At 40.8% G+C, this 144179-nt stretch overlaps 1 protein-coding gene, 2 long non-coding RNA genes, 2 other non-coding genes and 5 pseudogenes across 5 annotated transcripts; 4 read left to right on the top strand and 6 right to left on the bottom strand.

Annotated features, from left to right (window-relative positions):
- The window catches only part of LOC120612162 (E3 ISG15--protein ligase HERC5-like), an 18534-nt pseudogene extending 6680 nt beyond the window's left edge, over positions 1–11854 (top strand).
- A 23755-nt stretch (positions 11855–35609) lies between these two features.
- Positions 35610–38259, bottom strand: LOC120612161 (26S proteasome regulatory subunit 4-like; annotated as a pseudogene).
- Positions 38260–39878: 1619 nt separating this feature from the next.
- Positions 39879–43397, bottom strand: LOC120612142 (uncharacterized). Its single transcript, XR_005655365.1, has 2 exons — positions 43220–43397; positions 39879–42155 (listed from the first exon to the last, which is right to left on the bottom strand). It is a non-coding gene; the product is annotated as an uncharacterized LOC120612142 (long non-coding RNA).
- On the top strand, positions 43355–53640 carry LOC120612140 (uncharacterized). The gene is made up of 2 exons (XR_005655364.1): positions 43355–44395; positions 53137–53640. It is a non-coding gene; the product is annotated as an uncharacterized LOC120612140 (long non-coding RNA).
- Positions 53641–61011: 7371 nt separating this feature from the next.
- Positions 61012–88104, top strand: RPN1 (ribophorin I). The gene is made up of 10 exons (XM_039874612.1): positions 61012–61340; positions 64193–64257; positions 68005–68311; positions 73374–73583; positions 74394–74586; positions 78263–78362; positions 79615–79753; positions 79988–80107; positions 86072–86317; positions 87498–88104. The coding sequence occupies exons 1-10, from the start codon at positions 61080–61082 to the stop codon at positions 87678–87680; spliced, it is 1824 nt and encodes a 607-aa protein (XP_039730546.1). The 5' UTR covers positions 61012–61079; the 3' UTR covers positions 87681–88104.
- LOC120612172 (small nucleolar RNA SNORA76) lies at positions 69395–69527 on the top strand. The gene has a single exon (XR_005655369.1). It is a non-coding gene; the product is annotated as a small nucleolar RNA SNORA76 (small nucleolar RNA).
- LOC120612171 (uncharacterized) lies at positions 70404–70522 on the bottom strand (annotated as a pseudogene).
- Positions 88105–111287: 23183 nt separating the features above from the next.
- On the bottom strand, positions 111288–111405 carry LOC120612170 (uncharacterized; annotated as a pseudogene).
- Positions 111406–121357: 9952 nt separating this feature from the next.
- On the bottom strand, positions 121358–121479 carry LOC120612175 (uncharacterized; annotated as a pseudogene).
- A 16695-nt stretch (positions 121480–138174) lies between these two features.
- Positions 138175–138293, bottom strand: LOC120612174 (5S ribosomal RNA). Its single transcript, XR_005655371.1, has one exon. It is a non-coding gene; the product is annotated as a 5S ribosomal RNA (ribosomal RNA).
- Positions 138294–144179: the final 5886 nt, after the last annotated feature.

Below are 144179 nucleotides of genomic sequence, written 5' to 3'. Positions count from 1 at the left end.
GTCTTTTGTGCTTCCATACAAATCTGATGATTTTTTGTCCCATTTCTTTAAAAAATGCCGATGGGATGTTAATGGGGATTGCATTAAATCTGTATAATGCTTTAGGTAATAGGGTCACTTTAACTATGTTGATTCTTCCAATCCAAGAACACGGAATATCTTTCTATTTCTTTGTATCTTCTTCGATTTCTTTTAATAAGGTCTTGTAGTGTTCATGATATAGGTTCCTCACATGTTTCGTTAGATTTTTTTCCTAGGTATTTTGTTGTTGTTTGTTGTTGCAATTGCAAAAGGAATTATTTTTTCCACTTCTTTTTCTGACACTTCATTATTAGAGTATAAGAATGCTATGGGATTTTGAACGTTGATTTTTGTATCGAGGCTTTACTGTATTTGCTTATTGTTTCTAGTAGTGTTCTTGTGGAGTCTTTAGGGTTTTCTGTGTAGAGAATCATGTCATCCACAGATAGTGATAGTTTGACTTCTTTGTTTCCTATTTGGATGCCTTTTATATCTTTCTCTTGCCTGATTGCACTCGCTAGGACCTCCAATGTTATATTGAATAACAGTGGCGATAGTGGACAGCCTTGCCTTGTTCCTGATCTTAGAGGGAAGATGTTAGTTTTGCACTGTTAAGTATAATGTTGGCTGAGGGTTTGTCATATATGGCCTTTGTCGTGTTAAGGTACTTTACGTCTATACCGATTTTGTGAAGTGTTTCGATCATCAATGGATGCTGTATCTTGTCAAAGGCTTTTTCCGCATCTATTGATATGATCGTATGATTCTTATTTTTTAACTTGTTTATGTGATGTATCACATTAATCGATTTGCGTATGTCGAACCATCCTGTGCCCCTGGGATGAAGCCCACTTGATCGTGGTGTACATGGTGTATAATCTTTTTAATATGTTGCCGTATTCGGTTTGCGAGTACCTTATTTAGGATTTTTGCATCTGTGTTCATGAGAGATATTGGCCTGTGGTTTTCTTTTTCTGTGTTATCTTTACCAGGTTTTGGTATCAGGATAATATTGGCCTCATAAAATGAGTTGGGAAGTACTGCTTCCTCTTCTATTTTTTGTAAGAGTTTGAGGAGAATAGGTGTTAAATCTTCTTTGAATGTTTGGTAGAATTCACAGGTGAAGCCATCTGGTCCTGGACTTTTACTTTTTGTAGGTTTTTGATGATTGTTTCGATTTCCGTACTGCTGATCGGTCTATTTAATTTAGATTTTCTAGTTCTTCTTGATTCGGTCTAGGAAGATTGTATTTTTCTAAGTACTGGTCCATTTCTTCTAGGTTATTAAATTTGGTGTTATATACTTTTTCATGGTATTCTTGTGTGGTCCTTTGTATTTCCGAGGTGTCTGTCGTAATTTCCCCTCTTTCATCCCTGATTTTGTTTATTTGTGTCCTTTCTCTTTTTTCCTTAGTGAGTCTAGCCAGGGATTTGTCAATTTTACTAACCTTCTCAAAGAACCAGTCTTTGTTGCATTTATTTTTTCTATCTTGTTTTGTTTTGTTTTGTTTTCGATTTCATTTATTTCTGTTCTAATTTTGACTATTGATTTCCTTCTGTTGACTTTAGGCTTCATTTGTTCTTCCTTTTATAGCTGTTTAAGTTGAAGCGTTAGGTTGTTTATTTGGGCTCGTTCTTGTTTTTGCAGGTAGGCCCGTAATGATATGAACTTGTTCTTATGACTGCTTTTGCCGTGTCCCAAAAGTTTTGATATGTTGTACTATCATTATCATTCGTTTCTGTGTATCTCTTTGATCTCTCTTTTTATTTCTTCTCTGACCCAGTTATTCTTCAGTAGCATGTCGTTTAATCTCCACATATTTGTGTTTCTTCCTGATTTTTTTTTTTTTTTTTTTTGCTGTTGATCTCTACTTTCAGAGCATTATGATCAGAGAATATGGTTGGTATGATTTCAACCCTGTTATATTTGTTGAGGCTATCTCTGTGTCCCAGTATGTGGTCGATTCTTGAGAATGTTCCATGTGCACTAGAGAAGAATGTATAAGCAGCTGTTTTGGGATGGAAGGCTCTGTGAATGTCAGTTATGTCTAGTTGTTCTAATGCGTCATTTAAGGATGTTATTTCCTTATTGATTTTTTTGTTTGGGTGATCTGCCCATATCCGATAGTGGGGTATTTAGGTCCCCTACAACGTATTTTGGTCCGCTTCTCCCTTTAGTTTTGTTAGTAATTGCTTTATATATTTTTGGGCTCCCTGATTGGGAGCATAGATATTAATAAGTGTTATGACTTCTTGGTGCATGATTCCCTTTATCATTATGAAGCGTCCCTCAGTATCATTCTTTACCTTTTTTATTTGAAGTCTATTTCGTCTGATATTAATACTACTACTCCCACTTTTTCTCCTTATGCCATTTGCTTGAAATATCATTTTCCACCTTTTCTCTTTGAGTCTCTGGAACTCAGATGTGTCTTCTGGAACTCAGATGTGTCTTCTGGAGGCAGTGTATGGTTGGGTTTTGTTTTTTGATTCATTCTGCAACTCTGTGCCTTTTTATTGGTAAGTTCGGTGCATTTACATTTAGGGTGATTTTTGAAATATGAGATCTTCTTATAGCCATTTTATCTTTTGCTTTCTGGTAGCTCGGTGTTTCCATTGCTTCCTTCTCCTTGTGTTTCTGTTTTCTTTATTTTAGTTGGCTTTTGTGGGGTTTCCCTCTGGTCCTTGTTTAATGTTGTATACTCTGGTTCTGAATCTTTGGTGTGCAGTTACCATTATGAATATTAAAAGGATATATATATCTATATATCTATATATTTAGTTGTATATAGTTATATAGCCATCCATTTTCTTCTGCGCGTGGCTTATCTCCATTCTCCTTTGTGAATTTGGATCTTTGAATCCTCCTCTTTCAGTCATTGTTGTCTTAATTTATCCCTATGCATGCTGAACGTTCATTATTATCTTGCTATAGCAAATCTCTTCTTACTGTTTAAGCTTATAATGTCCTGTTCTTAGTAAGGGTTGCACTCCTCTGCTTTTATTTGCCTAATAGTCACTTTACTCCTAATTATGTAATTTTTTTTTCTGTTATTTTGTTTTAGGTGAGCTGAACCCTTTCAGTATTTGCAGGGTTTGTAGTGGAGATTTCCCGCAATTTTTGTATGTCTGGAAAGGTCTTTATTTCTCCTGGCTTCCCTGAGAATTCTATTTTTGTTGTTGATTTTTGATAATTTTCATACAGTGTGTTTTGTAGAACTCCTTTTTTGGTTGAGATAATTGGGTGTTTTGTTAACTTCTTGAATTCCAAGTTCCAGCTCATTCTTTAGATTTGGGAAATTCTCATCAACTTTTTGTCTGAAAATGCTTTCTTGTCCCTGTTCCTTTTCCTCGCCTTCAATAATGCCCATTATTCTTATGTTTCCTCTTCTGATTGTATCAGCTAGTTCTTGAATTTCTCTGTCATTATTTTTCATTCTTCGGTTTCTCTCTTCTTCCTTCTGATTTATTTCTAGATTTCTGTCTTCGATATCAGTGATCCTTTCCTCCATTTGGTTGACTCTATTTTCCAATCTTGTCATTTCATTTTTCAACTCTTGCAGTGTGTTCTTCATCTCCCGAAGCTCTATTTAGTTCTTTTTGAGGGTTTCAACCTCCTTGCTCTGTTCATCTAGGTGTTTTTTCAATTCCTGATTGTTGATATGACTCTTTTCAGAATTCACTGAGTTTTCTTCAGTAGTACCATCCTGAATTCTCTGTCATTTAAATCGCATATTTTTATGTCTTTAAGCTTATTTTCTGGAGATTTTTCTCTTTCTTTCTGAGATGCCTTGTCACCTTGGTTGTTCAATGGGTGTTTAATGGACTATTTCTTTACTTGGGCATTAATGGAAATGTATTCTGCTTTTTCTTTTTTTCCAGAAAGACGATTTATTATATAAAGGTCTCTCTTTAGCCTGTTGCAAAGTAGGTGGTTTTCTTTTGGTTTCCAGTAGTTGGTGTCAAGCCTCTTGGATCCCTACTTTATATAAAGCCTTAAAAACGTCTTTTTATTTTCTAATAGATAATTAATCATGCTCGCTACCCTCAGTTTCAGTCCCCGTCAGTGTTAGCAACAGTTTCAGTAGTATTTGCTCAGATTCTCCTGGGGCTCCATGGTGTTCAGTCTTGGAGGGTATGAGGGGAGGGGCCATCTGGGTTGGGGGTTGGGAGCTGTGGCTCAGCCTTGGTTTTGCAACCGTGGCTGACAAAAGTCAACTGCTGTTTTTCTGCCGTTTTCCTTCTCTGCCTTTTGCCCTGATGACTAGGCCCTGCTGCCGGCAGGCTGCAGGGAGCTCACAGCTTTCCCAGGCAGGGCTGTTCAGGGAACTCGCCACTCTTTCTCTCATTCCCTTCCTCCTACAGGTAGCTTAGATGACTGTGAGAGGCAGCTCCTTTATTTTTCCCAGTCCACCGCCCTACACCTGGGGTTCTGACCTGTGGTAGCTCCCATGCGCAGATCCCATGCTCAGTCGTGCTAGTGTGCCATCTGGGTGTTTCTTCGTTGAGTTTTAGATGTTCAGCTTATTGTTGTTCCAAGGGGAGAGATCTGGGGATGTTTCTCACCCTGCCATCTTTCCAAAGATCCTTCCGTAGAGAATTTTTAGAAGATTTGAGTCAAACCGATGACATACGCCATGTTGGGGAGCAAGATCTCAAATGCTCTGGAAAATAACAGCTTTGCAGCTTTTTTTATGAATTCAAAATTGAGGGGACATAAGGAATAGTGGAGAAAACAAGGCAGGAATTGGATTGCAGGATATTTAATAAGATTATGTGCTCTCTTGAGAGTTAATACCTCCTTTGAGGAGTATTACTTCTGGCATTTCAAAGGTTTGTTAACCTAGATTCACTAAAAAAATGGACAGAGCTGGCTTAAAATCTTTCTCTGAAGAAGTTATAGACTATGGACATGACTACCCACCATGACCTGCCCAGTCAGGAATTTATGATCAGATCACCTTGTGTCATTACTTTCCATAAAATCCCTTTTTTGTCCACACTATGATTTTGTGATCAAAGAAAGGCTTTTTATTCTACAGGACTGGGCCAAAACTAGGACTTAAATTCTTAATCATATATTACTCGTTATTCTCACCTCACGACCCCACTTGCCTGATCACTGAGTCAGCCAGCCATTGAAAGGCTAGTTGCCCCTCCAATCAGAAAACAAATGATGTAAGTTTACGGTCTTATTTCCCCTAACAAACCATCTCTTTTATCAACAGCTCTTTGCAACTTTGCATTTATGAAACCTGCCTTATTCCCTCCATTTGGGAACATATTCTCAGTTAATATAAAGGACTACGTTTCCTAGTTTGAAAAATCAATATCTAAATAAACTGTCCCTAAATTTCTTTTTAAAAAGATACCTGTGCATTTTTTTTGACAAGAGCACTTAGGAGAGTGAGTCACACTACCCTATCTGAACACATTAAGATCAACTTAGAACTTCAACAATATGCTCTTCTTAGTCTTTTCCTAGCTTAGTTCATGCATACTTCATTCCTTCAGTTGCTCAGTCCAAAAACTTAGTAATCATTCTTGACTACTGTTGAATAGTGACCCCCACCCCCAAAAGATATGTCCACATTCTGGAACCTGATGTAACCTGATTTGGAAAAAGAGTATTTGCAGATGCAATTATGGATATCAAGAAGAGATCATCCTAGATTATCCAGGTGGGCCCTAAACCAATTACAAATGTTCTTAAAAGAGACATACAGAGTACAAACACAAATAAGTCCATGTGAAGATGGAGTCAGAGATTTTATTAAGTAGCCGCAAGCCAAAGAATGAAAGAGGCTGAAAGAGGCAATAAAAAAGAGAGGGTGGCACTTTGATTTTAGACTCTTATATTTGAGATGTATTTGAAAGAATATATTTCTGTTGTTTTAAGCCACAAAGCTTGTGATGATTTGTTTCAGCAGTCCCAGGAAACTAATCGAATTCCACTATCTCTTATATCCCTCCTCCATAGCCTTCAAAAGACATCCAGAATGTGACTTCTTTCTATCTGCCACTACTTGGTTTAAACTTTCATCATTTCTCACCTGGATTATTGCAACAACAACCTTGGTTTCCTGCTCCCACCTCATCTCCTACCAAGTCTCAATACACCAGCCAGAGTAATTTTATAAAAATGTCGAACCATATCATTCTCCTACTCAAACTCTTTCCATAGGTCACAGTAAAAACTAAAGGCTTTATAAGCAAAAAGTCCTACCCCATCTGACCCCCAAATACCTCTCTGACCTCATCTCCTAATGTCCCGTCTGACCAGTCTGTTCAAACTATATTAATTTAAGAAAAGAGAACGCACACATCTAACTCAAGCCTTTGCAGTTGTATTTCTATCTGGAAAGCTCTTCCATCAGTTATCTTTATGGCCACTCTCTTTCCTCAGGTCTTGACTTAAATGACATCTTCTCAGAATGGCCTTCCCTATTTAAAACTGAAGTTCCCCTTTCTACAAAACACCCACTAGCTATCTCCCTTCCTGCTTTTTTTGTTTCTTTATATTGCTTGTTTGCTTATTCTCCATCTCTCCCACAAAATGGCAGTTCCATAAGAGTGGGGATTTTTTTCTTTTTCATTCATTGCTCTATCCTTGATTCCTAGAAAAGTGCTGGGACACAGTAAGTGCTCAATGAGTACCATTTACAGAGTATTCAGGGGAACGGAAATTGGAAATGATAATTCCTCCTCATTCTGCAGCCATTCAATGTGCTAGGTTTGAAGATAATGTAGCAACTAGAGAACACAAGAGAAGGCAGAGCACAAAAACAAAAAGAGAGAGAGGAAATAAAACCGTGCAAACCCTCAATCTTCTAAGAAGCCAGCTGAGAAGGTTTAGATGCAAATGTAGGCCACTTCTTATGAAATAAAAAAGGGACTCAGAAGAATCCCAGGAGCCAAGAGGTGGAGTCAACAGCTGCAGAGAATCTTTCCCAAGAACCAGGACTGAACCCTAATCAGTGAACTAGCAACATGTGCCTAACTGGATTTCAGAATTGTTATGACCTAATAGTAGCTTTGTCACTCCTATTTTTCCCCCTTTTGAACAGAAGTGTCTACTCTGGTTATGTTTGTCAACTTTGTTTATTGGGTCTGTGGAGAGCAGATAACATATCTGTAGTTCATAGGTCTTCAGATCAAGAGAAACAGTAATCAAGAAGTCATTCTTGAAGAATTGTAGCTGGGGAGCCTCATCTGCACCTGGACTTGATTTACATGACAAGATCTATTATGAACCAATGATGTACTGGGATGCAACTTTTGGGGTTCTTGGGAGGAGGTGAGTATATTTTGCTCATGAGAGAAATATAAATAATTTGTGTCCAGAAAGTAGACTATGGTAAATTAAAGTAAATTCTTTGCTCCTCCTTTGAAATGTGGAATCTACTTCCCTTCCTTTTGAATTTGGGTTGGCCATACTGACTTGTTTGACCAATAGAATGTAGCAGAAGTGATAACCTGTAATTGCCACTGCTAGATCATAAGAAGCCTTACAGCTTTTGCCCAGAACTCTTGAAATGTTCATACAGAAGCCCCTCTTCAGAAACTAGCCTCCATGCTGTGAGTCCAAACCATGTATAAGTATTCTTATCAACCCCAGCTGAACACTGAGTAAGCAGCCAGCATCAATTGCTAGCCATGTATCTGAGCTATTAGGGATGTCCAGACATGTTAAACTTCAAATAACTGCAGATCTAACTAAAAGCTGACTGCAATTATACCGGCGGCCCCAAGTGAGAATTAACCCTTGAGCCCAGCCAAACTACAGAATCAAGAGACGCTAATAAATTTTGTCTTAAGCCACTACGTTTTGGGCTGCTTTGTTACACAGCAATAGATAACCAGAATAGGGCCTATACAAAATCAGGAGGAAGGGAACAGTTACATAAAAGACCTTTAGTAGAACAGGTTTGGTGGGTGGGGTGGGGATAGATCTCACAGAGTTATTAAAGGGATGACACAATCACAGCTGTTCTAAGAGTCCTCTAGTAACTTGGTGTCCTGCTGGAGGTGAGAGGGAAGGAAGCCTAAGCTTGGGTTGTATGTGAGGCTAGGTGTGGAGGGAATGGCAGGGATTGTGACTTATTGATCCATGCATACAACTCACTTAAGAAAGCTTGTTACATCAATGGGACATGGACAAGACCTGGTGCTATTAGGATAGGCTTGAAAGGTCAGAGGAAGAGAGAGAGCCTAGAAGGAAGTGTAGGTTGAAGGTGGTTAGGAGTGAGGAGTTCAGTTCTGGAGAAGCTGACTCAGAGGATCTCCATGGGACATCCAAGTGAAGAGGTGGAGGAGGCAGTGAGGGATATTGGGCTGAGGGAGAGATGAAGTATTCAGGCATCTGGATCCCTCAGAGTAGCCTGAGTAGCAAATTTGAGAGTAGCAATGGGTATGGATGTGAATAAGATAACCAATGAGAAAAGTGTAGAAGTGCTGCATTTTTTCAATACACTATCTACTGAGAATAAATGTGCTAGGCATTGCTAGGGACTGAGGATATAAGAAAAACAAGGCCTTTGGTATTAAGGTCTTTACTACTTTTAGTGGTAAATAACACATCACACACACACACACACACACACACACGAAAGTTTAACTCAAGTTTCCATCAAAGTGGAACTGGTTAGATAAAGTATGGAACATCAAGTCAATGGAATAATATGCATCTATAATAAAAAAAATGAGAGAGGTCCTGGCTGCCCACCATCTGTCCTGTTGAAGAGCCTGGGAGCATGCAACTCTGACTCTTCCTCAGCTTCACAGGTCTCCACAGCCCACTGCCCCAGAGAACTGAAGTGACGTACCAGATGTGCTGCACGCATGAGTGCCTCACAGTGCTGAAGCACTGCATGGTCATTGTGGAGATGTACCGGCTGCTGGCAGAGAGCGATGACCCCAGGAAGCCAAAGTACATTAAATTAGGGGGAAAAATATGAAGATACATTCCATGGACCAAAGAGCAGAGAACATATTGATTCTATCCTCAGATGGGAAACCATTTGAGTACAACTATAGAATAGAACATGAAAGGTTTCATTGAATTTTACAAGAAAAAAGGTAATTCAGATCATATGTGGAGATTATCATTCTCTTGCATTCTCAAAAGGTGGTGAGCCTTTTGCATGGAGAAAGAACTTACACAGCCGGCTCGGAGTTGGAAAAATATTTGCCTCAATCCTGACACCACAGGACTACTGAGAGCACCTCTCAGTAGTCCGCTTGGCTCACATATCTGCAAGGAAAAGCCCACAGCATGGCTTTATCCATATTTGAAAACATTTACTCATGGGGAAGAAATAATTTGGGACAACTAGGCCTGGATCACACTGACAATAAAGGTTTTCCTTCCCTTATTGAAGCAGTGTACAAACAGAAAGTTGAATTTCTTGCTTGTGGTGGCCCTTACACTGCCCTGCTCACAGACAATGGGCTGGTGTTTACTTTTAATGCTGGAAAATAAGGGCAGCTTGGTCACAATTCAACACAGAATGAGTTAAGCACCTGTTTGGTGACAGAGCTCATTGGGAATAGAGTGACCCAGATAGCATGTGGAAGGAGGCACACACTTATCTATGTTTCTGATTTGGGGAGGGTCTTTTCTTCTGGTTCTGGAAAAGAAGGACAACTGGGAAACACATAATCAGCTGATACCACTTCCCATGAAATTGCCATCAAGTGAAGAACTGAAATTTGAAAGCTCTACCTCAGAAAAAAAAAGGAGTTAATAATGATTGTTGGAGAGAATAAAAACATTTTGCTCTGAATGGAAAAAGAGAATCCCTATGTTATTCTGAGGAAAATTCCTACACTGAATGAAGGGACTGTAAAGAGGTGGATTGTTGATGTGGGGAGTGCTAGGCAGTGGCAACATACAAAAAGGGAAATCAGAGAGATATTTTCATCTCCTGCTTGTCTGACTGGAAGTTTTGTAAGAGAAAGAATAGCTACAGAAACGATGTCTATTCATTTGGATTTAAATAAAGCAAGAAACACCTTTAAGAAGTTAGCCTGAAAGGACTAGATTACTAACACGATAACCACATGTCTCAGGGATAGTCTGCTCAAAAATCTTTCACTTCATTCTCCACATCTAGAAGCTTTAGAAGTTTTCTTTCTTCATCCAGAATGTCCCATGATACTTGATTTTAATAACTGGGAGAGCCTGGTGGTCTGTTTACAGAGGCTGTTTGTAAAATGATAAATCTTCAAGGGTTTTGGAGGAATATTGGGCATCTCTGCAAGAATCTGCTTTCGCCAAATGCCTAGACATTTAAAAGAGCCATCACTGCTCAACTGCATTATTGTACTGAAAGTGCTGAGAATAACTGTCACATTAAAGCTCTCCTAGAAATACTGAAAAAGCTGCACAGAGTAAATCAGACTAACAGTCAACTGCCTGAAAATATTTCCAAAGTAAATGAACTAACTCACTGGTTTGCTTTTTATGGAGCCTCATATAGAAGGTCCTCTTGGAAAATGAACTCAGACACTTCAGTAGACATCTAGTGTCCTGTCATGTTCATTTTCCGTTTACCTTTAATAGTCTGTCAAAAATTAAACTATTATATGCATACTCACTTTCAAAAGTACAGGAGAAAAATTTAGAACTTATATGTAGTAGCCAGAATTGTGGAACATGGAAGGTCCAGTTTAGCTTTGATGCCTACCTTTAACAGTCAGAAGGAATCACTTGACTGAGAATGCTTTGAGTCAGGTAAATCAATTTGAGAATGAAGATCTAAGGAAGGAGCTCTTTCATTTAGTGGAGAAATTAGACATGACTTTGGAGGAGTCAAGGCAGAGTTTTTCCATTGTCTGTTTAAAAAGATGACCAGGCCAGAATATGGGATGTGTATGGATCCTGAAGAGGCTTCCAACATGTGATGTCCTAAATTTGAGAAGAGATATTTCTTTGGGGTTCTATGTGGATTTTCCCTGTTCAGTTGCAATGTTGCCAACATCCTTTTCCCAATGGCTCTGTTTAAGAAACTTTCGGACCAAACACTATCATTGGAAGACTTGAAAAAGCTCACTCCTGTTTTGGGAAAGAGTTTGCAAACACTTCTAGATGATGAAAGTGATGATTTTAGAGAAGTATTTTATATCGATTTTAATATGTATTGGGACAAAAATGATGTAAACTTAATTTCTAATAGAAGTTGCATAATTGTTGACCAGACTAACAAGACAGATTGTTTCTAAATATGACAGTTAATTACATCTTGAACATCTCTCTAAAGGCAGCTTATGAAGACTTACAAAGAGGATTTTACCAGCAGGTTATTGAATTTTTCCATCTTGAAGACCTAAAGGATGTGATTACTAGAAATATAGATTATGACTGGGAAACATTTGAAAAGAATGCTCATTACAGACAAGGATATGACAATTTCCACCACAGTGATGTTTTGGAAAGCTTTACACAAACTGACTTTGGTGGAAAAGAAGAAATTCCTTGCATTTTTTATAGGAACTGACAGAATTCAAGTTAAAGTTTCAGAGAACATGAAAATAACATTTTGCTATGAATTTTTTTTTTTACAGTAGAAAAGTTTTATTAGAAGGGAAAGTACACTTCCAGACGTGGAAGCAGCCCTGAGCAAGGGAAGCATAGCTCAAAAGGCCTCTCTGAAATTTTAAATGAAAAAGATCCCATAAGAGCACAGACATGTTTTTGTGTTCTCTACCTCCCTAAATATTCTACAATGAAAAGAATGGAAGAAGTACTTCAAGTAACCATCAACAATAATAGAGGATTTAGCTGGCCCTACCTCACACTTTTTACCCCTTTTTGGAAATATTTTCAAAAATAAAATTAACTCGAATATTTATTAACATAAAAAATGAGAGAATTCTCCATATATTGATATGGAATATCTCCAAGAGATATTAAGTGATAAAGCAAAATACATAAAAGTATATACCATATGTTCCTTCCTTTGAAAAACAGAGTGAAGGTAGACTAAGAATATACATCAGCAAATCAGAAAGTAGAGAAATGGGCAGAACCAGATCATATGGGGTCTCATAGGCCATGGTAAGGCCTTTAAAATATATACCACATGCGATAAGAAGCCCCAGAATGTTTTAAGCAGAGAGACAATGCGTACATATCTGTGTATGAGATGTGTTTCCCTTCACAGGCCACTTGCATTGCAGCACTTTTCTTGGCCACCAGCCTCTCTTCTTCTGTTCCCATGGTGAACTCCAAAGCCTTGGTAGGCCCTTGCCACAGCCCCTTGACACTGCTTGCTTGATGTCTGTTTATTCATCTACTCCTTATCTAGACTGGGAGGCTCCTCGAGAACCAGCACCTGCTCTGATCTGCCTCGAAGTCCTCAGCACCCCATTGGGCATTGACAAACCTCAACAAATGACTGAACAATTCAAAGCAGAGGAAATGTTGAATTATTCTGGCACAGCTTTGCATGATTTATAAAGTTCTATGGGGTTTGTTATTTAAACATGGCCAATTTTTCTCAAGGGTTCCTTCCTTGATAGTTTTTATTAATTCAGGAATCACCGGCTGGCTGTCCCTCAATATCAGCTCTCGCCTTCCTTTCTTGGGACTTCCCCTGACCCCCAACACCCAACCTGAGCCCCTCTGCCTTTGAGCATCTCACTTGAGCTTTCTGGGTCTCAATTTCCTCTGAGTTATTGAAAGAATCAGATGCGAAAATGATTTGAGAAGTGCTCCATCACATGTAGGAGTTTGACTGAAGTTAACGACAATTGCTGGGAAAGATAAATCTCAGGCAGTGGCTTTAGGCACTTTTCTGCTGGATATGGTAAAGGAAACAAAGTTTCATTCGTTCGTTCATTCATTCATTCATTCATTCAAAAGTAATCAGTCCTCAGCTTCCAGTACAACCCTAGAAACACAAAGATGAACAGGCCACAATCCCTATGCTCCAGGAGGTCCCAGTTGTGTGTATGTGCATGTGGCTGCGGGAGAACCACCACCAACAAAAAAAACACACATCACTCTAGGTCCTCTTCCTCTTCCCACAACTCTAACCATGGCTGCTTTTCAGAGCCTTCCTGCACACAAGGCTGCGATATAGACCTCTGCTCACACTGACCTTTTCAGGAATGAGCACTTGACCAGCTCTAGGGAAATCAGGGCCAATAACTCTTAAGTCTAGGATTTAGGGATGGAAGGAGATAGATCTGTTGGGAGAAAGAAGAATTTTTCTTTATGGAGAAAGAATGAGACATGTCTAGAATTGCTGAAGGACTTCTTGTCACCTCAAGGGCAGAAAGTGAAGCTAAAGTCAAAACAGGAAAACAATGATAGTGAGAAACATGTCTTAGTGATAAAATTTGGGACACTTGGAGCCAGCGGTGCTTGAACTCCCCTGCTCCTCCCTCCTCCATTCCCCCCACACCATCTCCACCCTGTCCTCCAGACTTCACCACTTGCTTAATGAAAAGTCGCTGCCACACCCAGGGGCTGGTCTCAGCGGGAGCTGCAGTAGCTTCACGGCCCAAGTCCTAGCTGACTGGATTCACAGAGGCTTTGGCTCCTCTATTGACTGCCCAGAAGAGTCAGGGAATACAACCCAGAAATATGGGAAGTATGGTGGGTAAACTCTGGCCAATGGGACTCAGGATTTGAGGAGAAGCTAAGAGATAAAGTCTCTGCTTTTACCTTTCCCCAGTGGAGATAACTCATGGGACTAAAGTCAAAATTAGCAAGTAAAAATACTCATACTAAAACATTATTTGTGGTCATCTGGAATTAAAATTGAACTAGGCTTCCTGTGTTCATCTGGCAGCCCTGTGTGAGACCCAACAACCAGCTGTTTTCTGAGACTCCGTCCAGGGTGATAACACACTACCTTGTATTTGTTTACCCTTCTCTCCTCTGTCCTTTCCTTACTTCTCTTTTTCCTTTCCCCTTTCTGCCCTGGTATTGAACTCCACAATAAAGTGGCAGCACAATAAGCCTGAGCTCAAGCTCTGTTTTCTAGGGAGCTAAGCTAAGACAAGACAGTTCAAGTTAGAGTCCTGATGAAAACTCAGCCTCAGTTTCCTTTTCTGGGGAATGAGGATGACAATTCTCACCTCACTGACAGCCTAGGGTGGATGCAGAGTTCAAATGACCTTATGAAGGTCAAGGTAGTAGCACCACAGCCAATAAGTCACTGTAATCACCCCAGAAGACAGGAGGTTGAGTCTCAGGGCACCCTTACCACATTGAGTTAGTAGGGCTGGGACATAGGGCTTCCATCGCCACAGCAGCTATGGATTCTTTCCATATTCTCTCACATGGCGATGTCTCCCCTGGCTCCACTTCATCAGACCACTGCACCTGACTGTTTCAGACCTTGCATTTCAGATTAACAAGCACCATGGGGACCAGAGAGCCCTGCTTCCATCCAGTCATTCTTTTTATGGTGTGGACTGAAGCCCTCCTCTGATTCCATCCTGACAATGCTATGTGGGGTGGGGTGGCGGGGTTCTTGCCTACTAAGCAATACATGCCCCTTCCTGTGTACACCTCTGATCCCCTTTATCTAGAATGGCCCTACCATGGCTCTCAAGGCCCTAGATCATCTAGCCTGCCTTCATGGATCTTACATTCTAGTGGCAGACACAGAAAGTAAACTTTGTAAATGAGGGAAAAAATATAGTATTTTAGAAGGTGATAAGTCTGATGGAGAAAAACTAAGCAGAGAATTGGGGTGGGTGATGATCCTGCCCCCACCTAGTCTCACTCTCTCTCCTGATCAATCCATTCCTGCCACACTGGTCTTCTTCCTGTTCTCAAATACATCAAATTTATTCCTGCCACTGCTTTTCTAGTTCCTTTCTCTCAGACATTCTCCCTCCCCCTGCCCCCATTCCAAAGATCTTTACATGGCTGGATCCTTCTTATCATTTGTGTCTTAAATGACACTACAGGGAGGCCCTCCTAGATCACCATTCTTTATCCTATAACCTTGTTACATTATAAAATTTTCTCCATATCGCCTCTCTCAGAAATGATCCTCTATAAATAGTCATTTACTTGTTCATTATTTCTCCCCCTAGAATTTCAGCTTCATGAGAGCAGGGACATTGTCTATCTGTTTTGCTGCTGTAATTCTAATGCCTGGAACAGTGCCTGAGACATAACAGGTACTCAGTGAATATGTCTTGAATGACTGATAAATTCATTGCTCTCCTGTCCCTCCTACTCCTACTCCTTTCCTTTCACATAAAGAACTCCCAATTCTCCTCTAAGACCAGTCTAGCAAGAATATATGAGTAAACACACCATTACAATATTGTATCAGGCAAGGAAACACTAGCTGCTATAACAAATAGGCCTCCAAATGAACCAGATCTCAAGCAAAATAGAAGCAGGTAGTTTTCCTCCATACATTGACTTGGAGTACCAGACTCTTTCCATCTTGTGGCAGCACCATTCCCAAGTGTCTTGTCATTGTCTAAATACAGTTGGTGGCAGAGGAAGAACTTTGTGGAGATGGCACAACCACTTCTCAAATGCCTTGGTGTGGAAGAGACACGTATCACTCCTGCTCATGTTACTTTGTCAAGAGCTAGTCATATTGCATACCTAGATGCAAGAGGAGGTAGAAAGTAGGGACCGAGTTAGGCAGCTGCCTTCCTGCAACGGCTTTATGCTATAGAACAGAAAGAATAAACTTTAGCAAGAAGCGTTCAACCTTCAGCCTGATAAAGGTTAAAGGAAGCAAAGGAGGCTAGGATGGCTGAGGAGAGGCACCTAATGTAGCCAGGGAGATAAGACTAGTCAAGGAGGACTTTCCAGAGGAAGCAATGCTGAGGTGACTCATGAAGAATAAGAATCACTGGGCAAAGGAAGAGGAAGGTTACTGTCAGCAGAGGGACAACTATGTGCAAAGGTTTGGAGAAAAGAGAGAGCATGTCATAACTCATTACAGAAGTTGCTTACAGTTCAGTCTTCCCAGAGAACAGTTAGAGGAAAGGAAGCAAGAGCAGTAAGAAACCCCAAGCAGAAAGACCAGGTCATGATAAGTCATGAATGCCTTAGATCCAGATGTTGACAGAGCCTTTTCCTGTTTTTATGATATTGACAATAGAGATCAAAATTGAAGACAAAGAGCATAGAGGACCTCACATTTAAGGATGATTAAGACATCTGCTAAGATTGAGGCAATAACTGTACAAAGAAGTGGCAGGACTGGCTCTACCACAATCACTCAACCTCTCCTCCCTACTCCTAAATGAGCACAAGTGTGGGAAGAGGTAAAAGAGAGAATCCACATGGTCATAGGTCCTCTAGGGAGTATTGGGTTTTTTCCCCTCCTACACTATCACCAAGGAGAGGGGGTCCAGTTTTATGAAACTAACTCTTAAAGCTTGGGCAGCGGGGTTACACGCAAGACTGATGAACATCTCATTTCCCAGTGGAACCTCTGATTAGGCAGCAGATATATTGATCCTGCTCTCTGCCTCCCTGGACAGGAAAAGGAGAGGGACATAGGATAAGAGGAGGCTATAGGGAAGCTGCCTGCAAACCTGCTCAGGTAAGTCTAACGTTCAAGAGTTTCCCAGGGTCAAGGTGTTGGTTCAGAAGGGCATCAGGCTTGAGCCACTATATTAGTTATCTATTGCTGCAAAACAAAACACCCCAAAACTTAGTGCCATAAATCAACAGTTATTTATTATATCATGATTCCTGTGGGCCAGGAGTTCAGACAGAGCGCTACATGCATGACTTATCTCTACTCTATGATGTTTGAAAGACTCAAAGGCTGGGAGCTGGAATCACCTGAAGGCTTGATTGGGGCTTGAGAATCTGCTTCCAAGGAGGCTCATTCACATGGCTGGCACACTGATACTGACAAATTAGTTTCTCTCCATAGGGCTGTTTGAGTGTCCTCTTGACATAGTGGCTGACATTCCCCTAAGAAAACAATCCAAAGGACCAAGGTAGAAGCTGGAATGTCTCATATGGCCAAGTCTCAAAAGTCATCCATCATCACCTCTACAGAATTCTACTAGTCATACAAGTCAGCTTTGATTGGGTGTGAGAGGAGACTACATAAGGATATGAATACCAGGAGGTAAGGATCACTGGGGCTACTGTGGAGGCTGAAGACCACATCCTTCTTGTTGCCTCCTCATCTAGGAGGGCTGATTGGGGAAGGTGGAAGACCTTGAGAAAATTAGAGGTATATCCTTAGCAGGAGCTGAAGGGGAAGAAAGAGTTCAAGCCTGAGTCAGATCTCCCTTATTATGGTTCTGAGATATGGGAAGGCCCCATGGGGTTCTGTAGATAACTCACATGTGCTCTGTATGGAAATAAAGGTCCCACAGAGAATGTCAGTGATCAGTGAGTATAGGCCAAGAAGCAGCCATGACCTTGTATGATCTATTAAAAAGATCATCTTTTCCCTAATGCTCTCCGGTGTGACCTTTGTCATAAATCATGACTACATTTATGGTTCTATTTCCAGACTCTGTCCTGCTCCACTGATCTGTTTGCCTATCTTTATGCCAAAACTATGCTATATTAATTATTATGGTTATATAATAGGTCTTGATACCTGGTCATGTAAGTCCTCTTCTTCCTCTCCTGGATTGCCTTAGCTTTTGTTGGCCCTTTGCATTTCCATATAAATTTTAGAATCAACTTGTCCATTTCCACCAAAAAATTTTGCTAAAATATTTACTTGAATTGCATTACATTTATACATGCTTTTGGGGAGAATTTTGTCAAGTCGTACACTTACGATGTGAATACTTTTCTCTATGTGTGTTACATTTAAAAAATATTTGACATTAAGTAATCTGCTACTCAGAGCATATTTTATATTTCTATTACAAGACATTGAGATTCTTTAACTAATTGACAATAAATTTTCATGCAATTTTAATATTTATTTTCCTGGGGGTCTGTGTTTCTTCAGATTCCATTGTTTGCAAACTACCTTCATTATTTTTGACATAGTCTAATCCATCAATATTACTATTTATAGAAAGGGGGTTTGTTTTAAAACTTATTTTTTAAAAAAACTTTGTATCAATATTTAAAGGGGTAATGATTCTCTCTGGACTATAGAAGATAACTATCAAAACAAGTGTAACGAAAATAAGTATTATTGAATTATAACTAAATATTGTGTGCCAAAGGCTTTGAGAACGAAGCCTGCTCTTTCTCTGTTCAAAAGGCAAATGCCAAAGAAAAGTAGAAGATACACTATTATTATATTTAGAATTTCTCCTTGAGATAATTGGAAAGATTGGAAAATGAGGAAGGAATAATTTTGTTACTTTTTTAGGAGGGTGGGAGCTAATTGTAGATTCACATGTAGTTTAATTAATAGTACAGAGAGATTGAGCCTAAACTTTCCTCAATTTCCCCCAGTGGTGACATTTTGCAAAGCTATAGTGTGAAGATATTGACATTGATCTTAGAGTTCTTTAGTTTCACTTTCACTCATTTGTGTGTATGTATGTGTGTGTACTAAGTTCTATACAATTAGATCCCCTGTGTAGATTTCTGTATTTACCACCACAGAATCTGTGTGCTTTTTAGTGGTAAGTCTTGCTCCAGTTTGTCCTCATTCAGGAATCTGGGCTGATGGAGCCAGCCTCCATCAACTGGCATATCATGTGTTACTGTGTCAAGGGGGTGTGAGTATAGAAACTCATACTCTGGGTCTTAAAGGATTTCACCCAGATATGAAACATGTTGCCTCCATTCGTGTTTCTTTAGACAAAACCTCTTGTATGTTCATACCTAACTTCAATGAGGCACGATCTTACTATGACCCTGAAAGGAGGATAATTTGAGTATTAATAAATAATATTGAATATTCAAATATTATTCAAATATTGACTACTATCAAACCAGTTATACATTTCTCTCCCATTGTGTGCATTGGTGAACACCCTAAAAGGCCATATCCTTAATCCATTTTGTGGGGGAATAAAGCAAATAGAACACAGTTTTTGTAAAGCTTTCAAAATAACCTAATATAAATAATGCCAGCACTGTGAGAGAGTAGCCCAATTTTCCTTCTCAGTGTTCTCTGTGGGCCAGTTGTTTTGGTCATCTCTCTCTACCTTTTCATTAAACCAACCACCTGGATCTACCCGTCTGGCCTCCTAATCCTCTCCTATGTTCATCCTTCCTTCCACTCCAAACTCCGATCTCTGCATCCCATACAGGACCACCACTACATCATCTTCCTAGGGCCTGGCCTTGACTCTGCCTTGCTTCAATATCTGCCAGAGTGATCATTCTTTATTTTCAATATTGTAGCCAAGTGGAATTTAATAAACATCATAACAACGAATTTGATATTCAAAAGAGAGACTCCAGAGAATTAACTGTTTTGAGTTTTCCATTCTAAGACTTTTCCAAATGCAGACGGAATTTTTATGCAATAATAACAGAATATGTACAATTTTTATATTACTTATTTTACCTAATTTTATATAAAATGCATTTATTAAGTTACCAAATAGTTCTTAAGCTTTCTAGAAGTGGCTATCACTTTCATTTTCTCCCCTAATTATGTAAAGAATATATGTTCATTATAGAACATTCTAGAAAAATCAGAAATCTGTGAATAGAAAAATAAAGCACAATCACACCACCTAATTCAACCAGTAATATATGTGGTATAATCATTTGTTTTTTATCTATGTTTGATATAACATACTCTATTAATTATCTTTAGAAAATATAAAAATTACCTCAAAACTTAGCAGTTAAAAACAAGAAGCATTTATTAACTCACAGTTTCTGTGGGTCACAAACCCAGGAGTAACTTAGCTGGGTGTATGTGGCTGGCTCAAATTTTCTCAAAAGGCTTGTAGTCAAGGTGTTGGCTGAAGCTATAGTCATTCCAGGACTTGACTGAGGAAGGACCCATGTTGAAGCTCACTCTTGTGGCTGTTGGCAGTCAGTCCTTGGGCTGCATTAGCTGGCGTCTGGCAACATAAGTTCCTCACCATATGGGATCTCTATAGACTTGTTCATGATATGGCAAGCCAGCTTCCCTAGAGTAAGAAATGCAAGCAAGAAGAAGAGAGATGGAGAGTCTCCAGTATGGAAATCACAAATTTTTAATAACTTAATATCAAAAGTGACATCTCCCCATTTATGCAGTATTGTTTGTTACAAATGAGCCACTAAATCTGACCCACACCAAAGGGGAAGACAGGGTGTGAATGACAGAAGGTGAGAATCATTGGAGTCATTTTAGAGGCTGCCTACCCACCACTTACACAAAACATTACCGTGTAATCTACTTGTTATTTTATTTATTTGAGCTATAATTCATACACTATAAAATTTACCATTCACCAGTTTTAAAATGTATAGTTCAATTGCTTGTAGTATATTCACGAGGTTGTGGAAAAACCATCGCTTACTCTAGAACATTTCATCATCCCATGAAGAAACTCTGTGCCCATTAGCAGTTATTCTCCATTCCCTACTTCCCCAGCCTCTAGCAACCATTGATCTACTATCTGTCTCTATGGATTTGCCTATTCTGGATATTGCATATAAATGTATTATTTAGATATTACATATATGTATACATATGAATTGCATACATTATGTAGCTTTTTGTTTCTGGCTTCTCAGCAATGATGTTTTCATGTTGTAGCATGTATCAGTATGCATTCTTTTTTATGGCAAAAAACATTCTATTATATGGATATACCACATTTTGTTGATCCATTTATCAGTTGATGGACATTTGGACTTTTTTCGTTTTTGGCTATTATGAATCATGCTGCTATCAACATTCCTGTACATGTTGTTTGTGAACATGTTTTCAATTATCTTGGGTATACATCTAGCTGGTTATACTGTAACTCAATACTTTTTGAGGAACTGTCAAACTATTTTCCAAAGCTGCTGAATCACTTTATATTCCATCAGCAATAGAGTTCCTATTTCTTTATAACCTGGCCAACATTTCTTATTGTCTTTTCTTTTTTGTTTGTTTACTGTAATCATCCAAGGGAGTGTGAAGTGGTTTCACATTGTGGTTTTGATTTGCATTTCTTAATAACTAATAAAGTTCAGTATCTTTTCATGTGCTTATTAGCCTTTTCTATATCTTCTTTGGAGAAATGTCTATTCAAATCCTTTGTCTATTTTTAAATTGGGTTGTCTTTTTATTATTGAGTTGTGTTTATACATCCTGGGTAATTGATCTTTAGCAGATATATGATTTGTAAATATTTTCTTCCATTCTATGGATCATCATTTCACTTTCTTGACAGTGTTCTTTGACAGAGTTTAAAATTTTTCATTTAAACAAATTAAAGTCCAATTTACTTTTTCCTTGCCAACACTTGTTTGTTGATTTATTGGATGACACCCATTCTAGCATGTGTGAGTTAATATCTCGCAGTGGTTTTAATTTTCATTTCTGTGATTAATGACACTGAGCTTTTCATATATCTATCGGCCATCTGTGAGTCCTCTTTGGAAAAATGTCCATTTAGATCTGCCAATCTTTTAATTGGATTTTTTTGGTCTTATGTTAAATGAGTTCTTTATAAATTTTAGATGTTAACCCCTTATCGTACGTTTAATTGGCAAATATCTTCTCCCAATTGGTAGGTTGTCCTTTTGTTTTGTTGATGGTTTCCTTTGCTGTGCAAAAACGTTTTAGTTCGATGGAGTCCCATTTGTCTATTTTTTCTTTTGTTTTCCTTACTCAAGGAGACATATCCAAAAAAATATTCCTAAGAGCAATGTCAGAGAGTTTGCTGCCTATGTTTTCCTCTAGGTGTTTTAGGGTTTTAGGTCTAAATGGATTAAGTTTTTAATCCATTTTTAGTTTATTCATGTTTATAGTATAAAATGGTCCAGTTTCTTTCTTTCTTTCTTTCTTTTTTTTGCATGTATCTGTCCAGTTTTCCCAACACCATTTATTGATTAGACTATCTTTACCCTGTTGTATATTCTTGCCCCCTTTGTCATAGATTAAATGACCATTTAGGCAAGGATTTATTTCTGGGCTTTCTATTCTGTTCCATTGATCTAGGTGTCTGTTTTTATGCCAGTACCATGTTGTTTTGATTACTATAATTGTAGTATACCTGAATATCAGGTAGAGTGATACCTCCAACTTTCTTGTTCTTTCTCAAGACTGCCATAGCAATTCAGGGTCTTTTGTGGTTCTGCATAAATTTTAGGATTATTTGTTCTAGTTCTGTGAAAAATGTCATTGGTATTTTGATAGGGATGCATTGAATCTATAGATTGATTTGGGTAGCATGGACATTTTAACAATGTTAATTTTTCCTATCTATGAGTACAGTACATGCTTATATTTATTTGTATCTTACTGAACTTCTTTCTTAAATGACTTATAATTTTCCAACTACAGGTCTTTTACCTCCTTGATTAAATTTATTCCTAAATATTTTTATTTTATTTTTAATGCAATTGTAAATGGGACTGTTTTCTTAACTTCTTTTTCTGAAAGTTGGTTACTGGTGTATAAAAATGTGATCAATTCTGAATATTAATTTTATATCCTGTTACTTTACTGAATTAATTTATCAGTTCTAGTAGTCTCTTGGTGGAATCTTTACAGTTCTCTCCATATATAGTATCACATAATCTGCAAATAATGACAGTTTTACTTCTTTTTCAATTTGGATGCCTTTTATTTCTTTTTTGATTTCTTGTTTGATTGTTGTGGCTAAGATTTCTAATATTATGTTGAATAAAAGTGGCAAAGGTGGACATCCTTGTCTTTTTCCTGATCTTAAGGAAAACTCCTTTAGCTTTTCCTTATTGAGTATGATGTTAGCTGTGGATTTGTCTTATATGGTTTTATTATGTTGAGGTATGTCCCTCTATTTTCACTTTGCTCAGAGTTTTTATCATAAATGGTTGCTGGGTTTTGTCAAATGCTTTTTCTACATCTTTTGATATGATCATATGATTTTTACTCTTCATTTTGTTTATGTGGTATATCATGTTGATTTACAGATATCGAACTAAACTTACATCCCAGGAATAAATTCTACTTGATTATGGTGTATGATATTTTTAATATACTGTTGAATTTGGTTTGCTAATATTTTATTGAGGATTTTTGCATCTATGTTCATCAGGGATATTGGCTTATAATTTTCTTTTTTTAAATAGTGTCTTTGTCAAGTTTTGGAATTAGGAGAATGCTAGCTTCTTAAAGTGAGCTTGAGAGTGTTCCCTCCTCTTGAATTTTTTTTGAAATAATTTGAGAAAGATAGGTGTTAATTCTTTAAACGTTTGGTAAGATTCGCCTGTGAAGCCATCTGGTCCAGGACTTTTGTTTGTTGAGAGTTTTTTGATTACTGACTCGATTTGTTATTTGTGATTGTTCAGTTGAGATTTTCTGTTTCTTCTTGACTTAGTTTTGGCAGATTGTATGTTTCTAAGAATTCATCTATTTTTTCCAGGTTGTTCAATTTCTTGGAATGTAACCGTAGTGTTTTCTTATAATCCTTTGTATTTGTGGTGTTAGTTTTCATTTCTCTTTCATTTCCGCTTTTATTAATTTGGGTTCTCTCACTTTTTTTCTTGATGAATCTGATTAAAGGTTTATGAATTTTGGTTATCTTTTCAAAGAACCAGCTCTTGGTTTCATTTTCTTTTGTGTCTTTATTTATTATTTTTACTCTATTTCATTTATTTCTGTTCCAATCTACATTATATTCTTCCTTTGACTCTCTTCGGGCTTTTTCTTTTGTTCTTTATCTAGTTCCTTTAGGTGTAAGGTTAGATTATTTATTTGAAAATTTTCTTGTTTCTTGAGGTAGGCCTGAATTCCTACCAATTTCCCTCTTAGAACTGCTTTTGCTGTGTCCCATAGATTTGGGTCATTGTGTTTTCATTTTCATTTGTCTCAAGGTATATTTTGATTTCTTTCTTATGTTGTTAATCCATTCATTGTCTAGTAGCATGTTATTGAGCCTCCATGTTATTTTTCTGTTTTCTTCTTGTAATTGATTTCTAGTTTCATACCACTGTGGTCCAAGGATATGTGAGGTATGATTTCAATCTTCTCAAATTTACTGAGACTTGTTTTGTGGCCTAATATGTAATCTGTCCTGGGAAACGTTCCATGGGCACTTAAAAAGAATATATATTCTGATGCTTTCAGGTGAAATGCTCTAAAAATAATGACAATCAAATCCATCTGGTCTAATATGTCATCTGATGCCACTACTTGCTTGTTGATATTCTGTCTGAATAATCTATCCATTGATGTCAGTGTGGTGTTAAGGTCCCCTACAATTACTGTATTACTATCAATCTCTCCCTTTATGTCCATCAATATTCACTTTATATATTTAGGTGTTCTTATGCTTTGTGCATAAATGTTTACAAGGGTTATATCCTCTTGTTGGGTTGATCACTTTATCATTATGTAGTGTCTTGTCTCTTGTTATAGCTTTTGTTTTAAAGTCTATTTTGTCAGATATAAGTATTGCTACTCCAGCTCTTTTTTCATTTCCTTTGTCTTAAAATACCTATTCCCATTCTTTTTCTTTGTCTCTGTGTCTTTCGATCTGAAATGGGTCTCTTGTAGACAGCATATGTATGGGTCTTGTTTCCTTATCCACTCAACCACCCAATGTATTTTGATTGGAGCATTTAATCCATTTACATTTAAAGTGATTGATAAGTATGTTTTGTTATTTGTATTTATTTTCTCCTCCTCCTCTTCCTCCTACTCCTCCTCTAAATAACCCCTTCCTCCTCCTCCTTCTACTCCTCTAAGTTTCCTCTCCCTTCCCACTCTCCTTTCTTCTTAAAGAAATCCCTTTAACATTTCTTGTAATACTGCTATGGTGGTGATAAATTCCTTTAGTTTTTTTTTTTTTTTTTTTGGTCTGGGAAGCTCTTTATCTGTCCTTTGATTCTAAATGATAGCCTTGCTAGGTAGAGTAACCTTGGTTGTAGGTCTTTGCTTTTCATCACTTTAAATATTTCATGTTTATCCCTTCTGGTCTGCAAAGTTTCTGTTGAGAAATCAGCTGACAGTGTTACGGGAGCTCCCTTGTAGGTACCTAACTGCTTTTTCTTGCTGCTTTTGAGATTCTCTCTTTGTCTTTAGCCTTTGGCATTTCAATTATGATGTGTCTTTGTGTGGGCTTCTTTGGGTTCCTATTCCTTGGGACTCTTTTTTTATTTAGTTTTAAGTATACAGTACATTGGTTAGACATCTACATAGTTAATAAAATGATCACCTCAATTGCATCCACCCTCCCCTGATCCTCCACGTAGTCAACGTATTAATGCTAACTGCATTCCCTATGCTGTGCTCCCCATCCCTATGACCACCCATTAGCTACTAATTTGTACTTCTTTAGCCCTTCACCCCATTCTCCCAGGTCCCCAAACTCCCTTCCCCTCTGTCCAACACCAAATTGTCCAATATATTTGTGAGTCTGTTTTTGATTAGTTTGTTCATTTTATTCCTTAGATTCCGCATATAAGTGAAATCATATAGTGTTTACCTTTCTCTGTCTGACTTAAATACCTTCTAGGTTCTTCAAAGCAATATCTTTTTTCATCCCCTTCCTTTTCATATGTAGAGGTCTTTTTTTCTCATTCTTTCAGCTACTCTCTCTTTTGGTTGGAGCACTTAATTCTTTTCCATTTAAGGTACTTATTGATAGGAATGTAGTTGTTATCATTCCTTATTCCTGTTTTTGATACATATTTTTTCTTCTTAAAGAATTCCTCCAACATTTCCTGTAATTCTGGCTTGGTACTGATAAATTCCTTTAGTTTGTTTTTGTCTGGGAAGCTCTTTATCTGTCCTTCCACTCTAAATGATAGCTTTGCTGGATAAATTATTCTTGGTTGTAGCTCCTGAGTCTTCATCCTGTCGAATATTTTTTGCCAAGCCCTTCTGTCCTGCATAGTTTCTTTTGAGAAATCAGCTGCCAGTCGTATGGGTGTTCCCTTATGTGTAATTCTTTGTTTTTCTCTTGCTGCTTTTAATATTCTTTCTTTGTATTTAACCTTTGGCATTTTAATTATGATGTGTCTTGGTGTGGGCCTCCTTGGATCCCTGATTTTTGGAATTCTCTGAGCTTCCTGGGGTTTTCTGTCCATTTCCTTCACCAGGTTAGGGACATTTTCCATCATTATTTCTTCAAATGGCTGTTCAACATCTTGATTTTCTTCAGTTACGCCGAAGAGATGAATATTGGGAGCCTTCATAGTATCCCATATCCTCCCTAAATTATTTTTATAGTCTCGGCACCTTTTTTCTTGCCATTCTGATTGAGAGTCCTTGGCTTTCCTGTCCTCTATTTTTTTTTTCTGTCCTCTAGATAGGGCACTTGATCCTCTTCTTTATTCACTTTGTTTATTCCATTTAACATACTTCTCATCTCAGATAATGTATCCTTCATTTCAGACTGGTCCCCTTTTATACTTTCCATTTCCATTGTTACGGTTTTTTTTTTTTATCTTTGTTGAAGTTCTCACTGAATTTATCTACACTTTCCAAAAGTTCATTGAGCATCTTTATAACCAGTGTTTTGAACTCTGCATCTGTTAGATTACTTGACTCCATTATATCTGGATCTCTGTTCTCTTCTCTCATGGTTTCTACTTCTTTGTCTTCCCATATTGGCTGTCTTTCCATGTCTGTTTCTATGTACTAAGCAAAGCTCCTAAGTCTCCTGGTCTTATTAGTGTGGATTTGTGAAGTAGGCGTCCAGTGGCACAGTCCTGAGAAGGGTTCGGCTGCAGGCCAAATTTAGCCCAAGCCTCTACCCCTCCGGGGCCACTTGTTAAGATTTAGCAAGCAATCCACAGATGCTGTGCTTATGGTTACCTCCAAAGGCCACACCTGAAACCAAGGTTAGCTGCCTCCTCCAATGTGAGTCTCGGCAAGGAGCACCTGACTTGCTGGGGATGTGGCTTGCGTGAGGCCATGAGTTTGGGGAGGCGGGGTTTCAAGGAATCCTCTGGGCAGAACGACCTCTGTTATCCAGTTTGTTGAGGTCACGGTTATGGCAGTGCTGTGTCCTTGCACTGGTAGGGGGAGGGCTCAACAGGGAACAATGGATACCAGTGGCACTTCTGTACGGAGAGAGTCTTGCCTCGGCCCTCACTTCGACAATATCTCCCTGTAAGTCCCTGGTACCCCCTGCGCACAGCCGAATCAGCACTGGTGAGCAGAGAGAGCAGGTCTGTCACCGTGAAAATCTGCTCACGGATGCGGCCCCTTTAAAAGGCATTTTCTGCTGCCGCTGCTGCAGCCTCCGTCTCCCTCAGCTGCCGGAGACCAGGGTGATTTCTTGGATCTCTCCCTAGTTGTGTGGCTTGTTCATCCCATGCAATTTTTCCTTGCTGCTGCTCCTTGTTTCCATCACAACTTTGATTTGGTTGCCAGAGAGATGAACAGAGCCTCTATCGTCTATGCCATTATTTTTTCTCCTTGTTTGGGACTTTTTATGTTCTTGGGCTTGTATGTCTATCTCCATTGCCAAGGTAGGGAAATTTTCCATCATTATTTCTTCAAATTGGTTTTCAATTCCTGACTCTATTCTCCTCCTGGTACCCTAATGATGCAAATGTTGGTACACTTGTTGGTAAACTATCTTCAGTTTTTTAATTTTTTCTTTTTTGCTTTTCTAATGGGTGTTTTCCAGTATCATGTCTTCCAAATCACTGATTTTATCCTCTGCTTCATCTATTCTACTGTTGATTCCCTCTAACATATGCTTCATATCAGTTACTGTATTCTTTATTTCTGATTTGTTATTTTTAATGTTTTCTAAATCAATTTTTGTTCCTTAACTCTTTGTTAAAGTTCCCCTGAGTTCATCTACACGTCCCCTTAGTTTACTGAGCTTCCTTATAACCAGTGCTTTGAACTCTGCATCTGATAGATTGCTTGCTTCCATTTCATTTAATCCTTTTCCTGGAGTTTTGTTCTGTTTTTTCAATTCAGACATGTTTCTTTGTCTCATTTCAGCTCCCTGCATTTGTTTTTGTTTTAAGTAGATCTGCTATGTCTTTTGGTCTTGGTAGAGTTGCTTTACATAGTAGGAGTCCTGTTGGCCCCAGTAGCACAGTCTCCCTGGTCACTTGAGCTGGGTGTTCCAAGTGTGCCCTCCTGTTGTAGTTGAGCCTTGATTGCTGTTGGCACATCAGTGGGAGGAATTGGCCCTCTGGCTGCATGGCTATAAGGATTGACCGTGATGATAGCAGAGGAGCTGTTGTGCAGGGGTGACCCCATGGAGCAGGATTCACCTTAGTGGGGCTCTGACATTTATGGAGTCCACCCTTTGGGTGCATCATTTGTGGATGTTGTTGAGTGGTGCTCTGGTGTGGCTTCAAGCTGGCCATAGTGTGTTGGTTCTGGAGCCTCTTATAAAAGGCTCTGGTGAAGTCCCAGATAACTGTTGCCTATTCTCTGCCCAGGGCCATCTGGTATGAGCTACAAAGTGAACTGTAAATGGTTCCCACTTATGCTAGGCTTAGAGGCACCTGAGAGAGGCTAAGTTGCAAACTAAAGCCAGCTGCCACTAGTGTTGAGCTGAAGGCTGCTTACGGGGCATGCCGAGGCCAGATGATGGTTGTTTGACATTTGTGAACTTTTGAGAGATTTTAGTAAAGTCTACAGTATGAGACAGGCTGTTTGTATGGAAAAATCATGTAAGTGACTTGGGTTGCTTGCAAGTTGGGTGGGGCAGAGTCTCAGGGAATCACTAGGGTGGGGTGCATGTTAGCTAGGTTGATGGAGACTCAGTGTTGGTGCCTACCTGTGCCTGCAGTTTGTATGGGGGGAGGACTCAACAAAGTAGCAAAATGTCAGAGAGTGCTGCCCCTCAATCCTGTGCCCCGAAGCCAGAAATTTCAGTTCCTCCCTGTAGATCTTTGGCACTTTTTCAGCTGCTGTCCCAGCACTGGAGCTCAGAGTGAGAGAATCCATCAGCAAGTAAATCCATGTGTGGGTCCTTTAAGAGGAATGCCTGTGTATCCAGCAGTCCTCCATCTCATTAGGGCACAATCCCTGCTGAGTTTTACAGCCAGAATTATGGGCCCTTCTCTATCTTGCCCTGAAACCCTATGCTAGGGAGCCCAGAGTGGGATTGGGACCCTTCACTCCTGAGAGTCAGGGTGGGACCGCCACAGCCAAGATATTCCTCCTACTTCTTAACTGCCACAGGGTGTAGAGCCTGCCCTTTCCGTGTCTCCACTCCTTTTACCAGTTTCAATGTGGCTTCTTCTGTATATCCTTAGTTATAGGACTTCTGCTCAGCTAATCATCTGGTGGTTCTCAATGATGGTTGTTCTGTAGTTTTGTAATTTTGATGTGATCATGGGTAGAGGCAACCACTGCATTTACCTACTCCGCTATCTTGGCCAGAAGTCCATGAAGCTTCTCTCTCAGCTATTAATAGCTCATCTTTGCAGTATTAGAGAGCCAGGCTCCAAATATATTGTTGCTCAACTGTCCCTAGGTATGCCCTAGTCTTCATGGCCCAACGTGGTTTACTGCCTATTAGAAGAAAAATGCTCTTCCCTTTTAAAGGACCTTAGGTTGTGCATATCAATTGGTCCCAAATCCTATAGGCCAAACTTAATTATATCGCCACACATAGTTGCAAGGGAATCTTAGAAATGTAGTATTTGATCTGGTTGACCATATATCCAGCTAAAATTGAGGGTCATAATAATATCAAAAATAGAGAACTGATTTGGGGCAAAATTTGCATTCTCTCCTACAGTTTCCAATACCTTTTTTCATGAATACTTATGTTTTATAAATTTATCTCTTTAAAAATTTTTCTGTATTTATTTTGAAAATAACCGAGTTATAAAACAACTTTTTTATGTTCAAAGCATTAGGCTGGTAAACTTAAACCTTTAAACTGTTTATATGTATGAATATATATACACTTGTCTATATATGTATATATGTGTGTATGTATATATAATGTGTGTGTGTGTGTGTGTGTGTGTGCGCACGCACGCGCGCTAGGAGCTAAAGGAATTGACCCAGACCTTGCCCATCTGTGTAAATAAAGACAGATAAGACCTAGTCTCTGCCCTCTTGGTAGCTGTGGGAGACAAAGATGTAAATAAATCATATATACAAAAAGTTATAGAAGCCTAGAGCAAGACTTTTCCCTGGTGGATTGAGAAAGTTTCTAAGAGGGAATCCAAATTCATCTGGTAGAAAAACAAGAAAGAGAATTCCAGATAAAGGAAGCACCTTGAGCAAAAGCACTGAGTGTTTGAAGTACCTCAGCAATTCAACTGAACACAGGGTAGATGGGTTGGATGAATGGCTGGAGATGATGCCTAAGAGATCGGCTGGGCCCAAGTCTTAGAGAGGAAGATGCTTTATTTGTCCAACCATGGTGGATATGATGAACCAGTTCTCATCATTCATTTCACCTCCTAGTGTGCCTTCATGTGCTGCAGAGGCTAGAAAGTTGAAAACTACATTTCCCTGCCTTCCTTGCAGCTAGAATTCTAAATTAAAGTCAGCTCTACCAGACAAATGCACTGATGCAGCTAGGAGTGAGGTAGGGGCCTTTTTTTTTTTTTTTTTTGCTTCCCTAGTTGTTACTACTGGCTAGCATGGCCATGGAAACACTAGGTTGTAGCAGCAATTCAGCTTTGTGGAAGCTAAGAGAGATTAGGAGAGAGTTGCAGCAGTGGCTAAGGCTTCCCTATATCTGGATCACAGTTCCAGTGACAGCCTCCTGACTCTCTCTGTTCCTGATTTTGAGAGAGGCTGCACCTCCCCAGTTCTGCTTCATTGTTCTGGGTTCACTCTTGGAGGCCACCCAGAGCCATTCCTCTAGACCTTCCAATAATTTTGTAAGTATCTAATCCCCTGTATTAAATCCCCTTCTGATTAAAAATGCCTAGAACATCTGTTTCCTGTAACTGAACCCTAATTAATGCAGAGGATATGCAGTTGGAACTATCCAACTGCATTCCACCTGAAATGTGGTTCTAATTCAGGCTCTGCCTCTGGAGAGCTTGTTGTTGTGGAAATGTGGACACCCCTCTCCTCACCAGAAAGTTCCCCTAGCCTGGCTTGGGGCAGATGGAGAAGAATAGGCTACTTCTGAGGGCAAGTTAGGGCGAGCATAAAAACAGCCTTCTCTGCAGGGATCCTGCTTCTGAAATAACCAGTCCTCCCTTCCATACCCAAAGGTAGGAACTGTACAATACTTACCATGATTTGGCCAACTGAATGTCTGCAATAACATACTGAATGATTTAAAATACCTATAATCACAGAGATTTGGGCCTCTTTAATTTCCCTACAAAGACATAAAGATTAAATCAGACTGGAGGCCAGGTGGGGATGGGGTATTAGTGGAGGCTGGGAAGCAGAAAAGAGGCAATGATCACTCTTCACACCACAGTTGCACACACATGAACCATTTTAAATTTTAATCATTGTTTAAGTAGAGTAGGAAAACATAATACATGAAATAAACCCAATTTTGTGAGCAGCATTTCTTTAGGACATGGCTATGTTTACAAAGCAAAACAATTAGGGGGACTTATTAGATAAGTAATAAAACTGGCATGAAGATATGGTTAAAACCATGCAGGTGGCATGCCTATTCCTAAGATGTACAAAGCTACTGCAGGATCACATTTAGTTCTTGTGGTAACTGTATGAGTTACTTATTTTTTGTCCTCACTTTTAAAATGGAATGTGAGAGTCAGAAAATTGAAATTATATGTCAGGGTCACATGGCTGCTAGTGATCAGTGACAAAGTTAGTCTTCATTCCTGGCTGGTATCCACTTCACCCTATTCCCACCCCACCTTATTTGCTATCTACAGAATCTGAAAGCCACCAGTAAGAATAACTTTGGAGAAATGAAAAACTTCAGCCCACTTCCTCTTGGTGGCCATGGTCACCTACAAGATCCCAGTTCCCCTCTGATGGGGCTGGTCTGTTGCAGAGAGCTCAGATCTCTACCAGGCCTTTCGCTTGAACATCCAACCTGGCTACCTCCTCTAGAGTGCAGGCTGGAAGGAAACAGCCACCTTCAAGTTCAGGGGCAGAGAGTAGGGAGGAACCTGTCTGGATCTCTGCTTCTTCTCCTTGGCCTCCTCTCTGGACTGCAGTGTATATCTCAGGAAAACAGAGAAAGTGCAGCAGGGATGGTTTGGGGGTTTGGGATGCTGGCTGAGCACAGGCTGAGAGTCATTCCTGGGGCCAATGACTAATATGGGTCAGAGCTGTTTAAGGCAGCAAATGGAAGAAGGGTAAGGTCCAAGCCAGCCTTCCTGGGGAACCAGTAGCCATCGGTGTGCCTTTTGGGCCAGAGGTTTCAATGATGCCCTAGTGCAGAAGTCAACTAGCAGGGAAGAAGATGGTCTTCTGGGCATCGCTACAGCTCACCATTCTTGCTCTACTTCAATTTCTATTTTATCCGTTTTAGATTCTAAAAAGTTTGAGAACCATTGCTCTAGCATCTTCTAGGCCTTAAGGTTGAAGAAATGCTTCCAGGGCCTCATTTAGCCAGTGGTTCTAAAAATACCCAGAGCAGAAATGGATGGGATGGAGAAGAGCAATGGCAAATGCTGACCAGGTGAACAGGGAGGATAGTGGGTCCCAGAAGCTGGCCTTTATCAAACCTTATTCCAAAGTGCTTCCCCTTACCTAGCTCTAAAAAAAAAAAAAAAAAAATACACATTAGTCTTAAAGGAGAGCAGAATAAGCCACCCCCAAATGTGCCACTTTGGCATGTGGATTATTTTCATCTAAAGGCAATCAAGACCCAGGCGGCTCAATAAACATGTTTATCTCTCGCTTAACTGCCTAAAAGAATCTAGATGGGGGCCTGGCCCAGAAAGAGAGCTACTATCAGAGATGACTTTTTATCTGAAGGGCCTACCTGTATGGCAGGGCAAACATCTGATTACCAAACATCTGCTCTGCTTATCTTCTTGTGCATTGCCCTCTTCCTCTTAGAAGCCCCAGGCCCCTATCCCATTCCTCAATTCAGGATGACATATAAGCTTCAATTGCCTGACTACCTTTGTGTCTCATATTTTTATGGGGCTCCCATATGTAAGAAATTAAACTTGCTTTTCTCCTGTTAATATATTTTATGTCGATTTAATTATTAGACCAGCCAAAGAATCTTAAAGGGTGGAAGGAAATTTTGAACCTCCCTACAGTTTCAAAACATCTCCCCACGATTACTTATTAATTACAAAACAGTAACTTTACAGTGGAAAAATATGGACTTCTACCTTAACCAAATGATCACACTTAACATTAGCAATATTGTTATAAAGTAACATTATGGACTCCTGATAAGATGAACTGAGGACACAATATCACATACAGTTATTTCCACCAAAAATGCAAAGCCTGGATCTAATAAGAAAACATCAGGAAGACCCAAACTGAGTGACAGTCTACAAAATAACTAATCTATGCTCTTAAAAAAATACCAAAGTCAAAAAAGACAAAGGCAAAAAAATTGTTCCAGATTAAAAGAGAATAAAAGGACATTAAAACAAAATGAAATGCATGGTCCTGGATTGGATCTTGGATGGGGCAAAAAACAAGCCAAAAGGACATTATTGTGACAATGGAAAAACCTGAATATGGGCTGTGAATTAAATAACAGTATTGTATCGATGTTAAATTTCCAGGTTTTGATAATTGTACTCTGGCTTTTAAGAGAATGCCTTTGTTCTTAGGGAATAAATCCTGAAATTAGGGGTTAAGTGTAAAGATATTTTCAATTTCAGGTGGTTTAGCGAGAGAAGGAATGATAAAAAAAAAAATTACATAAATAATACACGCTCAAGTCAAATAACATACAGTATAAAGGAAAGGTAAAAATATCTCCCACACCCTCTATTGCTGCCTCCCATAAATAAGCACTATCTTTTAGATCTTTCTCTGTGCTCAAATAATCATCTACACACAGAAGTATGGTTTGCTGGATTTTGGTCTCTTTTTAAAAATGGGGTCATAGATTACATGTTACTCTGCAATTTGATGTTTAAAATTGTTTTTACAGTTTTTTTTAAAATCAAAGCAATACATCCATATGGTTTTAAAAAAAATAACAGTACTGAAGTGCTTTAATTAAAGCCAACTGCTCCACCCCTTCCTGATCTTAAGGCTGCTGCTTCTCAGAGCAGTCACTCTGTTTGTTTTCCTGGTAGTTACGTCTATAACCCTAAATAATATGCTTATCCTGCTGTTTCTGGATATATGAATGATACATTAACTTACTGCTGTGAGGATTTAATTTACTTGTACCCTGCTCTCCTCCTCTCTTTCCAATAGTTTCTATCACTGTTTTTAGTCTTTCTTGTAACTTCAGGTTTTATGATTTTATTTCTTGCCCTATCAACTCTAGACAGTATCTGGGTTCCAATTTTGTAAGATATAGCTATTCTGGAATCTACTCTTTTCTTCACCTCATTCTCCCACTCTCCGCTTCTGTGATTTTAACCACACACAAACTTCATTTCTTTAATAGTTTTTTTTTCCCCCTCTGATTCAAGCTGGTTTTGCTCAGATGATGGCATTGTGACTTATTTGAGAACAAGAGATTTCAGTTGGACTTTACACAAAGGATAATATCTTGGCTTTCGATGTGTTTAAGCTCTAGGCCCATCAAGGCAGAAAGACAACCTCAACTGTGACAGTGATGGGAGCAGGGACCGGGACCAGAATGGATGGCACCATGGCTGATTCCAGAACCAAACACAATGATCAATTTCCTCATCCCCCTCCAATCCTCCAATCAGTAGCACCCATGACCTCAACTCCCTTAGTTCCCATGACTACTAATTTTCCCCTGTATAATCTGGACTTTGAGACATAGCTTGCCTGTCTCTGAGACTTGCAACTCTCTAATAGACCTTACTTTCTTTGCTGCAAAACCTGCAAGTATCTCTTCATTGGCTTAGATGTACATAGGCAGACAGACCCCATTTTTGTCCCAATAACAGTTTTATACCATCAAACTTAATAATACTTATGTTTTGTTGTGTAACCATAGTTTCTTCCTTGCTGATTCTATAGGTGGATCCTAAATGTTGGAAAATCAATAAATATTGCTCACGTGATTAGGACTATTACACATTATCTGAACAACCAAGCAATGTACTATGATTGCATTTCCTTTCTCGGGCAGCCTCTGATTTTCTTTGTGTTCAAATTCCTAACAGTATGTCAAAAGTCTTCCAATTTTTAAAAAGAACATACGGTAACTCAAGGATTAGTAACATAAAATCTGCCATCTTAACCATTTTTAAGTGTGTAGTTAAAAGGCATTAAGTACATTCACATTGTGTTCAACCACCACCACCACGAACCTACGGAACTTTTTCACCATCCCGTACTGAAACTCTGTACCTATTAACAATAACTCTATCCCCCGCTATCCCCCCACCACCCTCAAACCCTGTTTTTTACTTCTGTCTCTATAATTCAACCACTTTAGGGACTTCATATAAATGAAATCATACAATATTTGTCCTTTTGGTTTACTACACTTAGCATAATTTCCTCAAGGTTCATCCATATTATAGCATGACTCAGAATTTCCTTACTTTTTAAGGATGAATAATATTTTATTGTATGTTTATATACATTTTGTTTATCCATTCATCTATTGATGGACACTTCAGCTGTTTCCACCTTTTAGTTATTGTGAATAATACTGCTATGAACATTGATGTACAAATACCTGTTTGAGTACTTGGTTTTAATTATTTTGGAATATATATCCAAAAGTGGAATTACTGGACCATATGGTATTCTACGTTTAATTTTTGAGGAACCTCCATACTCTTTTCCACAGCAACTGTACTAACTGGAACATGGATTATTTTGGACAACTTGCCCAACCTCATCCCTCCAAGGGGTCAGGACACTGTCAACCATTTCCTTTAAGGCAACTGTAATTTGCTAGAAATAGAGCCCCTCAGGGGTACCTTCTTGTTTTTTATTTAAAAATTTTTTCTTTAGATTTTTTTGAAGTTTTCATTTGTTACTTTCATTCTATGTTCTCTCAAGGAAGAGACCAGCTTCTATACAGATTGTCTTTGTGTCAGCACCAGAGAGGTCATTTTTAGCCATGATCAAGTCATCTAGGGTTATATCATTCTGCTTGTGTGAATTTCAAGCAGGGGGAACTTGATCTCCATCAATGTGGCTGGGTGTGATAAGTGCCAGATCCAAATTTTCTATTCGGTTTGTGGCCATGATAACTTTCACTGGAATTAAAACCATGCAACTGCTCTAAGACTGTTCACTGATTTTCTCCTACCACCAGAATTTGAGTCATATTTTTTTTGTACCAATGGTATCAATTTCATCGATAAACATGATGGATGGTGCATATTTTTCAGCAACTTGAAATAATTCCTGTACGAGTTTGGGCCCATCACCTAGGTACTTCTAAATAAGTTCAGAGCCAACCTCTCTCAAGAAAATGGCCAAGATTTGGTTTGCCACTGCTTTGGCTAGTAAGTTTTTACCTGTGCCAGGAAGACCATAGAGAATGACCCCCTTAGGTGACTTTAAACTCAACTCTTCACAATATTCAGGATGAGTGATAAGCAGCACCACAGATTCCTGACGTTCCTGGATTTGGTTGTCCAAACCCCAATATCAGCATAGGGCTCCTGGGGGACCTTTTCCACCTTCATCACTGTGAGTAGGGGATCTGTGTCATCCATCAACACCCCTATCACAGCATGCACCTTGTAGCTGAGCAGGACTGAGCAGCCTCATTCCAGCAGATCATTGTCTACAAATGAAAGAATGCTGATGTGGTGTTCTGAGCCCAATGATGTGGATACAATCTCATAATTGTCATCAATGATCTCTTCTAAGGTTCCTACTGACATTGGGTCCATTGGGATTATCCTTTGATCATTCTTCTTATTTTTTTCTAAAGGCTTCATTTGTTCCCGATTATTAATTCTTCTGTGAGAAGATAGTCTTTAATTCTCTCTAACCTCTGTAATTTTAACCAACGCTGAGTGTGAGGAGTCACCAGTAGCAGTCTGTCAGCAGCATCTGATCTTTTTGTTTCCTTCTTATTTTCCCCCGTTCTAGTTGCTATGGGAAGTCCACATTTTTTATGTCCTTGTCACCTTTCTTGCAACCTCCAGGATCATGATTACCATTCTGACTTTGACCAATCTTACTTTGGCTGCTGGACCTGCCAAGATTTGACTTTTATGTAGAGATAGACTTTCATCTTAATAAAGTCACTATACTATTTTGCAAATCTGTCATAGTAGCTGAATTTTATTTTTAACTCTGAGCTTTCTAAGTAGTGTGCCTTGGCCAAGAGAAAGGAGTGTGTATGTGGTAGTAAGGAACATCAACAAAGTCTACAACAGTAACCAAAGACCTCTCTCTTATATTAATCTGTGCATTCCTGATCCGAGGATGGAGAATGGGAAGAAAAAAACACATCGTTCTTGCTGCTGCATATATGTATATATTCTTAACTATTTATAAAAATATATGCACCGTGCATAGAAAAAAAAAAAAGACTAAAGGAAATACTTCAAACTGTTAATGGTGAGGATTCTGTTTTAAGAGTCCAGGGAAGAAGCCTGTCCAGTGAAGTACCATGAAAGAAAAAGAAACACTGAAAATGAGTAGAAACATTCTAGACTGGGAAATTGAAAGAATAATGATGTAATTATCATGAAAGTCATAAAAGCTGTCATTCTCATCACATGATAGTAAAATAAATATATTAGCAAATCCACCCTGAGTTTAGATAAAACTATTCTTTGAAAGCATTAAAGAGAGGCTGTGGCTCATTCTGTGTTCCCTGAAACATGCACCATGAAACACTATTCTTGAAACATGACCGTTGTAAAAAGAGTTCTGTAGATGCACACAGTATCTCTCTCTGGAATTTTAAAGGCTCTGAGAAATCCTGGAGTTAGGAAACATAATTAATGTTACTTAATGCAGATTTGTCGTGATAGATACTATTGCTCCTGTATATACTCTCCCCTTTGTTTTAATAATATAACAATAATTTGTTCAGGGTAACAGTGTGCTCAGCTAAATAACAACATTTCTCAGCATTCTTTGCAGCTAGAGGTGGCCAGGTGACATGGTTCTAGGCAATGTGGTGTAAGTGGAAGTTGCTAGGTGAGGTTTTCTGAATAGCTCATAAAAATAAAGGCTGACTGAGCTGGCAAGTATGGTTTGCCATTTACCTTCTCATTCATCCTGCATGAAACATGAATGTGATAGAGGAGGTGGCACAGTCATCTTGAGACTCTTAGGTAACAAGCATGAGGATGAAGGCCACAGGGTATGATGATTGAGCGAAAGTAAAAAAGTAGCTTCAGCCTGTGAAGACTTCATGGATTGACAGTACTTCTCATAACTTCTTGATCCATGAGAAAAAATGAAATCTATGTTTGGCTAAGGCACCGTGGGTTGGGTTTTCTATCAAAACATAGAAGTCTGGGAACTTGATGACACCATGAGACAGCCACACTAGCATAAATCTAAACTTCTTTTACAAAAGAGAAAAATAAAGTCCTAATTTGTTTCCCACTTGTACCAGAGACAAATAACAATGTGCATTATTTTGGGGTTCTAGATAAGAAAGAGCATTCATACTTTGTAAATGCTGAGTCTAAAGTACCTGTGGGGCGGTCGAAGGTAGAAAAGCAGAAAAGAACACGATGTGTGGGTATGAAGCTTGGGGGAAAGATCTGGGCTGGAAAAGAACAGGTTATTAAAGTTCAGGGTGGACACTTTTAAAGTCCCTCATTGTCTGTCTTGGATTGGTTACACACATGTTCTGTGCATCTCTAAGGAACAGAGCAAGGGATCGGATTTGGACTCCAAGTGAGGAAAGACCTTCCCACAGTCAGAACTCTCCAAAAATGGAACAGGTTCTCTGTAAATTAGGGAGCACTTTGCTCCTTGAGCGATGCAGAGACTGACACTCAAGTGATAGGGAAGATGTCCAGAGCACTGGGAAGGTGAATTCAATAATTGTTAAAGATCTTTCAAACCTTGAGTTACTCATATTCTACGCATCTAATTTGGTTCTGAATGTGACATTGTCAACCTTGTAAAAAGGCTCCACCCCAAACTGAGATCAAGATCCCTCACTGCTGTTGCAGCCATCCTTGTTCTGATGCCTTTAATGGAATCCAGGAGCTGTTTGGATAGTACTTGACTTCATGAAGGCCTCAGATATTTTTATTAGATAATTATTAGATTCATTTATTGGATAATTATTAGACTCAAGATTTTTATTTAACTATTAGTGCTTTTCCTCCATAATTACTAGACTGATACATGCTCAAAACAACAACAAAAAAAAAATTGGTAAATTCAAGAAAACACCAACGGAAGGAAACATATGTAATATCACCACCCAGAGATAACCAGAACGTTTTTTGATATAAAAATATCATATCTTTTTTGTGTGCATAAATTTTTCCTTAAAGTTGTAATCTATTTTACACACATCTTAGCCAAAAAGCTGAGAAGCAATCTATTTTACATACTATTTTGGTGTTTAAAAGACGTATTTGATATAAATTTAAACTTACATTAGAGTTGTAAGAATAGTACAAAGAATCCCAATACACCCTTCATGCAGATTTACTGTATTCCTTTTTAAAATCAATTGTATATCATGAACATTTTTCCTATCCATAGACATCATTATCATCACAGCCAACATTTACTACTGGCAGATGAGTCCTTTACTCACTGCGACTTCTAAGATTCCCACAATGAATCCCTGAGATGAATACATTATCCACATTTCACATATGAATAAATTAGGCCTTAGCTAAGTGCTTCCAATATTTCACCTTACAATCTTTTGTTAAAGGTCTTTTTTTTTTTTATCTCTATCTTTGTGCATCTATTCCTTAAGTTTTTGATGCTATCTCTAAATATGATTGTAGACAAAATCCCCGAAACCCAATGACAGGACAGAAAGGGAAACCATGTTTGTCATTATATCTGTGTCCCATTATTGGGCCACGTCATGGTCCATAATGCACAATGTCTAACTATATTTTTTAAACCTTCTAATAACATAAATAGCCTGGTAATATGCATTTTTAAGTGATTCAGAATTACTTTGTCAAATGTAAACATGTAAAATATACTCTACTCTCTAGAATCCTATTGGTATTTCATCATATTAAAATATGTATGCACTTCATGTATATAACAGCATTATTTACAATAGCCAAAAGGTGGAGGCAACCCTAGTGTCCATTAATAGATGACTAGATGAAGGAAATTCTGACACATGCTACAACATAGATAAACCTTAAGGACATTATGCTAAGTAAAATAAGCAACTCACAAAAAGACAAAAACTATATGATTCCACTTACATGAAATCCTTACAGTAATCAAATTCAAGTAGAATGGTAGTTGCCCGGGGGTGAGGGGAGGGCAGAATGAAGAGGTATTGTTTACCAGGTACAGAGTTTCATCTTTTTGTAAGATGCAAGACTTCTGGAGATTGGTTATACAATATGAATGTACTTAATGCCACTGAACTGTACACTTAAAAAAGATTAAGATGGTAAATTTTGTTATGTGTATTTTAAAATTAAAACAAAAATGAATTTAAACATATGCAGTAGATGCTTAATATTAAGTACTAAAGTATGATGAATGAGCCTCAGAAAGGGTGGCTAACGTCTCTGAGAGGTATTATATTTTTAGTATATGTGCTGCCGAAGCAAGCACACTGAGATATATTAAAAATATGCTTCAAAAAGGTGCACACAGAGATATTAAAAAGATGCTCCAAAGAAGTAACTGTGAGCTGAAAGAAACAGTACAGTTGGCACACGGCCTGCAGATCAAATCTGCCTCATGGCGAGGCCTCACCATTTTCCAGTGGAGACAGGAAGCTTGAGGCCCTGAAGCCAGTGGACCTGCCATCCCTCCAACTTCTCCTTGTACGCTTCCTGTGTTAACTGTCATCTTGTGGCTGCTTGCTCCTGCCCCTTGGCCAAAGAAGTTCTCCTGCCTCCAACTGCAGTATTAGTTCCTCAACTGAGGTTGAAACATTTATTGAGTGCCTACTGTGTCCCCTGCATAAAGTGCTTTACATACATTATTTCTAATTACTATTTTCACAGTGACCCCATGAAGAGGTTTTGTAATTCTCATCTTACTGATGAGGAGACTAAAGTCCTGAAAGGTTAAGTAACTTACTCAAGGATGCACAATAAAAAGCTAAATTCCTTCCATTATACCATGTGGCTGTTAAGATGATAAAAATAATAAGATCCCTATAACAACTAGCGTATTTTTAAAGCCCCTAAGGTCTCAGAGGCAAAAAGGTACTGTATCAAGCAACTCAGGGTTGAGTCAAAATAATAATTGCTAGTATGTATTGAGCATTTAGTACAGGTTAAGAACTTGGCTAAACTCTAATTATGTTACCATATATATACAGCCAACAACTCAGGGTGGTATGTGTAATAGTGTCCATTTGTCAGTGCCTGGCACACTAGTAAAGGCTCAGTAATGTCAGTTGCTTCAGGATAGAGGACTGATACTTCTTTCACTTTCAAATATGTGATTCCCAAGATCAATACTGATTTTGAAACTGCTACTACTTTATTTTTTAAGCACTGAAAACACCTTTCTGGATGACTTTTAAGGCAGAACTGGGTTTGACCTCTAATTCAGGGGTCCCCAACCCTCAGGGGCCACGGACCAGTAGGTCCATGGCCTGTTAGAAATTGGGCCGCACAGCAGGAGGTGAGCGGTGGGCAGCAAAGTTTCATCTGTATTTGCAGCCGCTACCCAGCGATAGCACCAACACCTTAGCTCCATCTCAGATGATCAGGCATTAGATTCTCATAGGATCAACTGTTCCTGGTGCCAAAAAAGTTGAGGACCGCTGCTCTAATTCAGTGTTACCACTGTTTTCCATGATACTCACCCTAGAAACATTAAGAAGATACACTGAGCATATGTGTGCTTGTATCAGAAAGGCATTCATTCATTCATTCATTCATTCATTCATTCATTCAACAAATAGGTCTTAAGTGCCTTCTGTTTGCCAGGCCAAATCCCCTGTTCCCTCTCCTCCCTTCAAAAAAAAAAAACTCCAAACCTAAAAAAAACAAATAACCAAAATTAGTTTTCAAGAAAGTTCAGGTTGTCATGTGGATTTAGATCCTTTGCGGCGAGTACAATATTGATCTTCTAAATTTTATCCTTATAAATTGAATCTCAAGAATCTTTATTAAATGTCATAGTTCCAGCTGGGAAAAGAAAAACATTTTTAAAATGTGCTATTCTCCCTTTATTATACAACCTTATAGAACTTTGTGTCTCTAAATCATCTAACAAATTTTTGCAAAACTTATCTTTGCTCCCATCCCTGTTCCCCATCTTTTCATTTTTATCCCTTTAGTTAGACAATCACTATTACCAGTTTCTCAGTCCTTCTGGAAACATTTGCCTTTACAGGCTCATATATATCTTTACCTACCAAGGTCTTTAAAAAAAAAAATGTGAACAATGACATACCGATAACACATTTTTCTGTGCTTTGCTTTCTGTCACTAACTGTATCTTGAAGTTGGTTCCATATTAGTATATAAATTGCTGCTTTGCTCTTTCTAGCAATGGCAGGTTACTTCTTTGAAATGATGGAGTCTCATTTATTTCACCTGTTATTCTCTGGTTTCATGGCTCAAGACAGGAGAAGTCTTTGCCTACGTGAGTCAGTTTGAAGGTACTAGGAATCCCCATTCCGTACAACTCTCTAAATCTTTTAGAAAGAAAATCCCTTACCCAGGTGCAACTGGGTATCTTTAACGCCAAGCAGCGCCGGGAAGGGCCGGCGCGGGGAGCACCCAGATGCGGCCCCCACCTTTTCGTCGGTACCCTGCGGCCCAGCGTGAAAGCCCATTCCCACCCTGCAGTGGAGGAGAGGCTCGCCATGGGGCAGGTAACCTCCAAAAGCACACGCGCTTCCATTTTCCCGTCTGCGTTGGAGTCCGCAGTAAGGGCCCGCAGTAGGGGCCGCCATGTTGTACTTGTGGCCACCAAGTCCGTCAAGAAACCTGTTAACTCCGCGGGAGCCATCTTTTACCAGAAGCTTGCGCTCCAATTACTGCAGTCACATCACCGCGTTTCCCAGAAATGGGAAAGCCTCTCAGCGTTCCTTACCACCACAAAGGAAGCAGCCATCTTGTACGTCAAACTCCTCCATTTCCGGACCAGCCTACTGACGTGAAAAGGGAGGTACGAGCCAACATAAGCGACTCTCTCCCTCTGGCGGTGGGGTCGGAGCAGCGAGGCCACCTTTGACCTGTTGGAGATTCTGCTTCCGGGTCTGCTGGAACCGGGCCGTGACGTCGCCCGGACCTGGGGAGTGAACGCCAAGCTGGGGCGAGGTTGGAGTGGAATTTGAGCTTGCGCATCGAGCGATAGGGATGGGGCGTGGCCGAGCGTGGGTCTAGGAAGCTTGGGAAGCCAGTGTTTACTAAGAGTCTCTGCGTGGACTATTAAATCTCTTCACCACTCGGTGAGGCACATATTATTGTTACCGTTTACAGGTGAGGAAACAGAGTCACCCTTCTTGCCTACTCTGCTAAACCCTGGCAGAGGTGGTGTTTTAGAAATTCCCTCTCCACCGTTTTTATAAAATAGGATGACAGTATCTAATGTGGGAAGAGGATTGAGTTTTCAAATTACAGTGCCTGATTGAAGAAGCCAGACCACACAGCATTATCCCTGTCCTGTGGCTCGTGATGTTCTGGTACCATCTAGCTATCAGCTTTCTCAGGAACTTGACTGAGTTTGGGCAATTCCTGGGAGGCAGTTTTGGTTCTGGCTTAGGAGTCTGGCAGCTTGGCCTCCCATGGGAGCTTCATACTTGTCAGAGGTCTTCCTTCATAAGAAGAAGGACTAAATATCTTTGGTATTAACAATTCCAAGATTCAGAGCACCAATTTCCTAAGAAGTTGCAAGTAAACGGTGACTTGAGGAATCTTTAAGATAGCAGTACCTGTTCTGTCTCCTTCAAACCATACATCAGACCACCTCCAATTCCATCAGGATAGTTTCTAGTTTCTGGAAATTGGATGCATTCCAGGTCTTCAGGAGATCTCTATATTATGAAAATACCTTCATATCTGTTATCAAATCCCACACTAGTTATTAACACCTAACAGGAATGTGTTTAACACTTAGCTAAGGGCAAGTATAGGTCACAGAGTTTTCTTCATCATCATCACCATCACCACATCAATATCATCATCATCGTCATCATCATCATCATCATCCTGGGTGAGAATCCAGTTCTTAAAGAAGATGCTATTTCAATCCTTGGGAAATACACAGGTTTGTTAAACCAGGTGTGCAAATGCAAAAATATTGCCTTGTGAAAGAAATGAAATAAGGAATCTTAATTTTTCTATAACTGTTTAACAGATTGAAATTCTACAATATCATCCTTAAAGTTATGAATGACATTCACGCTAGACAACACACCCCCAAACAGGAACATTAGCCCTTTGCACTTTTATCCACATAATATGTATTATTATTGTTTTATGCAGTTGGCTTGTAAATCAGATAGAAGGAAAAGAACTACAAACAAAAAGTACATTTATGTTGTCTTTTATAGTTACCCAAATAGTTACTTCTATTTGTGCTCTTTACTTTTTCATTTGTAATTGACTTACTGTCTATTGTCATTTCATTTTAGCCTGAAAGATTCTCTTTCGCATTTCTGTAGTTCAGGTCTGCTAGTAACAAATTCTCCCAGTTTTTGTTTATCTGGGAAAGCCTTAATTTCCTTTTTCTTTTTATTCTGTTATTTTATACTACAATAATTGATTTTAGGATGTTAAGTCAATCTCACTGAAGAGGAATTTCCCTCTTAAGTGGCCAACATTTCTAATCAGCTCTTTTCTGCTTCTTTAAACATGCTTGTTGCAAGGCTAGAGATCTCCGAGTCAACTGAGAACTCATCCTCCCCTAAAGATGTGTTACTTTAGTGCTTGTTAGGAAAGATGTATTACCTTAGTGCTTGTTAGATAGAAAATGCCATGATCTGTAACTGCCCATAGCCCGTAGCAATTTCAGGAGTCTGTAAATCAAACCATGCCGACTGTAACAACATGAATATGAAAATAAAATTGCCCCTAAGCTTGGGGCCCAGATTTTCAGAGCACCAGTTCTTCTGGAACTGCCGGTGTAATAAAATTGAGTTACTCCAAACCTCCAGTTGCTGCTTGATTTCTCGCTGGTCTGAGTTTTTGCAACTTTTCTGCAACATCACATCCTTGAAGAAAAGCCCGCTGACCATGGTGTATAATGTTTTTCATATGTTGCTGGATTCTGTTTGCTAATAATGTTGTTGAGAACATCTGCATATGTATACATAAATGATATTGGTTTGTAGTTTTCTTGTGATGTCTTTCTCTAGTTTTGGTATCAGCATAATGCCGAACTCATAAAATAAGTTAGGGTTCCTCCCTCTTCTATTTATGATAAGAGTTTGTGAAAATTTGGTATAACTTCTTCAGTGTTTGATGGTATAAACCAGTGAAGCCCTCTGCCCCTGGGCTTTTCATTGTGGGTAGTTTTTTAAATCACTGATTCTATATCTTCACTTATTATAGATCTATTCATATTGTCTATTTCTTCTTGAGTCAGTTTTGGTAGTTTGTATTTTCTAGGAATTTATTCGTGTCATCTAGCATATATATTTTGTTAGCATACAAATGGTCACAGTATTCTTTTATAATCCTTCATTATTTTTGTAAGGTCCGTAGTAATGTCCCCTCTTTCATTTCTGATTCTCTAGTAGTTTTCATCTTCTCTCTGTTTTTCTTGTTCAATCTAGCTATTAGATTTGTCAGATTTTTTGATCTTTTCAAAGAACCAGCTTTGGTTTAATTGGTTTTCTGTATGTGTTTCTATTTCATTAGTTTCTGCTCTAATCTTTAATATTCCCTTCCCTCTGCTTGCTTTGCTTTAATTTCCTCTTTTTTTCCCTAGTGCCTTATGGTTGTTGGTTTGAGATCTTTCTTCTTCCTTAATATAGGTATTTATAGTTATAAATTTCCATCTAAGCACAGCTATTGCTACATTCCATAAGTACTGATATTTTATGTCTTCATTTTCATTCATCTCAAAGTATTTTCTAATTTCTCAGAAATGGTTTACAGGTTTGTTTTATTTATTTATTTATTTTTGACCACTTTGAACAAGTTATCCCACTGCTGCATGGCCTCCATTTTTCTTTAAAGAAGTTAGCTGTTAATCCTATTGGAGTTTCCTTGCTTTCAGTATTTTCTCTTTGACTTTCAGCATTTTTATATAATGTTTCTTTTTGTAAACCTCTTTACATTTATCTGACCTGGATTTTCTTGAGCTTTCTTTGTGTGCAGGTTATTGTTTTCCAGTAAATTTGAGAATTATTCAGCCATTATTTCTTGGAATTTTTTTTTTTGGCTGCTACTGTCTCCCTCGCTTCCCCTTCTGGTGTGCCCATTATACATATGTTGGTGTTCTTAATTGTGTCCTACATTTCTCTGAGGCTCTTTTCATTTATTTCCATTCTTTTATCTCTCTGTTCTGTGGCCTGCATAATCTCTACTGATCTATCACAAGTTTGCTTATTCTTTATTATGCCAGTTCAGAGACACTGTTGAGTCCTTCTAGTGAATTTTTAATTTCAGTTATTGCACTTTTTAACTTCAAAATTTCAATTTGGTTCTTTTAAAATTATTTTTATCTTGATAAAGATGAACTGGAACTTTAAGCAAACATAATTAGTTGGGAAGGTCTATGGGAGGTGCTAGAGTTTATGGAAGTTCTTTTATTTTGTATAATCCCAAGAATCCTACATGAGAAAATCCTACAGGAAGAACTCTATGTTTCTAATAAAGTTTTAAGTTTCAAACTTACCTTTCCATTAACTTCCTTTTTCTTTACCCCTCCATCTTAGCACACAGGTCAGAGGCTTACCATGTACATATGGCTTACCATGTCTACATGCTGTGGGTTCCAACCTTTTCTTTCACCCCAATAAATCCTTTTGGGTCATGAAACACCTAGTCAATATTATTTTTCGATATTATTCAGACATTTTGGGGACTCGTCCAGAATTCCAGAGAAGAACCACCCTGACAGCTTCAGGGCAGATGAGCAACCAGATACTGCACCACACACAGAGTCACTTGGGCTTGCTGCTGACTCTCTAATTCAGAAGCTTAGAGTAAACTTTCTCCTGGAAACAAGCTTCCACGTTTTATGTTTTGAAACTCTCCAGGATTTATTTAGGAAAGTTTAGACATTCTTCTGTGTGTGTACTTGTGTTAAAAGGCCTAGCTTGTTCGTTAATCTATCTGTTATCTGTGAGTACTTGATTTCTCATGTTGACATGATTTCTCCAGAAACAGGTTGTCCTTTGAGACTAAACTGGCTTTCACCTAAAGATCTCTTTGGTGACAGAGGTTATTTTTACTGAAATTAGTCAGTGTGGCCCAATATTAGACTGTGCCAACTCAAAGAGAAGTGTGTCACCCAGCTCAGCCTGAGGGTCAGTTATTTTCCTAGAACTGGCTTTAAGCCTTTGGCCTGGTCCTCTGTGATGAGACTGTTTAAGAGTAAAGCTAGCTGATGTCTGATCGGCAGGTTGCTTGAGCTGTTGTAAATTGTATTGGGCCCTTTGCTCTAGAGAAAATTCTCTGAAAAAAATGAGATCTCATCTATCCAAATATTTTAAGACCATCCCTCCTCCGACAGGAATGTCAGCCAAGTACATGGTTAAAAGCCATGGGCAATTTCCATGCACATATTTAACTAAATGGACAAATCTGACTAAAGGTAATTCAGAAAATCAGTGGCCATTCTGTGGGCCTTTTGAGACTCTGAAACTTCATTTTCTTAAAACTGAATTGGACAATAATAGCTCTGAAATTGGTTAAACTGAGTGGAATGCCTATTTTGAATGGTATTTTGAGGCTTCCAAATGACACCAAGAATCTGAAGTTGCCTCTTTGTGAAATAAAGTCTTAAAGTTAACAGAGACTACTGAAAATTTAGAAGGAGAGAAAATGGTATCTGAAGCCACATGTTCTTCCTCTAAAATGCTATCTTGCCCTTCCCCCTCTACTCCACTGTCTCAGAAGTCATATTTGGGTTCACCCTATTCGTCTTTGGATACTTTGCCTCAAGCTACTTCTTCAGCTTGTGCAAGTACCTGTTCTCCATCAAGCTCTACGTTTGATACCATCTTGCCTTCCCCTACCACTTTCCTTATCTTTGGTCCCTCCTCTGGTGCCATTTTCCCTTGAGTCCTTGCCTGTATTTTCTTTTTCTGAACTTATCAGTATGTTCCCATTTAAGATTAAGCCCTCTAGTGGTCCTAACAGACCCCAAGTTTCGTATGTTTTATAAATTAAAGCTGAGTTAAGAGCCATTGTAAAGAAAGTCCCTAAGATAACTGAGGACCCTCACAAGTTTGCTGAGGAATTTGATATTATTATTCAGGCCCAACAGCCTGGGTTTTCTAATTTATATCAGCTAATTCATGTGTTACTTGGTGAAGGCCATTTCAACCCTGTATGAGAATTGCCAGGTAGGAACATCCCAAAAGGAACTTAGAAAAGCAAACCTCTAATTTCTGGGAAGAATCTGGAAAACTTACTCTAACTACACCAAATAATTCCTAAGGCTTTCCCAAAGCCTGTTAACTGGAGCAAAATTTAGACTTGCTCACAAAACTCTGATGAATCTATTCATGACTATTATAATAGACTTCAGGCTGTTTTTAAGGAAAATTCTGGTTTTCCATCAGGTGTTGACTCCACATGAGTAACTTTTAATTCTTTGTTTGTTAATGGGCTGAACAGAGATCTTCTCCTCCTAGTTAAGAGAACCAGGATGGAACGGGAGACCGTGGCCACCATAGATTTCATTAATTTGGCCAGTCAGCTTGCCTGTACTCTAAATGAGCCACCTAGAAGTAAGATTGCCAAGATTTTTAATTTTCGGCCTTGGCAAATGAGAGGCCCTATGCGAAACTGAAAGACTCCAAACTTCTGCCATTATTGCAAAGAGCCAGGACACTGGAAAAGGGATTGCCATAAGTTTAAGTATTTCAGACACTCTCAGTGTTCTAACCAGCCTTTTCAAAGTCTTAATTCCCAATGATGGGGCTCTGAGAAACTGCAGGGGCCTTTTCCAATCCTTCTTAAATCAGCTTGGAGAAACTTCTATTCAAATTGGTATGGAAACTTTTTATTCTTATTGACACTGGAGCTACACTCTCGGTGCTTAACCCCACTGTCATAAAACAGCCCCTGCTGTGGAGTAATAAAACAATGTGCATAATGGGGATTTCAAATAACTTTAATAGGTTCATATCTCTGAACCTATTCCTTTTTGCTTAGGCCCTTCTAGAGATACACATTGTTTTCTCCTTGGTTCTTCTACCCTTAGCCATTTATTAGGCCGAAACTTCTTAGAGAAGTATCATGCTGGAATATTCTTTTCACAAAAGGGAGAAATGTTAGCATTTCATGGTAACTATCAGCTGATTAGGTGAGTTAAATGGCCTTTCAACATCTTTTATTTGTTGTTTTTGATGGTACGGTAGCTGAATCTGAGAGCACTGATCAATTGTCCCTATTGGACCAACTGCCATCTTCATTACAGGCAAAATTTTCAGCTCATATTGGCAGAATCCACAGTGCACCCCCTATTAAGGTTCAGCTTGATCCTGCAAAACCTCTTCCCAGAATCAATATCCTATAAGTAAAGAAGCTCTTCAGGGTATAAAGCCCATAATAGAATATTATGTAACTCAGGGCCTTATTATTCCTTGCACTAGTCCCTGTAACACTCCTATTTTGCCTGTGAGAAAGCCAAAGGGACGAGGGTGGAAGTTTGTCTAGGACCTCTGAGCAGTAAACCACATTGTTATCCCTCAACACCCTATTGTTCCTAACCTCATACGCTGGTTGCTAGCATCTATCCCAACTGGAAGTAAATTCTTTACAGGAATTGATTTACATAGTGCATTTTTTAGTATCCCAGTTGATGAAGCTAGCCAATACTTTATTGCCTTCACTTGGGAAGGAAAACAGTTTACCTGGGCAGTAATGCCTCAGGGTTTTACTGAAAGCCCTTCTTATTTCTTACAAATTCTGAAGACTGATTTGGACGATATAATTTTCCCTAAAGGTTCTACTTTATAGCAATATGTAGATGATTTACTTCTTTGCTTTTCTTCTCAGGTCTCCTCACAGGAAGATAGCATCTATCTGTTAGAACTTTGGCCTTATAGGGACATAAGTTCTCAAAGAAAAATTACAGTTTTTCCAAGCTCAGGTGCTATACTTGAGACCTCTGATATTGGAACAAGGACTGCACCTGATCCAGATAGGCTTCATGGTGTCCTCAGTTTCCCAAGGCACAAAACTAAGCACCAGTTGTGAGGTTTTCTTGAGCTAGTTGGCAATTGCCAAACATGGATTTCAGATCTCTCTTATGGCAAAACCTCTATATGTCTTACTAAAGAATGACAGTCTTGACCCAATTTTATGGGAAGAACAGGATAACATAGCTTTAAGGCCCTAAGGAGAGTTTAATAAACCCACCTGCTCTTGGGCATCCTAACTCTTAGATTCTCCTTTTCCTTTTTGTGCATGAAAAGGACGAGAAAGCCCTTGGTATACTCATTTGAAAACATGGGAATCAACATAGGCCACTAGGATACTATAGTCAGCAACTGGACCCTGTGGCTTGGGGATACCCCACTTGATTTAGAGCCATTGCTACAACTGCCCTCTTGGTTAAGCCCACGAAGGAAATTGTTATGGGATTCCCCTCTAACCATCTTTGTACCTCATGCAATAGGAATTCTCCTGAATTCTCAGCACACCCACCATCTTTCAGTTAGTTGCCTTACTTTCTGTGAAATCCTTTCATTAACCACTTCCCATATAAATCTTTCACATTATAATAGCCTTAATCCAGATATTCTTTTTCCCTTCTGAAACTGATAAAGTACTTCAGGACTGCTTGACACTAACATCACCTCATGATTCCTCCTGACGATTTGCAGAAGACTCCTCTAGATAAAGCTAATTTCTCATGGTTCACAGATAGTTCATACTTAAAAAATGAAAATGGTAAGTACTGCGCTGGTTATACTACTGTAACCTCTTTTGACATCATTGAAGCAGCAACTTTGCCTTTGGCTACTTCAGTACAGCAGGCTGAATTATATGCCCTCACTTGAGCTCACATTTTAGCAAAGAGTAAAACTGTCAACATTTATACTGACAGTACATATGCCTTGGTTTAGTTCATGACTTTGGAATGTTATGAGAGCAATGTAGTTTCCTTACCTCCAATGGGGACAAGAGTGAAAATGGTTCCTATGCTCAGAAATTATTGGATACTATACTTTGAGATGCTTTAGCTACATTTAAGATTCCAGGACATTCTAAACTTGACCCCCCGGAAGCTAAAGGAAATTACCTTTCTGACATTTCTTCTAAGAATGCTCTTCTTAAAGTAATCAGTAAGAGTTAAACCTCTGTCATGGTCCAGGTCCAAGGAGAATGATAACTTAAAAAACTGGCCAGAGAAGCTCAACAATTTTCTTCAGAAAGAAGAAAACAAGATTGGAAATCCAACTATTGCTGGTTTCATAAGAAGAAAAAGCTCTGGTTTGGACCAAATAACAACCCAGTCCTACCAGAAACTCTAAAATTTCCACTCTTGACCACTGTACATGTATTAAACCATTGGTCCACTGATGAAAAGATAGCATTCACGAATCAAAATTGGTGAGGAGATATTAACAAGGCTGCAGAAAGTGCCTACTTTCAGTGTCCCACTTATCCAAAATATAACTAGGGAAGCCTGTTCCTATTGCTCCTGGACATTTTAAATTGCCTAACAGACCATTTGAGGTTTGGCGAATAGTTTTTACACAGTTTCCTGATCTCGTGGATATAAATATGTTTTAGTCATGATATGTATGTTTTCTTACTGGACTGGAGCTTTCCCTTATAGGTAAATTAATGCTTCTACAGTGGCTAAAGTCCTGTTAGAGAAGATTAGTCTGACTTGAGGAACTCCTTTCAAACTCCACAGTGATTGAGGAACTGATTTTACTGGTGAAGCACCACAACTAGTCAATGCTATTTGGCCAGTTCTGTAACATTTTCACTGTGCTTACCATCCTCAATCTGAAGGTTTAGTTGAACTTACTAATGACATTATTAAGATTCAAAATTTGTAGAAACTCTTAAAATATGTTGGCCAAAAGCATTGCCATTAGTCCTTTTAAATCTTAGGTCTACCCTTTTTGGGACTCATAGCTTTCACCTTTCAAGATAATTATAGGACACCACATATATTTGGCTTCTGCTCCTTTTGACCCACAGTTGGTAAAAGGAGAACTACTTCAATATTGTAAAGGCTTAATTGTTTCTATTGAAAATAATCATGCTTTGGTAGAACAATTTTTTCACAGTGCACTCCAGAAAAAGGAGAAACTCAAAGTCCATACTCTACAACCTGGAGATTTTGTTTACTAGAAAAGATACCTCAAGAAAGATTCCCTTCAGCCTCACTGGAAGGGCCCTTACCAGGTACTGTTGACTAACGCCTGTGCTGCTAAACCAGGAAATAGACTCTTGGATACATGTGTCACACCTAAAGAAGGCACCAAACCCTGACTGGCATTGTACACAGTCTGATGGCCTGAAACTAAATCAGTCAAATATTAAAGCAGGTGATTTGTAAAGGAAACAAATTACCAAAATGACTGAATCAGGCCTGTCCAGCCAGGCCTGTCTGAGTCTTTTCTTGCTATTGATTATTTCATTTTTCTCTTTTTCTTGGAAGGAATGTTCCCTTGTTCGCATCCCTTAAGCTATTGTGAAAAAAGTGGAACTTTTCTGGTTATTGAATCTGTCATCAAGAACTTTGATCTAAGATAATAATGGTCTTTCTTTCATTATCTATAGGTTTGAGCTCCTGGTTGCAATTCATCACATAGACTAAGCTAATATGTTCTAATACTGTTTTGAATTCTCCTTGTTATTAAGCTCTTCACCTGCTGCCTGTTGACCCTGGACACGAGCTATTCCTGATTTCATGCACTTTCCCTCTGATGACAGAGATGAAACCCAGAAGAGGTCCTTCCTGACACTGAAGGGTAAAAAGGCTGCTCAAGTTGGAAAACCTGACTGTCAATCAGCGATGCTTTCAGAGAAAGATCTTAATCAAAAGAGGGGAGTGATAAAGATGAACTGGAACTTTAAGCAAACATAATCAGTTGGGAAAGTCTATGGGAGGAGCTAGGGCTTATGGAAGTTCTTGCCTTCTGAGTAATTGCGAGAACCCTTTAGGAGAGAGCTCTACAGAAAGAACTCTATGTTTATAATAAAGTACTGTGGTTCTGACTTCCCCTTCTATTAACTTCCTTGTCCCTTCTATAAATACCCCTCCACCTTGGCAAGCAGGTTAGAGTGTGCGCATGGCTTGCCATGTCTGCATGCTGTGGGTTGCAACCTTTTTTTCCCCCCTGAATAAATCATGCTTGGTGAGTATGATTTATTCAGGGGGGAAATAATACTGACAAGTAGTCAGTATTATTTTTTGGTTGACAATCTCTTTATTGATACTCTCTATTTAAAGCAAAATTGTCACCATACATTCTTTTCTTGGTTTCCTTTAATTCTGTAAACTTGTTAATAATGGCTATTTGTAGACTTTTTCTGATAAATTCAATATTTGGTCACTCTCATAGGCAGTTTCAATTGACTGCTTTTTTTCCTTCTGGTATATCATTCATACATTGTTTCTTTGTTTGCCCCATAATTTTTATTGGAAACTGGACATTTTAGAGAATATATTGTAAGAACTCTAGGTTATTGATTCTCTTTCCTTTATGTTTTTTTTTATTTGCTTGTTTATTTGTTTATTGACTGGCTGGATTCTTTTAGTGTAGTCTATTTTCCATCTCATGTGTTAAAGCCTCTGATCTTGCAGTGAGATGCAGCTTTGGGTACACCCAGTTACTTTGGGATGAAAGTGGTTTTAGTAAGGCCTCTCTTCATCTTTTTCCCTGACTATACCATGCTGTTAAACCCCACTAAATTGCAAGTGGTTGTTCAATTATTTTCAACAATGCCCTGAGGCACAAATTGCTCTACAAACTAAATCAATCTTAAGTGTCTCCTTTTACTTTGTGAAGGAATGCTTTGTGAAGCCATTGTTTGGCATTTGTTCCAACCCTGGGAGGGCTCCTCCCAGCTGTCTTAGCCCCTGTTCTCTCCAGAAAACTGCTGTCCTACACTTTTGCCTATTATCACAACCTCCATTGTTTTAGGGAGTGCCCTTAGGCTTGTACTTCTCCATACTCTGATGCAAATAAAGCTATTTTGGAAAGAGATTAAGAGCTGTTTTACTGCCTGCTTCTCCACTCGGGCAAAAATCTCTGGGGGCAAAAATCTCTGAGCGAGAACTCTGGAGCCATGGGAAGGGGCAATAGAAAACTTCTCTCTGAATGACACCCTCCCCTCTAATCACTGAGCAGTCAATGGTTGAGATGGGGGGAGAACCTGGATTTCTCTTGACTTCCGTCTCCTGGAATGGAACCACTGCCTCACAAGCTGGGGCAAGGGTGACCAGGGCCCCAATATTCTCAGTGCACCCTGCCAAAGGTAGAACCTCCATTTTATGAGCAGGAAGCTTCCACCTGTCAACTGCACTTGACCCAGGTCTTAGCAACAAGTATCTAGGTGCAAGATGAGAAATGCTGACCTGCTCCTCCTGGAAAGAACCCGCCCTGGGAAGAAACCTGTGGGAGGGGGAGCCCTATGTCTTTGGCTGCAGCAGCCTGCAGTGGAGTCTCTGCCTCACTGGGAGGGTGGAAGTAGCAGTCTTAGTTTAAACACCTCAGTCTTTCACTTTTCTTAAGTTTCATATATTTTGTTGAATACATGTTTCATCATTTGTTGTTTCCAGAGGCATTAAATGGTTGTATTTTTATAGTTTTCACCAGTTTCATTGAGAAGCAGATGAGTGGAGCTCCTTGTTCTATCATACTGGAAGTCAATACTTCACTCATTTCCTTTATTTTTGAAGAATATTTTGTTCATATAGAAATATTGGTTGACAGTGTTTTTCTTTTCAGCACTTTGAGGGCATTCTGCCTCTGGCCTCTGATTTCTCGTTAGAAATCAACTGTTAAGCTTATTGAAGATTCCTTGTACATGGTAAGTCATTCTTCTCTTGCTGCTTTTAAGATTCGCTTTTTGTAGTTGTCTTTTGTCAGTTTAATTATAATGTGTGTAGGTATGGATCCCTTTGAATTTATTCTACTTGGACATTGTTCTCATACTTTCCTTTAGTTCTTTGAACATATTCAAAATAACTGATTTAAAGTCTTTGATAGTAGATCCAATGTATGGTTTCCTCAGGTATAGTTTCTATTCATTGCTCCCCCCTGCCATATGGGTCATATTTTCTTGTTTCTGTAGATGTTTCATATTTTCTGTTGAAAACTGAACATTTGAAATAATATCGCATGGCAGCTCTAGAGGTCAGATCTCTTTCCTGAGGTATGCTGTTTTTGCTTTTTGTTGTTACTGCTGCTATTTGTTTGTTTAGTGACCTTTATGAAAGAATTCCGTAAAGTTTGTATTCCTCGTCATGCATGGCTTCTGGATTATTTGATCACTTCTATTGGTGGTCAGCTAATGAGTGACTGAGATTTCCTTAAATACCTAGAGCCATTAAATCTCCCAACCTTCGCCAAGGGGCTCCATGCTAATGTTAGGGAACACTTTCAATGCTCATGCAGGTAGTTTGCAATTCCACCTTATCTTTTACTTCTTGTTGCCATAGAGCCTCAAGATCAGCCAGTGGTTAGGGCTTAGAGCCTTTCAGGTATTTCCTGGGTATTTGCACATGTGTGTGGCCATCAAGATCCCAAGAATATGGGACATCTCATTCCTCAGCTTTTTCTATTGAGTCTTTCTTTTCTTTATGTCTTTTTTTTTTTTTGTCAGCTTGTTGTTGCCCCTACTGTTACCATTGCCTCAGGTATCTGTGATGCTTAAAAATCACCAGTGTTGATTTTCAACAAATGTCCCTGGGGAAAAGGCTGTCCACACCATGTGAGCTCTGAAGTAAGATAAAGAGAAGCCTTGTGAGTGGGCTTTTCTAGGGAACAGATAGTCAGATAATGGGAATTGATTTTGGAGCAGCTTTACTCTGGTCTTCGCCCCTAGAGGCTGCTAGACTGGCTTTTACCATGATCGTATGTCTATTGGTTTTCAATGCTACTCAAAGAGTGAGATCACCTAAATCAACTTAAAATGCCACACACACACACACCAAATCATTGTTTCATTGTTCTTCCTCATATTCAGATATTTTTCTTAAATAAACATTCCCTAGGGTATTACAAATTTTGGTTAATTTTAAAAGTTCTAAAAACATTGATTTTGACCATTTTTTCCAATGTTCTTCTTGCATTTATGGAGGAGAGGAGTTTTGGAAGTCCTTACTTTGCCATTCCTGCTGTTTTCTTATCCATATAATATTTACAGAAGTCTTTATCTTTTGTTTCTTGATAGATGACTACATAGGATGTTTTTAATTTTTGTCATTACAAACAAAGCTCTATGGAGTTCAGGTGAAGATGGCAGAGTAGGTAAACACTGTGCTGGCCTCCTCTCATGACCACATCAAAATTACAACCAAACTACAGACCAGTCGTCATTGAGGATCACCTGAAGTCTAGCTGAACACAAGCCTTCAACTAAGGATATATAGAAGAAGCCACATTGAGACTGGTAGGAAGCACAGAGATGTGGAACACACTGGCCCCATATTCATGTGTGACAGTCATAAATCGGAAGGCTAGCTCAGTTGCAGAAGTGCCCCAGCCCCACACCAGGCTACCCAGCCTAGGGTTCCAGTTCTAGGAAGAGAAGTCCCCACAACTTCTGGCTGTGAAAACCAGTGGAAATTGTGACTGAGTGAGACAGAGGGCTGCTGGTGACCCAGGCATTTCTCTTAAAAGGCCTGTCCATGGATTCACTTGCTGACAGACTCACTGACGCTGAGCTCCAGCACTGTGGCACCAGTGCAAAAGGCACCAGGGAAATATGAGGAGGAATTGAATTGTCTGGTTTCAGGGTGAGGACTAGAGGGGCAGCTTCCTCCCAGACAGAAGTGCTGGTAGAATCAATTGTTCCTTTGTTGAGCCTTTCCCTAAACCAGCATGCAGACACAGGTGACTGCCTGTCATATCTGAGTCTCCATACTGGTCGCTCTGCCCTGTTGCTTCTATGAGACTCCACCCCACCCAACCTGTGGGCCCACTCAAGCCACTTCCAGTGGCTTTCCCATACAAATGGCCTGTCTTGGCTTATGCTTAGAACTTTCCTAAAATCTTTCAAAGGTTCACAAACCCCAAACAAGCAGAATCTGCCCATGGCATGCCCTATACCTCTTGATAAGCAGCCTTAAGCCTGGCATTAGCAGCAGCTGGCCTCGGTTTGCAGCTTAGCCTCTCCCAGGCACCTCCAAGCCCAGTACAAGTGGCAAGCATCTTCAGATCACTTTGTAGCTCATACCAAGTGGCTCCGGGCAGTGCACGTGTAGTGGCTGAACTTGGCCTGCAACAGAAACCCTCCCAAGAAAACCAAGAACCAACACACCTGGCAGGTAGCTTCAGACAACACCAGAGCACTCCTCAGCCATTTCCATAAGAGACACACTCTAAGAGCAGGCTGGGAAGGAAACAGTGCCTGCTAAAGCGAATTTGGCTTTGTAGGGTTAGTCCTTGCACAACAGCTCCTCTACTGCAGTCAAGGACAGTCCTTACAACCAATTGGCCTGAAGGTCAATTTCTCCCATTGACATGCAGACAGCAACCAAGGCTGAATTACAAAAAGAGGACACGCACAACCCACACAAGGGTCATACCTGGAGCACTCAGCTCAGGTGACCAGGAAGACTGTGCCACTGGGCCTTGTGCAGGATACCAATTACATAAGGCCACTCTACTAAGATTGGGAGACATAGCAGCTCTACCTAATACATAGAAACAAACATAAGGAGGTGGCCAAAATGGGGAGACAAAGAAACATTTACCAAATGAAAGAAAAGAATAAAGCTCCAGAAAAAGAACTAAACACAATGGATACGAGCAATCTACCAGAGGCAGAGTTCAAAACACTAGTTATAAGGATGCTCAGTGATCTCAGTGAGAACTTCAACAAAGAGATAGAAAACATAAAAATGGAGATAGAAAATAGAAAAAAGAACCAGTCACAAATGAAGAATACAATAACTGAAATAAGGAATACAATAGGTTAGATAAAGCAGAGACTGGAATCAGCAATTTGGAAAATAAGGTAGCAGAAAACACCCAATCAGAACAGCAAATATTAAAAAAACAAACAAACAAACAAAAAACAACTCTCCCCACTGCAAAAAAGGATAGTTTAAGGGGGCCTCTGGACAACAGCAAGTGTACCAACATTCGCATCATAGGGGTACTTGCAGAAGAAGAGCGAGCAAGGAATTAAAAACCTATTTGAAGAAATAATGAAGAAATAACCTGGCAATGGAAATATATGAGCCAGGAAGCACAGAGAGTTCCAAACAAGATGAACTCAAAGAGGCCCACATCAAGACACATCATAATTAAAATGCCAAAGGTTAAAGACAGAGGGAATCTTAAAAGCAGCAAGAGAAAAACAGTTAGTTGTCTGCAAGAGAGCTCCCTTAAGACTGTCAGTTGATTTCTTAACAGATACTTTACAGGCCGGAAGGGCTTGGCACAAAATATTCGAAGTGATAAAAACCTAGGACCTGCAATCAAGATTACCCAGCAAAGCTATCATTCAGAGGCAAAGGACAGATAATGAGCTTCCCAGACAAGAAAAAACTAAAGGAGTTCATTACCACCAATCAGTATTACAAGAAATGTTAAGGAGACTTTTTGAAGAAGAAGAAAAGAAAAAAAGATACGTATGAGTAATAAATGGAAATAGCTACTTATATACCAACAATTTAAATGTAAGTGGATTAAATGCTCCATCAAAAGACAGGGTGGCTGAATAGATACGAAAACAGAACTCTTACATATGCAGCTGAGGAGACTCACTTCAGATCGAAAGACACACACAAACCGAAAGTAAATGTATGGAAAAAAATATTTCATTAAAGAAAAAAAGCTGGAGTAACAATACTTAGACCAGACAAAATAGACTTTCCAACAATGCCTATAACAAGAGACAAAGAAGGACCCAGTAATCCCACTTTTAGGTATTTATCCAAAGAAACCCAAAACACTACTTTGAAGGGATATGTACATCCATATGTTTATTGCAGCATTATGCGCAATAGTCAAGATATGGAGGCTACCTGGGTGTTTCTCAATGGATGAAGGGATAAAGAGGTGGCACATATATACAATGAAATATTACTCAGCTATAAAAAAGAATGAAATCTTGCCATCTGCAACAACATGGCTAGACCTAGAGGTTATTGTGTGTGCTAAGTGGAGTAAGTCAGACAAAGAAAGACTAACGTCATATGATTTCACTTATACGTGGAATCTAGAAACAGGATAAATTAACAAACAAAACAGAAACAAGCTCATAGATAGAGAGAGCATTTTGATTATTGCCAATTGGGGGGAGTTTGGGGAGATGGGTGACGTGGGAGTGGGAATTAAGAGGTATAAATTGGTAGTTACAAAATAGTCATGGGGATGTAGAGTATAGCATGAAGGATATAGTCAGTAGTATTATAGTAAGTATGTGTGTCAGATCAGTACTAGATTTATCGGGGTGATCACTTCATAACTTATATCAATGTCTAATATACTGTGTTGTCTGTCTTTTTATTAATTTGTATTTTTCTGTATATTTTGGGTATGAGTCCTGTCTATTGAATGTGTTCCAATGATCTCTCATTCTGTGGCTTGCTTTTCACTTAATGGCATCTCCTTAAAAATCTTTTACTTTTGATTTGAGTTTTGGATTAATAGAAGAGTTGAAAAAATAGTAGATAGTGTTCCTGTCTGCTCTCAGACTGGCAGTCTGCATAGCTGCAAGTTGCTCCTCTCATTCTTCACCCAGCTTTCTCTTGTGTGAACATCTTACATAATAATAATGTGGGAGTGAGTATAATTTTTTCAAAGGTCTCAATAGTAAATGAAGAGAGAATGTAAATGGCTTCAATGCTTAGGGAGAATATTTTGGCAGTAGTTTCTAAAATAAAAATAACATACCATTTACTCATCATTTACCCTTTTGGGGACAGATGAGTTTACTCATCTATAAATGGAGTAATAATGTTTATAATGAAAAGCTCATTTATTCATTCAATAAATATTTATTGACCATCTATGTACTATATGCTGGGATCATGGGATGAAAAATCTAGATAACATCCTTGTCCTCAGAGAGTTTTCCTTTTTTATTACTTTCTTATTGCTGTAAGAAATTATTTCAAACTTAGTGGCTTAAACAACACGAATATATATCTACAGTTCTGGAGGACAGAAGTCTGAAATGGATCTCACTGGGATAAAGTCAAGGTGCTTTTAGTTTGCCTGATGTTTGTTACTGTTGCACCGAGGTTATGCATCTTCAGCAATTCTGTGGTAATACCAGAGACGTGAGGTGTCCTTCTGGGTGTACCACGTAGTGGGTAGAGATGTCACTATTTCTTACTGGCGATGTTAACCATCACTTGGTTAAGGTGGTGCCTGCCCGGATCCTCCAATGTAAACTTACTATTTTCTCTTTCCTAAGCAGTTGGTTCCTGTATGACTTAGATAAATAAAGGCTCGTGCAATCAGGCGCCGGCGGGCCGCCCATTGCCCTGGAGACGGGGTCCTTTTTCGCCGGGTGCCGCCATCTTGTGGCGCCAGCCTGGACCCAATGAGCAGCTGCATGCTGGCCGGAGGTGGGGCTGCGGTGCTCTGCGCGGCCTGCGGCGCAGCTCTGTCTTGGTCATGGAGGTCTTTACTTCACGCCTGCTTCTGCTCCTGCTGCTCGGGGCCTGGGCACCGGCGCACAGCCGCGCCTCTTCCGAGGCACCGCCTCTGGTCAACGAGGACGTGAAGCGCACGGTGGACCTGAGTAGCCATCTAGCCAAGGTGACGGCCGAGGTGGTACTGGCGCACCCGGGCGGAGGCTCCACGTCCCGCGCCACCTCCTTCCTTCTGGCCTTGGAACCAGAGATCGAGGCCCGGCTGGCACACCTTGGCGTGCAGGTGAGTGAGCGGGCCTCTGCTTTTCCCAAGTGGCTGTCCTCGGACCCTGCGCCCCTCTCAGTCTCTGAGGAAACGGGGAGCCTTGGGCGGCAGGGCGGCAGCTCCCCCGCTCAGGACACGTCACCGTAAGCTTGCTCCCACGCGGGCCGCACCTCTGCGTTGAACAAGCCTCTCTTGGGCAGCTGTTGCGGCCCCGTGCTGATGACCTGGGGCGGAGCGAACCTTCTGCCCCGGTAAAACGAAGACACTAGCCTTTGCGAAGGGCCTAGTAGCATGCCAGTGTACCTGTGCAATATTTCCCTTCCATTTTTCACGACAACGTAGTAGCCCGACTGGAGGGCGAATAAATGTGGTAAAATGAATTTCGTTTCTTTAATTCAGTGTTCGGCCCTTTTGTAGGTGCTTCTTTCTAGACATCATCCAATACAATTAGAAATGTGATATGTTTTGTGTTTAAATTCGAATCATTAGAAACCTTTATTAATATAACACTCTTAAGGTTGCTAATGAACTCTTAAAATTTTTATCTTTAAAGTTAGTTTTAAAAATCATACAAGTAATATAGCCCCCTTTTAAATTGTACAGAAAGGTAAAGTCCAGTTTCTCATTCTTAAACTTTAGCTCACAAGTTTGTGTGTGTATTTTCAAGTGGTTCAGTAAACATTTTTACATTCTCTCAAGGAAAGAAAATGTTGGCTTTGGGAATAGAGGGAATGAATATACAAATACAGAGCTTTGATTTTTATTAACTGTTTTCATTAGACAACATCCATTAAGTGATTACCCAATTATTAAGAGGAGAATAGTCATTACAGTGTCATTGCTTTTAAACACACCTTACTTTCTGACTGAATCTGGAGCTATAAATTGAGTTTATAGAGGTTATACTTCTGAAATGAGTCCTATTCTCTCTCATGTCTTGTCCATGATGAAATGCTCAGTTCTTCTCAAAGGTTTGTGGAAAGATGGTTAGAACTTGATTTGATTTTGTGCTGCCACCTTTGATTGTTTTGAATGTTATAAATCCCATTCTTTTATAAAAGCTAGTCCTGATTTAATGAGGTTGCCACAGTATAACAAGACCACAGCAGAAAGTAACTAATCATGCCATCATGCTGGAGAATGCTTATAAACTGGGTTATTGTACTGATTTCTTGTTGAGAATCTACTTTGTGTCAGATATTGTAGATATTTTAAGTGTAGTCTCATTTAATCCTCATAACAACCCTTTGAGATGTAGGTTTAATGTAGGCAAGTAGTCTGCACTCTGGAAGACTGAGTTATTTAATTCCTTATATGAAGTTTTAGAGTGGTGAGTGAGTCAGGGCTTAGGTTTGTTTCAAACTGTGTGTATATTCTTCACTTTACCATCTCACCTCTTCTGGCCTAGATGGCCGTGAGATAGGGTTGTGTTGAGGTATAATACCTGCATTCTCATCTCAAGAGAAAGACCAGTTAAATGATGGGTATATGTGCTCCTTTATATCCCTGTCCCAATGGGAAATATAACTGAGTGATACACTTAACAAAGTGTATTTTCCAACAATTGACTTGGAGCCTTCGATGAGGTTGCTAATTTTTTCATAGCCATACTGCTGGGGCAAAAAAAAGGAACCTATTTTGGTTGCAGACCGAGTTTGCAAGCTTATGAATTTGTATTCCAACCTGAACTGAAACAGTTCAGAGATGCTTGGAGAGCTTTTAAAGCCAAATTCAGTAGCCTCTGCTTAGTTCTTCTCATTCTCAAAAAAAAAAAAAAATTTCTGTGGATTACCTTCAACCCTATATGTAGAATTTTAGAAACTGGTAGAAGGGACCAGGGCTGATAATTGATGAGTTGCTAGTGGTTCCTCATCTTACTACCAAGGACCCGTCTTATTATTTTTCCTCTTGTATGGATCTTACATTTGAAGTATTTTTGTCTTTCTAATCTTTTATTAAGTAAGTAGTAATATTTCTTACTAAGACAGTGAAATGGATGAGTTCACGTTGTGATAAGATTCTAGTCAAAGTAATGGAACTTGTTATTTTATTAGCCTGCATGACTTTATTGAGGATGATTGTATGATGACTGTTAGGCTTTTTGAAATATTAAAAATAGCTTCCTCATTATAGCCTTGTATACTCTATTGAGAATCAGTGCTTCAATGCTAAAAGGTAGTCATAATTTTTTTCTTTTGGTAGAGATTGTGTTGGTAAAGAGATAGACAGTGTGTGTAAGTTTTCTCTTTATAGTCTGTTCTACAGTCTCATAATTTGAGGTACCAGCTGTTTCTCAGGAAGACCCTGCAGTCCGCTGGAGTTAACATCCTGTTACACATCCTGATTACACATCCTGCTGCAGTAAAGGATAAGAATAAAGAAGTGTGTCAAGCAGTGGCCATTGGCTCCTTCCCACTGTTAACTTGTGCAAGTAAAAACAATTTTGGTCACACATGAGACTTCTACAACAATAAATATTAGTATTTATTTCTTATGCATATGTGTATTTGGATGTAAATGAAGAAGAAAAACTCCCAGAAAGAAACCTTTCAGGTGTTTATATTTTGAAGTGTGAAGTGTATTTGGAAGTGTAATTTTTTATTTGTATTTGTGTATTTGATCATTTAGGAAAATGTATTTTTGTTATAGAGTTTATTATACAGCTTATTCAGTCTAAAAGTAAGTCTTTGACAATGTTCTTGTGTTTCAGATGAAAAAAAAAATTTTTACTGAAACCAGAATTCAATCTTTAAAAAGTTCTAGTAGTTTGAATACTTTAATGTGGACATTCTAAGGCTGTTGGTTAATTGTTGACTTGAAATTTAGAGGCCAAAATACAAAAAAGAATAACCTCCTTTTTCTTTTATAAGGTGAAGGGAGAAGATGAGGAAGAGAACAACCTGGAAGTACGAGAAACCAAAATTAAGGGTAAAAGGTAAGCTAACGTAACGGTCAAAATATCTATATATTTGACTTTTCTTGTTAAAGATGATCCTATCAGGATTGGAATCATAAGGTAGGAGAAACAGTTGCTTAGGAAGTGCCTGACATATTAGAGGCTGTTTCAGTTAATATAGTGTGTGATAGCAAGCAACAGGCTATAATGTATTCTGGACTCATTATGATGTCTCTTCTGATCGCTAATGCTGAAATTGGTTTCCCCTAACAGTGGCAGTTTGTTTTACAACAAGAAAGTAGTTACTTTCCATATCTGGTCTAATTAACGTGGGGATGGGGATCCCTAAACAATAGATGGGGAACCAGTGAGAACTCAGCAGATATCCTCCCTTCAATGGCTAGCTACTATCTTGTTTCCAAGGGACAGACGGCCCTTCCCCCACCCCCATATCTCACCTTTCAAGAGTTCAGGGTATGGAACGTGATGCTTCTTTGCAGGAGGTAGACTGAGCTCTATTAAGACTGGGGCTGGATTTGCCTTGTTCTCTGCTTTAACAGTCTGGGGCCTGGCACTTATTAGTTGTTTATATTAAAACACTTTATTAAAGATATTTCTCAAATACACAAAAAAGACAGGACGAATTTTTTAAAGAACCCCCATATATCCTATCACCCAGCTTCAGTTATCAGTATTTTGCATGGTATGTATGAGGCCCTGAAGTATTTGTTGAATGAATGATGTGGGGAAAAGAGATGTTTTTTTGCTCAGTGATTCTTAGTAGAGTAAACACCCTACACTGCCCAAGACAGGTACCCCCACCAGACAAAGAGCTGTCTACCCCAAAATGTCAGTAGTGCTAAGGTTAAAAAAAACCCTGCTTTAGCTTATGCTGTAGTTTATCATAGAAAGAAATAAAATAAGGTAGTTCTTGATCAGCAAATCATCGCGCCTTAACAACTGGCTGTCCCCATGTGATTCAGAAAATGTTAAATCGATCCTCCCTGCTTGGCAGAGTTTTAAAAACTTTTTTTCTCATTCATTTTGAATTTTTAAAAAATAATGAGAATCTTATCTAACAATAACTGTTTTTTTTTTTTATGCATATGTCCGTGGTTTTATGTATGGGTATAAATGGGATCATATTTAAATTTATTAATCTATATAAAGCTTAATAACAACATTAAACAAGTCACTTGTCCCATAACCCTAACATGACAACTTATATGTCTTTGTTCTGGACCATAGTTTCAGTTTCTGTGTGATCCCACTTAAATATTTTTATCCCCACATTTGACAGTTCCTATTTTCTGTGTGATCTTTATAGTTGTCTTTTGTTACACTTAATCCTCCTTGAGTTGCTTAAATTTCATATACAAAAACATCAGAGGAGCCAAATTATAATGCATGGTGATTACCTTGATTTTTCTGTTGTAGCCTCAGAATGTATGAAATGGGTAGGTATCTCACCAGCCCTGAGGATGTCAGGTCTGAGTTAGCCTTAAATAAGTTGCTATTAAAAACTCTCCCTCGTAATATTTTAGAGACTCCTCTCCCTTTGTGGCTGTTTGAGGACTCTGTGTTTACTGGCCCTGGTTCACGTCCTGCAGCACATCTCTGAAAGGCAGGACGACATAGTTGTTGATTGTGGTCTTATGCAGCCTTACTGCCTGGGTTCAAATCCTATCTGTTACTATTTACTGGCTATGTGTCCTTGGAAAACTGCTCCTTATATTCCTTCTTAGTAAAATAAAAATGTCTATCTCATATGATCATGGTTAAAATTCACTAAATTAATACATAAAATGTACTTAGAACCTGGTGCATAGTAAGTGCTTAGTAAATTTTGACTTACTCACTAAGAGGACTAACCAGTGAGAAGTTCCACTCAGAGACATCTGTAAAGATACAGAGGTCTGACATTTTATGGTTTGGTTAACTGTGCTTTTAGGGTGGCTAGAGCTCAGGGGAAGGTGGGTGGAGATGGTAAAAAGAGGGCTCAGGTCAGTATAAGGAGTGTTTTATTTACCACTCTTAGGAGTGTGGACTTTACACTATGGTCAGCTTGGAACATTTAAAAACTTTTTTTAATAGCATACTATTTTATTAATTCCTAGTTATAAGTGCACACTTTACACAGATTTGTCTTTATTACTCTTTCCTGCTACAGAAAGTGACTCATAGTAGATTCTCAGTAAATCAATTTCAGTAAATGAGTAATTGCTCTAGTTTATCTAATAAAACCAGGTCCTTAACAAAATGTTCTACCATAAGGTACAGCAGAAGAGCTATAGAAAACTGCTTCCTTAGACACTGGTATAGTCAGCTCTGTGTTATGTGTCCAGCCTTTATCAACCAGAAACCTTCATTATCTGGTGCTTTGCATTTCAATAAGAATTGCTGTTCATATGATGACTTTGGAGCACTGAATGGTTCTGAAGTGTCTCTGAATCATCAAAGCAAGATTCAGTTATGTTAGGAATATTTAATGTGAAATTTAAGGGAGCGACACCATCAGATTGTGTCACTGGGCTGGAGGGAGATAGCGATTAGGAGATTAATTAGGAAGAGATCTAGTAATCTAGGCAAGAGGTAAGGGTTTGAATTGAAGTTGTGGAAAGCCAGGAAGGGATGAATTTGAGAGACATTCTAAGGCAGGATGAACCCAATATTGGGGATAGGGTAGTGTGAGGCATTGGAAAATGCCTGAGGTTTCTAGCTTAGAACTGGTTAGTGTTAGGGAATTGGGATCATGAATGATAATGGATAGGTTGAATTGCCTGGGAGTGGTCAGTGGCGCTGTCTAGTGAACTTCTGAAAATTTGAGTTTAGAGCTCAGGACAGAGAATAGGATGAAAAGCAGATTTGGGACTGGAAGTCAAGAGATGGTTAAGACTACTACTGGAGAAGGTATAGGGCTTATTATCTTTTGAATTGGTACTTCAGAGTAGTGTTATGAAGTATAATGAAGTGACCGATGAAGACATTTAAGAACTCTCAGAAGTGCCTTTTTATTTACTTGACGGTGTTCTGCCCAATTCATGACTCATTCAGTAAAGCCAATTAGATCTTAAAAAAAAAAAAAAGACATTTGAGAACTCTAAATACTATGGAAGCATGTTGAAAGGCCTTCAGTTTTCCACTAGTCGTTTTTGGGTCTATGAAGAATTGGTCTCCTCGTGTAGAAAACTCAGATGTATTTTTGAGTTAATACTCTATGGATTTTAGTAGTTTCCAGGCCATCTTTTTTTCTTTAAAATGCTAGTAGCTTTGTTTGTTTCTGGTTATGAGAGTGATACAAGTCCATTATAAAACAAATTGGAAAAAAACAGCAAAATGAAACTTATCCTACTCTGAGACAGTTACCATTAAACATGTGGCACACTCATTGAAGTACTTTTTTTATGTACATGTAAATAACTGACTTATTTTCATTGTACATGGAAATGTTCTCTCTCTCTCTCTCTCTCTCTCTCTCTCTCTCTCTCTCTCTCCAAGCATGTTTAGTAGCTGCCAATATTCCATTGTGTGGCTCTCTACTGGAGTGTTTTTAACTGTTATCCTATTGTTGGACACTTAGGTTGTTTTATGCTCTTTTGTTATTATAAATAACCTTGAGATGAACATCTAGATATTTGTCTTAAAAGGCTTTAATTAATAGGTTAAAGGTGATTTCTTAAAGATAACTGCTTTTATCTTGGGTACAAAATTTTGCTATGATTTTGAGTTGCTAGCTGTTTTTAATTTCCTAAATATTTTAATTCTCTTGTATCGTCCTTCCTGCAGTGGAAGATTCTTCACAATCAGGCTCCCAGTTGCTCTTGATCCTGGGACCAAGATTTCAGTCATTGTGGAAACAGTTTATACCCATGTGCTTCAGCCATATCCAACCCAGATCACCCAGTCAGAGAAACAGTTTGTGGTGTTTGAGGGCAACCATTATTTCTACTCTCCCTATCCAACAAAGACACAAACGATGCGTGTGAAGCTTGCCTCCCGAAATGTTGAGAGCTACACCAAGTTGGGGAACCCCACGCGGTCTGAGGACCTCCTGGATTATGGACCTTTCAGAGACATCCCTGCCTATAGTCAGGTAGGCTCATGTGGAGTCTAGCCCATCCCTGTCTATTTCAGAGAAAGTCTTCTAGAAAGGTTACTAATTGATAGGCTTGGGTGCTGTGGGATGGGTGGAAATCCAAGATCATTCCTCAGTTTTTTAACCTGCTGTGGAAAGACTCTATTGTATTATCTTTCTCATTTTAGGAGTATAGATAGAGGCTGGGAGTTTAGGAAGACTTTTTAAAGGAAGTAGCATTTGGAGAGTTGGAGTGGGAATTGAGGGAGAAGGAAACAAGGCATTCTGGGCAGAGGCAATAAGAGGGCCAAAGACCTAGGGTTAGGAAAATGGATGGGGAAACATGTAGTGTGCTATCTAATGTGGCTAGGGTAGCTGCTGTGGGTAGTAAAGCTGGTTGCATTGCTGAGCCTGAGGATTGGGCCTTAAAGGTAGAGGGAGCAATTAAGGCTTAAAAAAGATTTTATGAAATTTCTCAACAAAATATTATCAGACCAAATTCAACAATACACTGAAAAGATCATACACCATGATAAAGTTGGATTTATTTCTGGGAAACAAGGTTGGTTCAGTATCCACAAATCATTTAATGTGATACACAACATAAACAAAATGAAGGATAAAAATCATATGGTCATAGTGATAGATGCAGAAAAAGCATTTGACAAAATCTAGCATTCATTGATTTATAAAACTCTCAGCAAAGTGCAAATAAAGGGAACGTATCACAATATAATAAAGGCCATAAAATGCAAACCCACCACTTACACATAGTACTAAACAGTGAAAAACCAGAAAGCATTTTCCTTAAGATCAAGAACAAGACAGAGATATCTACTTTCACCACTTCTATTTAACATAGTACTGGAAGTCCTATCCACAGTAGTCAGACAAGAAAAAGAAATAAAAGGTATCCAAATTGGAAATTCATTTTCAGGTAACATGATAGTACATATTGAGAGAACCCTAAAGATTCCACCAAAAACTATTAGAAATAATAAATGAATTCAATAAAGTACCGGGATACAAAGTTAATATTCAGAAATCTATTGCATTTTTATGCACCAGTAATGAACTATCAGAAAGATAAGAAAATCCCACACGCTGCTTTTGAGCCCCTGTAGTGCCTGTTCATAGGCTGGCGGGCATCAGGCTACATCACCAGAGCAGGCTTTTGCACATAACTGGGGCTCTCTGTTTCCCGCCAGCAGCCCTTCAACTACAAGTGACAAGGTGTCACTGCTCTGCCAGGGGTTGTGACAATTCAGCCCTTAAGCCAAGGTCGAAATGCCCTAGGTAGATGTTGGGGATCCTGTAGGCTCTGCTAATTTGTAGTACCCTGCAAATTCCTGTGCCTGCCCTGTAAATCTCGACTCATCTCTTCATGGTGATCAGTGAAATATGCAGGTTCAGTTAACCGTAGTGTGGATGGCCTCTTTGGAGAGGGGAAGTAAGAAACAGGCTGTGGCCTTGAGCAATTTAAGAGCTTGGTGTATGTGACGGGAATGGGCTTCAGTCTTGAGGTACGTGAACTTAACTCATCCGGCTAAAGTGTTGCTACATCCTTTTTACAAAAACTACCATTTAGGGCCAGCTGCTTATTTGGATACCATGCTAAGTGTGGGGCTAAACGTGTTGGGCAAGTGATTGTGTCCCAGTTAGCCTAAACAGCCTACAACAACAGGGTAGTTGTGAAGGTGAGTTAGATTTTTTGCATTACTGAGCACAACATAGGCACCTAAATAAGTGCACAGTCCTTTGTAATCTAGATTCTGGGTGTTGAACAATATCACCTTGGCTTAGGTGAAGTATGCATGAGTTCCGAGTACAAGGCAGCATGTATTGAGGGGCAAGGATGTACAAGTGTAGTGTAAATTGCTTTGGCATTTAATAACTGGAGGGGCCCCAAATTAACAGGACTGTTAGACAATTAAGGCTGTGAGTTCCGCTTCAGGAATATTGTCCCCCTCAGATCTTTAAATGTGGATTGAGGATAATAGCATGTGGCTCATGTCAGGGTATGGTGAATGACTACCTAGGACCCTTAAAAGAGAGGGCTGGTCCGATGATCACTCAGGAAAAATTTTTTTGTTATTTATTTATTTTTTTACGCCTACAGCACCTGGTCTTCCTAGGTGGTCTCCCATCCAAGTACTAACCAGGCCGGACCCTGCTTAGCTTCCGAGATCAGACTGGGTTGGGCTTGTTCAGGGTGGCATGGCTATAGTCTCACTCGGGAAATTGAAGCAGCTTTTTGACAGCTGAGGGCCTAACTACCCTGTACCCACTGTTTATTCTGTCCTTGTTATCTAAACAGGATTCAATAGAAATAACTTAGGTGCTTATCTAGTATTTGACGTGAGAGATTTTGTGAAACAACACAAACAATTGTAAATTCCCACATACTATTTAAGTGAAGTAGGGTACAGTCATGTGTAATCTTTTTTACATAGTAGTTCATCTAGTTCTTTGCCTTTAGTTATTGCACAGAAATTATAAAGACCAGGTGAATGAGATATGCAGACAGACAAGCAAATTGCCCTGCTCAATGAGAAAGTAGAACGGTACATTGACTGGAATGGTCTAAGAAATGGAATAAGAGTTCAAATATATTTTTTTACTATATTAATTTCTTTAAATGTTCAGGTAAGGTTCTGTTTAAAAAAAAAACAAAACACTATTTAATCCACAATGTAATTTATCACAAGTTACCCAAGGTAATTTTAATATTGAATGCAGCTTTAAACAAAAAATCATTTTGAAAACAAATTATACAATTAGATATGGCCTCCATACTTATAAACTAAACATTCTGACACAAATGCTTGAAATAAAGATGGTAATGTTGAAGAAATTTAAAAAAAAATCACATTTATAATCACATAACAACAACCACCACCACCTAGAACGAAATTTAACCATGGAGGTAAAAGATCAGTACTTGGGAAATTATAAGACATTGAAGAAAGAAATTGAAGAGATGAATAAATGGAAGCATATATCGTGCTCATGGGTAGGAAGAATCAACATCATTAAAATGGACATACTACCCAAAGCAATCTATTGATTCAGTGCAATCCCTATCAAAATACCAATGATATTTTTCAGAGAGCTAGAACAAATAATCCTAAAATTTATATGGAACCACAAAAGACCCCTAAATAGCCATAGCAATCTTGAGAAAGAAGAACAACGTTGGAGGTATGACAATACCTGATTTTAAACTATACCCCATGCTACAATAATCAAAACAGTATGGTACTGCCATAGAAACAGACACACATAGATCAGTGGAGCAGAATAGATAGCCCAGAAATAAACCCATACTTTTATGGTCGATTAATCTATGAAAAAGGAGTCAAGACTATACAGTGGAGTAAATAGTATCTTCAGTAAACGGTATTGAGGAAACTGGACAGATATATGCACCAAAAAAAAAAAAAAAAAAAGAAACCAGTTTCTTACACCACATACAAGAATACACTCAAAGTGGATTACAGACTTATATAAGACCCCAAACCATAAAATTCCTAGAAGAAAACATAGGCAGTAAATGCTGACATTGCTCTTAGTAATATTTTTTTTGGATGTCTTCTTGGGTAAGGAAATTGAAGAAAAAAATTACAAATGGGACGACATCAAAGTAAAGTCTTTGCACAGCAAAAGAAGCCATCAATAAAACAGAAAGACAGCCTACTGAATGGGAGAAGATATTTGCCAATGATGTATCTAATAAGAGTTTAATATTCAAAATATATAAAGAACTCATGAAACTTAATACTAAAAAGGCAATCTGATTAAAAATTGGGCAGAGGACCTAAATAGACATTTCTCCAAAGAGGACATACAGATGGCCAGTAGACATAAAAAGATGTTCAGCATCACTAATCATCAGAGAAATTCAGGTTAAAATGACAGTGAGATATCACATCACACCTGTCAGATTGGCTGTCATCAAAAATCAGCAGTTAAGTGTTGGCGAGGACGTGGAGAAAAAGGAACCCGCATGCGCTGTTAGTGGGATTGCGAATTGGTGCAGCCACTGTGGAAAACACCATGGAGGTTCCTCAAAAAATTAAAAACAACTGCCATTTGACCCAGCAATCCCACTTTTGGATATTTATCCAAAGAAATCCAAAACACTAATTCAAAAAATATATGCATCCGTGTTCATTGCAGCCTTATTTACAATAGCTAAGATATGGAAGCAACCTAAGTGCCCATCAGTAGACAAATGTATAAAGAATGTGGTACGTATGTGCAATGGAATATTACTTGGCTGTAAAAAAGAATGAAATCTTTACTGCTTGCGACAGCATGGATGGACCTAGAAGGTATTATGCTAAGTGAAATAAGTGAGAAAGAGAAAGTCAAATACCATATGATTTCACTTATATATGTAATCTGCAGAACACAATGAACAAGTAAGAAACTCATAGATACAGAGAATAAACTGATGGTTGCCAGGTGGGAGGGATGTTTGGGAGCTGGGTGAAAAAGGGGAAGGGATTAAGAAGTACAAATGGCACTTACGAAATAGTCATGGGGGATGTAAAGTATAGCATAGGGGATATAGTCAGTAATTTTGTAGTAACTATATATGGTGTTAGGCGGATACTAGACTTAACTGGGGTAGGGGATCATTTCATAAGTTATATAAATGTCAAATCACTATGTTGTATACCTGAAACTAATATAGTATTTAATTGAAAAATGAAAAAAATAAACTATAAGGAGAAAGTAGAAATAATCTATAATTCTTCCTATCTTTTGAGATTCTCATGTATTGCATTTCAGATTCTTTTTCTCACATAATTGTGATAAAATAGTATGTGGAGTGTAGTTTTTGTTTTTAAAACAAATGATATTTATGTTGAAATGTAAAACAATTTTGTGTGTCCTATTTTTCTATTTAATAACATGTATCATGTATATTTCCATATAGCATTAAAAAGTCTTAGTAAATATTATTTTAAAATATTGCATACATTAGATATCATAATTACTCTGTTGCTGATATACAGATTGTCTCCAATTAATTTGATTTAAACTCTGAACCACTTGTTTCCTTCCTCTGCAGGATACTTTTAAAGTACATTATGAGAACAACAGTCCTTTCCTGACTATCACCAGCATGACCCGGGTCATTGAGGTTTCTCACTGGGGCAATATTGCTGTGGAAGAAACTGTGGACTTGAAGCACACAGGGGCTGTGCTTAAGGGGCCTTTTTCACGCTATGATTACCAGAGACAGCCAGATAGTGGTATATCCTCCATCCGTTCTTTTAAGGTATGGTGTGTTCAACTTGGATGTTGGGAAGAACTGAGTTTATCATATCTGCCCTTGTGCTTGATTTTTGAAAGAAGGTAACTATGTACAGTTGCTTAAGATTGATGTTCAAGTAGTTGAGTGACAGAGTTAGAACCAATAGAATCTTTAAAAAAATGGTCCACTTTTATATAACTAGGCCATGTTTTTTAAAGCAAATTTGAATAATAGAAAAAGGAAAATCATTGTTCAGACACTAGTATTGCTGACATTTTTATATTTTTAAACTTTAAAAAGCATTTGATCATTCAGTTTTGTATTTTTTTTTTTGTTTTATAAATGAAATCTTATTAGCATTTTCATGTACTTATATATGACTAAAGAGCTCACTGTGTGAACAAGGTATTACACTTCCTCTCCTCCCTTACCAACATGTGCTTACAGATTTAAAAGATACAATAAAGAATATTAGGTAGAGAAGCCCTTTCTATAACTGTCTGCCACCTAGTAATTTGATATAATTTCTTTTATCTTTAGTTTCCCTCTTTGTAAAATAACTTACAGATGTGTTTTCTGTATTCTCAAAGGTATTTGTGATTCTCTTTATTATTTACTGTGTAGAAGAATTTGGCTGCTTACCAATCTAGATTGAGAAGTAGATTCAATATCTAGACATTTTGAACCGTTTTGGGGAAAGTTAGACTTTATTTTAGGTTGTTAACAGTTCGGGGACCATTTTAATTGAATAGTACCTTGATGAAGATCTTGGTGTATAAAGTCTTCTGTATTAGGATCATTTCCTCTGAAGAAGGTATGTTCACTCTCTTATAGACCATCCTTCCTGCTGCTGCCCAGGATGTTTATTATCGGGATGAGATTGGCAATGTTTCCACCAGTCACCTCCTTATTTTGGATGACTCCGTAGAGATGGAAATCCGGCCTCGCTTTCCTCTTTTTGGAGGATGGAAGACCCATTACACCATTGGCTACAACCTCCCAAGCTATGAGTACCTCTATAATTTGGGTCAGTCTTAATAGTAAGGGAATAGAAAAGGGAGAGACCATCTTTTTCTTTAATTTTCTACAGTTATTGTTTGTTGGTCTGGGTTTTTTTGTTTTTGTTTTTGTTTTTTTTTTACAATTGCCAGTCCTAGATGGGAAGAGAGTTTTCTCTTGTCATTCTTGTAAAGGCTGAGAAATCTTGTAAAGGAGTAACTTTTCATGAGTGGGTACAACTTATTGTAAAAGTAATACAGGCATAAGGTAATTGATTCAAACAGTAAACCTCTTTACCTCCAGTGTAGTCATGATTGGATGGAACTACTTAAGTTCTTTTACTTTGAGATATTTAAAAATAAAACTTGAGAGAATAATAAACACATTTATACAAGCAGCCAGAACTAATGATTTGTCATATTTTCTTCGAGTCTTTCTTTTTAAAACCTTTTTATAGAAAATCACACAAAACATAGCTCAATAAATAATTGCAAGAGCAACACCTGGTAACCACTACTCAGGTCAAGAAATTGAAATTTGGCAGCCACTTAAAAGATCCCCCTTGTACCTCTTCCTTCCTCACAAGAGTAATCACCATCTTGACTTTTAGTAACCACCTTCTTGAATTTCTTCATAGTTTTATCACTCAAGATTTTATCTCTAGAGACTCTACTTAAGTTTTGCCCTTTTCAAAACACCTGATTTGTTTTATCAGTCTCTATTAATCCATAGTTTCTTCCTCCATCTGTTTTCCTTACAATTTATCCATTGAAGAACTTGAGCTCACTTGTAATGTAACCTGGATTTTGCTGATTGCTTACTCAGTGCAGTTCAGCATATTCTTGTCTTCTGTATTTCTTGCAAAATACAGCTGTCCCTTGAGGATCAGTCAGACTCAGGTTTGATCTCTCTAGCAAGACTCAAGTGACGATGTGTTCTTTTATTAAGTTGATAGATGGTCACAGGGATGGGGAGGATGGCGTAGGGAATTTAGTTAGCATTAATATATTGGCTAGGTGGAAACCAGAGGAGAGAAGGAGCAAGTAGGGGGATCGTTTTATTAACTATATATATGTCTAACCAATGTTTTGTTTACTTGGAACTAATTAAAGTCAATCAATCAATTTAAAAAACCACATTTTCTTAAAATGAAAAAAGACATTCAGTAAGTAGTGTCTGGGCTGTCTCCTTTTGTAATGCTCAGCGCCTAGATTCTAGTACTTTACTGAGAACTGCAAATTGCTGATGTAATTCTAGCATTTCTTTCTCATCTATTAGGTGGAATTTATAAGGAGACACTTTCTCTTATCTGCTTTTAGGTTTCCCAGTGTTGCAGTTCAATATAGAAAAGGCAGGAAAAATACTTCATTCTTTCCCTTTTATCTACTTGATGATCAATTAGTTTTTTTTTTTTTTAATCGTTATGTACTTATAGATTTAAACATTTTATAGATTTCATTCCTTTGCAGTGATTATCCTCATTGGTACTTAGATTCTCTCATCTTTAGCCACTGAGCACCTCTTAAGGTTAAGTTCCTGAATCATTTTGATATGACCTTAAGTAGTCTGTTAGCTTTCTTGCTGTCTTATGGAAAGGCATTCCTGGCTCAACTTGTATATTTTCTGTCTCATACCTGGAATCAGCCATTTCTCTCTGATGCTCTAGTTTCTTCTAGTGGAAAAAGGTGTTTGAAGACCACAATCCAAGGACTTCAAATGCTATTTACTCTTAGGTTGGTTAGTTTCTAGGCCTTTTCAGTTAACAGAGCTAGATATGTATTATCTGTATATTTATGAATTCATGTGGTTACTTATAGTATGACCTATAGTGATTTTGCTTTTATATTATATCTGTATTTAATTCTATGTTGAGAATCCTGATTCTGAAAGACACTAGGTAACAGAATTAGAATATTCCATAATTAGTCATTTGTTTTATCCTATCCCTAATACACACCAATCTGAATAAAAATAGTCATATTACCACTTCTAATATGATTACCAAAAAGTTAATTTTTTTTTTTTTTTTGCATATCCTTTCCTTTCTCCATTCTACCCCATTTTTTGGGTTTGCTATATGTATACTGTCAGAAAAAAAATTGCCATGACAGTTTGCTTTCTCTCTTTTAACTTTAGTCTTAGTTCTACAGGTAACTATATATTTAATGCTCACCATCAGTCCTTAAGTCGAGTGATACCTCTTGCCATTTTGATGATCTGAAGTTCTTTTTCTAGTAGATGCTGCAAGAAGCACTTGGAATGAGTCATAACATGTCAATAATAGGTAGTGCCTTTTGTGCTTATAAGTTACTTTTACTTACTATAACCTTGGCTACATGTCTTTCCTTGAGTATCTTAAATATGTTACTTTATAAAGTGTTCCTGTCAAAATTTGATGATAACTTGAATTTTTCCCCTTATAAGTCACTTGCTCTTTTTATCTAGATGCTGCAGAATTCATTCTTTTAAGTCTAATAGTTTTACTAGAACATGTCTTGGCAATGGTTGCTATTCTTGGGTATATATTATACTCTTTCAACTTAGAGTTTCATGCTTTGAAAATTTTCTCTAGTGAGGACTCCTGTTATTTCTGTGTTGAGTCTTTGCCTGTCTTCAGTTTTTGGTACTTTCTCTTGAATCTTTTCATTTAAAACTGTCCTTTTCACCTTCCTCTTATAAGGCATTATCTGTTTATTCACAGTTCTTCTAGCTTAGGTTTCATTTCTAAAACAATTTTTATTTTTAAATTTTTTTCCTGAGTTCGGTCACTTTTCTGAATTACTTTAATTCTGATTTATATTGCTCTTTTATGACTTACCATTTTTATAATATCTTTAGTTTGTTTTGAAATAGTCAGAACAATTACAATTGGTTTTGTGGGCATATCTTCTGGCATGCTTTCATTTTTTTCTAGAGGCTTGTACTTTTCTGTTGCTCATTGTTAATGTGAACTTTTAGGAGAAAATATTGTAATTGCTCAATTCTCTGTTGTTTTAGTGTAGTATTAAAAAATATGGCAGCTTGCTTTCTGGACTTTCTCTGGTTCTGTTTTCCTATTGCTATTATCCCTATTATGCTCAATTTTGATTCTACTCCAGTAGTTTTTCCTTAGTGTAGGATACTCTCCTGGAAATTGGGGAGCTCTTAGGGGCTTTTCAAAGTTCTCGGGGACTAGACTGCTCTAGACTTACAGATCTTCTCCAGACCCATTTTACTCACCTGCTGTATCGGGGGTAGGACTCCTGTGAGTTTTAGCTGCTCTTCTCCAGTTTTTCTGCCACACTGTCCAGTGAACACTGTTGTCTGTCAGGAGCTCTTCACTTCTCAGGTCTATCAGTTGCCCTGTTGCTTCCCTTTGCTTTCTCATTCATAGACGCTAATAATATGCTGGCCTTGTGGCCACTGGTGTTTTATGGACTATACCCCCTTATATTTGGGAGTTTGTGGAGATGCTTTGTTACCTAGTTCTGCTGTGAGTATGGTCCATGGGTATTTGATTTTGTTCTTTATGTGGAAATTGAGGAAGACCCAAAAGCTATACTGCCACCACTACCTCTGTCTTCCAGAGCCTCCTAGTCTGTTAACTTTAGATAGCATCTTTACTCTCTGTAAGATGGGAGTGTTCATATCCTGTACTTTCCACTAGCTCCTGTCTCATTTTCTTAGTTTTTCACATAACTGCATGTGTTTGCTTGATCCATCAGGTGACCAGTATGCCCTGAAGATGAGGTTTGTGGACCACGTGTTTGATGAGCAAGTGATAGATTCTCTGACTGTGAAGATCATCTTGCCCGAAGGGGCCAAGTGAGTGTGACTGTCTCTTTCCTCTCCTCCCCATTTCTCTGATGGTGCCCTCGGTACCTCAATACATAGCTTCGACTGAGAGGCCTACAGGCACCTTCTAACTGGAGTTTAAACAGAAAAGTTAGACTCAGATGAGGGAACAAGATTTATTTATGAACTATTTTGTGCACACAGTTCCTTTGTGCGACAGGAGCAGTATCCAAAGATGCCTCAGTAGGCCAGAGTAACGGCCTGAATCTGATGGGGTCTGCAACAGGAAAGAATGCAAATTCAGGGCAGTCACATAGCCCTTGTTTTGTGTTCATAGAAAGAAGAACAGTAATGGAGCAGTGGCTCTGTTTTATCCTGGGATCTTTAGACCAGGTTCAGAAGGTGGTGGTGGCAGGGGGTCTCAGATGGTGTATTAGGGTTTTGTGGTTACAAGCAGTAGTTGCTGTCTTTGGCCAGTTTAAGCAGGAAGGAGTGAACTTGGAAGAGTTCATGAAGGATCTCATAAAATGATAATGTAGGTTGAGGAAACAGGCTTCAGAAAGGTCAACCCCAGAGCATCTCCAGGAGTCCAGTTGGCTGAAACTGATAGACACTCACAGGGGCACCTGCCCTTGGCATGAGAAACTAAACACTTATTTGTAGCTGTTGTGTCATTTTGCTCTCGATTCACTTTATAGGGAAGTATCTACTTGGCTTCTCTTGGGTTACTTATCCACTCTGATAACCAGAAGGAGAGGCAATTTGATTGTACTTCCTGTGGAGGTCATCCTATCGGGATGGGTAGTTTCTCCAAGCAAAACTAGAGTGTGCTGTTGACTAGAAGGATGATTGGGTTTGGGCATACAAAACCAGGACATATCCACTACGCCCTATAAGAAATTTTCAGTCATATTCATTTGGAGTAACTTCTCAGAGGACTTTTCAAGTCCCCGAGAGGCTCCCATTGGGTATAGTGCACAGGAGAGCTGTGTGAACTGTGTGACTCCAAGGAATAGGCCAGTACTGGTGAGCCCTTGTGAGTGCAGGATGCAGGGAGACAGTCATTGCATCAGCAGAAGAATGGTCTCATACTCAGGGCTTTCTAGCAGTGGGTCAGCTGTCTCAGGATGTTCAGTATTCCCTAGTGCTAAAGAGGGAGCAGAGTGCAATGCGAACTTAGAACTGAAAGACCCCATGAGCCTTGGAATTGTCCAACCCTAGGTAAATCTAGTTGGTCGGTGCAGCTTGTCTGAGGCTGTATTTCATTCCCATCTGCCTCTAGAAACATCCAAGTTGACAGTCCCTATGAAATCAGCCGAGCCCCAGATGAGCTGCACTACACCTACCTGGACACATTTGGTCGCCCTGTGATTGTTGCCTACAAGAAAAATCTGGTAGAACAGCACATTCAGGACATTGTGGTATGTGACTCCACTACTTTGCCTTCTATGCCTCCCTCCCTAGAGATTGGGTGCTGGGGGCCAGGACTTACTCACTTTTCTTCCTTGGGTTGGAGTGGTTTGAACACCATATTCTCTGGGGTGTAGGCTAGAGCAACCCAGATAATTGTTGGTCTGGTCGAAGCCCCTTTTGGCCCCTAGGTTTATGAGTCCATGCAGACCTGTCAAAGCCCATCTTCCTGGCTCTCTCCCCAGGTGCATTACACGTTCAACAAGGTGCTCATGCTGCAAGAGCCCCTGCTGGTGGTGGCCGCTTTCTACATCTTGTTCTTCACGGTCATTATCTATGTCAGGCTGGACTTTTCCATCACAAAGGTACCCTCTTGGCTTCTTTACTCTTGTCATTTATACATTTTGCATCTTCGATAATGAGCATTGGTCCTCGCAGCAAGCCCAGAAGACTCTTGCTTGTGGCCTCCACTAATCCTTTCTGTAAAGAGTCTGTAAACAGTTCATTTTATTTCTGTTTTTGTTGCCGTGATCACAGAGCACATGGTGTTAAGTGAGGCAGGTTGCTACTGGTGGGTGAGTACTGTGGGAGCAGGGCAACAGGCAGCATGTGTGCTTTTGGTGGTGGGGCCTGGGGACCTGAAAAAACTACCCTGAGAAAGTGATAGAAAAGTTGGGGAAGGGCACTCAGCTGGAGGGAACCGTTTGTGGGATAGCAGGGGGACCAGTGGGTAGCAGTAGTGTACATGTGAGCAAAGACATTGATCCAGCTGGTTCCATAGAGCAGCTGGGATAGCTTCTAGCAAACTTTGTCATGAGAAGGGGCTGAGTCTAGGTCTTACTACGAACTAGCCCCATTTTTAAACTATAAAAATTACTTTTGTCATACTGATTTAAAAAAAATTACTTTTGTCATACTGATTATAAAAAAAAGTTTATAGAAACTTTGCAAGAATAGTACAAATAACTTGTATGCTCATCTTCTAGACATAGGAATTAATATTTGGCCTCTCTATATATATCATTATTTTTCCCGAACCATTTGAGAAGTTTACAAGCATTTGTGCTCCTTTACCCTTGAATACTTCAGCGTGTGTGTATCCTGAGAACAAGGGTATTCTCTTACGTAACCACAATACAACGATCAAATTCAGGAGATGTAATGTTGCTTTAATACTGTTCACCAACATGCAGTCCATGTTCAAATGTTGCCAATTGTCCTAGTGATAACCTTTATAGTGATTATTTTTCATACTCCACAATCCATTTGAGGATCACGCAGTACATTTAGTTGTTAGACTTTCTTTGTCTTCAATGACCTTGATATATTTAGAGACCAGTTTTGTAGAATGCCCCTTAGTTTATGTTTATCTTATGTTTCTCCCTGATTAAATTTGGATTATGCGTTTTTAGCAAGAACGGTTTAATGTGATGCTGCATCTGCAGTGCATCACATCAGGAGGTACTGTGCCATTTAGTCCCAGTGTTGGTGATATTAACTCTCCTTAGTTGCTAAAGTTATCTTTTTCTTTTCAATTAATAATCTGCTTGAGGCTATATAAATATATTCATATACATTCACTCATTAGATGTAGCATTTATTATTTGATTTTTGTCAGAATGTTTTTTTAGTACAAGGTTGAAAAACTGATTCCTTTTACATTAGTATTCTACTGTAAAGAAAAGCTTTTCTTATTGGTTGATTGGTTGATTATTCATTAGGATTCTTGGGTTCTTTTTTTTTTTCCATTTGTCCCTAAATTGTTTATTTTAGTTTTTTTTTTTAATCTAAAATTCCATCAAAGGTCACAGTTGCATTTTTTTGTCTTTTCAGTCTCCTTTAATTTGGAGTTTCCCCCTCCCTGTTTTTTTAATAGACTTATTTTAGAACAGTTTTAGATTTACAGAAAAAAAAAAATGAAACTAAAGTAGAGTTCTCATATAAACTACACCCAGTTTCCCTTATTATTAACATTTTGCATTAGTATAGTACATTTGCAACAATTAAAAAACCAGTATTGATTTGTTATTTAAAGTTCATAGCGTGATCAGAATTCCTTTTTATCTAATGTCTTTTTCTGTTTCAGGATCTTAGCCTCTTAGCCATGGTACCACATTACATTTAGTTTAGTTTTTTTTTTTTTTAAATTTTTAAAATTTTAATTAGTTTCAAGTATACAATACATTGGTTAGACATCTATATAGTTAGTAAAATGATCCCTCCCACTTGCTCCCCTGACCCTCCCTCCCCTGACCCTCCACCTAGCCAATGTATTAATGCTAATTGCATTCTCTATGCTCCGCTCCCCATCCCAGTGACCATCTATCAGCTACTAATTTTGTACTTCTTTTAACCCTTCACCCCATTCTCCCAGCCCCCCAAACCCCCCTCCCCTCTGTCTGTCACCAAATTGTCCACTATATTTGATTAGTTTGTTCATTTTATTCCTTAGATTCCGCATATAAGTGAAATCATATAGTGTTTACCTTTCTCTGTCTGACTTAAATACCTTCTAGGTTCTTCAAAGCAATATCTTTTTTCATCCCCTTCCTTTTCATATGTAGAGGTCTTTTTTTCTCATTCTTTCAGCTACTCTCTCTTTTGGTTGGAGCACTTAATTCTTTTCCATTTAAGGTACTTATTGATAGGAATGTAGTTGTTATCATTCCTTATTCCTGTTTTTGATACATATTTTTTCTTCTTAAAGAATTCCTCCAACATTTCCTGTAATTCTGGCTTGGTACTGATAAATTCCTTTAGTTTGTTTTTGTCTGGGAAGCTCTTTATCTGTCCTTCCACTCTAAATGATAGCTTTGCTGGATAAATTATTCTTGGTTGTAGCTCCTGAGTCTTCATCCTGTCGAATATTTTTTGCCAAGCCCTTCTGTCCTGCATAGTTTCTTTTGAGAAATCAGCTGCCAGTCGTATGGGTGTTCCCTTATGTGTAATTCTTTGTTTTTCTCTTGCTGCTTTTAATATTCTTTCTTTGTATTTAACCTTTGGCATTTTAATTATGATGTGTCTTGGTGTGGGCCTCCTTGGATCCCTGATTTTTGGAATTCTCTGAGCTTCCTGGGGTTTTCTGTCCATTTCCTTCACCAGGTTAGGGACATTTTCCATCATTATTTCTTCAAATGGCTGTTCAACATCTTGATTTTCTTCAGTTACGCCGAAGAGATGAATATTGGGAGCCTTCATAGTATCCCATATCCTCCCTAAATTATTTTTATAGTCTCGGCATCTTTTTTCTTGCCATTCTGATTGAGAGTCCTTGGCTTTCCTGTCCTCTATTTTTTTTTTCTGTCCTCTAGATAGGGCACTTGATCCTCTTCTTTATTCACTTTGTTTATTCCATTTAACATACTTCTCATCTCAGATAATGTATCCTTCATTTCAGACTGGTCCCCTTTTATACTTTCCATTTCCATTGTTACGGTTTTTTTTTTTTATCTTTGTTGAAGTTCTCACTGAATTTATCTACACTTTCCAAAAGTTCATTGAGCATCTTTATAACCAGTGTTTTGAACTCTGCATCTGTTAGATTACTTGACTCCATTATATCTGGATCTCTGTTCTCTTCTCTCATGGTTTCTACTTCTTTGTCTTCCCATATTGGCTGTCTTTCCATGTCTGTTTCTATGTACTAAGCAAAGCTCCTAAGTCTCCTGGTCTTATTAGTGTGGATTTGTGAAGTAGGCGTCCAGTGGCACAGTCCTGAGAAGGGTTCGGCTGCAGGCCAAATTTAGCCCAAGCCTCTACCCCTCCGGGGCCACTTGTTAAGATTTAGCAAGCAATCCACAGATGCTGTGCTTATGGTTACCTCCAAAGGCCACACCTGAAACCAAGGTTAGCTGCCTCCTCCAATGTGAGTCTCGGCAAGGAGCACCTGACTTGCTGGGGATGTGGCTTGCGTGAGGCCATGAGTTTGGGGAGGCGGGGTTTCAAGGAATCCTCTGGGCAGAACGACCTCTGTTATCCAGTTTGTTGAGGTCACGGCTATGGCAGTGCTGTGTCCTCGCACTGGTAGGGAGAGGGCTCAACAGGGAACAATGGATACCAGTGGCACTTCTGTACGGAGAGAGTCTTGCCTCGGCCCTCGCTTCGACAATATCTCCCTGTAAGTCCCTGGTACCCCCTGCGCACAGCCGAATCAGCACTGGTGAGCAGAGAGAGCAGGTCTGTCACCGTGAAAATCTGCTCGCGGATGCGGCCCCTTTAAAAGGCATTTTCTGCTGCCGCTGCTGCACCCTCCGCCTCCCTCAGCTGCCGGAGACCAGGCAGCCCCGTGTCCTCTCCTGTCCTACCTTCTGCCATTGCAGGGTGATTTCTTGGATCTCTCCCTAGTTGTGTGGCTTGTTCATCCCATGCAATTTTTCCTTGCTGCTGCTCCTTGTTTCCATCACAACTTTGATTTGGTTGCCAGAGAGATGAACAGAGCCTCTATCATCTATGCCTCAACACTGGTGAGCAGAGCGAGCAGATCGGTCACTGCGAAATCCGCTTGCAGACGTGGCCCCTTTAAGAGGCGTCTGTCGCTGCTGCAGCCTCCGTCTCACTCAGCTGCTCAGGACCAGGCTGCCCTGCATCCTGGCCTGTCCCACTTGCCGTTGCAAGGTCCTTTCTTGGATTTCTCCATAACTGTGAGGCTTGTTCATCTAGATCCCAGGTGATTTTTCCTTGTTGCTGCTCCTTGTTTTTGTCACAACTTTGATTTGGTCACCAGGGGTCTGAACAGATCCGCTATCATCTACGCCAGTTTTCTCTCTCTCGGATTCATGGATTCTTACATACATTATCCCATGGTACTATTTATTTTGATGCTCAAATTGTCCCAGATTTGACTATCTTTTTATTGTCTCTATCCTTTTTTGAGTACTTCTTTATTGTTGGTCCAACAACACATTTCAAACATATCTTTTACTTTCTCCAAAGAGCCCTGGTTTCCTTTTAGTGCAGAATAGTACCTAGAGAGCATGGTCTGAGAGCTAGGTATGATCATTGCTTTTGGACTATCACTACTTCTAAGTCTTTTTAGCAGACAGAGCTCGGAAATAAATATATTTGGTGTTTAAAATATGTATTAATACTGATGTCTTTCATTCCAGTCTACTACCACAGGGTTCTTGCTTGTCTTCTCTTAAGCTGTTTTCCCTCTCTTCTGGACCCCTACAACATCAATGTATTTAATTACTGAATTCTGTAAACACACAAAATAGTTTCAGAATTGGTACAGTTATACCACTGCAAACACTAAACCTCTCAAACAGAATCCAAGATTTGTTTTCAGTTCTTTTTTCAAAAGTACTTTGTTCTCAGGGTAATTGGCTTAGTTCTTTTCCTGTTACTAATCTGAAATTTAATTACATTCATTATTTCTGCTTCAATTTTATTCTAGTTTACCTCCATCATTGTTAATATTTAATTTTGGTTATGAATTTGTAAAACATTGAAAAAGTTCTAAATTCAGAACTTGAACATGGTACAGTTTCCTCTACCCTTTTCCACCCTGCATTATAGATAACTAGTTTCATCGGTCCTGGGATGTTTTTTCTGGTTTATTTTGCAAAAATAAGCAGATACATTCTAATTCTCTTATGTAAGAATTAGCAACAAATACATTGTTTGTACTTTCGTTTTTTCACTTAACAAATATATCCTGAAAATCACTCATCGTCATTTCATGGAGATCTTCCTCTTTTTATTTTTAATTGATGCAGGGTACTGCATTATTTGGATTGGTCATACGTTATTCGATGAATTTCTTATGTATACATCAGTCTGTTTTAAAGCCTAGATAATTTGTTTAGAAAAAAACTAATTGTGAGCCAAATCAACCATCTACAAACTAGATTCAGCCTTTGAGCTGCCAAGTTAGGACTTCTGTATTAGATACCTAGTGAATGATAAAATAAGGAGTTTGGGCTTTTTCCCTTAGGCTCTGGGAAACCCTTGACATTTTTAAGGAGAGAGACATAATGAACATCCTGGAAGCCTTTCCTGACCTGAGCCGAGATTTCTCTTCCCTGAGCACCTTATCATGATATAATACTCTGGCATTAATACCCTTTTCATATCCATCTGTCTCCCCTGCTGGACTTTGAATATCTGCTTCATCTTCATGTTCCCAGTCTTGCCCATTCCTGAACTGGAATAGATTCAGCGTTAGTAAGGGTTTGATTCTCTGACTTTCCAAAAAGATAGCTTTTCTTGTTTGCACAGCTGGTGGTGGGTGCTCTTTGGGAAGTGAAGGTCAGAGTGGACTCAGGTGGGAAGTGAAGGTCAGAGTGGACTCAGGCCTGTTTTTGTCACACAATGTGTCTCTCCTCCAGGATCCAGCCGCAGAAGCCAGGATGAAGGTAGCCTGCATCACAGAGCAGGTCTTGACTCTGGTCAATAAGAGAATAGGTCTCTACCGTCACTTTGATGAGACTGTCAATAGGTATAAGCAGTCCCGAGATGTGGCCACCCTCAATGGTGGCAAGAAGAGCCTGGAGATGGAACACAAGGCCTTAACCAGTGAGATTGCGCTGCTGCAGTCCAGGCTGAAGACAGAGGGCTCCGACTTGTGTGACAAAGTAAGTGCCTACCATCACTGAGTCACTTGGCTTGTTGCCTGCCATACCCCACTTTTGGGAATTATACCCAACTATCTAGAGCACTGTGTAGTTACTCTGCCTGGATCAGACACCAGGCAGCTCTTGCTCACTGCTGGCTTGTGGGGTGATATAGCACCCAGTTGTAGACTTGTGGCATTGTGCCAATCCTTGTGGTAGAACAAGAAATTTTGGTGTCTTAGATGTGAACTGGGTTTGGAGAAAGCTCTGCTAGCTTCTACAGAACTCTCTGTCCACATGGCCAGTATTGAGAGCAGCTGCTTCCACTCCTGGAGGCCAGACTGGACAAGGCTTCCGACAACCCATGCTGTGGTATAAAGAACCTAGAATTAGCATCATGTATTTGAATCCAGGCTCTGATTCAGACTTTATAAACCTAGGCAAATTACCTTCTATCGTGAGTTTATTCACCTTTAAACTGGGGATGCTATTAGTACTTACCTCACAATGGTTGTGAGTGTGAAATGAGTTAGTGCATGTAAAGTGCTGAGAATCCTGCCTGGGACATGCGTGTAAGTGAGTTCTTGTGACTTGTAAGTGAGTATGAGACCCTCCCCTCCCTCTGGAGGTGCCCCTCAGAGTTCATGATCACCCTCTCCATGTGCCACTCCCCAGCAATCCCTTTACTTACTGTGTGCTGTTTTCTGCATAGCACCTACCATTTCGTGAAATTCTTTACTCATATGTTTAAGTACTTATAATGTGTCAACTTCATGAGGGACAGATGCCTTATTTGTCTTTGCTGCTGTTTTCAGAATCTAGAATCATGTTAGCACTATGGTTCACTAAATATTTGTTGAATGTTGAGTGAAAGTGGCTGTAGAAGTCACTTTCAAGTACCTGTTTTGTGCCTGGCACCATGCTAGGTGATTTCACATATTTTCACACTCAATCCTCACAATCCTATTCTACAGCTAAGGCCTAGGGATGGTGAAGGGACTTGCTCATAAGAGTCAGAGTTTGAAGGAACAGGGTGTGTAGGGGGTAAAGCTAGCTGGTATTTGAAGCCAAACCTGTCTTCCATAGCCAGCCCCTCTGCCCTGGAAGTTCTGGGGGTCTGTAGGCTTGGGAGGTGGTGGACCCTGCTGAGTGTGGGTGAAAGGACCACTCTCAAGCCCTGCCCTGCTCTTGCCTTGGTCAGGTGAGCGAAATGCAGAAACTGGATGCACAGGTCAAGGAGTTGGTGCTGAAGTCAGCAGTGGAAGCTGAGCGGCTAGTGGCTGGCAAACTCAAGAAAGACACGTACATCGAGAACGAGAAGCTCATCTCGGGAAAGCGACAGGAGCTGGTCACCAAGATCGACCACATCTTGGATGCTCTGTAGCCCCTGCCATTTGTCCCCAGGGTGGACCCAGGGTGTTGTACTTACAGATGGCAGGTGTGTGTGTGGGAGATGGTGAACATCAAGGCCACTGAATGCTGGCATCTGTATTTTGCAAAAGGCCTTCAAGGAAGAGAAGCCAGGCTCTGCTTTAGGCAATACAAGAAGCTTAGTTTTTGCCCCTAAAGTGTTTCCTTTAAAAAAAACAAAAACAAAAACTTAAATTCTATTAGAAATAAAATATCTTTGTGTTTTGAACAAAGAAATTTTTAATATTAGTTTAGTTTTGTTCTGAAGCCTAGGATATTTTGTATGCCTTTGTTTTATGCCCTTCTAATTACTGATGTTTGGGTATTTTGCAAGTGTGTGCATGTTTTTTAAAGTGTGTGTGACCAAATGAAAATAAAGCAGGGACTGTGAACATTCATTCTGTTGAAAATCTCTTATAACTTATTTCTTAGTTTCAGAGATGATACTTTTATTAAATGTTTTTTATCCATTAAATAACGGACTTGCTCCTTAGAGCAAGTGTGCATAGCAAATACTGGTTACAGAGGCCATAAAGGTAAAATGGCCTTTGTAAGGCTGCAGAATGGAGTGGTGGAGTTGAGGGCTCTGCTCTTGCATTTCTTGATTACCTGTTCTGCATCACATGCTCTACTAGGCACTAAGGAAACAATGATGAGCAAAGCAGAGATAGTTCTTATGGAGGGAGGACAGAATCAGATGATCAAACAAATTCATAATTACAAATTGTGACAAAACCTTGTGAGGAAAAGGGACAGGGTCCTCTGATGGACAGTATTTGGCTTAATCTGGGTGGGAGTTGGGGATAGATAGACTCAGTGAAGGAAGGCTCAGTGACGTTTGAGTTGAGCTCTGTAGGAGTTACATAGATGGCAGGAGTGGTGGGGCAGAGAGTATTCCAGATAGAGAGCATAGCATGTACGAAGGCCCTGGGACAGGCCAAGGCTTGACCGAAGGGGATCCAGAGGGTAAGGTAGAGAGTATAGAACATAGAGCTGCAGAGGAAAAGTCCAAAACAAGATAGGGCTGTATAGGTTTGAAGGCTTTTTGCTTTTTCCTAAAATGAAGGGAAGATTGACCAGTGTGTGAGAGACGTGCATAGATTTGTATTTGGGCTGAGAACAAACTGCGAAGGCTATAAGTGGGTGTGTGAGAAAACTTGAGAAACTCACTTGGTAATCCAGGCAAAAGAAAATGGCCTGGGCAGGGTGGTGATGTGCCAACAGGGATGGAGTTGACAGATTTAGGTGGTGGGAATCGACTGCCTTCTCCCACTTTTTCCTCTCTGTCTGTTGGTTTTAGGAGCAGATCATACTTTGTCTTTACCTAGTTAATTTCTGCTCATCCTTCAGATAACCGTTTAAAGGTTACTGTCTCAGGGAAGCCTTCCATGATCTCTCAAACTCAGTCAAACTCTGTTGTGCCCTTTTGTTCTAGCTGTACCTTTCCACATCATGCTGCACAGTTGGGATGCATGTGATTACTAGATGAGCTTATAGTGCAGGAGTTTTGATATGCTTACCCTTATGACACATAGTAGATGGCTTACTAAATGCATGAATGGCTTAAATATTGGTGGGGTGGATTGAGGGATAATTGTACCATTCATTTAATATGGGGAGGTCTGTAAGACCAGTTTTGAGGAAGATAACAATGAGTTCTGTTTCAGACATGGTAAGGTGGGTGACATCTAAGTTTGAATGTCTGTGGGCATTTATTCAGGTCTGCAGCTCAGAGAAGTCTGACATGGAAATGATAAATGTAGGGGTCGTTCAGCATGAGGATGGCTGTGGAAATGATGAACTAGAGGTTGTGGTGGCTAAGGGTACCTAGAAAGAATGTTGAATAAGAAGAAATCCAGAACTGAGAACATTAGGACTTTAAAGTACAGTGGCCACTTGGAGCACACCACTGCACACAGGTCGAGAAATAACCAGTTAAGAGAAAGTCCAGTACCATGTATCATCAAAGCCAAGTAGAAAGGTGTTTTAAGGAGGAGCACTCAGCAATAAGCTGAGAGGTTAAACAAGAGGAAGAATGGGAGCTGTCTGTTGGTTTTAGGAGCAGATCATTGAAATCATTCCTCATTGACTTTTTAGAACTGTTGGTGGAGTGGTGGGAATGGAGATTGGACTGAGGTAAGGCTTTTGAATGTTGACTGGCAATTCAGAGACAGGCTGTGAGAGGGATGAGTTCAGGGTGCCTATGGGAAGATGTGCAGCTGAAAGTTTTAAAATGGAAGAGATTCAAGTGTTAAATGCCACTGGGAAAGATCCAGTGGAAAATGAGAGGCTGGATATAGAGGAGAGAAAATGACTGTGGACAATGTGAGGTATTTTGAGGCAGTGGTAAGATATGGGCTCCAAAGGACAATAGAAGCAGGGGACTTGGGTATGAAGGAGGACACCCGTTCAAGAATGGGGTTCTGCAGATGACCTGAATGGAAATCCAAATCCTGCCACTCACTGTGACTTTAGGCAGGGCTTCTGGGTATCAGTTTTCTCCTTTGTAAAATGGAGCATTGTTATATTAGCTGCTTGGTAGGATGGCAGTGAGGATCACGTGAGATAATTGTGAAGTGGCACATTGCAACTGCTTGTTAAATATTAGTGATTGTTTCCATTGCATCTCTCTTTTCCAGTCATAGCACTTGGTCTGAGGCTGGGGCCTTGGGATACCCTGTCCTCAAGGGTTGGAAATTGTGGAGGCTGTACTTGACCAATGTTCACAGTGGTGTTCTCATGGGCCTGGACCCACCTATTGCTTGGTCTTTGGAGTCCCTAGGTAGGACTGAGCCGGGCCTCCCCTGCTCCCCTAGAATTGCTCGACTTAATTGCCCAGCAGGTCTGTAGCACTGCCTCTGCTTCTCTAAGGAAGTCCAAGAGCAGCTATGTGCTTCAGGGCTGGGGCCCTGGTCACATTGGGCAGGTACCACCTAGCCCTGTTTGCCCAGTTTCTTCACCAGCCCTTACCATCCCTTAATATAGAGTTAAATCTTTTCTTGCTTTTTGGAACAGGAAAAGAAAGTAAAGTTGACAGACACCAAGAGTTCATTATAACCCGCACTGGGCTGGTGGGCGGGTCACAGGCCCGGGAAGGGAGCCGCGCTTGCGCCCTAGTGTCTCTGAAATCAATGGAAACGTCACCGGGGGCTCCAGGAAAACAGGTCGAGTGCGCAGGCGCAGACGGCTAGCCGGACTAGAAAAGTAGCGCATGCGCGAGCTGCACACACTTTAAAGGCTGAGCTGCTTGGTCATCCCCGAAGCCAATGCAGTGGCTCTGGCGCCACCTAGGGGCGCGAGTGTGGCAACCACTGCCCCAGCACAGACTAGAAAGGTCTGGGGTCAGCGTGGGTGTCAGGCTGGTCAGCGTGGGAGTCAGGCTGCTGGCCCCGCCCCTGTGCGGGCCGCGGGGCCAGCTGGGCCCGCCAGAACCCGTGGCTCACCGGTGCCCTGGGCTGAGGGCCACGGGTGAGGCATCCTGTGCCGGGCATCCCCCTAGTCTCCTTATTCTAAGCTCTGGGTATAGCAGCTTAGGTTATGGGCTGCCTTGCTCCTCTTTGGTCCTCGATTTCCCCTGTGGCAAACACGGTCTAATTTTCTCTCTTGTAAATCCTGGGGTGAGGGATGAAGTAGGGCCCTGTGCGTAAAACCTTGGCGCAGGCCTGGCCCCCACCTTGGCAGGTGAGGTGCCTCAAACATCTGACACCTCTCATTTGGTCTCAGATCCAGCCTACCCTCTGTGGTCTTCACAGAGGGTGAGTAGAGAAGAGCGCTCCCTGGGGCTCTTGGACACTATTCAGACCCCCTTCCCCCAGGCAAGCCCCATCTGAAAGCCTTAGAGTCCCGACCCCAGGGGCCTGATCCTGGCATCCATCCTGGCGGCAGCTTTCAGCTGCCCCTATAGCCATAGGTAGTGCGGCAGGCCCCCGGGCCTCTGGCTTAGAGGGGGGAAAATATGGCTGAAGAAGGAGGGTTGGGTGTCACTTTCCCCCTTCCATTTGTCTTGGAGGCTGACACGGGAGAAAACCCCAAAAGACTGAGTACACCCTCACAGTTTCACCACAAGTATCCTGACCGGGCGTCTGGTGCCGAGCTGATAGTGTAAGCCCTGGCCGCAGCCCCGCCGGAAACCGCGCTGCTAGCGGTTGGGGGCCGCAGGCCCAGACAGGAAACGCCCCCGGTCGTACGCCTCGGGCCCACGACCTCGGCATAGGCCTGCCGTCTCAGACCAGGCCCGGCGCCATTTTGAAGCTGGAATGGACTCTGGGACTCTGGCTGGGGATTTGGGGACTAGTCTGTAACCTTCCTGCACAGGTTCAGAAAATGACAGGGAGAGAAGACGGAATCTCCAGCCTGGGCTAGACTGGAACCAGATCAGAGAGCAGCCTCTCACCGACCACGGCCAAGCCCTCCATGGCACGCCCAACCCAGCCCTTGAAATTCTCAGCTTACATCATACTTAACCATGACGGACCCAGAACTAAATGCAGGGAACTCAGAAGTGGACAAAATAGTACTAGTATTGGGCATCAGGAAAAGCAGACAGAATGGGGTGGGGACATAGAAATAATCACAGGGTCTGCAGGATTTGCATGTGCGTGATGATGGGGAGGGAGGAGTCCAGATTCTGGCCTTTTTTGCCTTCCGTTCAGGAGATAGAATCCAGAAAGATTCATTTTAAGATGAGAAAGACAGGAGCCCATTTGAATGCTGGTGGGAAGGAAGGATATCTGAGCAATTGGCCCTGCCTCCCACTGGTACCACAGAGGAAACCTCTCCTGGGCAGCCTTCTGTATTCCTCAGGGAGGCCCCTACCTTACACTATTTGGCATTGCTCTCTCAAACGTTTGCCTCCCTAGACTGGGAACTCACTCGCAGCAGAGTTGAAGAAGCAGCATATCGATACCTGTGATTCATTTAACATATCTTTGCTATGTGTCGGGCACTGTGCTTAAAGGTACCAGAGATACGGTAAGTGGGATAAAGTCTTGTGTGACCTTTAGAAAGACAAGAAATGTCTGAAGGTAGTAATAAATGCTATGAAGGAAATAAAATAGGATGATGTGATAAAAAGATTTAGTTTGAAGGGTTGGGGAGACATTCCTGGGAGAAAACAGCATGGAAATGGGAAGGGCAGCATAGCAGAGTGTTGGCTATAAAGGTGAGTGAATGCCCCAAGTCCTGTTCTCTCCTGGTCTCTTCCCCATCCCGCACCTATCCAGGGCCTGGCGGCTGCAGAACCTCCTGCCTCCAAGTCAGGTTTCATGGCATACCTTCCCTCCAGGGCTGCCCCAGCTCCCCCTCTTCAGGTGTGGGTCTTGGCACCCTCATTGTCTTGTGGCCCTGGTACTCGCTGTCTTCACCAGTCCTCCCACACATTAAGGTGTGGTCATAACCATGTCAGGCTTCTGCTACCCAATGAGACTCTGGGCTTGTTACTCTGAGTCTCTCATTGCTCCCCTGGAGATTGGGGACCATACAATATGAACCCTGGAAGGACTCAGTGACCAGACACAAGTAAAGTCCTTCCACAGTGCTGGCTCAAGAAATGGAGTCTCTTCCCTCAACAGATACTAGAATGATCAGCATAACCTTTTTATTGGAAAAGTATAGCTGTTTACAAAGTGCTTCTTTTAGTGTTTGTTACGTATGGTTCAGGCAGCAGACAGGGCTATCGGAGTACACAGGGTTGAGGTCCCAGCTCTTCAGCTAGCCCCTGGGTGATCTTGGGCAAGTCCCTTTCCTCTTCAGGCCTAAAGTCTTCCTGAACAAAGACAGATGTTTGAGGCCCTTTTTGGAATGGACATGTTGGGGTACTGGGGCTAGTCATGTGGGATATAGCCCCAGGAGCAGCCTCAATTGAGGAGGGAGGTGGCACAGGGCTTTTTTCTATTTGTTTTGCAAAATTCCAACTACTCCCCAGTGCTGGGCTGGGCTGGACTCTCAAGGGGAGAGCTGAGCCTGGTCTCTTATAAAGCAGGACCCATCTTGGTTTCTTGTACTGTAAGCGAGTGCTGGGGGCAGTGTAATGTGGAGTGGATCTTTCCTGACCCTACATGACCTGCACTAGCAGTGAAGGATGGTTTCTCTCTCTGTTTCATGTATACCCTCATAGGGGACAGCGAAGGCACACAGCCACAGGTGGGCAGCCATTCCAGTGTTCAGTCATGCTTGCCTTCCCACACCCATGATTCTCACTGAGGTCCACAGACACACTCGCACAGATAGGCAACTGATGTATGTACATATCTACTGCTGGGCCAACTCACACATATGCCAGATGTTCACTGAGTGCCTACCATGTGCTGGGTGCTGCCCTTGACCCTGGGGACATCAAGGGGAGTGGGCAAAGTCCTCACCTTGGACCTTGGAAGCCCTCAGACACTGTCATAATAACAGCTGACACTCAGGGCACTTGCTTGGTGCCAGGCACTGCTCTGGTCACATTATACATCCAAGTCTTAACTGTCAGAGCCACTCTGTCAGTAGATAACTATTACCCTACTTTGCAGCTGAGGGAGCTTGCACAGTGGGTAGACTTGGCATTCTGGAGCACCTTCCCTCATCCACAAAGTCTTTCTTCTATGCGCACACAGGGCATGCAAGCTGCTCCAGGGGTATCCTCACTGTAGAAACACTTCTGTGCACCTTCAGGCCCTGCATGGTGCTCTCACACACACCATCTCATCACACAGCTCTCCCTTCCTGCTCCTGTGTCTTGTTTCCATAGGGTTTCTCTTATGGAGAGCACTCGTTGTTTTCTGTCAGTCCCAGCTCCTGTCATCGCTCTGATCCTTCCCCCTTAGGGTTTGGTGCTTCCCTCCACCAGGCTGGGAGCCCAGGCCAGGGCCTGGGTTTTGTACTCAGCACAAAGCTTGGAGTGGGGAACATGGGTCTGTTCATGTAGTGAGAGAGTATTGGAAGAAAACTATACAAAGGCACAGGCTCTCACCCCCGGCACCCGGGCATCTTCCAGAAAGCTCAGGTTTTTCTGCATTGCGAGGCCAGGTTACTGGGGTGGGGTGCAGCCAGCTCAGAGCCAGGATGGAGCCAGGGAGGAAACCAGATACCAGATGGCCTCTGTGGTGACTAGACCCAGATGAGGGACTCTAGTAGCATGAGGGTGGGGTGGGAGAATTGTCAGAGATGAAGACTAAGCCCTGAGGAGGAAACTTCTTTGAATCTGACAGCTCTAGAGAGGAGCAGTTTGTGCTGGGGTATCTATGCGCACCCTGGTCATGGCAGGGGCAGAGGTAACTCCAGGAAGGTGTTATGTCAGGCTGTGATTGTGTGTGTGTGTGTGTGTGTGTGTGTGTGCGCGCGCGCACACGCGTGTGTGTTTGTGGTGGTGGGAGGCAGCCTAGGGCTGTTGGAAAAGGGTGGTATCAGACCTACCTGGAATTGAATTTTGGTTCTGCAAGTCACTTATGTTCTACCCGTTTCCTGACTCAAACAATGGGCCAAATAATACCTGTGTTATGAGAATGAAAAATATGTAAGTAAACATCCTGGCACAAAGAGTGCATGTGCTTAATACATAGCAGTTGTGATTTTGTGTGTGTGTGTGTGTGTGTGTGTGTTTGTGTGTGTAGAGATTTTAGGACCCTTTAAGGACTTGTGAATTGCCAGTGTGCCTGTCCTGTGATTCTAGGAGTGCTGCTGCCTACCTGTAACTAAGTTCCCAGTCCTCCTGTGGACCCGGCACAGACAGCAGTCCTATCCATAGGGGCTCCCATCTGACAGACACAGATCATGAGTACCCAGAGCGATGACCTTAACCAGGGTCCATAGTTAGGTGTGGAAGCCCGGGGTTTTTAAATTAGTAATAAATTAGATCCTGTGCTGGGCATTCATTCTATTATTAATTTTTTATACTTTTATCTTTTTCATCAGATTGAGACACACTGCCTCTGTCCCTGTTGTATCTTCATTTGTTCTTACTCCCACTTTCATCCCCTATCCCCACCAACATCCCCACTGTGTAGGGTGCATGTCTGAGGACGTGTAATGCTTGTGGTATATTTCTATTCATGTGTGTGCATTATGCTCTCAACATACTTTTCTTCTTCTGGTGGCACTTGGCTTAACTTTGTGGGGTTCATCCTTTTCTGTGAGTATATCCAATGTCCTTTTACCCCAGAATATCTCACTGTGTGTCCTCTCTTTCTCAACCACCCACTCCCCAGTGATGGACACCTACATGGCCTATTTTCTTTCACCTCCCATGACTCCCCTTACTGTAATGGATGTCCATAGGCTCCATCTTCCTTCTATCCCAAAAGAGGCTGCAGGTATGATTGGACAAAGGAGCTGAAGTGGGAGGACTAGGGGCTCACAGGCTCTGCCAGGTTGGCCACCAATATGACCCACTTCATGGTGTCTGCCCTGTTTTGCAGACTTTGCCTTTGATAACTGTTTAGTCCTTACAACAGATCTGGAAAGCAGGTGTAATTCATCTTCATTTACAGTGAGGATTGGAAACTAGAGTGGAGAAATGGCTCTTCTGGGGCCACACAACCATTGGGTCAGTCTGGAGCAAGGCATGTGGCAGGGACTTGCAGAGCAACAGCTCCTCATAGCACTGGGAGTAGCACCCACACTGGGCCAAGAATGGAGACCTTGACCAAAGCTCCAGTCTGCTCTGAAGTATTGGTGTCCCCAGAGAGCAGCCATGCCCACTATTGGAAAGGAGAAAAGGGAGGTGCAGTTCCCGGTTGAGGTGAGAAAAACGCTGACTCAGAGGGTGGGTCTCCATAGAAAGTTCAGGGTGGGGCAGCTCTGGTTAAACACTCCTGTAACACATAATCTCTTTACCAAGACAGAGTTTCTCCTGAACTCCAGGCTTTCCAATCACTTGACTGGCTGAAATGGAATTCCTTTACTTGATTTACCTTCTATTTGTTTTTTTCAGTTACCTTTTATTTAGGCAAGTGCAACTGGTTTTCCACTTATAGTAGCGATACAAAGTTTCATTTGAAACTAAATTAGACTTATGAGACTGACCTGATTAGGGAGGAGGTGGTATAGCAGACAGCTCAGCCTCTCTGGCTCTGGGCAGGCTTTCTGCATTGTAAGAGTGGCTTTGCCTCTTCCTAGCTCTGTGACCATGGACAAGGTACTCAACTGCACTGTATCTCAATATCCCCATTCCTAAAATGGAGGTAATGTTACTTTCTAACTGAAGAGAGTCATTGGTGTGAGTCTCAAATGAGTTGATGGGCCAGGCATTGGCCCAAGGTAAGCACTAGGTGGGAGTCTGTTGTTATTATGGAAACATTTAGATTGGGGGTTGGGAGCATATGGCACAGGATGTGAAGGTGGATCTTAAATGCTGGAAAAAAAACCATCTAATTCAGTTCCCATTTCAGAGAGGAAACTGAGTCCTTTTTGTTTTATGCCATACCCCACTGGACCCAGTGGAACACAGGGGCAGTTAAAAGGCAGCTATCTGGAAGGCTAGCCTTTGGGGTGGGTTTGGAATCATCAGGGTGTCTGAGCCCCTGGGTCTCATCCATAGAATGGGATAATCCAAGAGTCGGGGGGACAGACTCTCTCCTTGACCAAACTCTGGTCAGCTCTTCTGAACTCTCTTCTCGACGAGGCCCTGACTTTTGGGCTTCTGTGTTCATCTCTACATTGTCCAATTTTAGCAAGAATTCTGCTAAGTCAGTTCAGCAAGAATCCCCCACTCGTGATATCTGCTCAGGTTCCTTTCTCCCCACAAAGTCCCAGGTGATGTCTGATCACCTGGCCCATCTTCAGCAAGAATCTTATTAGGTCAGTTTAGCCAAACCACCCCTTTACCCCTGATGTTTCCTCTTAGTCATTTTCCATCCACTGATCCCACCCTTCTCTGTGGCTATAAATTCCCTCTTGCTTATATTCAGGGTTGGGCCTCGTCGCTCTCCCCTGCTGTAATATCTCATTGTAGTCCCCCTTGAAAAAAATCTTTCTTACTGTCTTTAACAAGTGCCAGGAATAATTTTTTCTTATATAAGGGTCATGGGAGACCATGCACATAAAGCAGAAAGCAGGCATTCAGTTACTGCTGTTGTCCCCCTCATCCCACAGGCCAGCCTCTGGGTATCAAGTCTGGCTACTTCTTTCAGTTCTTCCATGGACATTTTCTGTGACCCTGGACAAAGTCTGCTCCATTTTCGGGGCGTTGGTTTCTCCTTCACAAAATAGGGCATCTGACCCCTGGCCCGAGTGGTGACCAAGGTTCAGGTAAGATCTAGGCTGGCCTTACCTTGCTACTTTGCTTCAAAGACCTTCGAGGCCAGTGAGGATTCTGAGCCCATCACCAGCAGAGGGCACTCCCACCCAGGAAATCCACTTCTCTCTCCAAGGGTGGGCGAGGTAACACCCAGAGCACAGAGGCTAGGCATTTCTCGCTGGCTGTGGGTCACTTTTGCCAGTTGGTGGCCTGTGCTCTGGCACAGAGAAGCTCTGTTGAGGGTGACCAAATTCTACTTTGGAAGGATGAAGAAGTGTGGCACCTGCATCAAGGATGTAGTGAGTAACAGCCTGGATGCCGGAGCCAGCTTACCGGGGTTCAGATCGCCGCTCCCTGTGTATAGCTCTCAGTTTCCTCACCTGTCACATAGGATTATCACTGGAACTACCACATAGGGCTCTTATAAAGACCAAATTCGTGGTGGCAGAGCACTCCTAAAAGTGAGTGCCGGATAAATGTCAGTAATTATTATGGAGTTCCTGTTCCAAACCAGATCCCGTGACATAATTTGACATCCTCATACCATTGATTCCTCACAATTACCCTACAGGTGGAGCTTTCTACTAAGGAAACTGAAGTTTAGAGAAAGACAGCTGAAGATTCCACCAAAGTGAGTAAAGGTCCCAGTGGTATTTGAACCTAGTGATCCACTGGCTCCCAATTGGGGGCGAGTCTTGCCACATTGCTCAGAACCTGCAGGGTGCCTGAGGCAGCTGTTTGTCCTGCAGTGATGGACTGAGGTCCTCCTGGACCACTGAGAGGTTGCCAGGTCCTGTGGGGATTAGGGACATTCTCAGGCTACAGTCCCTGCTCTGGAACCTCCCTGTGGCAAGGGATTGCCTTCTTGGAATCCCAGCTGGTTTCCTTGGTCCTTGACCTATGCCAGGTCCATTTTTCTCTCCATGTTTATGCTTGAACTATGCCTACCACCTTAATCCCCTCTCCCATTTAAATTCTATATTTCAAGGTCCAATTGATGTCTTTCCATAAACTCCATGAAACCTTCTTCAGTGACCCTGAAAGCCACTGATTTCTTTGGTCTGCAAGGAAGCTTCTCTTCTTGTCTGCCTTATGCATTCTCTAAAACCCAGCCCCCCAGCATCACCCCTAGGAAGGCTTACTGCCTCTCTCTTCTTCTCTCCTAGATAGAGACAGTTACTGCTTTGCTGGGCTTTCTCTGCATTTGAGTTTCAATGTCATAACAATGTCACTGCATTGGTTTACATTCCTATCTTGTGTTTTAAAAACTGTAAAAGTAATACACACTCATGGTAAATATTCAAGCAGATCAGAAAGGTATAAAGAGAGGAGTAGAAGCCCCCTTACTCTTTCTACCAGTCTCCAGTTGCCAACCTCCCTCCCAGAGGAACACTTGGTTAATAATGTCTTGTGAATCCCAGAGAAACTCTCCATGTCTCTACAAGAGTGTTCACACTGTTTTGTTGCACTTTAATGATCTGTCTCTGTGCACCCCTCCCAGCCTTTATCCCTGAGGCCTGGGCCTGGGTCTGACTTAGGTAAGTGCCTCGTGCCAGCCCTCGGCTGGGCCCAGAAAAGACGCTCAGAAGACTTCGCCCAGCTAGTTTTGTACCCTTGCAACCCTGACTAGCAGCATGTGTAGTGTGCGACCTGGCAAGTCATCTGGCTGATGATTGCAGGTTGTATAAGCTGGCTGGCAGATGTATTTTTTTCCCTGAAGAATGTTATTATCATCATGAAAAGTTGAGTTCATGTTCAACACTTAAAAGTCAGGAGAGATTCCTTAAAATTTTGAGTTTTCTACACCTCTTGAAAAAATTCAGATGATTGAGCCATGTGGGGCCTGTGCTCCGCCTGATGGCCCTGGGCTGGAGCAGCTGCTGCCCTCTGTGCCCAGTCTGAATAATTTCCTGTGCTAGTCCCACTCTGGTCCTCCTGCTCGAGTATGTCCCTTACCAAGACCCGGGACCCTGCTTGTACATGCAAATGTGCATGTATGTGTGTCCTGTACCTGGCCACTGACTGAGGAAGATGAGTTTGTAGGGAAATCATCAGTGACAGGCAACTGCAATAGCCGAGTGTTGAATGGAGGTAGGGGCATGATTAAAAAGGAACCAGGGGTTTGGTTGGTCTGTAGCCCTAGTCCTCTGGGATGTGTCGCCCAGGATAGCACCAGGCTTACACTCTGGATCCTCACTGTTCTGTGGGTGAGGATGCAACTTGGGTCAGTGCTTGCAGCCTGCCCTGCCCATAGATGCCAGTAGCCCTGGACAGTGGACCCCAGTGCACCCTGCCTATGTGTGCAGACATATGGAGGAGCTGTTCCAGGGCGAGAGATGGGACTTGAACTGAAGTTCCTTGGCTTGGAACACATGGGCCAAGGGCAGGTCCACAGGGTGTGAAGCATGGTTGACTCCACATAGTGCTGAGTGAGAACAGTAAATAAGCATAAATCAGGTTCGCTGCAGCAAAGAGCAGGGGAGGAGAGCTAGTAGGAGAGGTGGGGCCTGGGACACTATTAGGGGCCTGTGGCTCAGAGCTTCCTAAACAAAGCTGGAAATACAACTTAAAAGAATGGACTTAATGATTTAAAGATGGAAATCCATGTAGCTAGCTAAATATACCAGTGGGTCTTCAGTACGTGATGTCTGATTGACTAGTACCATCATTTCTTCAGAGAAAAGGTTTTATTTTCTATTTTTCTCAAACAATGGGAAGCTCATAATCTCCGAGTATAAGGCAACCCTTTCAGTGAATGCATTTTGCTCTACAGAAAACCCACTGAGTTGCCCTTGGGTTTCTGGTTTCCTGGCTAGGAGGCCAGTATGAGGAATGCCCTGAACATGGTAACTCCAGAGCCACCCTGGGCCTGCCTTCCTCCTGCCATGTCTGGGCCCAGAGTCCCTGCCCAGCTGCAGTAGAGGGAGGCTCTGCAGTGCTGGAAGGGGGACCCCAGCCAAGGAAAAGCCCAATTCTGCTAATAACCTCTCCCCATCTCTCTCTACTTGAGGTCATGCTTACAACTTGGGGAAAAGCAAGACCTTACCTCATGGATGGCAAATATACAGACTGTATAGCCAGTCTCATTCCATATCCAGCTCATTGGCCAAGAAAGTTGGCTGGGCCTGGTGGAGCCCTGGTTGGCCTGAGGCTCTAGTCCTGGACACAGAAGCTCAGGAGTCAACCCAGTGTGGGATGCTTCCAGCTTGAGGGGGCCTTCACAGGCTCCCACCCATCCCCCTGCACAGTAAGGGCCTGCTCAGGCTGGGGGCCAGCTCAGTAATAAAACTGGCCGCCATGATGCTCACACCTTGGCCTCTTCCCACTCAAGGTGCCTGGGGCTGGGCCCTGCTGGTTGGGGGTGTTGGTGAGAGGCTGAGGCTAAGGGGTTGGGGCAGGCTGTCTGTTCTCTTGCCTGTCTCTGGCTGAGGACTCTGCCTTCCTTTCCCAATGTGCCTCCATATGCTCCTGTTCCCCCTATGGGAGTGTAGAGTAGGGAGGTTGTTGACAATTTTTGCATTAATCTCTCTCCCTGGGGCCTCCTGGTCAGGTGGTGCTTATCAGGGTTCCGCTCCTGTCAGATAGGCCTTCCGGAGCCCGTGGGTGAGGGGGGGCAGCAGGAGCCCCTGCTGCAGGGACTGGAGGCTGCTTCACCATCCTTGGGCCTTCACATCCCCTTCCCCCTCATCTCCCCCAACCCCCCTTCCCGCGGCTGCCTTCTTTACCACATCAGGATACAGAACATTGCATGAATTCCGGTCTCAATGGAATTATTTCAGAATTCTGGTCAACCGCAAGCTCAGGGTATTTCACAAACTATCTATCACTGCTGTGTTGTGGGAAGAACCTGGGCTGGAGGCAAGTAACGAATGCAGGAAGGCCCCTGTCCACTGCCTGTGGGGGTGGGTAGTCCCTACCCACCTTGCCACTCCTCTCAGTGGCACCCATGGCTTTGCAGTCTGATGCCCCCATATCTACAGGGGGCTCAGGGTAGGAAGTTCCAGGAGAGACAGGTAGGGGCCAGGCCCTGGAATGGGAAGGATAGATGGGGCAGAGGCAGAGTGGGGGCTGGAGAGCACCCAGGTTTTGGGTTCATTCCTGGCTCTACCACTTACTAGCAGTGGGACCTCGGCAAACACTTTGTGAGCCTCAGTTGCCTTAGCTGTAAAATGAGGTTATGATGTCCACCCCTCAGTTCAACAGACATTAAGAAATCAGTAAGACTCCAGCCCTTGCTAATTTTCCTAACACTTTTAGGACTCTTATGGGGATGCATTTATAAATGTCTGGCTAATAATAGGTGCTCATTAACTGGTAGTTATAATAAAAGTAGTAATAGTAGTAGTAGTAATAGTAGTAATTCTGCTGATAACTTCTCCCCATCTCTCTCTACTTGAGGTCATGCTTACAACTTGGGGAAAGGCAAGACCTTACCTCATGGATGGCAAATATACAGACTGTATAGCCAGTCTCATTCCATATCATGCAGACATGGCCAATAGATCATTAATATACTCTGTCCTTCAAGCTTGGACAGTGCCTCAGAATCCTTGTCATCACAATGCCAGGGCACTACTATCAACCGACCAGAGTAGGCACATGAGAGGAAGCTTCTTTGTTATTCTGGCCCCAACTGATGGGAGTGGTGAAAATTGGCAGGACAAGGGGTTACTTCCCGTTTCTTAAAATCTGCTGAAAGGTCTTGGCTCTCCCTCCAGAGTACTGGTTCTCAGAGGGCCTGAGTAGGGCAGGGATTGGAGGGCCCAATCCCATCTCCTCTATAGGCTTGCCATGGGCCACGGGTAAGGCGGCCTTGATAGAGAGGCCTGGTCATGGCTGGCACAGGATTCGTTTGTCACAAGGGTCTAGGATTCTGGGCTGTCTGCTCAGCAAGATGCTTCTATGTAGCATTGGCTGGACTGGGAGGTTGCTGCAAAGACCCCAAGCCAAACCCGGTACCAGTACTGCCCATGAAGAAGTGGGTCCCAGGACTTGAACCTAGGAGACCAACCCTGACCCTCCTGTGCAGAACTGAGGGGAGGACAGGGCTGGCAGGGGTCATGTGGCCACATGTACAAACTATGGCCACACAGTTTGCAAACCCCACCCTGGACTCCTAGCTGGCCATGTATGAGGATACTAATAAAGGTTATAGAGGGAGCATATGAAATCAGGATGGTCTCAGAAAAGTCAGGACTCCTGCCCTTATGGCATGTCCTGAGGGTTAACTAAATTAGTCCTCGTATCCTTTTCTTTTTTCTTGTCTTTTTAATGAGTATGATAGCCCCACTCCTACTACTCTAGCATTCTGAGAGCTTCCTAGGTTGTCTGTGCATCTGTAGGCTCAGATCCAAGGCTGCTGTATTTTTCCATAAACAACAACAGAATGTGCTGCCATACTGCCTGTAGCATCTGGCTTCTTCCCTTTGTTTTTGAAGATTGTGAATGTTGGTTATATTAATTTGCCTTATTCTTTTATTTTTAAACTTTTTATTTAGGAATAAATTTAAACTTACAGAAAAAGTTAAGAATAAGAATAGTATAAAAATCACCTGTATACCATTTACCCCAATTCATCCATTGCTAACATTTTGCTTTATCATTTTTTTCTTTCCTCCCCTCTCCTCCCCTCCTCTTCCCTCCCCTTATCTCTCTCTCTATATATGTGTGCCTGTCTGTAAGTATATGTAAGCACACTGTATTATGTATATTGTGCATGTATAATATACATTTTTTGACCGTTTGAGAATAAGTTGCATGCATCATGCTCTTTAAAGACTTTAGTATACATTTCCTAAGAATAAAGATTTTTTTTACATCAATATACCACAGTTTTAGGCTCAGCACAGTACTTTAATCTTCTCTCTGTAATCCTGTTCTGTCCATTAACCCAATAATGTCCCTTCAAACATAGACCCAAGCAAAGGTCGGGTATTGCATTTAGTTTCCCTGGGACTTGTTAAAGGTTCCAGAGCATATCACCACCCTAACTGAATGAACTGTCCCAGTGATGGACATTTCAGATGTTCTGTCTTTGGCTTCACTGGCAGCACTGTGTGAACACCCTAATAAATGCATTTCTGGTTGATAGGATAGACACTCATACAATAAATTTCTAGGAGTAGGTTTGCTGGATCAGAAGACCCATGTCTGTAAAATCTGTTGGCCATTGCCTCATCTCTGATTTACCCTTCCAGCAAGGTAGGCATGCCCCGCAGCCTTAGCCACACAGGGACTTTGAGCAATTTTTGTACCTCTGCCAGTCCCCATCATTATGTCTGACAAAGTTCAAAAAGAAAGATGGAGAAAAACATTATAAATTTTAAAATGTTGCCTCTGAATTTGCCTATGGACCAACTATTAAATAGCATTAATAAAATATGTTGTTGTTAGCAATGATAGTATAGTTTGACTATGTAAAAAAAGGTTCATATTTCTTCAAGATGTGTATTGGAGTATACAGATGTAGTTTACTTTGAAATATGTTAGCATAAAAAAGTGAAATGAATTGAAGCTTTTTTCTGCTATTTAACTTTGGATCAGAGTTTCATGTCAATCCTCGAGGGATAATGGTCATAAAGTTGGGGAAAGGCTGAGAAAGAGGTGGCTCTGAGGAGAGAGGGCTCCTCAAAGGCAGGGTGTGGGGACATTGAGGAGGGGGCTTCACGAGTGGAGAGGGGCCAAAGAGTTTGGTGGCAGGCAGCAGGTGATACAGGGTGGCTGGGGGTGGGTGGCTTTCAGGAGTCAATCTTTCCTCCTCTGCTCTCACCTGGAGCTGAAGGTGTTTCATAGAAGAGTTGAGTTTGGGATACATTTGGGGTTGCAAGACAAGCAAGGTGATACTGGAGTGTGATGGGAGTTTGAGGTGAGCTGGTGAGTCAGAAATGATGCACAACCCCTGTTGTCACTACTAATAGTATCTTAGAAGGACTTATTAAGAGCTAGGTGTTACTATTATGCCCATTTTAAATATAAGGAAAACTGAGTCAAAGACAGGTTAAGGATCTTGCTGGGGACACTCAACAGGGGAGTGGAGGCGCTGTGCTAGGAAACCATGCAGTCTAGCTTCAGAGTCTTGCTCTTGCTCTTAGCTGCACAGCTAAGGGGGTGCCGGGTAGCCTGAAGTCTTTAAGACACGTCGTTTTAAGGTTATGTTGATTTAGTACAAATTACTGAACTAACACAACATTGCAGAAAGTTTTCAAAATAACGAAACTAAAATAAACAATCTTTTACCACAAAACTACGCACCCATCATGATCATTTGGGTGTATTTTTGCCTAGTGGACATTTTTATGAATATAACTTTTTCTTCCTTCTCTCCCTTCCACCTTTCCTCCTCCCTCCCTTCTTCCCTTGTTCCTTCCCTCTTTAAGATTTTCTAAGGCTAGATTTCTAGAAATAGATGAACAGGCAAGGGGGATAAGTTTCTTTTTTAAGTTTTTTGAAAAATAGTTCTTTCAGCTATTGTGTGAGGCCCAATCTTAAACAAGGGAATTCCCACTTGTGGAGGCTGAATATGGGGGTTTCACAGATCAGAAGATGTATCTTAGATCCCCTTTCAGAGGCTTATGGGAAATGCTGACATCCAGGCATCATTATCACTGACGGTCATCTTCATTGCTTTATCTAAAGTACTTTAAGGAAGCACAAGGGCCTGGTATAGAATAACACGGCCCCAGATTCAGCCTTGCCTTGGGGCTTTCTTGTGAATATATGACTCGGGGATGGGCTGAGGATTCTGAGACTTGAGATTGCAATGCCAAGCCTCCTGGGAACACTGTCATGTCAAGCCGTGCAGGTTGTGGACTGTGAGAGGTGCCATTCATGCAGACTATGACTGAACAGGACCCTTAGAGATGAGCAGTGCATAGCCTTGCCTACCTTATAAGGCAGCTCTGGTGGAGCTGGTAATGCACATGTGTGAATGAGACAGGTGTCCGCAGATTGACTCTATATAAATATTCTTCACTTCCTACAAAGTAAAACTCATGGCCCCTTGACTTACATTTTTCAATTATTGATAGAGACATGGTACCAAGAACTGTGTTGCTACCATAAGAAGAGCAACAGTGTAAGGGCCTATAGGAATGAAAATAGTATCTCAGCTTCAATGTCAGGTGGCAACATAGAGTGGTGGGGACTGTAGCGAACTGGTGAACACACACACCACGTAAAGGGGTGGCTGCTACTTACCTCCCATGGAGTGGGGCTATGTGGGAAGTTTAGCCATTTCAGTAGATTGACCTCTGTGTCTCATTTTCCTCATCTGAAAACAGAATAACAGTAGAAACTTCTGCAAATGATTGTTGTGAGGATGAATTCACTTAAGTCTGGCACTTGAAGCTGTGCCTGGCTATATAATGTTCCTGTGATGACTTCTCTTCATCCATCGGAGTGTTGGTCCATGTCCACAGGCAACAGTGGAAGAGAGATACATTCTTTAACCAAATGGATCGTTAATAGTAATAGCACATAACAGTTGCAGTTTGCAAGCCCCTTTCTTCTATATTATCCCATTTAATTTAATCCTCACAATCATCCTGGGGTTATTAACCCTAAGTTACAGGTGAAGAAACTGAGGCACAGAGGGGTTAAATGCTTTGTCCAGGGCCACAAAGCCTGGAGGTGGCCAAGGTTGGGGGCACTGCTGTTCCCAGCCCAGTGCTCCAGACCTGCACTGAGTGGGTTGGAAAGTGTTCTTTAGAAGTAGAATAGTTGCTGCTCCAACAAAGCATCTCTTGTGAGGGGATGTGCTGGTGATGTTTTAGATGAACATGGTTTTGTCTTTCCAAGTGTGATTCCTCCCTAAAGGGAAGGGGCTGCAGGCAAATATGTGAAGGACGCCCCTCAGAAGACTACAGAACTCCGCTCCATGAATTTGGTTCTCTGAGGAGAGGGAAACCACATTTCCTGAGCACCTACCACATGCCAGACACTGTCAGAATATTCAGGCCTGCATGTTTTTAACCTCCCAGCAAATTGCCAGGTCCAAGTGCAGACCCCTTTTGACAGATGAGAAGGCCAAGATTCAGAAAGCAGGAGCCACTTGCCCAGAGGCACTGCCAGATGGAAGACCCCTAAATTTCCACTGCACCCCAAGTAGGCGGAAAAAGAACTCCTTTGCAGCTGTCGTTTTCTTCTGACCTCTGTTCTCCAGGACCCAGCCTCCAGGACTGAGTCCTCTTTTTCAGTCCAGCTCCTTGTGCCACTGCAGGGAAGGCACTGCAATGGCTCCTATGTGGTTCCCTCAGAGGATGCTGGGCAAATTGCAGGGTCCATAAAGCCTTCTTTCTCCCCTTCCAGGGGCTTGTCTCTTTCTTCCCATCTCTGCTGTATCCTCGATGCTCACAATTCTTCTAATCAAGGCTAAGCTCATGAGGCTGTAAGAGGCACATAAACTTTTAAAAATGAAAGTGTTTATTTAGATGATTGCATAGTTACTTGTAACAAAGAACACAGCCTGTGAATGCTTAACCCAGTTTCCCCAAAGGAGACATTTTGTAAAACTACAGTACGATATAACAACCAGGATATTGACACTGATTTTATCCATTAGACTTGTTCTGATGGCTCTTGTTTTATCTGCGTCTATGTTGTGTGTGTGTGTGTGTGTGTGGGGTGCGTGTGTGTGCACATAAGCTGTGTTTAGTTCTATGCAGTTTTATCACCTGTGTAGGTTCACATACTCACCACCACAGTGATGATAGTGAATAGTTCCCACACCTTGGGCTCCCTTCTGTGACCCTTTCACATGGATTTCAATGAGGGGTTCTTGAAGAAGGAGACCTCCTCAGCACTGGGCCCTGTGCTGGAGTTGCCCATCTTAGTCTCTGGATTTGAGCTTTACGTTAGCCTGGAGGTTGTTATGGGCATCCTATCATGGAGTTACTTTGCCCACCATGGCACAGCTGGGACAGCAGGAGACAGGACTGGCTCAGGACCATGTAACATTCACGGACCTTTCCTTTTGCCTTAACCATGCCATCATCATCATCATCATCATCATCATCATCATCGTCATCATCATTGTTATAATAGCAATACATGTTTTTAAAAAATCAAACAGGACAGAAGGGGATACAATGAAAAGTACAGGACCTCTGTTTTTCTAGCCTCCCCAAAGAGAATTCCTGTTTTCTGAGGTATCCATCAAGTCATTTTCATTTTCTATGTATTTCCAAGACTATATGTGAATATTCTCTTTTAAGAAAATAGCAGAGACTGCCTCACACTAGACACCCTGTTAGTAACTCATTTTTGTTTAATTATGGATCTTGTATATCTCTCCATGCCTCTACATATAGATCTTTTTTTTATTTCCTTCCTTTGAAAATCTAAATGTATTTTAAAAGATAATACATCCATGTCATTTAAGATCTTAAAGTTACAAAAGTGCACACAGTGAGAGACCCTCCTCCCATTACCTCTTCAGTTACTCTCTGTAGAGACAGCCAGCATTATGGGTGTCTATGAGTTCTTCTACATACAGCTTTCCCATATACAAACTATACGTATATAAATTCTCCCCTCCTTTTTTTTTTTTTAAACTGAGATACAATCAACATATAACATTATATTAGCATCAGTTATATAACACAATGATTTGATATTTGTATATATTGTGAAATGATTACTACAATAAGTCTAGTAACCATTCATCACCATACATAATTATAAAATTTATTTTCTTGTGATGAGAACTTTTAAGATCTACTCTCAGCAACATTCAAATATGCAATAAGTATTATTATCTATAGTCACTGTTCTGTACATTACATTCCCATGACTTACTTATTTTACAACTGGAAGTTTGTACCTTTTGACCACCTTCACCCATTTCTCCCATCTCCCAACCCCTGCCTCTGACAACCACCATCTACTCTCTGTATCTATGAGTTTGGTTTGTTTGTTTGTTTCAGATTCCACATATAAGTGAGATCTTTCAGTAATTGTCTTTTTCTGTTTGACTTATTTCACTTAGCATAATTCCCTCAAGGTCCATCCATGTTGCAAATGGCAGGATTTCTCTTTTTTCCACGGCTATGTAATATTCCTCTTCCCTTCCTTCTTATACCAGGGTTCTGCACCTTGATTTTTCTCCCTGAACAATGTCTCTTGGAGACTCACTGATAGTTTCTTCACTCTCTTTTATAGCTGTGCAGTATTCCATTGTAATATATGTACCATAACTTATTTAAGCAGACTCTTATTTATATCCATTTAGGCTGATTCCAGTTTTTCTGCGCGTGTACTACAGGAAATAAGAATCTTTAATGGTAGAATTTCAGGCACAGAAAAACCATTTGGGGACAAATGTTTCCAAGTGCTCTTGGGAGCATACCTGACCACCAGGGGTCAGGTGTCCTGGAGGCACAAGGAGCTTCTCTGCCCAGTTGTCACAGAGACATGTGTGTCAGCAAGTTTCTTATCTGTGACATTTACAAGTTGGTGATTCAATATTTATCTTACTTTCTTTGTGCCCCTCACTTTTCCCAGCTTCTCCTTTTATCCTCCCACCAGATGAGCAGAACCAAATCAAGGATCCTATGAGGACCTTCAGGTGTTAATAAACTGAAAAGGTCATCCCAAGCCAGGACTGTTAAAAGTTAAGTTTCTTATTGGGTTTATTTTTAGATAGATGGGAGCTGAGAAAATTTGGCTAAGACTTCCGATTTGAGATCTTATGATCAGGGACACTGACAACTTCTGTTCTTTCTAAGGTGTTCTTTCTAGGCTGCAGTTCCACTTTGACGGTTGATGAATTTATGTGAACTCAGCAACAACTCAGGCCTGAAGAGACCAGCTGGGCTCTGGCCTGGTGTTGTGTTTACCTCTTGCATTACTTTTGGTGGTGTGGGATTTGAAAAGGGAAATCAAACACCATCAATTTCACAGACATACCTTTAATGCAGCCTGTTTTGTCAAGTCAAGAGATATTTAATTGAGGGTTCTCCCTGGAATGCGACTCCCCCACGTGGGGTCCTAAAGATGGTTTGACTTGGAGTGTGGATTTTATGTGTCTCGATTTTCCTGGGTGCATGGCATAGGTAAACATAGCAAACCTTGATATTTACACTTGGTTACTGTCCTTTGAGGAACCAACCATTAAAAGTGCCAGTGATGACGTGTTCACTCCATCTGTGTGAGGAATCATGACAAGCTTTCAGAGTAACTCAAGAAGGACCTCTAGTGACAGCATTGGGGCTGTGCCGCTCCTCACCCGGGTCCCCTGGCTCCAGGGTCTGCCCACATGATAAAAGAAAGTCCATTGGATCCACCTCCAAGACATCCTTGCAGTGTTACCCTAGCCTTGGGGACAATGGCCTTACATGGACTGCCTGTGCCCAGGCTGTCTCCAAGTGTTTCCTCAATTTTTCTGTCCTCTAAACCTCCCCTTCCTCACACTTAGCTTTTTCCCTCATGATTTCCTTGGGGGTCCTGACTCTCCCTTCTATGCTTCACTTCTGAGGGAGGAAGCTCCTGCAGGTTCTGCCAGCCACAGGCTTCTTTCTCTCATCCCTCCTTCTGAGGTTTAGTTCTCTCTCACAGGTCCTTCTGATGCAGGACAGGGCAAATTTCCCCAAGTGAGGGGAGGCCAAGCCCTGCACCAAGAGAAGAGGGTCCTTTGGCAGAAAGAATTCAACACAAGCACCAAACAGTGTGGTCTTCTCTCAGAGACAGAGAGTAAGAGGGACCAAGAGAGGCTTGGAAAGATAGTAAGTAGAAGGGGTGGGAGGTGAGTGTTCAGGGAATTCAGTTTATATATCATTCTTTAGTTTCTGTGAGTTATTATTTAAAAGACTATGTTAACCCATTTCCTTTCCTATTGACATACAGTGAGGAGGGGGAAGGGTATATAGCGTGAAAAGGTAAGAATATATAGAGTGAAAGATCTGCTGGCAGTTCCCAGCCTTTAATCCATAGGTTCCCCATGGTTTCGGCTATAGGAAATGACTCTTGGTTCCTGTTTCCCGCTCCACAGGTGTGGGGAATGGGTTATTAGCAATCCCAGTAGAAATCTTCCTTTGTCCTGAACATAGGGCTGATCAGCACATTGCAGTCTCAGAATGTGGCTTGATTAACATTTTTAATTCTCTTGCCTCCTCCCTACATTACTTCCTCCCTCCTCAAGAACCATGGTGCACAAGGAGGTGGGGGTCCCACCATTATTGCACATGGGTGGGTCTCAAACTCAGACCTTCAACATTCTAAAAGAGAATGAAAAGGTAAACCACAGACTGAGAGAAAATCTTTACAAAAGATTTATTTGGTAAAGGACTATTGTCTAAAATATACAAAGAACTCTGTCTCTCTGTCTTTCTCTCTCTCTCTCTCTCTCTCTCTCCCGCTTTAATATTTTTATGCCTATAGCACCTATCTTCCTAGGTGGTCTCTCATCCAAGTACTAACCAGGCCTGACCCTGCTTAGCTTCTGAGATCAGATGAGATCGGGCATGTTCAGGGTAGCATGGCCATAGACTAAAATATACAAAGAATTCTTAAAACTCAACAATAAGCAACCTAATTAAAAAATAGACCAAAGACCTAAATAGACATCTCTCCAGTGAAGATATACAGAAGGCAAACAAGCATATGGAAAGCTGCTCCACATCATATGTCATCAGGGAATTGCAAATTAAAACAGGATATCACTACACACCTACGAGAATGGCCAAAATCCTGAACACTGATGACACCAAGGGTTGGTGAGGATGTGGAACAACAGAAACTCTCATTCATTGATGGTGGGAATGCAAACTGGTACAGCCACTTTGGAAGACATTTTGATGGTTTTTATAGAACTAAACGATTCTGACCACATGATCCAGCAATCATGCTCCTTGGTATTTACCCAAAGGAGTTGAAAACTTATGTCCACAAAAACCTGAACATGGATGTTTATAGCAGCTTTGTTCACAATTGCCAAAACTTGAAAACAAACAAGATGTTCTTCAGTAGGTGACCAGATTCATAAATTGCGATACATCCAGCCAATGAAATATTATTCAGAGCTAAAAATAAATCAGTCATCAAGCCATGGAAAGACAGAAGAAACTTAATACATATTGCTCAGTGAAAGAAACCAATTTGGAAAGGCTGCATACAGTATGATTCCAAATATATAACATCTGGGAAAGGTAAGAGTATGGAGATAATAAAAAGATCAGTGGTTTCCAGGACTTTAGGGGATGGAAGGATGAATAGGCAGAACACGGAGGATTTTTAGAACAATGAAATAATTCTGTATGGTACTGTAATGGTGGATACATGTCATTATACAGTAAGTCTTCATTTTATGTCATTGATGTTTTGAGACTTTAAGCAAAATGACATGTATAAAACCAATTTTATCACAGGTTAATTGATGTAAATAACAGTTAAGTTCCTGTGGCATCTCATCAACATTATAATGAAACGACAGTGACAAAGACCTGCTGTACAATTGTCAATACTCATCGACTGTATAATACCAAGAGTGAAGCCTAATGTAAACTATGGACTTTGGGTGACTATGTTGTGTAGGTTCATTGATTGTAACAAACGTATCACTCTGGTGGAGAATGTTGCTAATGGGGGAGGCTGTGTATGTGTCAGGGCAGGGAATATATGGGGATTCTCTGTACTTTCCACTCAATTTTACTATGAACCTAAAACTACTTTAAAAAATAAAGTCTGTTAAAAAAAAGTTTGAACATATAATTGCAGAAATCCACTGACAGTGTTGAAAGAAGACAGTATTTTTCATTCAGCTTTAAATTCACATTCCACAATTGGACTTGCTCCTTATAACAACTCCAGATTAATATATACATGCATATTTTTATAAATCTCCTAATTATTTTATGTGTGCATAATTATATCGTAACATGTTTTTTTTTTCTTTCTTATAACAGCTTTAATTCGTTAAAAGGAAACACTTAAAATATCTTGTAATTTATGTAATCATGTTTTGGAATTACTTAATTTTTCGTGTGCTGGTGCCTTCCTCCCCCCAGCCCCCCAAATGAAAGTAGTCAGGGCCCCTTATGTATGAAAGGCCCCACTTTCAGTCCCTTTTACAGGCTGGCAATGTCTTGCGCCTCATGCCCTTTTTCCTACTCTGTAGTTTCCTGTAGTTTCCTACCCAAGCCTCCAATTCTGTGAGCAGTTCTGTGATAGGCCTCCCCTCCTATCATTCCCTTTTGTGACCTTCAAGGCCTCACATAATTTCACCCTAACTCAGCTGGCTTTGTCAACCTTCAGGCCTCCCTTCCTCAAAGCCCCAGCCAATCTGCAGGGCTTCCTCCTTGTATGGAAGCTGCCACCCTGGCTGGAGTTTCTACAACCCACAAGTCCCATCACACCATGGGGCAAATGAGCAAATGGGGATATTCTAATTCTGCCATTCCTGGTATCACCACAAGCTTGGATTCATCACTTGGGAGAAAGGAGGAATGCCGGTAAAGCTCAAAAGATTACATTAAAAATCCCATGGTATTGAATTTGATTGGAAGTGTGAACTCATATATTTTATGTCAAAATGTTAAATGTATTTTATTCAATGAAAGGCCCCCAAATAAGGCCAACTGATAGTAGTGAGCACTCTTATACTCAAATTGTGGTCTCTAACCACCCTTCTCCACTGAATGAAGCCAGAGGTCCATAAAGAAATGGCTGATTCCAGGTCTGGGGCAGGAGATGCACAAAGTGAGTTTGGAACATCTAGTGATATGAGATGGCAAGGTAGATACCCAAGACTATCAGTGTCATGTCCAAAAGACTCAGGAGATAATTTGAACGATTCCCACTGGCCAAAGATGGGACAACCACCTGAGCGTCAATACGAATAAGAACTGTAATGGATTGTAAACGCATAAAGTCTGCTTAAATCCATGAGTTCATATGTTGCTAAAAACAAACACAAAATAACTCATTGTCACCACTGGGAACATACTCATTTTGAAAAGTGGTATATAAGAGGGAAAGAACTGAGCATTTATCCTTCTCTTCCTATATCAACTGTACCACTGGATAATCAAATAGTAGATAAGAGGAACTTTTTTGTTACAGATATATTCCTACCACTGAGTGAAGAGGAATAATGGAAATAGAATAGAATTTTGCAGCCCTAATAAATGTAGGCATTAATGGTCAACTTCTAGCATTATAATAGAGAGACAACCAGGCATGACATGCCTCCTGATGAAGGAACAATCACCACCTATGACATAGCCTTGCTAATAAAGAAAAACCTGAATCAAATCAAGCCTCTAGCTCTAATGACAAAGTTTAGGAAATGCAGAGAAGAACGTGTGACTCCTTTACTTTTCAAGCTCCGGTATGTACATGAATCACCAGGGAGCTTGTGAAGATGAAGTTCTGATCCAGCAGGTCTGGGGCGAAACTACAATACTTTGCATTTCTAGCAAGGTCCTGGATGCTGCTGCTGCTGCTGCTGCCCCCAGAGCACACTCACTCTGAGCAGTGAGGGTTAGATGACCCCATGGAGATGCAAACAGAAGAATCCATACAGAAATAAACTCTGCAGAACAAACAACCTACCTCCCCCCTCCCTCCTCTGAAAAAGTCTTAAGAGACATATTAACCGGACGCAATGGGTGATCCTTGTTTGGATCTTTATTTCAATAAACTGTAAAAAAAGGGGAAAAAAGGTGACATTTGTGAGATAATTGGAAATTTGAACATTGACGGGATTAGTTTCCTAGAGCTGCTTTAACAAAGTATTGCAAAGTGGGTGGCTTAGAATAACAAAAAATTATTGTCTGATAGTTCTGGAGGCTAGAAGTCCAAAATCAAGGTGGTACTGGCAGGGCTATGCTCTCTCTAAAGGCACCAGGGAAGTATCCTTGCCTCTTCCAGCTTCTGGTAGCCCTAGATGTTCCTTGGCTCATGACATCATAACTCCAATTTTTATTTATTTTTATTTATTTTTTAAATTAAGTTTATTGGGGTAACATTGGTTAATACAATTATATAATTTGCAGGTATATATTATAACTTGACACCTGTATATTCTATTGTGTGTTTACCACACAAAGTCCAGTTTCCTTCAGCTACCGTATATTTGGTCCCCTTTATCCACTTCACCCTCCCTCTATATGTGACCCTCTTTAACCGTCTACCTCTCCCCTCCTCCCTCAACTTCTACCCTCTGGTACCCACTAGTCTATAGTCCATGTCCATGAGTCTCTGTTTGTCCTGTTCATTTGTTGCTTTTAGGTTTATATCCCACGTATAAGTGATATCAACTTTTTGTGATATCACTTATACGTGGGATGTAAACCTATGTGATTTTCCACTTTTTCTGTCTGGCTTATTTTGCTTAGCATGATTATCACGAGGTCCATCCATGTTGTTACAAATGGCAGTATTTCATCTCTTCTTATGGCTGAGTAATATTCCATTAAATATATGTACCACAGCTTCTTTAGCCAGTCATCTATTGTAGAACACTTTGGTTGCTTCCATGTCCTGGCCACTGTGAATAATGCTGCTATGAACATCGGTGTGCAAATATCTTTTCAGGTATGGGTTTTCAAGTCTTTGGGGTAAATACCCAGTCGAGGGATTGCAGGATCATATGGTAGATCAATTCTTAGTTTTTTGAGGAACCTCCATACTGTTTTCCATAGTGACGGTGCCAATTTGCAGTCCCACCAGCAATGTATGAGGGTTCCTTTTTCTTCACATCTTCTCCAACATTTGTTATTACTTGTCCTGCTGATTACAACTATTCTAACAGGTGTGAGATGATATCTCATTGTAGTTTCGATTTGCATTTCCCTAATAGGTAGTGATGTTGAACATCTTTTCAAATATTTGTTGACCATTTGTATGTCCTCTAGGGAGAAGTGTCTGTTCAGGTCCTCTGCCCATTTTTTGATTGGATCATTTGTTTTTTTGTTGTTATTGATAACTCCAAGTTTTACACGGTGTTCTCTCTGTATTTCTTCCCATGATATTTCCTCTGTGCAAGTCTGTCTTGATGTCCAAATTTTCTTCTTCTAATAAGGACACCAGTCAGATCAGAGTGGGCCCACCCTATAATGACTTCATTTTAGCTTAATCACCTCTATAAAGAGTCTATTGCCAAATAGACTCCCATTCTGAGGTACTGACGGTTAGGATTTCAACATATCTTTTGGGGGAGGGAGATACAATTCAACCAACAACACTAGATATTTGATAATATTAAGGAAATAATGTTAATTTAAAAAATGGTGTTATAATGTTATTATTGTTATGTTTAAGAAATTTTTTCTTCCTTCAGAAAAACATACTAAAATATTTACAAATAAAATGGTATGATGTATACAATCTGCTACAAACAATATGGGAGCAATTATGTGGTAAATACAATCCTGTAATAGATGAAATAACATTGCCTTGAGTTAATTGTTGAGACTGGGTAACAGGTATACAAAGGGTCATTATAGTATTCTGTTTACTATTATAAAAAGTTTGAAGTTTTTAATAATAAAAGGAAAACAAAAAATATGAACAAAAAAACAACAAAAATGAAAAACTTTCCACAATGCTGACTTGGCCCAGTCTCTATATTGGATTGTCCCCAAGCCCACCTTTTCCTGTTACAAGAGTCCCCTCCTATAGGAAGCCTAGCAGGGGCTATCCTCCTGAGTCCCCAGGAACCTCTGGGGCCCACACATCCTACTGGGTGTGTACAGTGGACCCCCCAAACTTCCTTCACTCCCCTGCCACATGGTAGCCTCCTCTCAGCCAGCTTTCCTTGTACAGGAAAATGCCTACAGAAGTCTTTGCCCTCTTGGGGGCAGCCACTGCTCAGGGAAGAGATACTCCAGCCCCAGTGCAGCAACAGGCTGGAAGTTCATGCAAGCCCATGTGTGTGGGGTGGGGGAAGGTGAGATTGGGGGTGGGCACTGCCCTGGGCCCCATCTTCTTCACCACAAGGGCAGGCCATATGGTCTTTGAATGGACAGTGGCTTGAGGACATGCTTCCCCCATCCCTTCCAACCCCCAAAAGAATTTGGCATGCCTCTACTTGCAGTTATTTCTTTTCCTGCTCTCTGAGGGGCTCTGGGCCAGGCCACAGGGGGAGGGCATCAAGGCCCAATGGTCCCCTGATAGGAACGCTCTGTTCATCAGTAGGAAAGAAACCTACAAGCAGAGAGTGTCCCCCAAGAACTCTGTGAATTCTGTCCCAGGGTCCCTCCCTGCAGGAGCAAGACAACCTTATGGATATTAATGACAAGACAGATTGGCATTGTGAGAAATTCTGAGATCTTAATGATTGTTTAAACTGCACAGATTAACACCTTTAAGAAAAAAGGCTTCTGTAAGTATAACCTCATACGGAGATAATATAAAAAAGTCTGAACTCAAGGTCCCTTGTGAAAGCAAAGCTCAGCTGAAATGGCCCCTGACCTCTTCTGGGTTACCTCACAGACCCTGCCCTGCTGGTTTTCCACAAAAGCTCTCCTCAGAGGCTCACCCCTGGGACTTGAGTAGGCAGGTCTCCCTTCCAGGGCTCCTCACCCACACCTATGATCCCACAGGGCAATGAGGGAGGAGAAAGAAAACTAATAGGAAGGATAGCTTCTTAGAGTCTCCTAAGGATAAGAGTCTTGGCCTCATGGCCTTCCAGCCCAGACCACCATTGCTAGAGGGCTGTATTCCAGCTTCCTTCATATATAGCTGCAGAGAGGTCACCTGTAGGCCAGCCACAGATGCTCTCTGGGTCATCCCACATGGTAAATTCTTTCCACACCTGTTTATTGACAACTACTATCTGCCTGGGACAGTTCTAAGTCTCTGGGAATAAAAGCAAACACAAGAGACAAAAATCTCTGCATTCTAGAAGGGAGGACAACAAGAAACAATAAATGCAGCAAAGAAGTAAATTGCAGTAAGTGTTAGGGATATATGCCATGAAAACATTGAAAAGGGGGGCAAAATAAGGAAGAAGCTGTGGTCAACATACAGATGTCTCCTAAAGAAAACCCTAAGTTCAGTATTCTCTTGAAGAATAGGACTCTCTGGCAGCCCCTGGGCTTGAATCTTAACTGGCAAGTGCAGGCAGGGGCCACAGCTGTGGTACCCTTCATTAGCCACAGTCCCTAGCATCCCTTAATGCCTCCCAAGGGCCGCCTCAATCATTTATGCTTTCTGCCTGTTTGTGTGGATGTTAACCTGGGATAGGAGTATACATACATTCTCATCCTTCAGCATTTTCAAGTTTGGGGCAGGGCTGCTCAAACTTTAATGTGTTTCAATCACCTGGGGATCTTGTGAAAAGGAAGGTTCTAATTCAGTAGATCAGGGGCAGTCCCTGAGATCTTCTATTTTTGATGAGCTCTTAGGTGGTGCTGATGCTGCTTGTCCATGGACCACATTTGAGCAGCAAGGGTTTCATTGACTGAATCCATTGACTTGAATATACCCACAAACATTTACTTTGGACCAATTTAAAAAACCCATCTTATCTTCTGGAGAATACAAACAGTCCAGGCTGGTCCTTGTACTGTGAGCATTTACTGCTAACTGCATGCTACTTCAGAGAACTCCATCAGTTATAGATACTGTGAGCTCACCCCAGGGAATTCCACCCTGTCTGCACATTGGAATAACCTTGGAGAGTTTCTAAAAATACCTGTCCCCAGACAATTAAATTCAATGGCTTCACCAGAATGGTTCTAAATACTTCATGGGTGATAGCACTGTATGTATGGTCAGGGTCAGAAGTCAGAAAGGTGTCTGCAGCACATGAGATGAGGCATCAGAAAACATTGTGGAACAAGTGATATGGTGCATTTTCTGTGGATTGTGTTGAATGAGAAAATGATAAGACTAGAGTTGGACAAAAGGGCCCAAGATCAAGGGAGGATGAAACAGGGTGGAGGATTTGAATGAAGTGATTCAAAAAAAACCCCCCACAGAGCCTCTTGAAGTATACTTTGCTTTTGCAGTGACCGGTGCCAGTGCTTGAGCAGGTGGGAAGAACTGCAGGGATGCAGAGGCTACTGAAACTTGCAAGGTGGACATTTTGAGACAGAAAGGACTGGAACAGTTGGCAGGGGTGCATCAAGAAGGACTCGAGTCCTGGGAATTTGCTTCATTTGTGAATTCTAAACAGGACTGGATTCGTGTTTTAGAAAAACTGTGTTGTGTGGAAGGGGGAGGGCGGGTCAGAGGCTGGAGTCAGGAAAACCAAGTCAGGAGGTTCTTGGCTTTTGGTAAAAGGCAAGAGCATGTCCAGGATCAGGGGCTTGCTGTGGGGAGTTAAGGTGGGACTTAAAGGGTGGGGAGAGCCCCGAGAAGGCCCAGAGTTCTCCAATGCTCCCAGCCTCACTGGCTGATTGCACTGGACCATAATGTGGTCCCAGGTAAATCTGAGAAGAGGATGGCAAGGAAGGTCAGCTGCCTTTCACTAAAATGATTCTTGTGCTCAACCTTATTTCTTAAAGGCTTGGAGCCTAACTCTCATTGCCACCATTCATGACATCATTCAGCGGAGGGAGGATATTTGTAAATTTTCCTGAATGTCTCAATGTTTACTAAGACGAAGGTGAGGAGATCACAAGCTGTCACTGCCACTTTTGTGTTGCCTGCTTGCGTTGTGGGAGAATGCCAAAGAGAATAAAATTGATGACATTTTGCCTAGAGATCTGCTTTGGTATGTAAATATGTCTGTTCTTTCAGATTAGACATCTATGGGCTTTTATTTCTTCTGTACAATCGAATTGGTTTGATTTCCTGTTTCAAGAACCATGTTTTTTTCACTTGATCCCCACACATGTAGCACACTCTGGTGCTTATAAGAGGGAAACAAATGCTAGAAGGCAGATAGTAACTATAGATAGCCAGCACTAGAGTTCTTAGGGAGGGACCTTTTTTATGTAGAAAAATGCCTTTCTGAAGTGTTCTAGAAGGACAAGAGTTGTGGTATGCAAGGAGATAAGAAAATAAAGTTACACCATTGTGCTAAGAAATGAACTGAAATTTGGGAGAGCTGAGAAGAAAGGGGAGAGAATGGGAAGGAGGGAGGATTAGGGTCCATGGAAAAGGGAGCCAACAAGAAATTCTTGGTGATGTGGTTGTTGCAGGACTCTTAATTATTCTTATTAATTACGCTAGGCTAGGGTGTTGCTATCCAACTGAAGCTTACATTGCTGTCATTTAAACTGCCCTAAAGATTTGAGAAAATCCATGTTCTCAGTGTCTCATGTGGGTGGTCTTTGGCATATAGGGAAGTGGATTAAGGAAAAGGATGAAGGTTCGTCTCCAAGTCATGAGGAGATGAGGGAAGACACAGGACACAGAGGGATGAGTGAGAACAGAGTCAATGGGGAGTCATAAATAGTCATGAAAATAGAAACCCTGAGGTACCTGTAGAAATCTTGGGGAGAGTATTGGACAGGCCACAGGATGAAGGATGATGACGTGACCCAATCCTACTGAGTTCCTGAGGCCAGAGGCAATGTAGACATTTGTAGGATTTACCACATCCACATACCCACCAGGGTAAGGTAGCCACATGTTAGGACACATGACTAAACTCAGCTCTCAGATCATTTCTGTAGTAGTCAGGTCTTCTTTTGGTTTTAAGAGACAGAAACTCAACCCAAACTGACATAAGAAGAGGGAAAAGTAACTTATCGGTTCATTCATTTAAAAAACTAGGAGTAGTTTCAAGAATGGCCGACTAAAGGGCTTGTGGGTCAACAGCGAAACTGACAGTTAACAGTAAATATATTTAGGTGTTAGATCATAGAATCAAGAGAGATAAGTATAGGCTTTAACTAAATGTTTCAATTGCTTTGGTTGTCACGTAGCTTATAGTCAAAGACTAAGAAAGGATATTAGTCATGTTCTGAAGGACTGCCTGTAAAGCAAGTTCCAGGAGAAATGTTTAAAAGTATACTTTGCTTGAGATAATAGAAAAATATAGCTAATTATATACAATAGCTTGAACAATGGTGATAGTCACAAGATGTCTAATTTCCACTTTTTTGCTTTAAAGATACCGTCACTGATGCACAATCATGAAATATTTTGCAGAATCTTGGTTCTTCAACCCAACAGCCCTTGTTCTCACAATATAATTTTGTGTTGCTGATGTACTGTTTCTTTGTCAAGCAGGAAAATATATTTATGTTTTGCAGAAGGAATAAATGCCTTTAAGAAAATTGAGACTAGCTGCTGCCACCCAGAAGTCTGGTTGCACAAAATGTTATCTGTAACTGAAGAAACACAGACTCTCTGATACTCCCCTCAATCTCCTACTCCCCGGCTACATTAAAACTTCCTACTTTTGCTTTTTGAGAAGACAAATTTGAGAGATCTTGCTCTCCAGTCCTCTCACTTTGTGTGTAGTAGGTGTGGTGAAGTGCCGGAACAGAGTTATATGCAAAGCAATATAACTAGAAGGGTCGGTTCTGACTTTTTTTTTTTTAAGCCTACAGCACCTGGTCTTCCTAGGTGGTCTTCTCCCATCCAAGTACTAACCAGGCCTGACCCTGCTTAGCTTCCGAGATCAGACGAGATTGGGTATGTTCAGGGTGGCATGGCTGTAGACCCAGTCCTCTCACTTTGGCCAAATTGAATAAACCTTCCTCTGTCTCCAAGCACTGGTGTCTCACTACCGCACTGGACACATGGACCTGAATTTTGGGAGGTGATTCAGTAACAATGGCACTCCAGGTTTCTCTAGTTCCTGGTGTCAGGTTTCTTTGCTGTTAGCTGTATTCTTAGGCAGATGCCCCCCTGGTGGCCGCAAGACTGAAATGCAGAATTCTGAAGTGTGTGTGTGTGAAATTAAACAAAGAAAATGAAAGAAAAAAATATGGCTGAATAATGCCAACAGAAACTTGCTGGCAGGGTGTAGCAGTTTCTATAAGCAGGGATAAGGGTTACTGTGAACCTTTGCCTTGGGAGATAGATCCCTTTTTAAAAGTGAAGAGGAAAAGTTGCAGTAGAGTTGAGGCAAGAGGAAAAGTAAGTGGGCAGAGGACCTCTGGGTTAGAGTAGAGCTTCTCTAAGACGAAATCCATTCTTGGTCTAAGCCTTGTGTGGGTCTTGCCTTCATCTTCCCAGTCTCCCTTGCAGCTAGGGTGACCATGTGATCTGCTCTGGCCAAAGAGAAGTGAGGGTTTTGCTTGGAGGATTTCAGGCAAAACTTTTGCTGTCCTCAAAAAGGGCTATGGAGACTAAAGTCAGTGCTTACCCTTCTTCTGCCCTCCTCCCTTTGAGCCCTGTAGCTGTGGCAGCCATCTTTTGATCCTACTTTTTTCTTCCTTGGACAAAAACATGCTTTGGAGCCCCAGCTTGGGAAAGAGTTTAGCTCTCCCTAAACCACATGGATTAAGAATATATATTTTTAACTGTAAAAGTAATACATACTCAACGTAAAAATTAAAATACCCAGATATGTATAATAAAAGGTGAAATTTCCTCAGCCCTACTTCTTCCTCCAATCCCAATTTTGAAGAGGTAACCCCAGTTAACAGTTTTGGAAGAAGATCCATGACTTTTTCCAGGGGTCTATCTGCCATGCTGAAACTTTTCCTGATGAATTCTGTGATCTCCATCTATGTGAACACACAGGTCAGTCTCATTCTTTCAGGTGGCTCCAGAGTAGGTCCTTGGTGGGCTCTCTCAGAATTTATTTAGTTATTCCTCTGTGAATGGAAGTCAAGGGGGTCAATTAATATTACTTTTAGTCTCACTGCCTTGTTTTCCCTAGATAAAAAGAAGGCATTGTCATTGTCTTTATCAATTGACATTTAGTGAGTGGCCACTGTATACAGAACACTGTGGTCTGTTGGGGGACATGGAACACAACCATGTGTTGTGTTCTGAGGGCTTGGTTGGGTCAGTATGTCAAAAGATAAGGTCACACCTGAGTACAAAATGAAGAAGTTTGAGAGGAGGGAGTGAGAACAGGGGGTGGTTGGCTGGGTTGGTCCTCACATGAAGGAGAAGTTATTGGAGCTGATTCTGGAAGTTTGGGTAAGTGGCGGGGAGGGTGCCTAGACTGGGTAGCAGGGTGGCCAAAGATGCAGAGGCAAGGAGGATGAGCACACCTGGTTCTCCAGACAGTCCCCAAGGAAGCATTGTTCTTCTCAACAAAGGTAAAATTAAGGCGCCAGAACTCACTTTCCGGCTTTTCTCAGAGCTCAAAGACTAATACCTGCTTCTGTAGTAGTATTTTTTTTCTTTCTCTCACTCTCACTTTTTTTTTTAAAAATAAAAATAACTGTGAAGGGTTCAATATGCCTTTCTTTAATGACATCTCAGCACTTAGGTCTCAGCAGTGCATTGGTGGCAAAGAATGTCTACTATCATTGAGGCTGCTTGCCTTTATTTGAAGTGTCTGGCTGAGCTATCTCCTTGTGACATACTTCTTTCAGAGCAAATTATTCATGCCCTATGGCCCCCACTGCTACCCCAGCCCCCCGCTCATTCATCCTGCAGGTGTGAAGACAGGCCTGGCCTTTGTGTTTTCAGAGTGTGTCCCCCTCCCTCTGTTCTCTCTTGGATCCTCTCCAGGCCTGTCAAGGTTTTCCTCGCTCTGGACTGTGCGGACTGTGCATCGTGAGGGTTGATGTCTCCTGTCATCCAGGCGAGGACTGCACAGTCCCCATGCCGCCTCTAATCTCCCCCTCCACAAAGGGCAGCCTTGTCACTCAGGGGAATGGCTTGTCCATCCCACTTTGTATAGGAGGAAGCAGGGCTAGCAGAGTGCCCACAGCTTTCCAACCGACAGGCTGCTGGGGGAGGGACAGGTGGGCGGAGGGCCTGGGCAGAGAGAGGGAATGAGGAACCATCTTGGGCTACCAGAGTCAAGGAGCCAAGCTTATGTTGGGAGAATTGTGATGGCACTGTGCACTCCAGCCCTGCTAGTTAACGGATAGTATGTGTTTGGTGGGGGGTCTGGGTGATGGTCTCAGGGTCATAGTAGGAAAAGAAAATGACCTACAGAGGTAGGGTTGGTGGCTCCATTCTCCACCAGACTTCCCACTCTTCTCCTGCTTTCCGGATGGACAGTGATGAAGATATGGCTGAGGGGGGCAGGAATGCAGCGAGTTGACTGGGACTCGCTGGGTGCTGGGCCAGCTAGTGTGCATTTTTCTCCTCAATTTCCTCATCTGTCCAAAGGGGAGTACAACCAATGTCACCATAAAAAATAATAATAAATAAATAAAACTGTGGTTTCACAGCTAAACAAACAAACAACAACAACAACAAAACAAAGGGGAGCATAGTGCGGCAGCACTAGCATACAGTAAGTGCTCATTGTTACTGTTGGACAGTGGCACAGAGCAGAGGCAGAAAGCAGGGCCTGTTGGCAGGCTTTCTCTGCCCTACCTAGTATTTAGGAATTTATTGTTCAAGTTACTAATGTGGAAAATGTGGAGATCCCACATGGAAATCTGGCCATACAGGGCCTACTTTACTTCAAGGTAACAACAGGCTGGAGTTGAATGGCACATGTCCTCTGGAGGTGGCACAGATGCCCCCCGCTCTCCTCAGCCCCACTGCTCCCTGTCGTTGTAGGGAGTTCTGGACCGAGAACAGACCCACCACTTTGATCTAGGACTCATGTAGCCTCTCTGAGCCTCAGTTTCTTCATCTGTGAAATAGGACTCACACCTTTATCAAATGAAAACAAAAAGAGTGCGTGTATGTCATCTAATTGCGCCGAGCACAGAGAGTAGATCCTCAGCGAAAAGGAAAGTGCCGTTACTGAGGTTTGGTTGTCATTGTTTGTTCTGGGATTAGTGTGGTGTGCATCCCACAGGGCTTGATTCCTCCGACCCCTGTGGGTGGCTCAGAGAGCAGTGCAGCACTGAGACAGGCCAGTCCTTGGGCTCTCAGAGCATCCCCTGCGGCCCACAGGGGAACATGGCAGAGGCGCAGCCAGAGTGGCTCTGAAGGGGACTGTGTCTGTGAAGAGGGAGACCCTTCTGAAAACACCCTGTGCCCGGAAGCTGGCCTCTCAGAGGGGAAAACAGGTGCTGGGCACCAACTCTGAGCCCCTCACTGTAAATTAATCCACTCGAGCAATTGGGAACAGAAAGTGCTTCCTGTTCTGGCTGGGGACAATGGACAATAAATGCAGCCAGACCTCTGGGCTTTGGCCCCTGACCTCGGAGGCTTCAAGAAGAATTTCCTAACATACACACACCTGTGGTGTGTTGAGTGCTGGGCATTGTTCTAAGCTTGGAGCTGAGCTGGGCCTTTTTCTCTCAGAAGCCTCCACCTTGTTCTGGAATTGAGCCCAAGGAGCCTTCACCCTTCCCCCGAGACACATATTTCCTGGGGAAGCAGACCCCTACATGACACATGTTGAATGAGCTTCCTTCGGTTCAGTTTCATTTAATGCACATTCACAAGCCCCTACTATGCACAGAACCTGTACACTTCTTAGTGCATCACCAAAAGGTTTTTCCTAAAAGCTGTTGTTTAACAATGAGCAGAGCACTACTGCATGCACATGCTGTGAGGCAGGCACCCAAGTGATATGCACATACGTTCAAATATTCCTGTCTTACTGGAGGAGCTTAAAAATGGGTATCATCTGCTATCACCAGCAAGTAAGGACAATTAGGAAAGTCATTAATTTCAATAATTTCCAACCCCAAAGATAACCATTATGTAAGCAAGATTGGCTTGAATCATTGAATCATGACTTCTTGGGCCAACTAAAGCTCTGATGGAGGCTGGCTCTGGCTCCTTGAGTGAAAGGCCATGAGAGTCTCAGGCTCGAGGGACAAGAGGCTCCTTTTAACTTCTGAGACTGATAACCAGGGCCACGTAGTTTGACTGGAATACACAATTCACTTTGGAAATACAGGCATGAGAACATTCACTGGCCACGGAGTTCATAGTCATTCTGCCTTGCTTGAGCATGTTTACATTTTGTCTTCTAGAGAATAATGGACTAGTGCATTCTTAGAGAAGAGAAAAGGAAAGGGCTTGTGTCCAACCGGAGGGGAGACAGAGGATCCATTCTGAAAGACTTTGGGTTGGAATTGGCCTGAGAAACTCTTTGTATGTGTGACTGTTCCATTTTTTCTGCAGAAAATCTGAACTGCTTATAAGGCCAAAGGACCTGCCTGGAGCCCCAGGACAAGGTGGCGAGCAAGTAATCTCCTTGTCCTGGGTCAGCCCTGCAGCTGTCCAGCTCCTGGTTGAGCAAGTGATCTGAGACAAATATGTTCCGAAAATTCTTTCTCAAAAAAAGCTTTTATTTGTGGAAACTGGGATAGCCTCTAGAGTGTGGCTTGTGGAAGTGCTGAGGCTGGGTAGAGGTGGATGAAGGTGTGGGCTCTTTTTCTTTCTCTGGGTGGTGACCCCACAGCCAGGCTTCTCCCACTCTCGGCCCTCTGGGGAGGCCCTATGTTAAGGGCCAGTTTTTCCTGTCCCCTCCCTCTGACCATTAATGAACCTCTCTCTCTCTCTTTTTCCTTTCCAATGATTGGGCCATTGGAATCAAAGAGGCCCTCCGGTGACTCAGGCGTTTCCCATTGCCCTATTCCAGCATCCTCTACTCTTAGCCCTGAGAGTTTTTCACGTCCTATTTGGAACTGATAGGAAACCCTTTCATTGTTTCACTACATGGATATTAGCACTGATGAAGGAAGCGTGCCATCAGATAATAGGCTGCTGCAGCAAGCTGGCTTCCAACATGTGTGCGCTCAGAGTCAATGTGTCCCCACCTGCCAGTGACCCCCCAGACTCCAGCCACTGAGGCACCCTCAGCCAGGATGTACAGGAGCTCTGAGCAGCGGGGGGCTCTGCCAGCTAAGAGATACAGGGGTTGAGGCTGACTCTGGCCCCTGTCCTCACTGCCCCCCGCCCCTACTACCGTTTAAACAGGTCTCCTTCTCTCCTATATATAGAGAAATGACAGCATTGGGAATGGAAACCGCTGTGTCTCCAGTGCCCACAATGGGCCAGAACTCTGCTCAGCCACCTGCAGACATTTCCTCACCTCTCTCTGAACACTGGTTTCCAGCTGGGCTCCTTGAAGCCCTACGGTCCTGGAGATATTCCCAGAGAACTCTGTGCAGTTTCCTTTTGATCTATCTTCCATACCAACTTTCTGTGTAAGACTATTTGAACGAAGCATCTGCTGCTAAAAAATTGTTGGAAGAATCATTGCCTGATAACAACTTTCTAAGGTAAATATTTTATTTTGTAATTAGATATTTGTGGGTCGTTTGACTAAAGACTGACTCTCCCACTGGACTGTCAGCCTGTGATAAAGCCTGTGTCTATCATGTTCATGGCAGTCTCTGCGCTGCCATGTTCATGGCAGTCTCTTAGTAGAAGGCTTAACCTAGAAGGTGCTCGATAAAAATCTCCTGAACAAATGAATGGCTGTCACCCTCCTCCTTCTCAGGCTCAGAGAGGGTAAGTGATTTTCTCAAAACACAGCAGGATTCGAACCCCAGGTGACCTATACTTCTCTTCCTGGGAGAGGTTGCAGTTCTGGGGATGGGGATGAGGATGGTAGGGGCAAAAAGGACAGGGATTCCCCACAGCACTATTTTGATTCCTGGTGAGAAGGAATTTCCCCTTGATAACTTCTGTCTCCTTTTTCAGAGCTAAAATGACAAGCCATGTTCGCATCCCTGGTTAAAGGTGCTCCCCCTCCAGGAAACATGCATTTGGACAGAGCAATCTATTCAGGAGCTGTTCCAAAGGAAAGGGCCACTCAGCTCTCACCTCTCTGCTAGTACCAATGGGGCCAGCCTCTTCTGGCTCTTGAATTCTAACCACAGCTACATTTTGAACATTTAGTATGTGCTAGGCCCCATGCTAGGTACCTAATGTACATTATGGCCAGTCTTCAGAATGAGCCCTACATAACATAAGTATTTCTGTGCCTGGCTCAAAGGTAAGACCCAGAGAGGCTGGATGATCTGCTCAAAGTCACACAGACCCAGTGATTGCAAACCTGGGCCCTTCTGGGCCTCTAAGCCACCCAGCTTTGATATCTCTATAAGCTGGGCATTCAGAAGGGCTTGGGGAGCTTGTGAAAAAACACAGATTCCAGACCTTACTCTGATAATTATGATTCAGTGGGCACAGGGCAGGGCCCAGGAATCTTTATTTTGACAGTTGTCCAGGTGATTGCGATGCACAAGCAGGTTTATTGGCTCTCTTGGCTTAGGCATGGAGAGTTGCTTTTCCTCCAAAGTCTGGCTGAGATAATGATGCTGATGGGAAGCAATCTATTCTCTAGTCCTAAAAATTCTACCCAGAAGGATGAGCCCTAGGGCCCAGGCTATCTTACCCTGAGGTAAACCAAGAAATCCCATGTGTGGTTATTTTTAATGAAAAAAGTTTGACCCATTCTCAGTGTTGACTTTAGCTTAATTTTATTTATTTATGTTAACATAGTGAAATACACATAATATAGAATTTACCATTTTAACCATTTTTAGGTGTTCAGTTCAGTGACATTAAGTACATTCACATTATTGTGCAACCATCACCACCATCTTCAGAACTTTTTCATCTTCCCAAACTGAAACTCTATGCCCATTAAACACTAACTCGCCATCTCTCATCCCCTAGCTCCTGACAACCACCATTCTACTTTCTGTCTCTATGAATTTGACTACTCTAAGTACCTCATGTAAGTGGAATCATACAGTATTTGTCCCATTACAACTGGCTTATTTCACTTAGCATAATGTCTTCAAGCTTCATCCATGTTGCCACATTTGTCAGAATTTCCTTTTTAAGGCTCAATAATATTCAGTAGTACATATAGACCACATTTTGTTTATCATTCATCCTATGATGGACACTTGGGTTGCTTCACCTTTTGGTTATTTTGTGACTTAAGCTTTAGCATTATATAAATTTGTATACACCCAAAATTAAACATCTGAATTATCTACCTCTACAACAATAAAACTGTCACCCTTCAGGATGATCTGAACTCCAGTGTTGCCCTGGTAACACTAAGGATTCTCAGTTCTTTTCACCAATGCAGAAAATAATTCTAGCTCAGTGAGATTTATGAGATGTAAGATTTATTAAAGGCATGTTTTGAGGTAGAAATGGGTCACGCCTAAACTGGTTATAACCATGTGAAATCAAAAGTATGCTCCAAGTGAGGGGTTGGTTACAGAGAAGAAGGCTGTAACCTCGTGTAAGTGGGGAGGTCTGTATTATATTAGGGCTATGATGGGAGGTTACAAAGATGTTCCCTAGGTGATTGGCGTGTGAGATCATTCTGATTCACATTTGGCTGTTATATAACTCCCTGCCTACTGTGCATGCGGTTACCCAGAATTCAGTCTGTTATAGACTCATGAACTTCTGGTCATAGGCATGATATTATAATAATGGTATAACGAGGCTGAAGTGAAGAGAGGGTCAGAGCAGTGCTTACTGCACATGCGTCTATGGCTGAGTTAAACCGGCTATAGGTTGTGGTCCTCCCATCCTTTGTCTCAGGATGCAGGAGTGATTTTTAATTACAAAATGAGTGTTCTTTGGGCAGTCTTTGGGTTGTCTTTGGGCTTGGCCTTCACCCCTTTGTTCCCCCATCACTGAATCTGTCTAACTACCCAACAAAACCAAAACAAATGTATAAATTAAATATAGTCAAAATGATAAGATTAATGAAATATAAATGAACGACATTACTTACATCAGTGCATGATACTGTCTTACTGAAACCTGGTTAAACAGGAAAAGGGTGCTTGTGGCCTTCACACAGGCTACGTGGAATCCGGCATTATTTTTTTTCCACTGTGATGAAACAATTTTCCTCCATTGTTCTCTATTTGAACTATTGCAAAGTCTTAGTTTTTATATCATGCACAAATGTTGTTTCCCTTTCTCTTGTCACAAGTGCATCCTTTACATGTTATTCTCATCTCTGTTTCTTCCTTAATATTCAATGGCCATTAAAGTTGCACCCAATGGCTATTAGGCAATGACAGGCCTGAATGCTGGTACTGGAATTTTGTTATAAGGTAGCTATGCAAATTATTAAGAAAAATGACTTTCCAAGTTTAAAAGCTCTTGGTGAACTAGCACAGTCTGAAGACTATGTCTATGGGTTCTAGTTTGAGAAACACCAGTCTAGCCTCTTTTTCAGGCTGCTTCTATCTGCCTTTGATATTAGCTGTTACTTGAAGTTACTACCTTATCTCCCAGGTTATCAGCAGGCTTCCAGGCTGTCCTAGATCACCGAAGCCAGCCTCCTATCTTATTTCAAAATCCTGGGTCTTTCTGAGACCTCTGTTTAGTTCTTGCTTCTTTACTTTTAATTGTTAGTTCATTGCTGAGCAGAGATGCTGGGCAAGATCAAAGAAACCCACCTCCTTAGATCATAGGTTCTGCCCAATGCCTTGGGCACTTGGACTGCTCCTTTCCCCATCTTTTTCTCCTAGGCACAGACCTTGTAGAATTTCGATTATTTTTAATGATACAAGTCACCATTTATTGAGCACCTACTATGTGCCACAGGCTTTTCTAGGTTCTTGACACATATTGTCTCTTTGAATCATCACTGCCACCCAGGAAGAACTGTGGTGTTCCAACTTTTCACATGGGACCCTCATAGATGTCAAACAGTTTGTCCAGGGCCACACATGCAGAAAGTGTCAAAGCTAGGCCTGGCTGACTCTTCTGGAACTCCACATCATCTCCGCCATTGTGGGCGATTATTTGGGCAAAAAAAATTCTTGGGTCATCACTGTCTGGCTCTATCAGTAAGAGAAAACTGGCTTGGAGCCAGTTCTCAGAAATGGTTGCCCCAGGATGGAAAGTTAGCTGTATTCTTCCAGACTGGCGCTTCTCAAGCAGCTGGCATTGACAATGAAAAAATATCTTTTTCCCGATATCTCTAAGTTTAGTATCTGCAACTATGGTATAACTCATAGTTTAGTATCTGCAACTATGGTATAACCCATAAGTTTGTTCTTTTTCACTGTAAATGCCTGGTGGTCCATCAGGGTGTAATGGGTAAGCCAAATGTTGAGAGGTTTCTTGGGGGCACCCATGGCCATTTATAATATCGTTTATATGAAAAAGCAGTTTCATCCAAACAACAGCCTTACAAAAGAATTTTAGGAACACTATTAGTTCATAAATTGGGAACTTTCTGTTTTTGCTAGGGTGGGCACAACAGTTAGTTTAGAACACTAAATGAAATAATACATACAAAAGTCTGTAGCACAGTGATTAGTGCAATGTACCCCCTCAAAAAATAGTCACCATTATATTATTATTATTATTGTCATCATTATTTCATGTGAAGGCAACATCTGTGTGGCACAGGATGGTGAGACTGGGACCAGTGTTGCAGGTGGTACATTTCTCCTGAAATAAAGGCTTCCTGATCCATCAGGACTGTTAAAAAATGAGACATTAAGAGTGTTCAAGCAGAGGTGAGCTATCGAAGAAGTCGATGTACAGGACAAAGGAAGGCTTGGGCCACAGGACCTTTGAAGTTCCACTCAAATATCAGGTCTAGGTTCCCTCACTCCCTTGGCAAACCCTGGGTTCAGTCATACCGACTCTCCACAACAGCTGGGACACACCTCTGCTTTGTTCTACAAAATGCTTCATGGCGCCTCAGTCAGCAGAGCAAAGACTTTGGAGACAGCAAGTTCTGAGTTTGAATCCTGGCTTTGCCCTTGGTCAAGAGTATAACCCTAGGCAAGGTATTTACATTTACCATACCTGTCAAATGGAACTAATAATGCTGATCAGCTGAGGTTGCTGAGAGAATGAAATGGGATAAAATATGCAAAGTACCTAATTTGGAACAAGACTCCAGTTGCATCACTTGTTGGCTGGGAAAGTCATAGTCTCTCTGCGTGTCAGTATCTGAACTCTGAGTGTCAGTATCTTCAACTCTGAAATAGGGGTAGGATACCTAGCACAAAGCCATGGTATTAAACCTTCCCATGTGCCATTAAACCTTTCTCGATTTTGCTTTTTCTGCTAACAACAGCTAACATTTACTGAGCACTTACTATGTGCCAGGCATGGTTCTAGGTGATTTACATATAATAACTCATATTATTCTCATCACAGCCCTATGTATGGGCAATATATTATCTCTATAGTACAGAAGAGAAAAGAGATGCTTGGAGAGGTAAAGCAACTTTCCCTGAGTTACACAACTAGTTAAATGGCAGAGCTAGGGTTTGAATCTGGGTCTGCTTGACTGAAAAGATCTTGCTCAAGAGAAAAATCAATCTGTAGACTTGCAGATTGGTTGGTTGGCCAGGTGCCTGATGTCCCTCTGTATCGTTTTTGCAGGCAGCACTAGGATTTCAGACCACAGTCTGGCTGGGAGTGGAAGGCACTAGCTGGCCCAAAAAGAGTTTGAAATCTTCCTTTTGCCCTTGCCAGCACCCTACTTTACATCTTTTCAGACCCTAAGAAGTTTGTTCCCCAGTTTTGACACCCACAGCTCAGGGTACTAGATCCCTGGACTTGTGCAAAATGGTATGACCAAGAGTCAACACAAAGAGTGTCAGGAAGTCAAGGGGCAGCAGCTCTACCCTGGCCCATCTTCCAATGGCTATAACTTTATGCAAGGTGGTTGAGCTCTCTGAATTTCCCTTTCCTCCTTTTTTAACATGAAGTGCTTTCTCAATAGCAATTCCAACACAAAATTTCTGATTGTTAGGACAAGAACTAGAAATCTTATTTTTATTGATGGCAAAGTGGATTAGAACAATTGTCAAGAAGAGAGGACTTGAATGAGGCAGAATGTAAGGCAGTAGCTAAAATATTGACAAAGATTTCTCCTGAGATCTTAGGGTTCTATTCACAAATAAATTGTTCCCTTTAGTGAGAACTAAGGGGTGAGGATAGTGGGCAATTGGGCTGAGTTTGGGCCTATGGTGTATGGAAGAGGAGGTGCTCGCCAGGGGTAGGGCTGGGTCTTTCTTCCTCAACAAATCTCCAGAATCTGTTTTTTATGTCATTCCTTTCCTGTCATATTTTGAAGCAGAGGCTTGACATCATTGTTTTCCATTTAGGTACATTGCCTGCAATTAGGACACGCTGTCACCAAATGAAAGTGCAGTTTACATCTTGCCTACATGCCTAGCAGATTTAATGGTAGCTATGGTTTGCTGGAATTTGTGTGTGTGGAAACAGAATTCTTCAGTTGCGTTTGGCTAGTAGTTGCCAACTCTGTTCTTCATACTGTCTGCCTTTAAAAGTCCTTAATAGCAAACTCTTTCCCTCAAATTTTCATTAATGGGGCTATTACATCATGAAAGAGAACTCTTTGATAATTAAAATAAAGTACTCTTTCTTCTGTGGAATAGGAAGCCATGGTTTTTTTCCTTTTAAAATAAAGTAAGAGTTTTGATTTTTGTAAGGATGACTAAGTGATTTATGCCAAACTTTCCACTGAAGACAATTAAAAAATGCTTGACAAGCTCTTTTCTTCCCTGGCTCCTTGAGGGCTGCCTACCATCATAACTAAAACTGTAACTGTACAGACCAGGAAGTTCATGAGCAATAGACAACTTCAAAGAAAACAAATGGTCCTCAACATCCTTTGCCCAGGAAAGGCAACAGTGCCTAAGATAAAAATTTGTGAAAAACTAGCCAAACTGTACAAAATGGCACCAGATGTGATCTTTTTATTTAGATTCAGAACCCATTTTGATGGAGGCAAGACAATTGGCTTTGGCATGATTTATGATTCCTTGGATTATGCAATGAAAAATGAACCCAAACATACACTTTCAAGAAATGGCCTGTATGAGAAAAAAAAGATTTCAGGAAAACAGCAAAAGGAAACAAGAAATATTAAAGAGACTTTTTTAAAAAGAAGGGGAAAAATAAAAAAAACCCATAAATATGATTAATAAAATGGCAATAACTACATGCCTATCAATAATCACTTTAAATATAAGTGGATTAAATGCTCCAATCAAAAGATAGGGAAGCTGAATGGATAAGAAAACAAAACTCATACATATGCTATCTACAATCGACCTCGTTCAGATTGAAAGACACACGCAGACTGAAAGTAAAGGGATGGAAAAGATATTTCATGAAAATGGACATAAAAAAAAGCTAGGGTAGCAATACTTATATCACACAAAATAGGCTTTAAAACAAAGGCCATAATAAGCGACAAAGAAGGTCATTACATAATGATAAAGGGATCAATCCAACAAGGATATAACCCTTGTAAACATTTACACACCCAACACAAGAGCACCTAAATATATAAAGCAAATATTGACCGACATTAAGGGAAATCAGCAGTAACACAGTCACAGTAGGGGACTTTAACACCCCCATTGACACCAATGGACAGATGTTTCAGACATAAAATCAACAAGAAAACAGTGGCCTTAAGTGACACACTAGACCGAATGGATTTCATTGTTATTCTTGGAACATTTCGGCTCAAAGCAGCAGAATGTTCATTCTTTTCAAGTGCACGTGGAACATTTTCCAAGATAGACTACATGTTAGGCCACAAAACAAGTCTCAATAAATTTAAGAAGATTGAGATCATATCAAGCGTCTTCTCCGACCACAGTGGTATAAAATTAGAAATCAATTACAAGAAAGAACTGAAAACCACACAAACACGTAGAGGCTAAATAACATGCTACTAAACAATGAATGGGTTAACAATGAGATCAAGGAAGACATCGAAAGATACCTTGAGATGAATGAAAATGAAAATACGACTCAAAATCTATGGGACACAGTGAAAGCAGTCCTAAGAGGGATATTCATAGCATACAGGCCTACCTCAAGAAACAAGAAAAATCTCAAATAAACAATCTAACCTTACACCTAAAAGAGCTAGAAAAAGAAGAGCAAACAAAGCCTAAAGTTAGTAGAATGAAAGAATTAATAAAGATCAGAGCAGAAATAAACAAAATAGAGTCTAAAAAAACAATACAAACGATTAATGGAACCAAGAACTGGTTCGTTGAAAAGATAAGCAAAATTAATAAATTTTTAACCAGACTCATCAAGAAAAAAAGAGAGAGGACCCAAATAAATAAAATCAGAAAGGAAAGAGGAGGAATGACAACTGACCCCACAGAAATACAAAGGGTTATAAAGAAAATACTGTGAGCAATTGTATGCCAACGTATTGGACAATCTGGATGAAATGAATACCTGCCTATAAACATTTTCCAAGACCGAGTCAAGAATAAACAGAAAATCTGAACCGACCGATTACTACTAACAAAAATCGAATCAGTGATCAAAAAACTCCCTACAAACAGAAGTCCTGGAACACGTGGCTTCACAGGTGAATTTTACCAAACAGTCAAGGAAGAATTAACATTTATTCTTCAAAAACGATTCCAAAAAATTGAGGAGGAAGGAAGGTTCCCAAGCTCATTTTATGAGGCCGGCATTATCCTGATTTTGAAACCAAAGACGTTACGAAGTAAGAAAATTATAGGCCTATTTCCCTGATGACTATAGATGCAAAAATTCTCAACAAAATATGGGCAAACCAAATTCAGCAATACGTTAAAAATACCCATACACCATGATCAAGTGGGACTTATTCCAAGGATGCAAGGCTGGTTCAATATCCACAAATCAAATAAAGTGATATACCACATTAACAAACTGAAAGATAAATTATATCATCATATCAATAGATGCATAAAAGGTGTTTGACAAAATCCAGCATCCATTTACGATAAAAACTCTCGGCAAAGTGGGAATAGAGGAAATATACCTCAACAAATAAAGGCCATATATGACAAACCCGCAGCTAACATCATACTCAATAGGAAAAACTAAAAGTGTTTTTCTTAAGATCAGACAAGGATGTCCACTTTCACCACTTTTATTTAACATACTACTGCAGGTCCTAGCCACAGCAGTCAGACAAGAAGGAGAAATAAAAGGCATCCAAATTGGAAAGGAAGAAGTAAAACTGTCATTATTTGAAGATGACATGATACTATATAGAGAGAGCCCTAAAGATTCCATCAAAGAATTGTAAGAACTGGTAAATGAATTCAGTAAAGTAGCAGGAGACAAAATTAGTATTCAGAAAATGGTTGCATTTTTATACACCAATGATAAGCTATCGGAAAGAGATATTAAGAAAACAATTACATTTATAATTGCATCAAGAATAATCAAATATCTAGGAATAACTTTAACAAGGAGTTAAAAGACCTGTACTCAGAAAATTATAAGTCACTGAAGAAAGAAAATGAAGAGCATATACCATGCTCACAGATAGGAAGAATTAACATCATTAAAATGTCCATACCATCCAAAGCAATCTATAGATTCAATGCAATCTCTATTAATTACCAATGGCATTTTCCACAGAACTGGAACAAATAATCCTAAAATATATATATGGAGCCACAAAAGATCCCAAATAGCCATAGCAATCTTGAGAAAGAAGAATGAAGTTGGAGGTATCGCAATATCTGATATCAAACTATACTACAAGGCTAAAAGGCAATCAAAATAGTATGGCATTGCCATAAAAACAGACGCAGAGATCAATGGAACAGAATAGAGATCCCAGAAATAAATCTGTGCCTTTATGATCAGTTAATCTATGACGAAGGAGGCAAAGATATACAATGGGGGTAAAGAGAGTCTAGTCAATAAATGGTGTTGGGAAAACTGGACAGATACACACACACAAAAAGAAACGAGACCACCTACTTACACCATATTTAAGAATGAACTAAAAAATGGATTAAAGGCTTAAATGTAAGACTCAAAACCATAGAACTCCAAGAAGAAAACATAGGCAATAAACTCTCTTGATATTGCTCTTAGTAATATTTTTTTCTAATATGCTACCTCGGGCAAAAGAAACAAAAGAAAATAAAACAATTGGGACTACATCAAACTAAAAAGATTTTGCACAGCAAGGAAATCATCAACAAAAGGAAAAGATGACCTACTGAATGGGAGAAGATATTTGCCAATGATGTATTCAATAAGGGGTTAATATCTAGAATTTATAAAGAACTCCTGCAACTTAACACACACACACAAAAACTAACAATCCAATTAAAAATGGTCAGACGACTTGAATAGACATTTCTCCAAAGAGGACATACAGGTGGCCAATAGACATATGAAGAGACATTCAATGTCACTAATCATCAGAGAAATGCAAATTATAATCACGATGAGAGATCACCTCATACCTGTCAGAATAGCCATCATCAATGAATCAATAAATAAGTGTTAGCAAGGAAGGGAATCCTCATGCATTGTTGATGAGATTGCAAATTAATGCTGCCGCTATGGAAAAAGTATGGAGTTCCTCAAAAAATTAAAAATAGAACTACAATATGACCTAACAATTCCACTTTTAGGTATTTATCCAAAGAAACCCAAAACATTAATTCAAGAAGATATATGCTATGGTGTAGGAAATGCAGTTAGCATTAATATGTTGGCTAGGTGGAGGGCCAGGGTAGGAAGAGAGCAATTAGGGGGATTGTTTTATGAACTATATAGATGTCTAACCAATGTACTGTATACTTGAAACTAATTAAAATAAATAAATTTGAAAAAAATGAAGAAATATGCACTCCTATATTCACTGCAGTATTATTGACAATAGCCAAGATATGGAAGCAACCTACATGCCCATCAATAGATAATTGAATAAAGAAATTGTGGCACTTATATACAATGGAATATTACTCATCCATGAAAAAGAATAAAGTCTTGCCATTTGCAACAGCATGGATGGTATTATACTAAGTGACATAAGTCAGACAGAGAAAGACAAATACTATATGATCTGACTTATGTGTGGAATCTAAAGAACAAAATAAACAAACAAAACAAACAGACTCATAGATGCAGGAAACATGCTCATGGTTGCCAGATGGAAGGGGATTTGGGGAGGTGGGTGAAAAGGGCAAAGGGATCAAGTACAAATTGGTAGTTACAAAATAGTCATAAAGATGTAAAGCATAAGGAATATCATCAATAATATGGTAATAACTATGTATAGTGGCAGGTGGGTATTAGACTATTCGGGGAGATCACTTCATAAATTATATAAATGTCTAACCACTATGCTGTATACCTGAAACTAATATAAAGTAATAATGATTGTCAACTGTAATTGAAAAATCAAATAGGAGGCGGAAGAGGTCAAGGGGATAAGAGGTTTATTTTTATTTATTTATTTATTTTTAGACAAGGCAGCCCTTGGTTGACCTCACAGATTGCAAGGACCTTGTCAGTTTACAATCCCTTATTTTTTTAATTTTTTTTACGCCTACAGCACCTGGTCTTCCCAGGTGGTCTCCCATCCAAGTACTAACCAGGCCTGACCCTGCTTAGCTTTTGAGATCAGACAGGATCAGGCTTATTCAGGGTGGCATGGCTGTAGACATGAGGCTTAAATTTCTAGGTATGAAAAAATAAGTGTGAGGATGCAGTGTACAGCATAGGGAACATAGTCAATAATATTGTGATAGTGTTGTACAGTGTCAGGTGGTGGTTGGTCTTATCATAGTGATCACTTCTTTAGGTATATAAATGTTGAATAACTATTATGTATACCTGGAACTAATATAATATTGTATGTTAGCTATATTTTAATAAAAATCTTTTAAAAAATAAAAGCTGGACAAAACTAAACAAAGCAAAATGACTGCTTGAAGTCATTGGAGAGCTAACAACATTGTGAATGACTGGGCCTGGATTCAGTATAAACATTCCAAAGGTGAGTTCAGTATTTGGGACCACTCTTCCCTGAGGTTGTTGCTAATTTCAGAAGAGGTTGCTCAGAGCTGAGCAGTGTTTTGATAGTTTGGGGGCCTAATGGAGAAAAGTTGGTGGGAGCTGGTATACTGCTTGTGATTTAGTATCCTGAAGCAGTATAACCTGAGAGTAAGGGTGAACTGGCAGTAGACATAGACCAGCCTTGGCAGGAACTTGACCTAATGGACATGTGTAGTACACTGGACACAGCAACTACTTTAGAATACACATTCTTTTCAAGCATGCATTGGAAATTTGTCCATTTCTCCTTGTCTGTTTTCTGCTGTCTGTTGTTTTGCTGTGTGAAAACTTTTAATTAGAAACAACAGACAACAGAAAAGAGACAAGGAGAAATAGACAAATCCGCAATTATAAAGAGGGATACTAATACGCTCTCACCTCTCTCAGTAACTTATAGAACAAGCAGAAAGAAAAATCGGCAAGGATATAGAAGATTCAAATAACATGATAAGTGAACTTGACCTAACGGACATGTGTAGTACATTGGACACAGCAACTACTTTAGAATACACGTTCATTTCAAGCATGCATTGGAAATTTACCAAAAATTAACTTGTACCGGAAAGCTAGTCTCAAAAAGTTTCAAAAAATTGAAATAATACAGGTTATGTTCTCTGGTCACAATATGATTAAGCTAGAAATAATTATTTAAAAGATAACTAAAAAGCCCTTTAAAAAATGAAATGTTATGCATTTATTTTGTAGATACTTAAATAATTGAAAATTTATTAATGTTATGTAGCTTGCTGTCAAGCTAGCATCTTTTTGAGTACTTTCTCTCCCTCAGTCTCTCAATTTAAAAAAGAAATTAAAAGAAATACCCTAAGGGTCAAAGAAAAAAACATGGCAATTAAAAATATATTTGAATAAATATTTAAAAATACTGCATATAAAAATGTGTGGAATGCAGTTAAAGCCATACTTAGAGGGAAAATTATAGCATTAATACATATATTAGAAAAAAAGAAAGTTTGAAAATAAATGAGCTAAGCAGTTGGTTTAGCTGCTTAGTTGGTCTCTTGCTCGGTTTCTGACGTGCATTGGGAGAGCCTGACTTTACAAACTGGTAAGTGAAGTCATGCTATTTTTGCATTTTGCCTGAATCAGGTTTAACATTTTTGTGGGGCAAAATGTTAAATACATCTCCACAAAAGTTTTCACCTAATCTAACATGTCAACAGCATTTAATATCGTCGATCACTTGTTCATTCTTCTAATTCTTTCTTGTAACTCTTCAGTTGGTTTCCAGGCAGTGAGCAGGAGCCAGCTTATATCAGCTTGCAAGAGCTGGTTGTGTGCCAACAACCTGTTCAGTGACATTACATTTGTAGCTTGAAATGGACCATGAAAGTTGGAAAACAATACAAATCAGTGAATCTATCTCTCATCGATGTCTGTCTGTCTATTTATCATCTCTGTCTATCTATCTATCTATCTATCTATCTATCTATCTATCTATCTATCTATCTATCTATCTATCATCTATCTATCCATCATCTAACTACCATCTATCATCTATATCATCCATCTATCATCTATCCACCAACCATTGATCATTTATTTATCCATCTACCTACCTTCTTCAGCAAGCACATTTACTAGTTCTGGCAAACCACTGTAACACCACTCTCTCCTGCTTCTCCTCTCCTTCACTGGCTGCTCTGAATCAGTGTCTAATGCTGGTTGCTCTCTGGAATGCTAACCTTCAGAGTGCCCCCATGACTCAGCCCTTAAACCTTGTCTTCTCCATCTACTTATTCCCTTGGTGATATCACTCGGTCTCATGTCTTTAAACACCATCTACACACTGATGACTTCCAAACAGATTATCTGCAGCCCTAATTTCTCCCCTGACTCCAGACTCATATATCTCAATGCTGACTCCACACTTTTGGACAGGTTAAATTTGCAGTGTCCATTTAGACACCCAGGCGGATGTGGGGTGACTGGCCTGGACAATGCGAAGGAGGAATTACTTGCAACTGGGATAGGAAATCTGAGAAAAAAGTAGTTTGGGAAAATAGGAGTGAGAAGTGGCTGCCATCCAGAGCTGTTAAAATATGCTGAGAAAGAATTGAGGTTTAAGTACATTATTTAAAGTTAAATGTGTGGGACAAGTACCTCGGCGGGTATGGGAAAGGGTTTTAGGTGATAAATGCTTTCTTTTAAAATACTTTCATTTTAAAAAGCAAATCAATCAAAATGAAAATAGTGAGTAAATAAATACACGGATACTAGACAAATAAAACAAAATTGTGAAGGTGGTATGAGAATGAGGAAACAAACATTAAAACTGAGAGGATGTGGGGTGGTTGAAGCTAGCTAAAATCAATATCCATTCCCAACCCTCTGTTCCCCTGGGACTTTTCACTTGGAGGCTGGAAAGCCAAATACTTCTGCAGACTTCATCATAGCCGGAAGTAGCAGGGGACTCAGTTTTCATCTATGAAATGTTAGCAGATAACTGCTGGAGGTAGCTTTGAGGAAAGGCTTTCTTTTCTGATAAAAAGAGATGAACTCACCTGGTCCAATCCCTCCTCTTTACTCTCTCTTTGCCTTGAATATGGATCTAATGGCTGGAGCTATAGCAGTCATCTTGTGACCACGAGGAAAGAGAATCAATTGTAGAGATTTCAGTCCAGGCATGCTTCAGCTGCTGAACATCATTTTGGATTTCTCATTATGTGAGAAAAAATATCCTTATTTGTTTAAGTAATTGAGAAAGTTGTGCATGTGTGTGTGTGTGACAGAACACAATCTTAACTGTACCCTAGTCTATCATAAATTTAGCTACCATGATGATCTTCCTAATACATAGGCATGATTCTGTCCCTCTTCTGCTTGAAATCCTTCCCTTGGGAGATATCATTTTTTCACTATCAAACTAGCAAAGATGAAAAAAATTGAGCATACTCCATGCTTATAAATGGTACAGGGAAACAATGCTCAGCATTCAGAGTGGGTTATACTATACATTGGTACAACACTTTTGGGAGAATAACAGGCAACAGCTCTCCAAGCTAAAGATGCTCATAATCTTGTTGCCAGCAATTCCACAGAGCTAACAGAGCACCCATTCCCCACACACTGGCCCAGGCCTAGGGATACACCTCACACTGGCTGGTGAAGCTGGCAAGGGGAAGCTGTGGGGCCTGTCTACAACGTAATGCCCATATTATTGTGAGTGGTGGCCCTGGGTTTCCACCCAGCTGGACTGGGCTGTAGCTGGGCCTTGCCTGATGGTAATAAAGAACATGGCGACTTTGCTAGCCTGCCACAGTCCAGCAGCAGGAAACATTCCAAGAGCACCTGTTTCCTGAGGACCCTGTCAGGAGCTCCCGGGCACCATCTGGGTGCTGCCCCACATGTTGTTTGCCTTAGGAGTTTATAAAAACAATTCAACTTTGACTAATTGCTCTTTAATTTTTTCAGGCACATCCCAGTCTCGCCCCTACCCCACTCCCTCTTTCCTCCCAGCTCTTCTTAGAAGTTCTCTAGGCTGCCACACATACATGCATAACACATTCACACAGTCACACACTTAGCTATACACGCAGTCACCCTCACCCCACTCCCAAGGAAACACTCACACACACTCACACATCCACCACACACTCATATATCCACACGCACATACACATACACATTTACATTTACACACTCACTCACATTTGTGTTCATGCACATATACACTCACCATACATACACTTACACACAATGCACTCACACATATACCATACATTCACACATACATAAACTCATGCATATACATACTCACATACCACACACTCACACACCTCACACTTACACATACACAAATTCTCACACACAATGCACTCACATATATGCCACATACATACATCACACGCTCATACATACACATTCACAATGCATGCACACATGCACTCACTCATACACTCACCTGTACTCCCACACCTACTCACACACCACACACATACACATGTACACTTACACACTCTCACCACATTCTCACGCACACATAGTCACATACCACACAGTAACACACCACACACATTCACATATAGACACATTCACATCTCCACTCTTACAGTCTCACATGCATGTATACATATACACACAGACACTGTAACAAGTTACATACACTCAACACACATACTCACACATGCACATCTGCACACACTCACACACACTCATTCACATATATTCACACACACAACCCCTTACACAGTTCTGAAGAACAACCTACTCTCTTCTTAGAGGTGAGGACCTTATTCTTTTGAGTTTGGCAGGGGAAGGGTCAGCTTAAGGCATTAGTGGTCCTAAGAATGTGACGTATGTAGCAGTGTTTATGAACACAGACCCTGGTGTCAGAATGCCAGGGCCGAATCCTAGTTCTGCAACTTGTTCATCTTCCATGCTTTAGTTTCCTCTCTTGCTAAAGAGTGAGAATGCTGCTGCTGCCAGCACTTTCATATAGGAGAAGTGCTTAGAACAGAGCCTAGCACAGGGTAAGTATTATACGTGTTTGTTTAAAAAAAAAATTCCAATAAATCAAAGTAACATCAAACTCAATACTGAAATTAACATGATTTTCCTCCAGATTTTTCTGATTGTGTAATTCCGAATCAGTTCCCTGAAGTCAAATGTTTCGCCTCTCATGATGTCTGCTTTACTGCACCTACTTGGGAAACTGAGGCCTCTTATAAAGCAGAGGAGGCTGAAGCACAGAGAGGTTAAGTCTCATTCCTGACATCACACAGCCTGCTGGAGACTGGGGCAGGTCTGTAGAGTTTCCATTGTGAATAGTCCAAGGAATGCCCCCTAGCACAGTGCCCAGCAGGTTGTCTTGTGGGGGTGCGACTGTGGCAGTGGATGGGGGTACTTCGTGAGGAGAAGCAGGATGAGTGGTCTCTATTGTGGACAGTGGGCATGACCACAGGAGAATGGGGTGACCTCAGTGAAGCTCATCAGCTACAGTCAAAACAGCCTGTGCAGCTAGCTAGACCAGGCTCAGTTTCCAGATGGCTCCAGAGCAGGGGCCCAGGAGGAGCGATGGCACTGGTCACATGAAGGTGCCTACATGAGGGCAGGCAGGCACTGTGGGGCAGTGCTCAGCCCTGTGGCTGGCTGAGGCTTCCAGAGGCCTTGTTTTGGCCTGCTGCCTGATGGCCCTAACAGGGCTGCCTTCTGAGAACAAAGCGTCCTGCAGGAATTCCGGCTCGGTAATGCGATGCATTGTAAAACCTGGGCAATTTGCCAGGACAACCCACCCTATCCCCACCCCACTGATTGCTCACAATTTGGGGGCTTGGAAGTCACCACCAGCACTTAAGATGGCAAGGACCCCCTTATTGGGCACATCTCCAAAATTCCACAGCTGCTTTGATGCTCACCTCACCTCTTCCCTTCCTGTCCTCAAAAGCATTTGCTTCTGACCAGTGAAGGTGGTGGGAGGGGGCCCTTCCTGGCTAGGCTGGACTGCTAGGCCAAGCTGATTCCCAGACTGTTACA

This window comes from Pteropus medius, unplaced genomic scaffold (genome assembly GCF_902729225.1).
Source record: "Pteropus medius unplaced genomic scaffold, Ma_sr-lr_union100, whole genome shotgun sequence".
In the NCBI taxonomy this organism is placed as follows: domain Eukaryota; kingdom Metazoa; phylum Chordata; class Mammalia; order Chiroptera; family Pteropodidae; genus Pteropus; species Pteropus medius.
Note: the sequence above shows the minus strand (reverse complement) of the source record. Positions and strands in the feature narration are given on the sequence as shown.

Excerpts from the sequence above, each read along its gene's own strand:
- RPN1 (XM_039874612.1), top strand. The coding sequence starts at position 61,080 with ATGGAGGTCTTTACTTCACGCCTGCTTCTGCTCCTGCTGCTCGGGGCC. Across the intron at positions 64,258-68,004 it reads ACCAAAATTAAGGGTAAAAG|TGGAAGATTCTTCACAATCA; the intron begins GTAAGCTAACGT and ends TCCTTCCTGCAG. Across the intron at positions 79,754-79,987 it reads AGCACATTCAGGACATTGTG|GTGCATTACACGTTCAACAA; the intron begins GTATGTGACTCC and ends CTCTCTCCCCAG.